General features: G+C 42.4%; 2 protein-coding genes across 2 annotated transcripts; one reads left to right on the plus strand and one right to left on the minus strand.

Moving 5' to 3' along the window:
- The first annotated feature begins 21,013 nt into the window (after positions 1-21,013).
- Positions 21,014-23,342, plus strand: Gja3 (gap junction protein alpha 3). The gene has a single exon (XM_021662986.2). The coding sequence runs from the start codon at positions 21,019-21,021 to the stop codon at positions 22,240-22,242; it is 1,224 nt and encodes a 407-aa protein (XP_021518661.1). The 5' UTR covers positions 21,014-21,018; the 3' UTR covers positions 22,243-23,342.
- Positions 23,343-52,536: 29,194 nt separating this feature from the next.
- On the minus strand, positions 52,537-121,452 carry Zmym2 (zinc finger MYM-type containing 2). Its single transcript, XM_060391123.1, is given in 27 exon segments — positions 52,537-53,376; positions 54,364-54,484; positions 55,638-55,889; positions 56,489-56,603; positions 60,810-60,961; positions 61,225-61,393; positions 63,135-63,229; positions 64,392-64,517; positions 66,517-66,688; positions 67,392-67,507; positions 68,571-68,700; positions 72,681-72,715; positions 73,432-73,597; positions 74,689-74,861; positions 79,045-79,195; positions 81,329-81,445; positions 84,524-84,639; positions 85,181-85,331; positions 86,654-86,725; positions 92,255-92,467; positions 92,995-93,047; positions 93,050-93,132; positions 93,134-93,160; positions 94,856-95,141; positions 101,305-102,212; positions 120,385-120,447; positions 121,409-121,452. Coding segments are annotated over 25 exon segments (4,182 nt in total). The 5' UTR covers positions 102,203-102,212; positions 120,385-120,447; positions 121,409-121,452; the 3' UTR covers positions 52,537-53,183.
- Between the last annotated feature and the right edge of the window lie 22,727 nt (positions 121,453-144,179).

Genomic DNA, 144,179 nt, shown 5'->3' on the forward strand with positions numbered 1-144,179 from the left:
ACTGGGCGCCCCAGGGCAGCGCCGGGGGCGGCCGGACGCGGCGCTGCCACCCCTGGGCAAGGCCCTGTGGCTCCCAGACCCCGGGGGGCTTTCGCGGTGCTTTGGAGAGTTGCGGGGTATCGTGGGGCTGGGGAGCCGAGCCTTGGGAGACTTTGATAAACTTCGGGGGTGACTGATTGCTCTTCCCTCTAAGCTGCTGGAGATCGGGGTGGAGCGCCTGCTCGCCTCGATAGATGGCCGAGGCTCGGTGGAGATGGTTTTCCCCGGAGATAGTATATGCCTTGGGTTGGGGGAAGGAAGGCTGTCCCCCAAACTGGAGGGATGGTTTCAGCAGCCACCCAGCCGCCGGCGGTGGCCTACCAGTGTCCTTGCACATTCGTAGTGTTTGCATTGTGGAGACAAGGTGGGCTCGCTTTCTCCTGGAAAAAATAAACTTTAGTTCTTAGTAACGTGACCCAGCTTCCTGATCTGTACGCATGCGAGGGTGTGCACGTGTGAAGGATGTGCGTGTTCAGAAAAGGGCACTTTTAAGTTTTGTGGCGATAGTAAATGGCCGTGGTGGGCAGCTGTTTGCTTTCTGTCCACCCTTTACACTGGTGGCTAGAATTCATCCTCTTGCTCAGCAGTCTTGGTTCCTGAATGTTTGTGAAAGGGACTTCTGCTCTCCAGCTTTTTTTTTTTTTTTTTAATCAAGATGCCTCCAAAAACGTGCCACTTAACAGCGGCTGTGTGAAGCCACCGGGAAGCGGGTTGAATTAAAAACTATGGCGATCCGTAATCTGTGCATGACTTTACACACTGCCCGACTGTGGTGCCGTGAAATATATTGCAAGACAAACATGGAAAGATTAAAGTGGAGTAAGGGAGGGACTTTTCTAAATATCAGTGTCCAAAGTAAAAATGAGCTAACTTGGCACAAAGTCCCCTGGCTCAGCAGTTTGGCCTCTATTGAGATAAGCATCAAACGAGGGCAGTGCCCTGCCTGTAGTGGTTAGCGGTTTACAAAAACGCTCCCCCGGGGACAGACAGCGCAGTTTGCTGACCAGCACGTGGCTGGAAGTGGTCGGGTTTTTAAATGGCAGGAAACAAAAGTCGACTCTTTGCCCATAAGGAAAGAATTTTAGTCAAATGTCCCTGGATGGTACAAATATTTTGGGTCCCTGTGTTCATTTTTTTTATAGTTAAATGATCTGTGATGGGTTTGAGGCTTTCCTGTGGCTGCTGTCAGCTGCCTGGCTTATGTGGAAAATTGGAACTCGCACCTAGCGGTTCCCTGGGGTGCCTCAGGGTCCTCAGTCCACAGCCCACATGTGTTAGGAAACACGTACATTCGTAACTTGCCAGCACATAGCAGACGGAAAGGCCTTGGGAAGCCTTTCGCGTGTGCAGAGATCCTGGTGCTAGATGTGAAGAAACGCAGCCAAACTCAGCTGGTGGCCTGACTCACCCGAGTCTGTCCGTCCCTCTGCCGGTCCCCAGGACTGGGCAGTCAGGGCCTGTGTTTCTATCCATCTTCTCCATGCCTGCCTCTTCCGTAGCCTGCAAACTAACCTCTGGATGTGAAGACCATACTCTTATTATCTGACTGATCACAGCTCCTAAGTTCAGTGCTCTACACAGGAGACAGGCGGTTTCCCCAGAGAGAGAAGAGTGACCACTGTTGTTCATGGGGCCATAACAGTGCAGGAAAATGGTCTGTCTCTGGTTTCAGTATAATGCAGAAAGGCAAGAAGATAATAAAATTTCATCTAAATTTTTATTCTTACGGAGAGGGGTGTTTCCCCAGTGGTAATTAGATTAGCAGCCTGCCACTGGCTCTTTAAAATCTGCCAGAGCAAGGTATGAATGGTTGCAGAGATTTGTTTTTACACTTGTGTATTTTATTCTTTGTTTTGGTTTTGGTCTTTGAGACAGGGTCTCGGTGTGTAGCCCTGGCTTTCCTAGAACTTTCTATGTAAACAAGACTGACTTCAAACTAACCAAGATCTGCCTGCCTTGGCCTTCTGAGTGCTGGATTAAAGGTGTGTGCCACCATTTCTGGCTCATGCGCTTTATTCTTTTATTCAAACAACCGGTGGTTTATTTAAACCATTTACAAACTAATGGTACTGAGTATGAAAATTGCTAATTTTTTTCTTCAGGCTGCCCCACTATCTCCATGAATTAATGCTAGTCTATTCATGAAAATCTGTTTCTTATTAATTTAAAACTGAATCTTTGAGCTGGGCATAGTGCCAGCACTTGGAAAGCTGGGGCAGGAGGATTGCCCTAAGTCTGAGGGCAGCCTACAGGACGTAATGAGTTCCTTGACAATTTCAGCTGAACACAAAGAAATATTTTAACATACAATTTCTGTTCGTTATAAAAGCAAACAATGCCAGCACTCTGAGTTGGAGGCAGGTGGATCTCTGTGAGTTCAAGGCCAGCCTGGTCTACAAAGTGAGTCCAGGACAGCCAGGGCTACACAGAGAAACTCTGTCTTGAAAAACAAAATGAATAAATAAAAGCAGACAGTAGCATTCTATAACTATCAAGGTGTGGGGATTTCTTCACTATGAGTAGAAATATTTGCATTCAGGTTGATGTTTCCAGCAGGATGATAATGATTACGGTCAACTGAACTGTCCCTTAATTCCTTTTAGGGCGTGTGTGTCTGGGCTTGGGCAGGCGAGTAAGAGGCCCAGACTGTAGGTTGTGATTCTGCCCTTCTAAGCTTGTGCAGAGTCCTTGCCTGCATGCGGGCGGCCGAGCCCCCGCCAGCCCCTGGGATGCTGACGGGGGCTGGTTGCCCCTCAGCCGCTCTCACTGGCAAAGCTTACAGGGTGCTGCAACCTGCCTGTCTTTACATATGTGTTGAAGCGTACAGAATGTGATGTGATGCCAGGGGCAGCTGTATGGGCTGTGCAGCCTTGGCAAATCTCAATACCCTCTCTGGGCTTCCCCTTCCTGGGCTGTAAGGAAGGAAGATAAGCCTCTGAGGTTCTTAGTGCCGCATCGCTGTTTCCGTGCACGGAGTGCAGCCGGTAAGATGACATCCCTCGATCTACAAAGGGGAATGAGCTTTTAATTGTTTACAGGGTTCGAGCTAGGAAGGCCTTTCCAGCGGCCCTACTTAGGCGTTTCAGGCACGCCAAGGGCCTGTTGAGATCTCTAGTGTGTTATAGCATCCCGTGATTTTTTTTTTTTTAACTGCAGTGCTTCCTTGCCCAGACCCTCCCTTAGGAAGTGGCGTGTTGCTAAGTCCCATTTCACATGAAGGTCATCGCTTCTTCATTATTCCCTTGTTACGCTTGGAGGAAGAAAGTTGAAGCCAGTCCTTTAAAATGAACGAATGATGCTTAGTGTAAAATGTTTTGTCAAGTGACAATTCTGCTGGGCTTCATGGATCTTTCACAGAAGTCGTTTAAATGGTTCACAATGCCCTTTAGTAGCCAGCAGAGAAGACTAGAGCGTTGGCTGGGTAGCTGAGGGGGACCCCGGGGAGTGAAGGATCCAGGGTGACACGTGGCAGCAAGTCTTGGAGGTGTGGGCAGTGGCTAGCATTCTGTTGATGTTAGAGCCCTGCAAAGAGGCTACTTGGGGCTGACTTCCAGAGAGAATATTCGTTTTGTTCAAGCATCTCAAGAAGAAGGAGCGCAGTAAAAAAAATATATGTATTGTTAAATTGCCCTTCTTTGAAACAAAGCAGTAAAGAGTTTTATGTTTAAACATTTTTTAAAAGATTTTTGCTTGAATGTATATATGAGCATTTTATGTGCTTGCCTGGTGCCCTTGGAGGTCAGAAGAGGGCACCAGATGCCCTGTTGGAATTATGGATGGTTGTGAGCCACTGTGTGGGTGCTGGGAACCTTTGGAACCCCACCCCCTGCAGAGGAACAAGTGCCCTTAACCACTGAGCCATCTCTCCAGCCCGAAGACCTTTATATTTAAATGAGCACATGTTTCCATTTCTTACAAATTAAAATTAGCTCTCACTGCAGCCAGGTGTGGTGTGTCCCTGCAGTCCTGGCTCCCTCGGAGCCCAAGGTAGAGGATTGCTCCAGCACAGGAGTTCAAAGCCAGACTAAACAGCACCAACCAGTGGCGTGCTCGCCTTGCAGAGCATGAGGATTTACCAAATAGACCCTACGGGAAAATGGCAGGCAGGGGCTTGGAGCGATGGCTCAGCAGGGAAAAGCATTTGCTCTGCAAGTGTGAGGACCCAAGTCCAGTTCCCTGGCACCCACATAAACAGGCAGGTGTGGCCGTGAGCATGCCGTGTTCTGTCAGGGACAGAACAGGAGAATCCTGGGGTTTGCTCCAGGTTCAGGAGGGGTAAACAAGACACACGCCATCCTCCCTGGCATCTGTGCATGCCACCTCATGTACATACACTAAACACTAAAAAAAAAATAATAATAATTTAAAAAATGTCCAGCATGCTGTCACACACTTGTAATCCTGGTGGTGGAGAAACAGACAGGAGGACACATAAGGCCTGCTGGCCAGCCAGGCTAGCTTCCTAGCTGAGCACCAGTGAGAGATTCTGTCTCCAAAGGGGCGACACCCGATGTCCCCTGAGACACACATCTGCACATCCATAATAAGGCAAGACTAAAAGCAACCTGAAAGACTAGGCTTTTCAATTCCGATAGGTCAAAAAGAAAACAGATTCAGTTTCCTCTGGGAGGAAACATGTGCATGCCATGATTGAAACACATGATGAAACGTGTTTAGGCAGGCATCCGCTCAAGAGAGTCAACTCTACTGGCCTTCATAAATGAGTAAGATCCCCGAATGGCCAGAGCCTAGGACATAGGATAAGAGAACAGACAGACGGTGCACACAGGGAGTGCTTCCGGCCAGGATGGAGCTCAGCGGTTCTGTGCCTGGCCGCAGTCCGTCGGACCTGGAACTCCACCATGAGGCGAGGAGAGACGAACTGTATGTAGCACAGCTTTTAAAGCTGTAACTTGAAGACAGTCTTGTCTTCTTGGAGCTTTAACCTTTGACATTAGACTGATAAGACTGTGCTAGGGAGCCAGTAATAGGAACTGTTTATAACCCCATCACATCGTGGATTCTGAGAGAGAATGAGCTTTTTTGCTTTCCTGAAGAACACAAGAGCTTTACAAAAAGTTTAGAAATCATAAGCTAATGTTACAAGTAATTTGTTACTAAATTTTAAATGTAGGAAGTGGAAATTTTTCCAAAAGACAAAACCGACTCAAGAAACGGCAAACCTGCAGGCGTCAAGAGCTGTTAATGAAGCAGGATCCTGCCCGACTCTTCCCACCACCTCTCTCAGAAAAAGACATTAGCCCCAAGTCCTGTAAGAGACTTTTTACGTGAGATAACTCAGAGGATTTAACCTCTCAGGCATAATAATGCATACGCCAATATAATGATAGTACAAAAATTGGTCCATCTAAGACGTGAACAAATAAATCTAAAATAAAATGATAGAATATAGACTGTTCTTGAATATCAGAAGTCATGATGAAGACACCTTGGCAGTGCTGTGATCACCAGCTGAGGCTCAAATACATTCAGAGTGAAATGTTGTATTAAATCCAGTTCTGAGAGATGACACAGGACACAAAGGGATGCACAGAATCTGTAGTCAGCCGAGACCAGAGGCTTCCGTAGTCTGATAAAAATGTACGCATGGTGAAACCAAAGACAGGTGTGTGCCAGCCGTGCCACCGCACACCTGTGCCCCCAGCTCATAGAACACGCAAGCGGGAGGATCACAAGTTCAGAGCTAGCCTCAACTGCGTAGTGAGTTTGAGGTCAGCCTGAACTACAAGAGACCATGTCCCAAAAAATTATAAAAGAAATTAACACCAATCGCAGATTAGAAGCAGCTGCGTTGAGATCAGAAATGAGAGTAGATGTCACCAGGCGTCCTTGTCTGCTTGATCTAGAACAATGTGAAAAAGATGCAACAGGAAGCTGGGCGTTGTGGTTCACGGCTGTGATGCCAGCACTCAGAAGCACAGAGCAAGACAGATGACTCAGCTGCACTTCCTGAAGACCCCCGTTCCGTTTCTAGCACCCATACGACAGCTTAACAACTATCTGTAACTCCAATCCCAGGGGGTCCTCTTCATCCTCTTCTGTCCTCCTTGGTGCATATATAAATATATAGATAGGCAAAACATTCATATATATATGGTTTATATATATTATATATATTGGTTTTAAAAAAAAAAGAAGGGGGAAAAGGCTGAGGCAGGAGAATCACAAGTTCCGGGTGAGGCTGAACTAGGAGTGAGACATGGTAGGTCTCAAATAGAAGGGCCATCTGTGTTTTAGAGCAGATATGTTGAGTCTGTGTGACTACTTAGCAAACCCCGGTCATCTCCGCTCTGTTCAGGGCTTCCTGACAGACTGTTGGATACGAGATCAGTACATAACAAGAACAGCCAGGCTGGGTGTAAACACATGAAGCCCCGGATCGCATCCCAGCACTGCCCCAAACAAACCCACAGTCCATGTCTCCAAGTCCTAACCAGTCAAGAAACTTTTAAAACTATTTAGAACCACCCCCACCACCAAAATATAGAACCCTTCTCCAAGCATCTAGAAATACACCCAATAAAATAAGTGTCAGCCCTTCTGGGTCAAGATCCAAAGCCCATGGATGGTCACCGGGAATTTCTGTGTCCTCGTAGAAAGGCTGCACTAGCTGCAGAGGGAAGGCGTGGTGAGGAGCTGAGCTCACTTCAGATACAAGTTCAAAGTGTTTCCGTTTGAAACCGCAGCTGAGATGTTTGTGGAACTGACACGCTGTATTCAAATTTCATATTGAAATAAAGGCCAGAAGTAATCAAGACAAATTTAGAGAACAAGCCGGGTGTGGTGGTGCACGCCTTTAATCCCAGCACATGGAGAGGCAGAGGCAGGCGGATCTCTGTGAGTTTGAGGCCGGCCTGGTCTACAAAGCGAGTCCAGGACAGCCAAGGCTACACAGAGAAACCCTGTCTCAAAAAAGAAAAAGGAGGAGGAGGAGAAGGATTAGAGAACAAGGCTGGGAGTCCTGGACCACATCCCTGTGTATTCACACACCCTTGCTGAACTCCATGATGCTCAGATCCTAAGTGTGAAGTGTGCCACGGGCCCTGTACACACATACTCCCATGTTTCTTGAGCTAGCCTTGGATGGCTCTGGCACCCAGTCCATATCAGTGCGATGTAAATGGCTGCCCTAGGGTCTAATTTGGGAAATCCTGTCAAAGATGCCTGTATAGTATCAACACAGTTTATAAACTGTTTCTCTGAGAGCCTAGGAAGCCAACTGTACTGTCTCAAGAATGAAAGCTTGAAATAAGTAAAGAAGGAATTTCCATTTCCGGTGACTAAAGCATTCACCAGATTAGCCCATTTATCAATGGTTCATATCTGTGAAAAGTTTAGCCCACCAGGTCCTTTGGAGAATGTCCCAATTAGGAGTAGCAAAAATTATTTCCTGAACCACCCCTCTCTCTTTCAATCCCAGGCAGACATTACTAACCGAACACCAAACTCTGTAGCTTACAAGACCCGTAAAATTCCACTCAGTGGTGTTCCAGAACATCACACACACTTCATACAAAATAGATCTCCCTAACCCCACCCCAGATTAAATTACATCCAACTAATTAAACCAGGTACAATATTATTGCAAAAGGGAGTAAAGAATGCAACACATTTGCTCTGCTACCATCCTGGAGTCTCAGTAAACTGTGCCTTTCCTAAGGCCGGAGCATTGGCTCCGTAGTTAAGAACGCTGTCGCCCTTGCAGAGGATGCCGGCTCCTTACAGACACCCACACGGCGCCTCACAACCGTCCTCGACTCCAGTCTCATGACCTTCAAGGGCACCAGGCACGTGCCTGATGTGCGTACACGCATACGAAACACTCACACACATAAAATAATAAGTCATTTTTAAAAAAAAGAGCAGGTCCAGCAGGGCGCAGTGGCACACGCACGAAATCCCAGCACTTGGGGAGGCAGAGGCAGGTGGGTCTTCGTGAGTTCGAGGCCAGCCTGGTCTATAAAACCAGCCCGGCAACAGCCAAAGCTACACAGAGAAACCCTATCTTAAAATTTAAAAAAATAATAATTTAAATAAATAATAAAAAAGCAGGCCCCCTGCCCTCACTCTGTAGACGTCAGTGTGCTCTAGGCTCAGATGCTAGCCCCCTTCCTTCCCTTGCCCCTGCATGATCTCCGTGCACTCTTGAATTTTTCATCTATTTATTTATTTTTACTTTGATTTTTTTTTTTTAGTTTAGAGTGGCCCATATATATCAGGGTGGTGTGTAACTTTTAATCTCCTTTAGTCTCTCGAGTGCTGGGATTACACGAGTGTGCCACCACGCCCAGCTTGAAGGCTTTAAATACCTTCTGCCTGGCGACAACCCCCAGATGGGACCTCAGGCTTGGACACTTGCCCACCTCAGGCGCTTGAAACTTAATGTGTCCCAAATAGAACCCCGCAGTGCCAGGGCCTCCCCTGCTTGACCTCCACACACGCCCCACCTTGAGAGCCAGCCTGTCTGTTCCTGTAGTGGGAGTCAGGAGCTCCGTTCTCCTTCTAGCCCCTGTCTGAGCCTCTCCAGTCCTCCGGATGTCTTAGGCAGGCTCAGCTGTCTCACCACCTGTCCTGTTGGGAGTGGCCTCTCTAGGTGGCAGCAAGGGGTCCTCGCTGGAGGCCCTCTAGGGTTCTGTGCTCCCCTCTAGGACATTCAGGACGCAGAGACAGGGGCTGTCCCAGGAATGTTCTGGACAAATCGTGTCACTCTGCTCAGCCCCTCAAAGTTGTTCTCCATGAAGGAGCCGCGTACCTGTCCCTCCTGCTGCAGTCTGTTCCCACTGGCTTGCTGTGCACTCTTCCCACCCTTCATGCCTGGTAGGGCTAATCCCTCACTTCCTGGAGTGCTGCACCCTGCAGTTGAGGCCTTCCATTTGGTCTCCACACCGACGTCCCTGGCTGACGTGTCTCCTTTTGCCCTCTGGCTGTGGGGACCCCTATGCCCAACTTCTATTTCTGGCAGTTTGACTTGACTCATGTCACAGGGACAGGCTCAGCCCCGAGAGGTCCAGTGCAGAGCAGCCAGCAGTGGGGCCTGCTCCTGGGCTGCAGGCTGCCTGTAGCTGCTGCTCTGGCTGTGAAGAGAAGCAGGTGGGATCTTGCTTCCTCCCTGTGCCTTCTCAGCAAACTCATCTTCTTGGGAACTGAGACCTTCCCTGAGACAACCTCCTTCCTGACATCACTGACAAGAGTGTTGTCAACACGCCAGGGAAGGTTTCTTCCCGCTCTTGCCCTCTCCACTGCCATTAGGGAAGAAGGCTACTTGTGTCTTCATCCTCTGTGTTCCTGTTAACTTCACCCTCTGACGTCCTATATCCATGGCTTCCATGGCTTGAAAACACCTCCTATGGGGCCCAGGCCCTGTCTGTGTTTGGGCTGACCCCCCTTTAATTATGGGGTTACTAAGCAAGGGCTCTTTCCACCATGCCCCATTTTTCCCTGCCTTGTAACCCCTTGATTAGACCCTCTGTTCCTGCCTTCCTGCTAGACTGGTCACCTGAGGACTGTTGGTGGCCTCCTTCTTCTGAGATCAAAGGGTCTTTGTTTCATCTGTGTTGAACACTCAATTCATGTTAACACATTGCTCATCAAAGCCCTCTGCTGGCCCTCAGCACGGTGTGGGCTTCTGAGTCAGTTGTGTCCTCAGTGTCCCTTTGCCCTCAGGCCCCTCCCAGGTTCCTGTGCCACCTGCTAGGCTCATTTTGACATTAGACACGGCAGGACATGCCTGACCACTCCTTCGAAGCTACTGCATTCCCAGGAGGCTGAGGCAGGAGAATTATGAGTTTGAGGTTAGCCTGGGATACAAAGTAAGGCCTTGTCCTTAAGGAGGAAAGAAGCCTGGCAGTGGTGGCGCAGGCCTTTAATCCTAGCACTTGGGAGGCAGAGGATCTCCGAGTTCAAGGCCAGCCTGGAGTTTCAGGACAACCAGGGCTATACAGAGAAACCCTGTCTCAAAAACACAAAAAGAAAAAAGAGAGGAAAGAAGAAAAAGGAAAGAAGTTTGTGAAGTAACTTTCCTACAAAACTGAAGGGAAATGATGGCAAGAAACATAAGAAGGAATGAAAAACTGTTTCTCAGAACACAGATTCCAAGAACTTAGAATCCAAATGCAGTGACTTTTCTGGAGACCCTCACCTGGCCTTCTGTTTCCATCTCCAGTCCATCTTAGTGCCTGCCCTACCTCAACCCAGTCAAGTACCACCTTCACACGCACAGGTCACAGGTGCTTCAAAGGGCATCATTGTAAGGACTTCCTTCATGCTTTCAATGTCCTTGCGTGGTTCTGACATTGACATGTGTACACCCTGGACACACACACTGGACATACACACCCTGGACATATATGTACACATGGATGCTGCAGTGAGTTCTCCAGTGGCCCTAGTCTTCAGTCCATGTCGCCTGGAATGTGACACAGCACACAGCTGCACTTGAAATGTGCTTAGTGGTGGGTGCAGCATCCTCTCACTAGAGCATATGTCTTTAGAGAGTTGGGGGTCCCGGCTTCCTCTTGCCAGTAGCCTCATCCTCCTCCACTGTCGCTGAGCCTTCATTTCCCTTCCTCTCATTCAGCATCTCGCCCCTCTCTCCGTAGGGCCCTGTAATCTCCCCACACGCAGGGCCTGACCACACCTTGCTCTGTTTGTCCCTTTCTGGTCCTTCTCTGTCTGCTTTGTCCCTTCGTCCTCCACAGCTGGCCCATTGACCCGTTTGGGGTCACACTGTGTTGGCCAGCTATCCGGGGGCCCTTCTTTTGTGAACACCACTTGCCACACATCTCTCTCCTCTCAGGACTGTCCAATGGCTCCTTGCTTCACTTACACCCAGCTCTGCGCTAAAGTCTTCCATGTGCAGAGTGGGACCACAGTCAGGCTCTCGTACGCGAACAGTTGTGAAAGTGACCACTCTCTAACCCCAAGTCTTGCGCCGTCATACCAGGTCACACTCTGTCCACGTCTGTGGCTTTGCTTTCTTCGATCAAGAGGCAGTACTCCAAGTCCCAGCTCTAGTTCCGCTGTTCCCCACACCTCTCCCTATCAATGGCTTGTTTCTCTGAAATCCCTCTCTTTGTCACTCTGAATCTCTGCACCTCCACAAGCCGATTTTATTGTAGTTGAGTATGGTGGCTTGCTCCTGTGGTCTCAGCCCTGGGGAAGCTGAAGTAGGCAGATTGCCACTAGTTGCTTGTCAGCATAGGCTACAGCAAAACAACGAAACAAAACAAAGTGCAAACCAACAACAACAAAAACAAAGCAAGGGAGCTGGAGAGATGGCTCAGCAGCTAAGACAGAGGACCAGGGTTCAAGCCCCACCAACCACATGGTGGCTCACAACCATCTGTGACTCCAGCTCCAGGGGCTCTGATGCCCTCTTCCGGCCTCTTCCGGCCTCTTCCGGCCTCTTCCGGCCTCTTCCGGCCTCTTCCGGCCTCTTCCGGCACCAGGCATGTAACTAAGAAATACAGACTGTGGTAGTCAAGGTTTCTATTATGAGGAAACACCGTGACCAAAAGCAACTTGGGGAGGAAAGAGGAAGTCAGGGCAGGACCCTGGAGGCAGGAGCTGATGCAGAGGCCATGGAGGGCGCTGCTTACTGGCTTGCTCCCCGTGGCTTGCTCAGCCTGCTTTCTTAGAGATCCCAGGACCACCAGCCCAGGGATGGCCCCACCCACCATGGGCTGGGCCCTCCCCCATCAATCACTAATCAAGAAAATGTCCTACAGGTTTCCCTACAGCCTGATTCTACGGAGGCGTTTTCTCAGTTGGAGTTCCCTCCTTTCAGACGACTCTAGCTTGTGTCATGTTGACGTAAAACTAGCCAGGGATACAAACAAAACACTCATACGCATAAAATAAAATTTTTTAAAAATTTTATTTTCTTGTTTTTCTTTCTATATTTCTTTTTTTCTTTCTCTACTTTTTTTTTTTTAACTTCAGATCCTCCCGTTCAGCGTCCTGAGTTCAAATGTCTGACAAACCCGTGGTTCAGGAGTGAACCCGCTGTAGAATATAACCACCATTTGATCTGAAAACCAACACATCCCAAAGGCCATAGTGAAAACCACAGAGCTGTTGAAAAGAAATAGAGCCGCCAAGTGACGTGAAAGCCCAGAAGGCTTGGAAACCTCAGACCTGCCTGGTGCTCAGTGGTGTAAGGCCATTGCACATGGCAGCTGCATAGCACACAATTCAGGTTCCTCAGGCTAGCCGTAGACTCCCTAAGTAGCCCAGGTTGGCACTCAGCCTCCATGTGCCACCACGCCTGGCCTTCAGGGTTTTGTTTTGTTGTTTTGTTTTCAGTTAAGATGTACTTCAATTAAGAGTCAATCTAGTGCTGCTTTCACAGAGATAAATACCACAGTAGATGGGCTGATTCCACCCAGTTCCCTCAGGAGCACGTTCTGACTGCTGCCACCAGTTGATCTTGTCCTAATGTGACTACAGAGCTACGAATACAAGCTGAAGTGAGCGTGTCATTCCAGGGAGGTGCAGTCTTATCGCACCCCGTGGTCCCAAAGGCTGTCAGTCACCGCAGTGTTGCTCTGCAGCACGTGACTGCTTAAGGTGCTGTGGTTAAACTGTAGGCGCCTCGCAGAGTTCCCATCGGTGAATCGGATAGGCGTGGGCCGCCTTCCACATCAGTCCGCCACGGTTTGCAATACTCACAGAGTGTGGCGTGGATGTCAGTGGAGCTGCAGAGAGGAAGCCAGAGAGGCTAGCGTCCCACAGTCCCCTCCCGGGACCTGCCACGTTTATGAGAGGACCATCCAGAAAATCCCCTCTTTGTGGTCCCACCACCTCCCAACACAGCTTGGGGGGTGAGGGGAAGGCCACAGGAACACACAGCATCCTCTTCCAGGCAGGTTCCATTTGCCCGATGGACCTCGTCCTGCTCCAGCTGTGTGTGCCGCTCCAGCTGTCCGGCCAGCATGCCCTACCCGTCCCCGAAGACCCTGCTCTCCAGCTGATGCTATGGGCAGAGTTAAAAAGGAGGATGAAGAAGATGCTTCCAGATGGGGAAGGAGGCCTCTGGTTAAGTTTTCCATCACACATGCATTTTGCCAAACAAAACCAAACCCTCACCAAGGAGTGCTGGATGGAGGCCCATGGAGGGAGTGGCTGGGACATACCTTGCCCTTGAGGACTGGAGTAGCTGAGAAACTGCTCTCCCCTAGGTTTGTGCCCCCGTGGGAGACTGGCCCAGGACGACAGGACCCGTTCCCTTTCCTCCTCATCCACACCTCTCAGGACTGGTGGTGGGCCTCCATACCTGCAGCTCCCAACAGCGGCTGTGCAGAGGCCACTGCCTCTCATCTACCTGTTACACATACGGTAGAGGAGAATCCACTGACCTGTTTCAAAAACTCGAACTTAAGAAAACAAGAGGCATCGCAGTAAGTCTTCTGTGTGTTTGTATGTCTTGATGTTTTCAGACAGGGTCTCCCTCTGGTCCTGGCTGGCCTGGACCTTACTATGTAGCTCAGGCTGGCCTCCTATACCAGCCTCCCAAGTGCTAGAATTAACGGGCGAGAGCCATCCTGCAGAGCTTGGCTGTTTTTGTTTTTATACATGTATGCATGTGTGTACAGCTGTGGTTGCTCACGAGCACATCGTTCCTTGTGCTCTTGTGTGTATGTGGTCCAAGATGATCTGTAGCACATAGAGCCAAAGGGTGACCCTGGTGTCAACCTTAGAAATGACGTCTGCTTTAAGGCTCGCTTCCTCATTGGCTTGAGGCTCACTGGTTAGGCTAGACTGGCTGGCCAGTGAGCCCCAGGGGGTCTTCCTGTCTTTGCCTGCCCAGTGCTGGGATTTTAAGCACGGACATTGGCATTACGCCTGCCATCTCCATGGGTTCTGGGGCTTGAACTCAGGTCCTCGTGTTTGCAAGGCAAGCCCTTACCAAGCGAGCTAGAGCTGTCATGCCAGGTCTTCCTCATGCTGTGAGACCAAGTCTCTCTGTGTACCCAGACTGGCCTCAGTCTGCTGGGTACTAGGGTTCCTGGCCTGTGCCATCACATTTGGCAAGGGCTGTGAATTTTGTGTTACAAAAGGCACTCATTGTTATGGAAAATTCCCAAGTACCTGAAAAGAAAAAGAAGCAGCACCTTAGAGTCGGACACTGTCCTTCACTGTCTGCCCTCCCTTCTCAGTGTGCATGTGTGCATGTGTGTGGCTAGCAGTGCCAGGCTGCTGGTGCTCATATATCACTACAGCGTCAGTGTCTCCATGTCATTAATACCATTATGCATTTCAGTAGCAAGGGAATCACATTAATTTTATTTTTCATTAATTAGGAATGAATCCTAACTTTTTATTTATGCTTGGCCTTACTCTGTTAGGAATTGAAGATAGGATTTTGTTTGTTTGTTTGTTGTCTACAAATGAGAAAAATCTAACTAGAACCAATGATGGGTTTTCCTCTGCTTATAAAAATCATAGAAGCAGCTGGCGAGGTTGATTCAGCAGCCCCACAGTGTGGCTCCAGGCATCATTCTGTGCCCATCGTGGGAAGAAGGAGAACCATCAGTGCATGAACATTCTTAGAAAGCCAGCCTGGTGGAGTGACACCCAGCAGTTAAGAACACTGCTGTACATTCAGGGTCCCGAGGTCAGTTCCCAGGACCCGCCTTGGGATGGTGGCTCACAGAAGCCTGCAGCTCAAGCTCCAGGGGGTCCGCATACCTTCTTCTGAACTCTCTGAGCGCGTGCACAAACCCACACAGCACACACATACTGCATAATTTAAAATAAAGTAAATTATTTTTTTTAAAAAAGGAATAGGAAACAAAAAGTTTCCTAGAAGAATTCTTCAACTTTAGGCACAGATTTTATTCCTCTCTGGCTGGAAGGGAGGGGGGAGAGCGAGGGTGTTTCTCCCCAGCCTCCTCACAGGCAGGCCAGAGACAGAAGAATAGACGCTGGGTTGGCCGGACCACCTTGCCAGCCGCAGCAACCACCAGGCTCTCTTCCCAGCTGTCCCCTCCCCCCAGCACCATACAGCACTCATCTCTGACTTCACTTGTTGACAGCGGTACTGTGTCACTGTCTCTCACTCGGTACTGAATTCTTTTCCATCAAGATTCCCCACCGCACAAGCAGGGGGTTTGAGAACTGGCCTCCCCGTGGGACTGGCTGAGCTGCGGCCGCTGCCAGCACATAGGCAGGGCACTGGGTGGTGGTACTGCACCATTCCTGCAGGTTGCACAGGGGCGAGTTGCCAGCACCCAGAGCTGATGGCTCCTCTGGAGAGGACCCAGCCAGCACAGTGACAGAGGTGGCCAGCTCCCTCCCCCACCCTGCCACCATGGCTCTCCCCCACTGCCTCCCAGTGGAAGGCAGTTACGGAGCCCGTCATGCTTCTCAACAGGTGCACATGATGGGCATCTGGGATGGGCAGCTCCTTGCTACCAGGTCAGATCCCACAGAGGGGCCCCTTCCCTAGCCTGTGGGGAAACGGCAGCAGCGGCCAGACTATTCCAAGCAGAAAAGTCCCTTCCTTCCCTGTGCGCCATCAGCCTTGTGCGAGGAGACCCCGGGCCTGTGGGGCCAGCACATCTTGTCAGTGTCTGCCAGGAGAGAGTGTGCTTCTGGGATGTGGCGTCTGGGTGAGACATTTAAGCGTGTGCAGCGGCTTCTCCTTGGCTGCCTCCAGAACTGCTTGCCCCAGTTCTGCTATAGCTGTCTCTAGGAAGGAGTATGTGCCGGCTCTGAAAGTCTGGGGACCGGAGGCTGTGGTGTCCTGGGACAAGAGGATAAGAGGCCGGGACGGGTCCACACACCGGGCCCTGGGGAACCTGCGCCCAGAGGCCTGTGGTCAGCTGCACGGATTACAGGAATTCAGTGTGCCCAGGGGGGAGGCATGGCCTTGTCTGTTCAGCACTCCTCATGCATCCTGTGTCAGTCCCCGCAGACCGAGACAGGGCGGGAGAAGGCTGAAGCCCAAGTCGGAACTGTGAACTCCTTGCGACACAGGCCTGGCACAAAACGCTGGTGAAGAGCTTATACAGCTGGCAGTGTGAGAGGCTCAGGGACAGGCGCCAGCCCAGGTTCAGCTCTGTGGAGCGCCCACCTTCTGCTCCCTGCCCTGTCCCTCTCCCTGCTATAGTCACGGTGGAGGTACAAGGATGTGTGCGCACTAGTGTGTGTGTGTGTGTGTGTGTGTGTGTGTGTGTGTGTGCGTGTGCGTGCGTGTGTCAAAACAAGAGTGAGGGTAAAGAAGAGACAGACTGGCCCCACACTCCTCTGTGAGGACCATGCCCCCAGTGACCTAAGGACTTGGATTAGAATCTGCCCATTAAAGGTCCCGGCCTCCTGGGAACCTCACCTCTCAACACATGAACCTATTGAAATCTCAGCAAGGGGCCTTCCTGATAGTCTTAGGCAGCTAAGTACCCCTCCTTTTAGGAACAGCTCTAGGGGATGGGAAGACTTGGGGCTGACTGGGAGAGAGGAGAGAGGGAGCCAGCTCAGCTTCCTGACATCCATCAGGAAGAAGATGGGCTGCTCCGTGGACAGTCATTTACATCTTTGAAGTGTATCGTCTTACCTCCTAAGAACACGCAGAGCAGTGCATGTCATGAGGAAATTCGGGTTTAATGAAGAGTGAGGCTTCATTCTCAATCTTAACCCCGTTAGAAGGACGTTGGATGTCGGCTTGAGGTTGGTGTTTAGCTGATTCTTTCCATGGCTAGTAAGTGAACTCTACTTAAGGATTGGTGGTGGGGCTGTAGGACAGAGGGCTGGAGAGATGGATCAGCTACTGAGAGCACTTGATGCTCTTGCAGAGGACCTGGGTTCAGTTCCCAGCACCCGCATGGTGCCCCACAGCCATCTGTAACTGCAGACCCAGGGGATCTGACACCCCTCTCCTGATCTCTGAGGGTACTGGCATGCATGTGGTACACAGACACGCAGGCTACACTTGATACACATAAAATAAGATTAAATAAATCTTAAAAAAATGTTTAAAGCTGGCTAACAGGGTGCAGGGACCTGCTATCAAACTGGACACCTGAGTTTGATCCCATGACCCACAGGGTGGACGGAGAGACCCGACTCCCGTGAATTCTTTTCTGACCCCCACCCAAAGAAATAATTTTTTTAAAGTCTTAGATTTGTTCATTTTATTATTTTATGTGCACGAGTGTTTTGTCTGCATGCATGTCTGTGTAGCATGTGAGTGCCTGTCGCCTACATGGTCAGAAGGGGCGTAGGATCCCCCGGGACTGAAGTCACAGACTTGCCATGTGTGTGCTTGGGGTCAAACTTGGATCCTTAACCATTGAGTAAACTCTCCAATTCAAATATCTTTTTTAATGAAAAAGATTAGTATGTATATGTATGTGTGCGTGTGTACATGTACATGCATGTGTGTGAGCATGTGTTGGTGTGTGTGTGTGTGTGTGTGTGTGTGTGTGTGTGTAGTAGGCCTGAAGTCCTCAGGTGTCTACCTTATCTCTTCACACCGGGTCTTTTAACTGAACCCAAAGCTCTCCAGTTGGCTGGGCTGGCTTGCCAGGAGCTCCAGAGATCTGTGTGCCTTCACCCGGCCCAGCGCTGGCCTTCCAGACATGTGCGACCAAGCCTGCCCTGTTACATAGGCTCTGGGGATCTGAACTCGGGTCCCCGGGCTTTCGAGGCAGGCCCTGTGTGACTGAGCCTCACTTAACATCTTCAAATTCCCAGTGAAGCATTTCCCAGGTTCTGCTCGAGACGGGGGCATATTCTTCCAGCACGAGGCTGCTTCTGTTTAACTTCTCCCATTGCTGCACCAAAATCCCAGGGAAAGCAGCTCAAGGGCAGGACGGCGTTCGGTGGCTCCTAACTGGACGGTGTATGGGGCAGCCCTGTGATGATAACAAGCCGCGGCAGCCCAGGAGACCAGCCTCCTGAATGAGGAGGGGCTTCTCACCCCGCCTCGCCTGATCTAGAAACTCCCTCACAACCACGCCTAGAGGATTCTCCCCCGCTGCTCCACAGTCTCGAGTGGCCAGGCTCACGGGGAGAAAGCCCGGCACCCGCAGACCCTGCTGCAGACCATCTGCACACAGACAAAACACTACTGGGGGTCTTCATGAGCCCTGTCCCAGCCCCTCACAGGCCTCCCTAGATCCAAAGCCCCTGGGCCTCTGCCCCTTGTCTTTGGCTAATACTGTCTTCATACCTGCACTTCAGCTGCATGTATGATTCCGTGACACCCAGCACAGCACTGGGGACAGGCATGTGCCTGCTAATGCTATTGAGTGACTGCTTGCTCAGGGCTTTCTCTGTTGGACTAAAGCCTTGGTCCTAACGAGGAAACCATGGTCAGCCAGCTCTGGACTCTTTCTTTCTTTCTTTCTTTCTTTCTTTCTTTCTTTCTTTCTTTCTTTCCTTCTTTCTTTCCTTCTTTCCTTCTTTCCTTTCTTTCCTTTGAGATAGGGTTTCTCTGTGTAGCCTTGGCTGTCCTGGACTCGCTTTGTAGACCAGGCTGGCCTCAAACTCACAGAGATCCTCCTGCCTCTGCCTTCCTGAGTGCTGGGATTACAGACATGCGCTGCCAGGCCCAGCCCTGGACACTTCTTGAGCGCCCAGTAATGCTCTGGTCCCAGTGAGCCTGTGCCTATGGCTGCCCTGTCCAGTGTTGCCCAGATACCCAGTCTGGGCTTCTATGGGGACGGCAGAGAGCGCACACATGGCAGGTGAGGTGATTTTAGGTGGTCTGTTAGGTACTGAAATGATGAGAAGAGTGATCCTTTACCAGTTGTGTCCTTCTTCACGGTGGCCTTGGCAGACTCGGGTTAGATACGAGCACAGCCCCGACTCTCAGCAGAATGACCCAACCACAGGGTCTGCGTCCCCATGTCGATTTCCCCCAAACAACGTAGAATGGCTGTGTTAGCCATCTTTCTCCTCACTGTGACAACAGGAAGGCAGTTTAAAGGAGGGATGCCTGTTCAGCCCACGGTTTCAGAAGGTCCATTCCACTGTGGGGGTGGGGCAGGAAAGAGCAAGGCTCGAGTTCTGCTGCCCCTGCTCCTCACGTCTCCCTGTCCAGTCCCCATTTGGATGTTGTTGCGCACATTCAGGGGCATGTTTGCTCTCAGTCCGCCTTCTCTGGACACACCCAGAGACAGAGCTCCCCCGTCTCTTAGGGGCTTCTAAATCTAGACAGTGAAGGTTAATCATCACACCAACTATTTTTTTTTAATTTATTTATTTTTATTTTTTGTGGATGGTGTTTTGCCTGCATGTATGTCTATATGAGGGTGTCAGGTCCCCAGAAAACTGGAGTTAAGACAACTGTGAGCTGCCATGTGGGTGCTGGGAGTTGAACCCAGGTCCTCTGGAAGAGCAGCCAGTGCTCTTAACCACTGAGCCATCTCTCCAGTCCCACACCAGCTGTTTACGTGTCGTTATATGGTATCACGCATAAGTATCTAGAGATGGTTTGAAGTGCGCGGTGGGGGTGGTGTGACGGCTTTTATGCAGCTCCCACACTGCTAAGCACCTCACGGTTTTATCACCCGATCAAGCTGGGAGCCAGTCACCCTTGTCAGGACATAACTTTTCCTGTGCGTGTCTGTATTTGTTTTAAATAAGGCCCCATGTACCTCAGGCTGGCCTCACGCTGTGTAGCCGGGGGTGGCCTGGAACTCCTCATCCTCCTACATGCGCTGCTTCGGTTAAGGTGTTTCCAACACAGCCCTCTCTAAGCCTCTTCCTTCTCCTTTGGACAAAAAAAAAAAAAAAAAAGTTTAGTCAGCGCTTTGGGCAAACAACATTATCAAGTAGAATGTTATCGGTGTCCGTTCGTTTGTTCATTTTGAGACAGGCGTTGGTGCGTAGCTCTGGCTGGCATGGAATTGGTTAAGCCATCCAAGCTTCTGAACTCCAGTCCTCCTGCCTCCTGAGTAGTGCCGATGTTTTGGGGTTTTTTTGTTGTTTTTGTTTTTTTTCTTAAAGCTGCCATCTATTTCTGGTACGAATGCTTTCACAGTAATTAAAATCTTGTAATCTTATAATAGGGAGAGAAAGTCTTTTATTTAAGCATCCTGAAGAAAAAGAAAGTGAGTAGTGGGTGAGGCGAGAGTTTGGACGGTGCCCGAGAAGGGCAGCAGTTTGGAGGATGTTCTAGTCCCAGAGGTCAGAGGTCAGGAGTTGAGCCAGGTGCCCCAGCTGTATGCAGAGGCATTCTGGAGAGAAGGAGACACCGAGTTAGAGGCAGGGGACTCATTCCTCTTTCCTGTCCCCAGCGTCTCCATCCCTGAAAGGAAGGGGAGGGTGGTGAGGTCACGGCGCCGCTGAGCCCTGTCAGCGAGCCATACTGTCCCGCAGACGCTGGCGAGAGAAAGGAGAGAACACATGCAGTTGTCCCTCAGTGTCCGCGGGGACTGGCTCCAGGACCACCACAGATCCCAGAACACACCAGTGCTCAGGTCCCTCCTATCCAACCGCAATGCTTGGCCGAGAACCTGCGGCATCCCCGTCAGTCATCTCCGTGTGGTCTAAGACGCCTGATGCAGTGTTACGCGGTGGAAGTCGCTGCCATACTGTATCCAGTAGGAGGTAGTGACAACAGGACGCAAATACAGGACAATTGCGGCCACCGCGTTGTTTTTAACGTGCTTTGTTTATCACTGTTACTCTGTGAATGAGTGTACGGCGGGTGGGAGTGCGGTGCACGCATGCCAAGGCAGCGTGTAGGGGTCAAAGGGCAACTTTCAAGCGTTGGTTCTTCTCTTCCCCAGGTGTAACTCGGGCTGTGAGCGCACAGCTTCACCACCGAGGGACGATGACGGAGGAAGTGGCGGCGGAGCCCAGGCTCCCGGGTTCTGGGGTCACGGGCACGCGGCCCGGCCGAGGCCTCCGCCTGCTCGGGGTCCGCGCTCGCTCGGTGGGGCGGAGGCTGACTCGCTGCCTGCCCTGCTCTCCCGGTGGTAACAGGCTCGTTCCCCTTGCAGGTCAGGAGCGATGGGCGACTGGAGCTTCCTGGGGCGGCTGCTGGAGAACGCGCAGGAGCACTCCACGGTCATCGGCAAGGTGTGGCTGACCGTGCTGTTCATCTTCCGCATCCTGGTGCTGGGGGCGGCGGCCGAGGAGGTGTGGGGCGACGAGCAGTCGGACTTCACCTGCAACACGCAGCAGCCGGGCTGCGAGAACGTGTGCTACGACCGCGCCTTCCCCATCTCGCACATCCGCTTCTGGGCGCTGCAGATCATCTTCGTGTCCACGCCCACCCTCATCTACCTGGGCCACGTGCTGCACATCGTGCGCATGGAGGAGAAGAAGAGGGAGCGGGAGGAGGAGGCGCTGCGCAGGGACAACCCCCAGCGCGGCCGCGAGCCCGCGCGCACGGCCAGCCCCCGGGACCCGCCGCTGCGCGACGACCGCGGCAAGGTGCGCATCGCGGGCGCGCTGCTGCGGACCTACGTCTTCAACATCATCTTCAAGACGCTCTTCGAGGTGGGCTTCATCGCGGGCCAGTACTTCCTGTACGGCTTCCAGCTGCAGCCGCTCTACCGCTGCGACCGCTGGCCCTGCCCCAACACGGTGGACTGCTTCATCTCCAGGCCCACGGAGAAGACCATCTTCGTCATCTTCATGCTGGCCGTGGCCTGTGCGTCACTGGTGCTCAACATGCTGGAGATTTACCACCTGGGCTGGAAGAAGCTCAAGCAGGGAGTGACCAACCACTTCAGCCCAGGTGCCTCGGAAGTCAGGCACAAGCCCTTTGACCCCCTACCCCCGGCCACCAGCTCTGGCCAACCCAGCGTCTCCATTGGGTTCCCACCTTGTTATACGCACCCTGCCTGTCCCGCAGCACAGGCAGGGTTTCCCGGGACCCCGCTACCACCAGCAGACTTCACAGTGGTGACCCTGAACGATGCACAAGGCGGAGGCCAGCCTGGCAAGCGCTGCAATGGCCACCACCTGATGACAGAGCAGAACTGGGCCAGCCAAGGGGCAGAGCAGCAGACTCCAGCCAGCAAGGCCTCTTCGGCAGCGTCCAGCCCTGAGGGCTGCAAGGGGCTCACGGACAGCAGCGGCAGCAGCTTGGAGGAGGGTGCCTTGGTGGTGACGCCAGAGGAGGCCACCACAGTGGAGATGCACTCTCCACCCTTGGTCCTCCCAGACCCAGGAAGGTCCAGCAAGTCCAGCAGCGGGCGTGCCAGACCGGGTGACTTGGCCATCTAGCCATCGTCTCCCCAAGACAGCTTTATAAACCTTCTCTTTTCCACCTTAGAAACCAAAAACCAAAATGCATTTCAAATCAGCAGATAGGGAGAGAAAAAGCCTGACAGCGCTGGGGTTCCTGGAGGGAGACACTGAACAAGCCAGATCAGGTGTCTGGTTTAATGTTTGCTGTTCTTGTCGCTGTGGGGTATAGTGGGGGTGACACCAGCGTGTCTGAGGTTGAGAGGGGGCAGGGTTGTTGGCTTTTAAAGATGCTCCCAGCAGCGGTAGCTCTTGGACTCCTTCATCTGCAGTTACTCTTCTGCCGAGATAAAGCAACAGGTGTTTGCAGCCCTCCAGTGGGGGACAATTGGGTTTCCATTCCTAAGCTCTCCACGCAGCCCAGAGAGTCACAGAGGCACTTAGCTCTATCTCTGTTTGATACTTTTAACTTAGAGTTGAATTTCATTTTGGGATATTTGCCAAACTGTACTAAAAAAAGATTTAGAGGGAATCTTTCTAGTGTCATTTGAGTTTCTGGAATTGCATGTGCAGGCTGCAGGACAAAGCGTCAAAGAGCCGTCTCCCTCCAGTGGTGGCTCTACGGGACAGGGCCACAGACCTCACTGGCAGAGGCAGGTGAAGGCACAGAGACCCTGGAGAGCCCTTCAGCAGGTGAGGGAATGGCTGTGTGGCAGCTATGCCGTAGGTATTGATTCTTTGGTGACATTTTGTGCTTAGCCTGAATGGTAAAGGTTTTTGCACCCCTCCCTCCCCTCCACACACGTATTTTATCTCTCATTAAAAAGAAAAATATAGCACTGTTAAAAATTACTACTGTTCAGGAAGCTGCTTAATTAGTTAAGATTTTGAACTTTCCCTTACAACAAATTCACCTTCCGTGTCAGCTGACTAATCACTGTGAGGATGTCTAGATAATAAATTAATCACTGTGAGGAGGTACGATAGATAAAACTCGGGGGGGTTCACGTGCGTTTTAAATACTTGAAGTTTTAAAGTTTCTGAGTGGGAGGTTCACCACTATTACCAGGAAAAATATTTATGCAGATGACTCACTGATGACCTACACCAAAAGAGAATACGAAATAAAACACTTCAAGCTCCCTAACTGTTTTTTGTGAGTGTTTGCTTTCTAAAGTGTAAATAAAATTGTCTTGACTTTACTCCCCATGTACGCGTGTGTGGCTGATTGTGGGTGTCTGCTCCGTCTCCCACCCACTTGAGTGCCGTCCTCCAGGGAGGCTATTTCTGTCTGCGGCTGGGCTGGAAGAGGGCAGAATTCTCTCCAGCACACACTGCGGTAGAGCCTCTCCCACTGGATCCATTTTTTAATAAACCGAAGAATGGTGGTCATGCCACCCTCCGACTAGTTCATCTGATGATTGGTCTGGGACCACACCCACACATTTTCTGTCTCCTGTGTTGAAGGGGTGGAGAGTAATTTCCAGACTCAGCCCTGTGTGTGCATCCATACATAGTTCATCGTGCATTCTGCTTGCTGTAGAATGTGATGAGCAATCACTGATGTTTAAAATACACTGACTTTCCATACAGAGCCCGGACCACAGTTAAACCCTTTGTGGATTTCTAGATACATAAATACTAGCTCAGCACATGCAGTCTTTGGCTTAGGGAGCAGGGCTTAGCTCTTTAGAGAGAACAGTTATGAGGAAATCCTGGTGCTAAGAGGTAAAAAATCTTGGTTCTCGTAGGAAATGCACCACCAGTCACCAAAGAGCCAACATTCAGTCACTGGTGGGTGCGTTTCCCGAGTTCTTTCCAGTCCTAGGTGGGGGTGGGTGCTTTTCTGGGTTCTGCAGGTTAGAGTGAAATGAAGGTTGGCTGGCCAGTCTAGCCAAATAGGCTAGCTTCAGGGTCAGTGGGAGAACCTGCCTGGAAAACTAAAATGGACAGCAGTTAAGGAAGGTACCCTCAACACGTGCATAATACATGCACATACTCAAACATGTGAACACACAGACGACCTGAACTCTGTTCACAGTAGGCTCACAAGAATGCCAATGTTATTTGATTAGCCATAGTCTAACTGGCCCCTTTCAGCTAATGGGTAGGAAATATCAACTTAAAATGACGTACTTACAAATCACTAATTTATAGAAGTATTTTGCAATAGGGCATCACCTCCGGCGTTCTTCGTGGGTCAGCGTGCTGGCCATGACAAGGAAGGAGGCTTGTCCTGCCCGGTGTTGCTATTTGAAGGACGGTATCCTGGAGGCGGGGCTTCCCGTGTAGCATCGCTCTGTACTTGTGCAATAAAAATAGAAATCACCTCTGTGGGCAAGAGTCCACAACAATGCTTTCTGGCCTTTTAATAAACTGGAGATTTTACCAACACCATTTTTCTCTTGATTTAATAGAAAAAACCTAAAGTCCTAAGCTTATTAAAAATTTATAGAGCGACTATAATTAAACATATAATGTTCACTATGCACCATGTAGCGCGGTCCCTGTGAAATTTGAGGTGTGTCTTTGTTTTGTTGTGGGGTCCACTTAGATCCAACATAACTCAAACCCCAGGTCAACGAATGTGACAGAAATTTATTGTAATCAAGCCGTTCCTGATCAGTCAGGGCCAAAGAACAGGCTCGGGAGCTGAGCTGCCACCTTGAGGGGACAGAGAACGAAATATTGAAAGGATGAAACCAGAAAGTGAGGTGGAGCAGGCAGGCTGTAGCATGGTCTAATCATATTTTGACATAAGGAGTTGAGCAAGGGAGTTTCCATCCGTCAGGATAGAAGTCCAGCGAATTTCCTGGGCCTGGAAACATGAACTTAGTTGACCCTGCCGGCAAAATGGAGAATTTGTCCTTAAAATGGCTGGACTGGCAATTGTCTCCTTACAAGTTGTCCCTGAGATGGCTGGACTCAGACAACTGTCTCCCTACCACAGGAGCTGTCCAGCCTTTGGGGAGACCCCAGCTCCCTAGGGCCGGAAACCTTGAATTCAGTTTCTCCCTATGATTAAATGGAGTCTGAAAACAAAACAGTCGTACTTAGAATATTTTGTTTGTTTGTTTGTTTCCAACAGGTTCTTTGATACACGGTTTCTCTGTGTAGCCCTGTCTGACCTGGAACTCATTCTGTAGAGCAGGCTGGGCTTGAACTCAGAGTTCTGGGATTGAGGGCATGTGCCACCACTGCCTGGCTACTTCTTATCATATCTCTTTATTTAGACTCTCAGACATCACTTGACCCTGAACCCAAGCTAAAGGATGATAAAATGGGAACAGAAACAGTCACAGAATAAAACTCATTCTTAAATTATCAACATTCCTTCTATTACCACCTGATGAGACTGATTTTACCGGGTTAATTTTGTTTTTGTTTTGTTTTTCATAAAACTGAATCCAAAGAAGAAGAAGAAGAAAGAGATAGAGAGAAAGAGCGAGAGAGAGAGGAAGGGGGGATGCATATCCTGAGCTGTCCTGGCTCTGGGATGGAGCTTGGAGAGGGGAGGTGTATGCACACGCGTGCTCACATGTGGTTCGGGGACAAGGTCTCCCTCTGCAGCGCAGGCTGGCCTGGACCTCATGGCAGTTCTCCTGCTTCAACCCCCCCGCCCAGTGCTGAGCTTCCACAGGCATGAGCTTCCACATCCAGCTCAAAGTACTGGGTTCTTAATGTGTGTTGTTGTCTTCAATAGCATCCCAAGGCCAGGCTAACCTTGAACTCCCTGTGCCAGCAGCTCTCAACCTGTGCACCGAGACCCCGCTGGGGAACAAGTGACCCTTTCACAGACATCTTGCATATCAGATGTTTACACTACAATTCATAACAGTAGCAAAATTACAGCAACAAACTAACCACATGGGGGGGCACCAGAACGTGAGTACTAAAGGGTCACAGAGTTAGGAAGGGCGAGACCTGCTGCCCTATGCAGGGACAAAGCCTTGACCTTCTGACCCTCCTGACGCTGCCTCCCAGAAGCTGGCTTTACAGTTGTGTGCGGCCCTGACTGTGCATGCTATGGCTCAACCCCAGGACCTCATGCATGCTGGGCAAACACACTATAAAGTGAGCTACATCCCCAGCCCTGAGGACAGAATCTTCACCTATAGGTATCTGGAGCCAAAAATGCTGCCATACGAGCATAATCCCATTACTTGGGAGACTGCTGAGGCAGGAGGATAACCACCAGTTCCAGCCCACAGTGAACTATATCTTGTCTCTAAAGAACAATATGGGAGCCAGGAGTGGTGGTGCAGATCTTTAATTCCAGGACTCTGGAGGCAGAGGCAAGCTGGTCTCTATGAGTTCCAGGCCAGCCTAGAGACCCTGCCTCAAAATACATACATACATACATACATACATACATACATACATACATACAAAATTAAAAGAAGGGAGCGAGAGAATAGAAAGTACTAGAATAAGAACTAAGACTATAAATCAGTCTCTCTCTGCCTTATTCAAAGCGGACCTAATAGGGTTAAGGTTGCTTTTTTTTCCCCCAGTTAAACTCATTATGATCAGTATTAGCAATTCTTTTAATACTCTGGGATTCCTGAATGAAATCCTTTTTCTGGAGCTTTTTGTCTTTCACCTGATCTTTATCATTAATCCATGGATCTTCACCATAATAAGTACTCAGGGCATTCGGCTTGGCGTGAGAGGGCAGATGTGTTCAGTAAAGAAGGGTTAGCCAGGTTGTGGTGGCGCACACCTTTAATCCCAGAATTCAGGGGGCAGAGGCAGGTGGATTCCTGTGAGTTTGAGGCCATCCTGGTCTACAGAGTGAGTTCCAGGACAGCCAGGACTATACAGAGAAACCCTGTCTTAAAAAACAAACAAATAAAACCATATTCACATAACTAGGTTTTTTAAGAAACCAAAATTCTCCCTACATACTTCTTTTGTCTTTCCTGGATTGCATTGTAACTGAATATAGGCATTTTCTAAAAATCAGTTATAACAAGTGGCCGGTGTTTAAATAGCTAGTGAGTAAAGTGTTTGTATGCCTAGATCCCCTGAGCAGATCTCCAGAACAACAGTTTTATTATCTTAAAATAAGGAAAAGAGAGTTTCTTCTGGAGTGGCACCTCCCCCAGGAAAAGATTTCTTCATTTCCCACCATCTCTATCCTGGCTCTCACATCCAGAGGAACACTTCCCTTCTCGGGACTGTTTGGAAGGGCACAGCTCAGGCACAACCAGAGTAAAAAGATGCAGAGGGCTAGGAGAGCAATGTCGTACTTCAGCACACCACCTCCCAGTATAGCTAAAAGCATGATCTGGCATGATTAGGTGCATCCACATGTCTAAAAGGGTTATCCCTATCAACAATGTTAATTTTGATGACACCAACCTTTTTTTTTCCAAGCTTTGCATTTTATAAGCTATATCTTAGAGGACCACAGAGAAACCAATAAACATTTAATGTTCCGTGCTTCTTGTTAATTTTGTCAGGCTTTTAACATGATCCGATCAGTTAGGTTTCTGTTTGAGCTGAAATTCTTTTAATGTTTAAGTAGGCCTGGCTCATGTGGGCACCAGGTGATGTCTACTTGTAATCACTGATACTGCTTTTAAGCAAAATTGTAAAAGGTCTAAACACTTTGAAGATTCCAGATTCTGCTACAAAAGCCGACACTCGGGGCTGTGCTGGCTGTCGGCTTCTGTGTGTCTGTGATCTATTTAGTAACCCTCTTATAAAGTGTGTAGCCACTGTATGTTGATATTCTGCTACAAAAAAAAAAAAAAAAAAAAAAAAAAAAAAAAGGCTTTCCAAGTCCCGAGGACGGTATTCTAGAGCACTCTTCACTTGTCCTGCTTAATCTCCTTTCTGTCGCTATTCCGAGATGTGCCTGAGCCTCAAGGGCTGAGCTCGTAACAGAGACCCAGTATTCTTCAGTCTCTCATAACAGACTTTAGGCAAACCCAGCCTAGAGCCTTTCCTTCCAGAACTCTCTGCAACTACCAATCTCTTAAATTTGGCCAAGGGAAAAAACAAAGGCTTTTGACATTCTCTCCTTAAATGTCAGTATGCACACACACACACACACACACACACACACACACACACACACACCATGGGATCAAATCATGCAGGAAGAGCTTTCCTCCTTGTGGGATGACCAAAGCAAACCATAAGATGGATTAATCAGTAATTTTGTCACAGAAAATTGTTCTGAGACATGGAGGGAAACTATCATGGTCAAAATGGAGTCACGTATGGCACTGGTGAGGAGCAAAGGCCCCTGAAAATGATGCTTCACACACGCCACCACCAACAAAACCTCAATAAAAAATAAATAAAAAGCCAGGCGTGGTGGCGCACACCTTTGATTACAGCACTCAGGAGGCAGAGGCAGGGCATCTCTGTGAGTTCCAGGCCAGCCACAGCTACATGGTATATTTTTGACCCAATAATAATAGTAAAAATAAGAACAATAATAATATATAAGTTATACTTCAAGGAGAAAAGAAAGCTTTCCGTGATGAACACGGGACCACTGAGCCAGCTCTACAGAAGGTACTTGAAGGGATTCTTTGGAATGAAGAGAAAAGCAAACCATCTATGGGGCAAGAGGGAAATAGCAAAACATAAAACACTACAAAAATCAACAAAACGGCAGGCAATCATACATACTTCTCAATAATAACTCTAAATACTGACAGTCTTGATTCCCTGATCAAAAACACAAACTAGCAGATTGGATGAGGGGGCAGGAACCATCCATTTGCTGTCTCTAGGAAGCACCTCACCACAAAAGACAGATGCCGCCTTAGAGTGAAAGGATGGAAAATGTAAGCAAATAGAAAAAGGACACAAAAAGCACTGCCTTCTCTCATTTGACAAAGTGGATTTCAGAGATTTAAAAAAAAAGGTGAGTCACACCTCAAGAGCACATTATCATTTTGAACATAAACTCCCCAAACATGGGTGTGCCTAATTCACAAATACTACTGCAGGTAAAGACACAGATTAACTTCAGCTTGACTCGAACACCCCACTTTCATCAATCAACAGATCATCCAGGAAAAAAAAAATAAAGAAATGCCTGAATTAAATAGCATCATAGGTCAGTGGACTTAATACATATCTACGGAACATTCCACCCAAACACTGCAGAGTATGGTATTTTTTTCAGCAGACCACAGAACTTTCCCTAATTTAGATCATATGTTAGAACACGAAGCGAGTCTCAACAAGTAAAGGAAAACTAGGATAATTCCTATATTCTGCTGTTCACAAGGAGACAAAGCTCCCAATCCACAGCAAGAGAAACTCCTGAATACTCATGGGACTGACACACCGCTAAGCCGGGCGTGGCGGGGCACACCTTTTGTCCCAGCAGAAGCAGAAGCAGGCGATCTCTGTGAGTTTGAGGACAGCCTGGTCTGCAGCGTGAGTCCCAAGACAGCAAAGGCTACCCGGAGAAATCTTGTCTTGAAAAACCAATAGATAAATTACACACTACTGAATGATGAATAGGTCATTGGAGAAATAAAGAAATAAAGCACTGTTTAAATCAAACCAAAATGAAAATGCAATCTACCCAAACCCGTGGGACACAGTGAAATCAGTCCTAAGAGGAAAGTTTATAACTCTGAGTGCCACATTATCCAACTAAAAAGATTCTATCTTAGTTACTACTCTGTGGCTATAACAAAATTACCTGATAAAAGCAACTTAGGGGAAAGGGTGTGTTGTGACGGACCATTTCAGGGGGATAGAGTCCCCCGTGAGGAGGAAGATATGACAACAGTGAAGAAAGGCAGAGAGGTAGGAGCAGGAAGGTGGCTGCACTCACACTCAGGAAGAAGAGAAAGCAAAGGAGATGCTGGCTTAGCCCAGCGGAAGGAAAGGGGTGGAAGCAGTGGTCAGAGTCTGGAATAACTGCTGCCTGTCAAGGTCACTGTGAACAGTGATGGAAGCAAGGGTACTTAGGATGAGCCTGAGCTTCCGTGAACACGGCCTCCCAGGACACCAGCACCAAGTGTGCGGCAGGGGTCCTCCAAGGAATGCAGCATGCTCGCGTCCCAGAGGAGGGGGCACAACAGTCAAAGGAAAGGGAGTTAGAGATCTCCTTTCGGAGGGCTGCAGGGCCATACATCTGAGCTGATTCGTGGTGCAGAGTGGGAAGGGACCTTGCTATCCAGGTCCCTTCATTTCTGTAGACCGGTGCTCACACAGATTTTCACCCACAGCACATCACCAACTGGACGAAATACTCTCAAGCTGAGACAGGTTTGGGGTATCTATAAAGCAGGTACCTGCAAGCAGGTACAGAGGGAACCAGCTCTATCCACCATCTCCAAGAAGCCACCAGCAAGCCGCTTCAGGTAAGTCTTTAGGAGCAAGGAAAGTGTATTTTTCTTTAGCTTTCCACAGCTCTCACATACACTCATCATATACAAACAAACAAACAAATAAATGAAGACTCCCTAAGTGAGAATAAACAGAAGAAAAACTACAAAAGCTTCTGGTTTGACTACAACATACGTGCTAAGGACTGAAAGACTGGAAATGAAGACAGAGAAAAAAATAACAATAATAAATGAAGACTGAATGAAAGCTTAGAGATTATATGATCACAATGAAAAACTAAATGGGTAGATCTAACAATTATGGAAAGAGTCAGTAAAATAAATAATGAAGATGAAGTTGGGTGTCAGTGCGTGTAACTGTGATCCCAGGACTTATGTGGCAAATGCTGGAGGATTGCCATAAATTCAAGACCAAAGGAAGTGACTGTACTAGTCATGGTTCTCTAGAGTAACAGAAAATAGATTTAAATGGATAAATGAATATATATTATATATAGTTAATATATATGTATGTATATACATATACACAGGATTTATTCGAATGACTGACAGGCTGTAATCCAGCTAATCCAACCATGGATGCCTGTGAATAGAAGGTCCAAAAATCCAGATGTTTATTCCCCAAGGCTGAACATCTCAGCTCGTCTTCAGTATATGCCAGAATCTTAAAGAAGTAGCCTTAGTGCAGTGATTCTCAACCTTCCCAATGCTGCCACCATTGAATACAGTCCCTCATGTTGTGGTGACTCCAACCATATAATTATTTTCCTTGCTACTTAATAACTGTGACTTCGCTAGTGTTACAAATCATAATATAAATATGATATTTCTGATGGTCTTAGGTGACCCCTGTGAAAGGGTCAGGACCCGAAGCTTGAGAACCACTACTCTAATGCCAGTCACGAGATGCCCTTGCTAGCAAGGGTGAAAGCAAGCAGACAAATGTGACTTCTTTCTGCCACATCCTTGACACAGGCTTCCAGCAGCAGAAGGTCTGCCCAGAGAAGAGCTGGGTAAAGGTAGGCTGTCCCACCCCAGAGATCTAGACAAAAAGAAGAACTTCCTGCTTCAAATAATTAAACAAAAACTCCTCAAAATGCTGCCAAGACACTTTAGGGTTTTAGTTAATCTAAGGTGTAGTCAAGTTGAGAGTAACCACAATGTCGACTTGACATGCAATCACACCGACTTCTGTCATGCCTAATTTCCAAATGAAACTATGACCAGGTCATAATTACACCAAAAGGGATATAACTATCCCAGATCATAATTATGCCTAGCATGATAAAAACTATCCCTTATACAACTGAATATACAATATCAATTTAGAATAGGCTGCACTGTCTCTTGACAGACCTTCATGTAGTATCTGAAACGTAAATATTTAGATAAGCTTTGATAGTCCCTTATTTGACCTTATATCACTCCAACACCAAGCTCCAGCTATTTCCACTGCACTCAGGAGAATCTGAGGCTGTGAGAACGGATCATGGGTTCTCTGAAAGAGGGCCAGAGAATGAGGCAGTGTTGAGCTGCTGTGTGGAAGTCCAGGTTGCCCTGGTAGTGTCTGATGGACACAGAGGGTAGAGGGCAGGTGCCAGGACACCTAGGAATGAACCTCCACCAGTAAGCACCACATCCCCTGTCCCTCTGTACTTATGGCCCCCACAGAAGTGACAGGAGGAGGAGAGAGTTACTTCACAAACCTTTATTTAGTTTCAAATTTCTTCCTGATGAGGTAGAGAGAGAGGAGCACACCTACAGGGCTGTACGAGGCTCTAGAGGAAGAGCAAGGACTCTCCACTGTCTTCACAGAAGACTTGGGTTGTTGTCACAAACTGACCCTGGCTGCTGCAAGCTGGTGTCTCCAGGGACAGAGGCGGGAAGTAGGGGTGGGACGGTCAGATAGCTAGGGTTCCAGGGCTCACATTCGGGAACCTGTGACTTCTCCATGAACACCATCGGTGACGGGTTCCCCTGAAGCTCTCCAGAAGGTGCAGGGAAGCCATAACCCCAAGGCTGGCACACGGGAGATGGCAGCATCGTTGGAGGTTGAGAGTACGTGGGAAACAGGGGGTTACCAGCCCCGTCGTAGAGAGGACCTGAGAGGAGAAGAAACAGAGAGAGAACGTAAGCATGGCACCCTCGCTCTCCCTGATCAGGCGAAGTAATGTGCTGGCCCGTTTGTCACAGTCAACTGTGAACAAGCCCAGCTTCCATTCCCTTGTGGTGACAGAAAAAGGTTAGCCACACAGAGGCCACTCTTTCCTGGTGTATGCAGTGGAGGCCTGTGGGGCTTCCCTACATTGTGTGCTCTGCTCTATGCTCATGAAGGACAGGCCAGCTGATGCCGCTTCCTGGAGGACCCGACCAGTCCACACAGAAGAGACTAACCTGGGAAGGGGCTTCTCTGGCATGGATAGCCCAGGATCCTGTACAGGGCCTCTGCATATGGAGAAAACAAGGATCCCATCCTCGGTTTCTCATTGCAGAGAGTCCAGTGCAGACCCTGCATGGTCAGCAGCAGGTCAAAGCAGCTTTTCCAGGTCTTCTTCAGGCCCTGCTGATAGAGGCGCTGGCAGAGAGCCCTGGTCTTCTTATGTATCTTCCTGCCTGGGGAGCCGACTTCCTGTTCAATGACTTCCCATTCCTGCAGGAAGACCCTGATTTCAGAGTCAGTCCACCGGCTATGGGAAGGATCTGGAAGGGACAGAGGGATGTGATGAGTGCACTTGACATCATGCACAAGGACATCTGAACTTTCTAGGGACTCTCCTGTACACTCAGCAGCCAGAAGTGGCCTCATTCAGTCATGGAGAGATTATGCCCACCAGCCCAGGAGTCCACAACTACCCTGCCTGTAATACTCAGGCGTAGACTCACCGGGACAGTGCAGGTGTCTTCAGTTTAAGAAACTGTCTCTCAGGATGCCATGGGATCTCAAAGAACAGGTGCTACTGGCCACACTGTCCCTACATAGACTCACAACCCTCTTCCACCCCAGGGAGCCTCTCACAGTCTCTGAGCCTTTGGGTCTTCTGTAAGAAGGGCAGAGACCTGGCACCACAGAGTACCAGTGTATGCTTGTCACAGCTGCTAACATCTGGGGTCTCTCATATACCCACAAGCCACAGAACAAAGAAATAGAGAGGAAGATTTGGCTTTAGCACAGATCTGACTTTGAATACCTGAGGGCCTTTGGCTCCATTCCACATTGGCTTCTGGGGTGTTTCTCAGACTTTGGATTGGGTTTACTTCATTCTGTGCAGAAATGAACACATTAAATATTAAAACAGTTTTTATGCAACAGGAATCTCTCTTAGCTGTGCATGGACTCAGGGACCAGCCTCTTGCCGCATTAGCAAAACAATGGACTCATGATCTACAAGTGCTGGCTCATTCTCACCTAATGGGAAAGCTTGGTCCTGAAGTTAACCAGGGAAAGGCTCCCGTGAATCGTGTAGGCGCCCTAGATGAAGTGAAAGATAAGAAACAGAAGCACCTCTCCTTTGAGAAGACCTCAGCCACTCTCACCAGCTCACTTTCTCCCCAATCTCCTTTCTGTTCTCCTCGGGCTAAAAATCTAATTTCAAATCTCCTAATAAACTCCAGGTCTGCCTCAAACATCCCACAGTATCAGACAGACTATGAACCGGTACTTTTCCATCCCCCACACACAACATGGGTGTGTAGGAGGTGGCTCTTTCCTAGGAGGTGTAGGGTGGTGTTGGCGCACACCTTTAATCCCAAGCACTCAGGTGCAGAGGCAGAGTTCAAGGCCAGCCTGGTCTACAGAGTGAGGTCTAGGCCAGCCGGATCTACACACAGAGAAATCATCTCGAAAAACACAAACACAAAAAAGAGGTGTAAGGGGGCTCAGAAGTTCAGGGTGATTCTTGGCTACCTAGTGAGTGATGGGCTAGCCATGGGTCAGCAAATTGCTGCCTCAAGCAACAAAGACAAGAAAACCCAAGAACAGGAGGAGTGCTGCGTCTTGTAAATTGCAGATATGTTCAGGATGTTTAACCATGTTTGCCACGCTGCCGTGTTGTACAGGGAACACAGTACCAACACCTTCCAGGAGGCTTGCTATGGGTACCCAGTGATTTCACGTCCGTGTGGAGTGCGGAAACACGCCAGAGACACACTTAGAGGCTCTAAGCCTTCTGAGAGGAACTGATAGACACACATCCCAGCCACCCTCTAGAAAACACAGTGGATTCCCCCAACTCACCTCCATTCCTCTCCTGAGCTTCCACTGCTCGGCAGTTGGGCACTAGGGTCCTCTGTGTCCTGATGGGCGCACAAGAGTCTGCAGCGTGGAGACAAACCTGTGCTCACTTCCTGGCCTTCTGCAAGTCTGAGAACCTGTGGGGATGTGGCCCTTTTTAAAGCTGTGGGGTATCATTGAAGCAGGCCCAGCCCACCTGGATGTTTAAGGTGGGTCAGCAAAAGAGCCTTTAATCTGACCTCAGGAGGCTGAGGCAGGGGAGGCTGAGGTAGGAGCAAAGCTCGGATTTCTAGAACTCCTGGGCTACATAGCACAAGAGTCTCAATTTGAAAATTTTAAAGAATCTAAGGAAAACCAAGTCAACTAATTTAGGTTTTGTGTTTTGAGAGACGGGGTTTTCTTACCTAGTCCTGGCCATCCTAGAAGTCACTACAATTTAGACCCAACTGTCCAGGACATCACACCGATCTGCCTGTCTCTGGCTCCCCCTCCCAAGTGCTGGGATTAAAGGCATGGTGCTCCGAGGCTGCTCAACTTAATAGTTTAAAACATTTGCTGAATATCTTCACTTCATGTAAAATTTGATTGAAAACTTGAGACAGGTTTTGTTTTTTTTTTTTTAATTCGTTACTTTACAGCTAAGAAACATTTCTAAAATTGTCGTTAGTTCATATTACACGAGAAAGTGGAATCTGGGGATTTCTTCACCAAGAGGCACAAAGAGAAAAAGGAAGCAGGGGAGGGATGGGGGAAAAGCGGAAATCATGGCCTGTGGGAAAAGCAGGAGTGAAGCCTGTCAGTCATGGTGGCACATGCCTTTAATCCCAGCACTTGAGAGGCAGAGACAAGCGGATCTCTGGGAGTTCTAGGCCAGCCTGGTTTACAAAGTGAGTCCAGGACACCCAAGGCTACACAGAGAAACTCTGTCTCAAAAAAAAAAAAAAAAAAAAAAAAGGAACAAGAAAGAAAGAAAAGAAAAGAAAAAGAGCAGTGGGGTCATCTATGGTGGAGGGCCCACTGACTTTACAACCTCTGGCCAGGCCTCAAACACTATTGACTTTCATTTTGTCTCAGCACTGTCACAGCCTGAACACCTGTGTCCTGCATGCTTCTCTGCTCTCCAGAAGCTCACAGCTGCTTGGTCTAAGACAATGTTTCCCAACCTGTGGTCAAGACTCCTTTAGAGGTTGAATGACCCTTTCACAGGGGTCACTAACATTGGAACTATCAGACACTTACATTACCATTCAAAACAATAGCAAAAATACAGCTGCCAATGTGGAACGGGCACAATCTCACGGGTGGGGAGGCCCCAATGTGAAGAACGGTGTCAAAGGTTGAATCTTCAGGAAGGTTGAGAACCACTGGTCTCTCCAATGTGCTGGAAGGGGTTGCTACTCTGTTCACTTCATTGCAGAGGAAACTGAGGGACAGCCTAGATGACAACTGGGAATAGAAACCCATGTCACTAGTTTCAAGGGTATGGAAACCCCTCCTGTTGGTGTTGGGCTTTCTTGGTTTGAGTTTGCTGGGACAGCATCTCATGTACCCCAGCCTCTCCTGCAGCCCACTTTGAATGCAAGGATGAACATGAACTTCTGCCCCTCCTCCCTAGATCTCCCAGCTGCTGGATTATAACAGGAGCACTCACACCCAGGTCAGGTCATAGTGGAGGGAAAGCTCATGGAAAGGAGCAGAGATGGAGGTCAGTAAGAGATTTTAAACATCAGGACAAGAGAAAGCCAGCTGGGAGGCATGGGTGTGAAGGATGGGTGTATTTGTTTCTTTCCTTCTTCTTTAGGAGACAGGAATGAGGTAATCCCAGGCTGGTCTGTAACTCCCTCAGTAGCATAGGATAACCTTGAACCCCTGATGTGTCCTCAGGGGTCTGGGATGTCTGCCTATTCACGGGCCCAGCAGCTGTGTAAAGCCCCAAGTGAAGGAGTTAGGAAGTGAGCCTCATATCAGCCCAGCCTCCTAGGTAGCCAGTGTCCCATGAGAGCCCTGTCTTTTCTGGTGCAGAATTCCGGGGCTTCATAGCAAGCCTTAATTACTCTTCTGATAACTCAATAAAGCTGTACCTGGGGTATTAGTCAGAATCCTCTAGAGTAACAGAGCTTTTAGGAAGAATGAAAGTATGTGTATGTAAAGAGGATTTATTAGAATGACTTACAGGCTGTGGTCCAGCTAATCTGAAAATGGTGACCTGTGAAGAAAATAAATATCCAGAAATCCAGTAGTTCTTCGTTGCTGAAGGCTGGATGTTTCAGCTCACCCTCAGAAGACACTGGAATCCCAGAAGAGGAGGCTCCAATATTAGCGAGGGATTGAACTTGCTGTCTGCGCAATGGTAAGCAGGCAATGGGCCAAAGCTTCCTTCTTTCCTTTCCTTATATAAGTTTTCAGCAGAAGTCATGGCCCAGATTACATCTGGATTAAAGGTGTGTCTTCCTATCTCAAAGATCTGGATTAGAAATAGATATTCCTACTTCAAATGAAGCAGAAATCCCTCACAGGCGTGCCCTTTAATTTATGGGTTTTGTTTATTTTAAATGTAATCAAGTTGACAACCAAGAACATCCATCACACTGACACAGCAAGAATCTATTTAAAAAAAAAAAAAAAAACAAGTAAATAAGTCAAAGAAATTATCCTGTATGAAACTCGAAAGAAAAAGAAGTAATGCCGGAGAACTTCAGTCTCCTTTGTCTGTTTTTAGTCTCACTGACCAAGAATGGACTCAAGTGAAACAAAAGGGCAATGTCATTAGAGTTTCAAATTTTAAATTAATAAATATATAAGACAGCTTCAGAGAAGGCTGATTGTTAACCTCACCACTCCTTAGCCAGAGGAGGGGATGGAGGGAGGAAGAAAATGGCCCTGTCTTGTAAGCTGGCCATGAGGTCAGACACGTGCCAATAATCAGCACATGTGGGCATTAGGAGGATGAATTTAGAGGAAGAGTAAGGAAGCCTAAAAGGGGAGGGGGAGGAGCTAAAGTGTTAGGGAGACCATGCATAGAAAAGAGACAGAGTCTGACTTAGTGAAGGCACACATCTTTAATAACAGCACTCAGGCGGTAGAGGCAGGTAATTTCTCGGTGAGTTTGAAGCCAGCTTGGTCTACCAAGAGTTTCAGGACAGCCAGGGCTTGTAGGGAAACCCTATCTCAAAAAGCAAAAAGCAAAGAAAAGGAAAAATTAAAACCAATAGACTTCCAAGCCATATATATTGCTGTATCCCATAAGCTTTGCCCGAAGGTGGAGATTCAGGAAATAGTATCTCATTAGAGCTAATCATCCTTCTGAGCTCTTAGCTTGATCTAAGGTGAGCCTTCCTTCCTAGGAGTGGTCCTTGGCCAAGTGAATGAACCTCTCAGCTGGAACACTGACTCCATCCAGGCCAGAGATTCCATTCTTTTCATCAGGAGTTTCTTCTGTTAAATCAACAAGCTACCTGAGTGCCTTTAATCCCAGCACTTGAGAGGCAGAAGCTGGCGGATCTCTGTGAGTTTGAGGCCAGCATGGTCTACATATGTAGTGAGTTCTAGGACAGCGCTACACAGAGACACCTTGTCATGAAAAACAAATGACAAACAACAACAAATCAACATGCCAGTAGGGAGGGAGGCAGTTGGGGGCAGGGACAATATTTGAGAAGACAAAAAATTGTCAAGTCTAATGGAAGACCTCATCAAATCCCAATGAATCCCAAGGCCCCCCTCACCTCAAGTAAAACACTACACCAAGAAGCACAAAGATGAGAGCATGAAGGAGCTATGAAGGAGATGTTTATCTTAGCCCTCACTGGCCATCCCTGCTTTCAGTTTGTGTTGTCTTCTCACCTGTATGTTCGCACAGAATCTGGCTCGTTCATATTTCTTCTTATGCTTCTTTTCTATTTCATCATGAATATTCTCTATGTTAGTACATTTTCCTCTTCAGATGTATAATATCTAAAGTCATCTAAGATTCCATCAATTAAATCAGCTGTACACTCACACCCGCAGGCCTGGTGCCCGTCAGGCTGACCTAGATCTGGCCAGCCTAGGCTACAGAGCAGTTTGAAGATGGCCCAGGCTACCCTGTCTCAAAACCCACAAACAAAAATAAATAAATAAATAAACAGGCTCGGTCATTTCACAGTACGACAGTTTGTTTAATCAGAAGCCACTTTTGTACATACATCTCTTTTTTCCCCCTCCGGTTTTCCTGAGAGTGTGATGAACATATGTGTGTGCGCATGTTTTTGTATGTGTGAGGGGAGAGCATTCGTGTGAGCCGGGGCAGAGGCTTAAAGGCGATGTGGAAAATCAGCCTCAACTGCTCGTCCACTTTATCCATTGAGTCATGACGCGCTGGCAGCCACAGGCAGGCTTGCTGGGTAGCTAGCTTACTCCGGGATCTCCACCTTCAGAGGCTGGAGTTACAGGGATCAGCCACGCCCACCAGACGTTCGCACGGCCTGGGGCTCCAGACTCCCATCGTGACGCTCGCCGAGCCATCTGCCCATCATCCCCGCTGATCACCTTCAGGACGACTGCCTGGGAGGGAGTTGGCGAGGTGAGGGAGATGAAGTCCAAGCTGCACATTACAGAACTGCTTTCCAGGAAGGCTGCCCTCCGCGTCTGCCCCGGAGGACCCTGTCTCCACTGCCCCCCACTCACGTTAATTGACTTGCTTGGATGCTCCTACGCAATAAACGGCCCACATATCAACTAGTAAAAGACACCCCCCCCAAGGAACCCAAACCCCTTAGAAGAACAAAACCGTGAGAACGTGGAGATCCGGTCACTGTTTGTAAGCTTTGCCTCCTCTGTTTCCCAAAACAATGCGCTCCGTTTACTTGAACAAAGCGCGCTAAAGTGCAGCTCTCATCTGTTCTTTCTCCCCTCCCCCAGCGTCAGGCAGTTTGTTTTATGACAAATGGTGGCCTTAGCCATTCAGCACACATCCCAGCCTCTAATCACAGCCCATAATCTCGTTTTCACATTTCTCTCTGCTTCTCCTGCTCGACCCTGCTGACCAAAGCACTTTCATTGTGCCGCTTCAAAGGGCCAGGGATTGGGCAGAAACAAAGGCGAGGGCTGAGAATTGTCACACCATGTGCCCATCCAGCTCTGCCCTCACACGAATAGAAACGAGCTGGAGCCTCGCCAACACCACTTGATAAAAAAACTCTGACTTCAAAAAAAAATAGTCTCTGGTGCTTTTGAAAATGCACCACGGTTAGTCCAGGTTGAGAGAAAGACCCATGTGGTCACAAATAAGTGCACAGCTGTCCACCCTCCCTTTCCTGGATGGTGGGTCCTCTAGATATGACAGCCTTATGCAACCACTCAGTTCTGCCTACGGCACAGGAAGGGACCGTAGACACCAGCCGATGAGCATCACCCAGCAGGACTGTCCTTCAGAAGTCCCTCTGCACTTCCTGTTTCTAACCGGACAGCCATTCTTGACCCTACTAACTGTGGGACCAGTTCTGTGGGGCAGGAGGGGCAGTTTGGAATTGTGTTGTTCAGCACCGGCTGGTGGCAAGGATGTGTGACAGAGTGGGCTGAAGAGCGGCCAGTGTGACGTAGCCCGCCGGTTCCCACTGTCGCAGGTTCTTATGGAGGAGGTGAGACTCAGAATGAAGTACCTCCGGTGAGGTGAGTGAGCCCAGCTTTCCAGACGCCTCAGAAAAGAGTATGCCTCTCCTCGCCTCCTTTCACCAGCCAGCACAACTCTCAGGAGCGGCATTGCCTTTGCAAGCTTCTGGTCTCGTGGTCAGCTCCACGCTCACGTTGACGCCTCCTGCTTCCTCTAAAAGCTTCCCCCGTGGTCTCCCCAGGACTGCACTGAGAGCCGTCCATTTAAATCTTGTCCTTCATTCTTGTCTCCTTAAATATGCTCCTCCTGGGACCCTGTCTTTGTCAGCTCTCCTCTCCCCTCAGTTCCCTAGAGCTTTGCTCGGCTCCCGGGATTGCAAACCCCACAGGTCCACATACCTGTTGGTGGAAGCTTGTATCAAGACTTAAGTCATGCCAGGTGGTGGCAGTGCCTGCCTTTAATCCCTGCACTGGTAAGGTGGAGAGGCAGGCAGATCTCTGAGGCCAGCCTGGTTTACAGAGAGAGTTCAAGTACAGCCAGGGCTACACAGAGTAACCCTGTCTCAATGGGGGAAAAAAGCTTAAGTGACACTATTAAGTTGCCATTACTGTGACATTTCCAAGAGAGTTTAAAAATCTCTCAAAGGTTTTTGGTCCACGGTCACTGGAGCTTATCACTATGGTCCTACAGCAGCAATGAACATTGTGGTGACAGCATGTGGCAGAGACCTGTTTCCTTCCTGCCAGCCAGGAAACAGAGAGGCAAGAGGGGCCTCTCAACATCAACTGTCCCAACAACTTGATAAAAAGACACAGACTGTGGTGGTTTGAATAGGAATGGACCCCGTAGACTCACGTGTGTGAATACTTGGCCCATGGGGGGGGCACTATTAGGAGGTATGGCCTTGTGGGAGGAAGTTTGTCACTGTAGGGGTGGGCTTTGAGGTCTCATATATTCAGTCTAGGCCTAGGGTGGCAGTCTTCTGCTACCTGCAGGTCGATGTAGAGCTCCGCCTGTGTGCCACCATGCTTCCTGCCATGGGCTAACCTCTGAGCTATAAGCCAGACCCAACTAAATGTTTTCCTTTATAAGAGCTGCCTTGGTCATGGTGTCTCTTCACAGCAACAGAAACCCTGATTGAGACACAGGACGGATGTGAAAGCAAAATTCATCCTTCTTCTGCATCTAAGAAACACATCTTAACATCAAAGACAGACATCACCTCAGGGTTAAAGGGTGGAAGAAGATATTCCAAGCAAATAGAGCTAAGAAGCAAGCTGTTGCAGCCATTTTCATACCTATCAAGATAGACTTTAAACAAGAACTAATCAGAGAGGGAACGACACTACATACTCAACAAGGGGGGGACACCAGGAGGTGCATCTATGTACCAAACACAAGAGCACTGAAGATTAACACTGCTATAGCTTAAATCACATATTGACACTCACGCACTGATAGTGGGAGACTTCAATACACAATCACCAAGACAAAAGAAAAACCAAACAAATGCTGAAGCTAAAAGATGTTATAAACAAAATGGACCTAACGGATATTTATAGAACATTTCACTCAAATGCAAACAAATAAACCTTCTTCTTAGAACCTCATGGAACTTTCCCCAAAATTGACTACATAGACATAAAGCAAATCTCAACAGACATTGAAAAATTGAAAGCAAATCTCAACAGACATTGAAAAATTGAAATAACACCCTGCTTTCTATCTGACCATCACAGATTAAAGCTGGGTATCAGAAACACCAGAAAATACCTTGGAAACTGAGCAATTCATTACAGAATAAAAAATGGGTCAAGACACAAATTAAGAAAGAAATTAAATATTTTCTAGAACTGGATGAAAATGAATACACAACATACCCAAACTTATGGGACAAAATGAAGGAGGTTCTAAGAGGCTAGTTCATAGCACTGAGTGTCTTCATAGAAGTGGAGAAATCTCATACCAGCAACATAATAGTATGCCTGAAAGATCTAGAGAAGAGGAGGAAAAAGAGGAGAAATAAAAAAGGAGAAAAGGAGGAAAAGGAGGAGGAGGAGAAGAAGAAATCACAGCCAAAAGGAGTAAACAGAAAGAAATAAACTCAAGGCTGAAATCAATAAAATAGAAACACAAAAATACAAAAAAAAAAAAAATACAGAGTCAATAAAATAAAGAGTTGCTCCTTTGAGAAAATCAATAAGAATGACAAACCATTATCCAAAGTATTTAAAAGGAGGAGAGAAAAATATGCAAATTAACAAAATCAGAAACAAAAAGGGGGTACATAAAACAGACACCAAGGAATTTTCCAGAGAATTTTAAGGACATACTTTAAACTCCACCAAATTGGAAGATCTTTAAGAAATGTATAATTTTCTCAGTACATATCACCTATCAAAATTAAACCAAGATCAGATAAGCAATTTAAATAGACCTATAACCCTGAATGAAAAAAAATAGAAGCAGTCATTAAAAGTCTCCCAACAACAACGATAACAAAAAAGCAAAGCCCAGGGCCAAATGTTTTTTGGTTTTGGGTTTTTTGATTGCTTTTGTCTTTCTGTTTTTTTTTTTTGTGTGTGTGTGTGTGAGTTGTTTTGTTTTGGTGTGGTTTGGTTTGGTTTGATTTTGGTTTGCTTTTTCAAGACAGGGTTTCTCTGGTAGCCTTGGCTGACCTGGACTCACTTTGTAGACCAGGCTGGCCTTGAACTCACAGAGATCCACCGCCTCTGCCTCCCAGAGTGCTGGGATCACAGGTGTGTGTCACCACACCTGGCTCCAAATGATTTTAACACAGAATTCTACCAGACTTTCCAAGATGCCAATACTCCTTGAATTATTCCACAAAATAGAAATGGGACCATTGCTCAGCTTGTTATATTAGGTCACAGTTACCCTGATATCCAAGCCACATAAAGACCCAACAAAGAAAGAGAATTACAGATCCATTTCTTATATGAACATCAATGCAAAAATGCTCAATAAACTACTTGTAAATTGAATCCAAGAACACGTCAAAAAGATCAAGCATCAACCATCATAATTGAATAGGCTCCATCCCAGAGATGCAAGGATGATTCAATATATATAAGCCAATAAAAGTAATCTACCATCTAAGCAAACTGAAATTAAAAAAAACAAAACAAAACACATGATCATCTCATTAGATGCAGAAAAGGCCTTTGACAAAATCCAACTTTTTCATGATAAAAGTCCTGGAGAGATTTAGGTATAGAGGGATATACCTTAACGTAATAATAGCTGTTTACAGCAACCCCATAACCAACATCAACTTAAATGGAGAGAAACTCAAAGCAATTCCACTCAGGAACAAGACAAGATTGTCCACTTTTTTCATACCAATTCAATATAATACTGGAAGTCTTAACTAGAGCAATAAGCAACTAAAGGAAATCAAAGAGATAAAAATTAGAAAGGAAGAAAGCAACGTATTTACAAATGATATGATAGTATACATAAGTGACTGAAACACTTTCAGTAAAGTAGCAGGATGCAAAATTAATGCACAAAAATTAGTAAGTAGCCTTTCTGTATACAAACAACAAATGAAATCAGGGAAACAATAACTTTCACAATAGCTTCAAATAATAATATAAAATATCTTGAGGTTAATTCTAACTAAGCAAGTGAAAGAGATGTATGATAAAAAAATTAACACAATGAAGAAAAATTGAAGAAACTACTAGAAGATGGAAAGAGCTCTATTATTCATGGATCAGAAGTATTAATATAATAAAAATATTCTCCAACCAAAAGAAATCTACAGATTCAATGCAATCCTCATCAAAATTCCAACACAATTCTTCACAAATCTTGAAAGGACAATTTTCAGCTTCATATGGAAACATACACACACACACAGGATGATTAAAACAATCCTGAATAACAAAAGAACTGCTGAAGGTAGCACCACTCTCAATTTCGAGTGGTACTACAGCATGGTTTTAGCACAAAAACTGATCAATGGAACTGAATTGAAGACCCAACATAAAGCCACATACCAATGGACATTGATTTTTTATAAAGAAGCCAAAAATGCACACTGGAATAAAGAAAGTATCTTCAACAAATGGTATTGGTCAAACTGGATGTCTGCATGTAGAAGAATGCAGATAGATCCATATTTATCACCCTGCACAAAAACACAACTCCTAGTACATCAAAGACCTCAAGCAATAAAGCCAGACACAATGAACCTGATAGGAGAGAAAGTGGGGAATAGTCTTGATCTCATAGGCACAGAAAAAGATTTCCTGAACAGAACACCAGTTAGCACAGGCACTGAGATCAAGAATTATGGAACCTCGTGAAACTGAAAATCTTCTGTAAAGCAAAGGACACCAATCATTTGGACAAAGCAGCAGCCTACAGAATAGGAAAAGAATTTTACCAACTGCACACCCCATAGAGGGCTAATACCCAAAATATATAAACAACTCAAAAAAGTCAAGAAAACAATTAAAAACTGGGGTATAGACTTTAACAGACAATTCTCAAAAGAGTTAAATGGCTGAGAAATACTTAAATGTTCAATATCCTTAACTATCAGAAAAATACCAATCAAAACTACTTTGAGATTTCATCCTATAACTGTCAAAATGCCAAAGATCAATAAATCAAGTGACAGCTCATTTTGGAGAGGATGTGAAGTGAGAGGGACACGCCTCCTTTGCTGGTGGGAGTGCACACTTGTCCAACCACTGTGGAAAACTTAAAACCTAAAGTAGGATTCCGACCATCTTGAATGAGAATTGTCTGGAAGCCGTTGCTTAGAGCCTAACGTCCTGCTATCCTTGAAACCAGTCTCTGGAATCTTTTTGCCCCGCTCTCCTGACTGCAGTTCACCAGAATGTGTTTCCATCAGCCTTTCATGATTGTGACCCTATCTGGCTGCAGCTCTTTGTTGTGTTTCATTGAAAGCTTGGCCACATGATGGTCTCAGACATTTCATTCAACAGTGCGGAGAAGCTTCTGGGCCGCATCATCAGACTCCAGGGAAAAAAGAAACAGGAAGACAGAGATTTTAAGTCACCACCTCTGCGCTCAGAAAATTTGGCTCCATGTAGAGATGTCTCTGAGTAAAATTCAGCTTGGTTTTGAGAGCTTCTAGAATGTACCACAGAGCTGAGATTTTGGTTACAAAATAAACACACCTCTCTTTTTCTTCTGTGTCTCTTTCTGATAACATCACTCAGAGGAATCCATTATGGCCAAAACAAACGGTTTTCCTTCCTTTCCTTCCTTCGGCGTGGGGTTGTGGGGAATAGTGCTGAAGAGCACGTGGCAGGCTCCCACTGGCAGCCCCCTGAAAGCACAAAGCTGCTAAGTCTCTGGTTCACCAGTGTCAAAACCAATTTCTTGGCTCAAGGTGCTAACTGGAGTTGATCCAGAGGGCGCAGGAGAAAGCCCAGAATGCATCTCAAATTACAGAGAAATTCAGGTGTAGGAGAAGGGGCAGTGTTCCTCTTGGGACAGTTCAGCCGCTGAATCCCGTAGAGGCGAGGGGATGCTGGGAACTTAGGTTTCTGTGAAATACCAGCTACAGCATTTACCCGGCATCTGCTGCAGCACCCGCAGAGCTATAGCCGCCTTCACGGAACCCCGGGGCATGAATATGCCAAGTGGCGAGGGAAGAAATGCTTTAGCTAGTCCTCAGTGCTGCGGGACACAGAGGCAGGTCCTGGCCTTTGTTGAGTGAGCTGGGGACCCGAGCCACCTCCCTAAGGTCCGAGTCTCCCTTTCCCCCTCCACCAACCCAGTTCAGCCCATTTAGTAAAACTGAGCATATCCTGAGAAATGCGGTTTTACATTTACTTATTTTTCATGTGGGGATCAGAAGTGGGGGCCGTGTGTGAATCATGAGTATATGGAGGTCAGAGGATAACTTGCAGGCATTGGCTCTCTCCTTCCGCCACGTGGGTCCAAGGGAGCTAAGTCGGGTTTGGAGGCCGGTACTCACTCAGCCACCCTCCCGGCGCAGGAACGTAATTTTAAGAAGTTCCAACTAATGCAGCTGCTTAGCCATCACATTCTCTATTACTTGTGACTTGGCATATACTCACTTGCCATTTCATATAAAGGAGACGAGTTCTGCGTTCTAGTGTCACCTGGGATGTCCTGCTTCAAACCTGGCAGAACTGCACGTGGCTCCAGGGCACACGGCAAAAGCCCCCAAACAGATCGCAGTTCTGCATTGGCTGGTGGGACTTGGGTCTTAAATTGTGGGTGACAGCACCACTTTGCAGGTGGTGTTACACGGAAGACACTGGAATAAACAATTGCTCGTAGTCCCACAGGAATTTTTGTTGGGGCCGGGGAGCCTCACACTTTGGATAGAAGAGCCACAGGACTGATTCAAACACTAGCTTTGGTGAAAAGCACAAGTGTTAGAGCATAAGCATGGCCCTGGTGGAGCTCAGTCTAGAAAACTAGGTGGAATCTAAAAAGAGATGTAGGCACAGATCACCCCCTTGAAACCGGATGGGGCTCTCAGACTTTGAGACCATAAAGACAACGGGTCACCCAGCACAGTAAGGGTTAGAACAGGCTTTGTCAACAGTCCTTTTATCACACTCTACCTACACGCCTGTTCTTCCTTGAAGCATTCGCGCGGATTTTGAGTAGGTTTCTAACCAGTGTTACACACACAGCTGCTCTAGAACCGAGTACCTGTCTACATCTAGCCCCATACCCGAACCCCCCTGGTTATTGAAACGGAAGGCCAAAGAACTCCGGAGGCAGCAGTGTGTAGGGTGAGTCAGGAGGAACCCACATAACATGCTCCGAGGCACTTTCTCATGCAACGTGTATTTCCAATGCTCCTTTGCTTTTAGGGCAACGTAAATGTGCTTATAACCACCGATTCACTCAGCATTTCCACAATTATTTTTATTTTACACGCATCGGTGTTTTGTCTATCTGGATGTCTGTGTGAGGGTGTGCGAGTCCCTGGGACTGTTGTTGCAGATGTGAGCTGCCATGTAGGTGCTGGGATTTGAATTCAGGTCCTCTGAAGAGCAGCTAGTGCTCTTAACCACTGAGCCATCTCTCCAGCCCCACAACAAACCTTTATTAATGCCAAGTATGTATCAGAACTTTTCTAGGTGCTTGAGAAAGGGTGGTGGTGGGGATGACCCTGTACCATTACATTCTCACAAAGTATGCTCCTGTAATAAGGGGACATTAAAAACAGACATGATCTAAAGGCTGAAATCTTGAGTCTGGAAAATGTTCCCCGCTATTTCCACTTTGCATCTCCCCCTTGACAGAACAGGAAAGATAGAGAAGCCTAAAACTTCTTCAGATAAACAGCTGGTCTCACTGTCAGTTCTAAGGAAGGCCCAAGAGCCCATCTTAGCTGACAGTCTCCCCAGCTACAGACCATATCCTGGAGAGGGGCTGGGCTGTTATATCCCATTGTGCACTTAGCACATGGACAGGTGCCTGAAGGACAGTTTGCTGAATGAACAATTGGCTCCAAGGGAAGTGTAGCTCCCCACAAAGACGTCCTGTTTGTACTTGTGCTACAAATGCCCAAAACAATAGAAAGTGAATGTTACTTTCAGTGATTCAGAAATGGTGAGTCTAAAATTATCACTTGTGTATTTTATTCCTACTCTAATTATTTTGTGCATTCTTAAAATCTAAATGGGACCCAGTGTGACGCCATGCTCCTTTAGTCCAAGCATTTGGGAGGCTGAAGCAGGTGGATTTGAGTTAGAAGCCAGCCTGGTCTACACATTGAGTTCCAAGAGAGTCACAGCTACATACTACACCTTATCTCAAAACAAAACAAAAGCAAATTTTATAGGTCTCTTTTATTTCTACCAAAAAAAAAAAAGAAAAAACAAAAAACTTATTTTTACTAAAAAATACCAATCTATTACTTTTATCACCAGTTCCCCTTTAGTAGTACTCACCTAAAAACCTTGAAAGACTTTCCCTTCCAAGTCTGTGACACAAACTGACTTAGACTATATTAAGGCATAGCTTATGGCAGTCAGTCACATACACGGTTCTTAACTGAAGTCTAGTAACAAAGGACTGCTCTGAACCCACTAACATAAATCTACAGCATATAATTCACCTTAAAATTTGTACATTCCAAGATTCCCAAGGACTTTAAACATAGTAAGCATACCACAAAAAATAATGCAGGTATGGCACTATTGCCACCTGCTGACAGGAACTTAGAACTACAAATCTGTGCACTTGACGGGGCAAGAGGATCAGAGTTTGAAGTCACTCTAATAGGTGGATGACTCAAACAATCAACAACAAAAACTATTAATGTGATCAAAGTGGGAATGTTTTATACTGCATACAGAATTAAAAGGGACACTATCAGTGTGCAGAGTTTATCAAAAGCAATTACTGTGGAACCCCTCTACCAATAAAGAACTCTTAAAACAACCTGCAGCGTGCTCAGCGGTGTATGTTCCACTTACGTTCCAGAACTCAGAAACTGGACTGTTCTTGAGTCACGGTAAGCCCTGTAGACTTGGCTCATGCACGGTGAAGAGTAAGGACAGGTGCTGGGGGCTATTTTTTAACTACTCATGTACTGGGTTAGGCTTAAGCCACAGACAGGGCTGATACAGTCACTGTGCCAAACTACTGACCATTTCCACTGGAGCAGTGGAGCAACCACAGCCACAGGAATCAGCCCACACATTCACAGGTAGTAATGAGCTCTTAAATAAGCCCAGAGCATAGCAGTAGCCTTTGGGAATACTTCTAGACTGTTCACAGCCTCTTAAAGATGTTGAGCGCACTTCTAGCAGTTAAATGTACGTGTATGTTGTTTAGAAGTACACTTTTGACACACTATCCTTTTCTCTTTACCTACCCTGGAGAGCAGTTCTGTGGCATACACACACACACCAAAAAAAAAAAAAAGGAATACCCGGATGTAGTGGTACACGCCTTTAATAGCACCACTCAGGAGATAGAGGCAAACCAGGCCGGTCTACAGAGTGAATTCCAGGACAGGCAGGGATACACACAGAAGCCCAGAATAGAAAAAAAAAACAAAAAAAGGAAAATGTGTAGCAAACAGTTTTACGTTAACACTGGTGTGCAGTTCCAAACTGGACTTTAAAAACTAAAGCTGTTTTAGACCTTCCCCTCTCCAAGAAAACATGCTTCTAAGTGAATCTTGACGACTCACTGTCAATCTATCATGTGCACTGTAAGCAGGATCAATTTGCAACTCCATAATCAAAAACCCAAGCAATAGCGGATTATAGACCTGAAGTCCTGTCACTGCGGTGCAACAGAGAACACGGTCAGCTTGGTGCTAGCTTGCTGAAAACTGCCTGTGGCCCTCCAGCCTAACACAAGCTGAGAGGCTTGGCTCCACATGGGATTCACTCTGGGGTCTGCAGTAGTGCCATGGACTTACTGCCGGAACACCCAAAGTCTTAGTACCGTCATGATGACCTTCAACACTTTCAAATTTCACATTTCCAACTTGTTACTAATGTCGAAAGTTAAATCTTAGCTTGTATTTTAGTCTCCTTTTCAAAAGGCCTAAATTCACGATCTTGTAATTCAGTAATCTGGATATTCCCTGCCTTTTATTGTAGGGACATTTTCCTATCCAGTTCATCTCGTGGTGTGGGAAGCACAGCCATTACAGGATTATTCTTTCATATGAAAATATAAAGTAGAGTAGCTATTTCTTCTCCCAGGCCCTGAATAAAGGAAGCTGCCCTGTTGCAATATAAGCTTCTGCACCAGTAGGGCCCCGAAACTGGTATAATCCCAAAGACAGAGCAAACAGAGTTAGCAATACAATCTACTCTAAATGTGTGTATTGGCTTATCAGGGGTAAAACTGCAAATCCTGTTAAGGAAATTTATTCTTTAAAATGCTTTCACACAGAAGTAATGACCCATCCCCCCTTTTTCTGAAAGGCAACTAAAGTAACTTAGTCAATGGTGGCTTAGAACAAAAGCAGAACCATGGAATGATATCTCTTGAAAATAGTTGGCCTGATGAAATGTTAATGTTTACTAGTTTAGAACTGCACTTAGGACATTTAAGATATTTAGGATCACAGACTAAGTGGACCTAGAGTACAGTAGTGCAAACTCAAACTTGCCATTTTTTGCCCTCCCTGTCACTACAGTTCTTCATGTCCCACATAATGAGTTACCCTGGTTTGCAAATCACAATTGGCCGGAACAAAGGGAAGCCAGCAAAAGCAACGTAAATTAGAAAGCACAGAACATTATTCACCCTCCTATTTAACAGTATTAACACACTGGTAACCACTCCATTTCATGAAAGGAAAACATGAGTTACGATTTGAGTAAAAAGTACTTTTATGGGGAAAAAAAAAGGCTGAGCATCTTGCCTAGAAAAATCCTTTAATAGCTCATGTTATCTAATACAGTAAACGCCTTTGGAGGATTCACTTTGCATGGGAAATCCACCTGCCTCAGAATGGCTAGTCATCTTTTTTATTGAACGATTTTAAGTGGCAAAATCGTTCAGAACAGAAAAATATAGTATCTTCAATAGACATCTCAAGACAATAAAGTTATATTTACAGGATGCTGTCTATAGTCAGAAATCACCAAGAAGCAAAAATAAACTATCATTTCATTGTCCTTTCTCTCAGCAGTCAGTTATGGCCACACACTAAGGCGAGCCAAGAATCAAAGAAATATGCTCCAGGTGAAATAAATTTCTCAGAACAATTTTCATAAAATATTTTCTTTCCCCCTGAGAATCAAGTAGATCAATCATTGGATTGCATGAGACACAGATGAGCTCTAAATCCTCTATCATGTAAGATCAAAGTTCTGTAGGCATTTCTGCTTAGAAAAGCAAAATGTACAAACAATAAAAACTAAATAGCAAGACACGGTGCTTAGTAGTACCACAGCAGAAATGTATGGTATCTGGGAAAATATACATGTGACATCTGTGGGTAAGTTTATTGCTTTTTGATGGGCTGTAGCACCACTCTGAATAAAAGATGGTTAGGATTAACCAGCCTTTAATCACAATATGCATCTCTAGTAAAAGTGCTTCAGAAGGAGCGCTGAAAAGCTAAGAAACATCTGCATTCTGTTTTAAGTGTTTCCAGCTTCATTCAACAGGCAAATGGGGTGGGAAGGGGGTCTAGCTTAGTAAAGTAACTTGTATTGGATTAGCTACTGTCGGTCTGATGATTCAAATACAAAACCAAGGGACTGAAGTTATTCAAACTTACAAAAAGTTAGAACACTGTAAATTTTCATGCCAAAAACATTTCAGATAGTTATTGCTTAAACGAGCAGTAGCTGTATCTATGAAATTTTCAAAATCATGACTGAGAAAATTTCTTTACTGTGCGAAAATTTATCCTAAGGAAGAAAGAAATAGGTAAGGGTTATGTAGATACTGTCTACTCACTGTGGAAAACAGGCCAATTTCCTTCAGAACTATTTGAAAACTAGTATCACCATGGTGATTTCAGGATTCAGAAATAAAGTAACATCACACATGCTATATAAAGTCAGCCAAATAGTTGATAATTTTCAACTACCACTTTACTCAGGCTTTGGAAAGTATAATTTGAATTTCCTTAATCTAAAAGTTATCAACAGATAAACTGCTATGCAGAAGCACAAAGGTATTTTAAATGCAATCTTCTATAAGAAGTAATTAAAATTTCGAAGCCAAACAATCTAACATCAGGTAGGATCTCCTCTGAGACTGACTTTATCCACCAGTTTTTGTAGTCATTTGGATTAATCAGCATTCTCCACTGGTACCTCTGTAGGAAAATGTGACACTATCTCCCTTCAAGTAGCATGACTTTCTAAAATGACTATTTTAGGAGTGGCATTTCTAAAAATAATTCTGCCCCACATATGCATCGGTCACTTTTGGAAGCAGGCACAAGAATTCTAAGAGTGGCAAAACTTGAGAGTGCTATATAAGTTGAAATGCAGCATGGTATGTACCCTTGGGGGTGGGGGGTCATCTCATACACTGATGGTTGACATGAAAAAAAGATAAAAGTCTTATACTGTCATGAGACATTTTACAAAGAAAAATGTCTTAATCTTGTTTTCAAGTTATAGCCATTTTCTCTCTCTTTTTTTTTCTCTCTCTCTACATACACATATATACATTGATGGGGTGATGCAGAAAGTCACAAGTGAGAAAAGGACACTAAGTTTTAATAAGGGGAACATAAAGTTGTTTTCACCAGCATAAGTTCACATTACAGAACACCAGTATCAACAGCATTCTCTTGTCTATTTTTGGTACAGAAGATGGTATCTCTCTACATAACCTGGTAAGGCTTCAGTAACTAAAACATAAAACAAAAACCCCAAACAAAACAAAAAAACCCAGCCTATTAGTTTACAGTTTATTTTAAAAATTCTGAAAGACACTGCAAGTTCTAAACTTGAGTAGTGCTACCCACACACAACCATCTGGTCAAGAACGCAGTAAAAGCACGCCCTGTGGAGGGAGCTTTGCAACAGTAGAGCAGTGCAACAAAGAGAAACTTATACATGGCACATTCTCTTCATATTTTGTAATGTAAAAAGTTACAAACATACCTAATCAAATAAATAATAATAAAAAAGAATTCGATGTATTTGTTAAGTATCCTAAAACCACTACATAGAATAATGGCAACTTTCACTCACAGATTATTTACATGGTAATACCCAGTGTGGGTACATTGCTACAAAACTCAAAACAGAAGAAGTAAACTTGAAATGCTTTCCTGTAAAGATCTAGCAGCATGACTATCTAATGCTGTGTTATCCCATTGCTTCTGAAATGGTCCTTTTTAGTCTGTGTCTTCATCCAGTTCATAATTGTCTTTATCATAAATATCTTTTACTAGAAGAACCCGTACAAGCATATTTTCCAAGGTGTTCCGGTCCAGGGAAGTAGATGTGTACCAGACAGGGCTATCTGTAGAACTAGAACATTCTGGTTGCAAATAAAAAACATCCATTCTCTGATTAAGATTCTGTGGACTTTGGAGAAAAAGAGAGAAAAAAAAAAGGTCAATTTCACAAATGTGACAAAATCCCCCACAACTTTACTTCTTGCAAGAATGACTCAGCCCCAAGCAACAGGTATGCTCAGAGCTGCAGTCTGCACATTAACTACAATAACAGTAAACTGTTCTTAAAGTTCTTGTAATAAAAGATTAGTTCCCTACTATAACTTAAATTCTATATTTCACAGAATCCAAGACTTCTTTAACATACATATTATTATTTTTGTAGTTATTGTAATGGTGCAATTATAATCTCAAATGAATGACTTTACCTGTGCATGTTCATTTCAGGAAAAATGAAATGTGAAAAATGTGACTTAAAATAATGAAAATATGCAACACATAAAAATTCTTACAGCATTATACAATAGAAGAAACATTAAACAGGGCACTGTAGCACATGCCTGTAATCTGTACATTCAGGGACACAGAGGTAGGCAGATCTCTGTGAGTTTGAGGCCAGCCTAGTCTACAAAGTGAGTCCAGGACAGCCAAGGCTACTCAGAGTAAGAAGGAAGAAAGAAGAAAATGAAAAGGAAAGAAAAGAAAAAAAAAGAAAAGAAAAGAAAAGAAAAGAGAAGAAGAAGAAACATTAAATACCACCATGACAATACCAAAAAAAGGGATTGCCATTTGGCAAATAGTTACCAGCACTGGAAATCCATGAAACTAAACTGGTGGTCCAGAACAAAGCTGGAGAAAGCTATCCTTATGCCACAGTAAGAAACATGGTCATGCAGAGGTGACCATCATGTTTTTTACAAGTTCTTGAGAACCGCCCTGGAAAGTGCACTAAGATTTGGGAAATTGTTTACAAAGTATAACCCAAGTCTGCACTTCCTGATTGTCAGAACTTATTTAACTAACACTCACACTTAACAGTTCCCAGCGCCTGCTGCTTTCAGACAGTGGAGAAATTCCAATTCCTACAAAATTTTAGTCAAATATTATTAATGTTCACCTTTTGGACAAGTAGCATTCAAACATTTTCACAGGACATCTAGAAGGGTTGGCTGTGTTTTCAATTTGTTCAAATACTGGCTCATCATCTTCATGTTTTCGTTTTCCAGTAGCAATTTTATCTTTAACAACAACAACAACAAAAGTAAGCCTCCTAAAATCAATCCTGTTTTCTTGTGTATGTATGTGCATGCATGACGTGTCTAAACGTGAGTGCACAAGTGTCACAGCATATATGCGAAGGTGAGAGAACTTTGTGTCAGTTCTTTCTCCCACCTATCCAAGGCAGGATTCTTTCTCTTTCTGCTGCTGTACTGCCTCCTCTAGGCTAGCCAGCCTATGAGCTTCTTGGTGTTTCTCTTGTCCCTGCCTCTCCTCTACCCAACTCTACTGAATCTGACTTCGTATGTGGGCTCTGGGAATTCCAATTCAGGTGGTCAGACTTGCACAGCAAATAGTTTTATCCTCTGCGTTCTCCCACAGCCCCCTAAAATAATTCGGAGGAAAGGCTGTTACACTTAATACCTGTTTTAGCAACATAGGACTAAGTGACCTTCAGAGTTTTCTCCGTGGTAGCTTTTGGTAATGTACAATTTTTGATGAAAAACACCTGAGAGGCTGAGAATGTAGCTCAGTTGGTAGAGTGCTTGCCTAACATGCATGAAGCCCTAGTTTGAACCTCAGCTCAGCATAAAAACAGGTGTAGCCAGTCTGGCCTAGAAATCCTATCTCAAAACAAAACAAACTATAAAAGACATAAGACACTTTAAGAAGATACAGTTTGATACAGTGAATCTCTAGGAGTTTGGAACATCCTGGTCTACACAACGAGTTAAAGACTAGCCAATGCTACATAGTGAGACCCTCTCAAAAAAAAAAACAAAAACAAAAACAAAAACAAAACCACGGAAGATATGGCTTATTGTGTTTTATATTTGAAAATAATTGTCTTTAGTGTCTTAGTGAATGGCCAAGGTAGGCTTTAAAAAGTTTATATTCCCACTACAAACAATCCCCAAATAACAATGCTATACTGTCCCAGCCACCGATGGCTCAGAGGCTAAGGGTACTTATTACAGAAGACCTGGATTGAGTTCCCAGCACATACATGTGCTCACAACCACTCATACCTCCAGTGTCAGGGGATCTGACACCCTCTTAGAACACCTGTGGGCACTGAACATGTGTGATGCACACATACATTCATGCAGGAAAAGCACACTCGCGCACATAAAATACAGATAAATCTTGTTTTTTAAAGAAAAGTTACAATACCTTCATTGTCTGTTCCACATAAGGAAGACACCTGATATCGGAGACATGCTTTATTTTCCATTGTTAAAGGATTTTTTTTCCAATGCCTAAACACAGTGCCAAAGGAAAGTCTTAAGTGTTGTTCCACTGTTTTCAGGCCAAAATACTTAGTGTTAAAGTAGAATAGGGTGTTCAAAAGAGCTATTGGAGAATGTGATCCTAGTTGTTTTATCCTCCAGAGATAGTCTTCTTCAACTCGAGAGAATATTGACCCTTAAATAGAGAAAACTACTTTAAAAGAATTATAAATACCACAGTTTCAATCTAACCATCTAGAAATAAAGTAAATATAAAACAGCCCTATGTCAATCCACTACTCACACTAGCCTGTGTGAATGAACCTCAGAGTTACATATTAGCTCTTTTAACAACATCTAGGTTGGGAAACAGACTGACACCACCATCCCCAGAATAACATACAGGATGCTGACTTCTGTCTTTAAGTAGAACAAACACATTATAATAAAAAATAATAAAAATTGTATAGTTATACAGTTAACTATACAAATAAAAATTTGTATAGTTCTTGAAAACAATACATGCTCCTCATAAACTAATACATTTTCTTTACATCAGAATCTATATTGTAGGTCTGAAGACATAAGTACCTAGCTTTTGCACACCAAAGAAAGAAGATCACAGGTTTTTCAAAGTTCTTCACAAGTATTACTTACTGTATTTATCTTCAAATGATCTCATGCACACAAACTCTAACATTCTAACTTAAGTTACTTCCAAATATATTTACTATATTTTCTGTAAAAATAGCAATCCCATTATCAATTATCAACATATACTGAAAATAGCATTACCATCTGGAAGTATGCTTGGTTGCCAACTTCGGAGTATTTTATTCAGTTCTTGCTCAAACATCTGGTATCCTGGATCAATAAATATGTTGTCCTTTCGATTACTACCACATAAGTACTACAAAAAAAATTATTGAGGGGAAACCAGCTAATTATAAATAGTGAATGTATTATATTTTGTATTTCTTAAAAAAAAAAACTTTATGTTTAAGGAAAGCAACATTCTAATAAAAAACAAGACCTTGGGTATGTGTACAAGTTGAAAACACATATATTGCCAATAAACCTGTTGCTTAAAACATGCAGATGTAGAAAGTATAGCACAGAATCCTGAATGTAAAAACTGGGTAAAGATCATCAGCCTGAGGCCAGAGAGGTGGTACAGCAGGTAAAAAGCATTTGCCACGCAAAACCCTGACAAGCCAAGTTAGGTTTTCAGAATCCATTCTACGAGATTGTCCTCTGGCCAGGTGATGGCAGTACAAACCTTTTATTTAATCCCAGCACTTGGGAGGCAGAGGCAGGCGGATTTCTGAGTTCGAGGCCAGCCTGGTAAACAGCCAAGGCTACACAAGAAACCTTGTCTCAGGGAGGGGAAGGGGGAATTGTCCTCTGCCATCTGTGCAGTGTGGCATACATATAACTTCATCATATTTAAATATCACACCTCACACACATCACATACACACAAACTCTTATTAGTCTGTCAGACAAAATATGAGTCCAGTTTATATCATACAGAGAAAAACTTAATTTTAATGGATAATTAATGATTATAGGAAAACACCAAGGAGCTGGCTGCATGTGCTCTCCGCCTCTTCCTCTGCCAATTAAGTATGTGTATGTGTATACAAGGGTGTGCTTCTGAAAATGTTGAGAACCTAACCAAGGATGCAGCACAAGGGTAGAGCACCTATTCAGTGTACTCAAGACTCTGGGCTTTATTTCCTCTACAGTAGACAAAACAGAAACAATCTTTACCTGAAAACAAAGTTTATGCAAGAATCCAGGCCCTTTCTGGTCTGACTTTAAACTTCACAACTGATATTCCAGCCATGTTAAACATGGTTTCTGGGAAACTGTGCCCTGACTCTGTCTTCTAGGGATGTTGTTTTCCTCTTATCCCTTTTGTCTAGAAAATTTCTACCCGTTTTCCAAAAAAGTCAACTTAATAAGCCCTTTATGGCCAGGCGCGATGGCACACACCTGTAATCCCAGCACTCAGGGAGGCAGAGGCAGCCGGATCTCTGTGAGATCGAGGCTGCAAGTCCAGGACAGCCAAGGCTACATAGATAAACCCTGTCTCAAAAAACAAAAAAGTCTTTCATATTGTTACATGTTGGTATACACATTTGAGAGACAGAGAGAGTGTGTGTATAAAGCATGCAGAGGCCAGAGATGGACACTGAGGGTCTTCCTTAGCCCTCACTGAACATGGAGCTCACTTGATTCAGGTAGACTGTCTGGCCAGGAGGCCACAGGAGCTGTAGAGAGCCTCCCATCTCCACCTTCCCAGCACTGGGATTATAAGCAAATACCACCACCACACCAGGCTTTTTGCACGGTCTCAGGACCCAAATTCAAGTCCTCACGCTTGTACTGCAAGCTCTTTACAGACTGAGCCATCTCCTCAGCCCACTGTTAAACCTTTTACTGAGATACTTGGGTAAAATTAATTTGTCCCAAAAATGGATTACCAATATTCCTTGTTATAAATATCCCACATATTTATAACAAAGCAAATTATAGTGGCCTCACAGCCCATACCCATCTCAAACTCAAAACCCTTCTCCCTCACATGTCCTGGTTTATAAAGGCTTTTTAAAGTCAAACTACTAAGATTCTATTTGATTTTTTTTTTTTTTTTTTGAGAGAGGGCAAGCCTGGAACTTGCTATGGAGTGCAAACTGCCCTCACACTCATGAGCCTACCTGCCTCAGCCTCCCTAGTCCTGTGCTACCACATTTCGTCCACATTCAAAACTTATGAGCTGGGTAATTTTGACAATCTACTACTTAAAACTCATATCCTCATTTAAGAAAAAGGCAAAAATAATAGTAGGTACATCTAACAGCATAGGTACATAGAAAATCAATTATTAGTAGTCAGTAAATGTAATTTATCAACAGGTGTATGTCAATTTCCAAAGCCCACATCAATCAATGTCCTTTAATTAGGAAAAATTAAGATGAAGGACTAACAAAATTCAAGTTTACTTCACAAAAATTATAAATATACTTATATTATATAATGTCTTAGGGGAGCCTTAGAGGCTGGGATCAGGCTATAAAGAAAATAAGTAAATAAATAAACAAACAAACAAACAAACAGAATTTATTCAACAAGGAAAAAATAATGCAGCCTTAGAGTTTCATGAATAAAAGAAAGTTGTCTGTATATAGTTTAATAATTACTGAAAACGTCTCATTTGTACAGAATTTAAATTAACTACATAGGCCATTATTTTACTATATTTCTTAACTTGAAATTCACCAATCACAGCTTTAAAACAAAAGCTTACTCCATTCCTTCCTACGAAATACTCCAGAGTCAAGTCCTGGGATGATGTCAACTTACTGTTTAGGAAAGCTGGAGAGACAGCTCAGTGGATAAGAACCATCCTAGCAGCTCAAATTCCCAGCAACCCACACAGAAGGCCAGGAATGACTGTGTGTGCCTGTAACACCATCACACAGGGGCAAAATTTGAGGTCCACAAAGACTCCCAGCCCAGGCTGGACAACAGAGCAAAGCCCTGCCTCAACAAACAGAACAGAGCTTTCTAACTGGCTCATTTAAGCCAGTTATTTAAGAAATTGTGTAACACCCTTGGTTTTTTTGTTGTTGTTGTTCTGGAACACGAAATTGCTTATTACTTTGTCCTCTGTGAAAAAGTCTGATGATTCCTAAATAGACTGTTCAAGAAACTACAAAACACAAATCAACAATAACACAAATGAAAGAACATACTCTTCCAAAATTAAAAGAAAATTAGAAGCCAGTAGTGGTGGCTCACGTCTTCAATCCCAGCACTTGGGAGGCAGAGGAAGATGGATCTTTGTGAGTTTGAGGCTGACCTGGTCTACAAAGTGAGTTCTAAGACAGCCAAGGCTACACAGAGAAATAAATCCTATCTCAAAACAACAAACAAAACCCAAAACAAAAGCAAGCAAAAAAAAAAAAAAAAGAAAGAAAGAAAATTATTAACTTATGATAGTAAATTAGAAAATTTGACAAGTAATTTCTTCATCTAAAACTTTCTCTCCCGGGCCTGGAGAGATGGCTCAGCAGTTAAGGACACTGTCTGTTCTTCCATGGGTCCTGAGTTCAACTCCCAGCAAACACATGGTAGCTCACAACCATCTACACTGGGATCTGATGCCCTCTTCTGACATGCAGGTATATAAGCTGATAGGGGACACTCAGACAAAAATAAGTGAATAAATAAAAAAATGAAACTTTCTCTCCTTTTCCCACTAAACTCTAGTGCTATGTTTCATATAGAAAAATAGTTGATCTTTACATCTGCACAGTCAAAAATAATGACAGATGAAACAATGGGCAGGTTTAGTCACTTAATGCTAGTGTGGTTAGGTTTATATATTTCTCCCCTGTGCTTACATAGAAACAGCAGCAGCTCTAAAAGGAACTCTATAGCTAAAAACAGTCTATGAATTAATTTACTTGCAACTACTAAAAAGTGATGACCTCCCCAAAGACACAATGCTGTTAAAATTCCTCACAAAAGATGCATGAGGCTGGGCGTGACGGTGCATGTGCTAATTCCAGCATGTGAGAAGCAGAGGCAGAAGGGTTTCTGGAAGTCCCAGGTCAGCCTCAGACATGATGTTAAGAGGGGAAAAGGGAGCACTTGAGTTAAGTCAATTGTTTTTTGCTGATAGCCAGTTCTAAAGAACTTGACGGTGTAAGGAACATATGCACTGTGTAATAGAAAAGCACAAAATATCTAGGAAAATCTTCTAAATACCCTAAGTATTTCCAAAGAGATGATATTGTACCTTTCTTGGTAACCAACAGAAGAGATGGCTCACCTAACTAGGAGCACTGCTCAACCCTTAGGATCGGAGTTCAGATCCTAGCAGCCATATAGGCAGCTCAAAACACCTATAAACACCAGCTCCAAGGTTTCTGATACTCTCTGCTGGCCTTTGTGGACATCCATACACATGAATGGGCACGTGCATACATACACACACAAACACAGCTAAAAATGTTCTAAAATCAGAAAACAATCTTCAGAGGCACATTTGTATCTACCAACTCTGACAAAACTTGTTTTAGTGGCATCATATGCAAAAGCTTACCTCCTGTATACCAAGGCAGAGATAATAGATGCTGTCAGGTGCATAATTCTCTCCATTTGGTCGTCGGATCTCATTGACAAAATGAGCTAACCCATAGTTGAGCTCAGCTGTGGTATGAGAGAGTAGATCTTCTTTTAACTTTACTGATTTAGCTAAAAAGAAATGAAATAATCAGTAACTGTTATGTCTCTGCACCCATGCTGGGCAGCTCGGAACTGCCTTTAACTCCAGTTTTAACTCTGATGTCCTCTTTTGGCTTCCGCAGGTATACCTCCCCCCCACACACACACAGAATACATTCACAGTCATTACAGACACGAGTTAAAACAAATCCTGGGGCTGGAGAGATGACTCAGAACTGCTCTTGCATAGTACTTTTAAACAGAACCCAGGATAACAACACTGAAACACTTACTGGATTTCAGCTCATCTGAGACCAGAAGATCTTCATCAAGGTGCCTGGTTCTCACCCAGTGTTTCCATGCATTTACACCGTATGTGTACTTGAAAGGAAAGCTGCATTCTGAGTTGTCAGAACTATCATCATGAGACTGATATCCTGATACAGCTTTTCTCTTGGTTCCCTGGTAATAAAATAACACTGTAAATCCTTTCTTTGAGACATTATTCCATGACTTCTATGCAAGTCATCTTTAAACAAAGGCAACTAAAAAAAAATTTTTAAAAAAAATTGTACTTATTTGTGTTAGAAAGGTCTGGTATTCTAATAGCTAACAATAGTTATCCATACTTGTTAGCATTTAGGCAGCCTGCTTCTGGGTTGCCTAGTAACCTATGATGTCATCATGAGTCACCTGCAAGGTAGTCCCACCTGACAGGCATGGTTCAGTTGTGCAGGAGCTATAAATGGACCCCTGCCTCTTAACTCTTGCTCTTACCCTCTCTCTTACTCTCCCCTTTCTTCACTGGGGTAGCCACCATCATGTCTCTCTTTTCCTCTCCATCTCCATACAATAAACCTCTTTCATATAATATCTGTTGTGTGCATCATTTTTAACAATATTGCTTCTTGAAATTCAACTCCATGAATATTTCTATACAAATCATTTTGTGAACATAAGTAAATCAAAATTAATTTAAAATAGTATAAAATAATAGAAGGATTCTATGTGTCACCTTGGAGACTAAAGAACTTTTTAATAACTTAAGAAATTCACTCTTAGCTGACAGTGGTGGCACACCTTTAATCGCAGCACTTGGGAGGCAAACAGAGATAAATAAATCTGAGTTTAGAGGACAGCCTAGTCTACAGAGAAACCTGGAAAGAAAGAGAAAGAGAGGGGGGTTGTAGGGAGGGAGGGAAAGGAAGGAAGAGAGAGGAAAAAGAAAGAGAAATTCACTCTTGTTCCCCTTCTTGTCATGTTTGGTATTCTGTCTGCTTTGGAAAAGGGTCTCCTTATTTAGCCCAGATCATCTCCAACACTATGACTACAAAGTCATGAAGACTGAGGACTAAGAGTTTATACTCTTAGCTCTAATATTCAGGACTACGACACATTTGAGTTAATGGCTGTGTATGGTGTCAGATAAGAGTTCACCTTCATCGTACTATGGATGAAGTTTACGGTCTTTCCTTTAAGACAAATTTGTCAAAGGCATTTTCTTACAGTATGTTAGAAGTCAAAAACAAAGTTGTTGATAGAATATTAAATAAATTTATATTCTATATGTCTGAATGACCAAACTGTCTAGGATATACCTGGTTTTTCTTATTTTACTGTGTTATTTGGGTTGTCTGTGTATGTGTGTGAGTAAAACAGTGTCATATATATCTCAAGCTAGCCTAGAACCTCTGATCCTCTAGCTTCACATCTCCTTCACATCACACCCAGTTTATGTAGTGCTGGGAATTAAACCCAGGTGGCTCCTTATGGTAGGCAAGCATTCAAACTGAACTACATCCCCCGTCCCAAAAATATCTTTCTCTTATGTGTTGGCATGCTTAATAAATTATATCTCTTCTTCATTAACCTCATCAAAAATAATGATGAAAAAAATTTAATTTCTTGAAAAATCATTTCAATCCTTTCCCCTTCTCCTTTTCAAGACAATCATCCTACCTCAGTCTCATACTCATCAGTGATTACAGATACGTAGCACTGTGCTCACTCAGAAAATACTCTCTTATTGTCAGAATTTCCTTTTTAAGTCTATTATTTTCTATTCTGACCTTGTATTGTATTAAGATAGATTTTAACATCTATCTTCCCATACTGTCAGGCACAAGAAATCATCAATACATCTTTCTCTGAGATGCTGCTATAGATATATTAAATGAATTCAAGACATTAACAAATTTTATACCTTTTTTTTAGGTCGTGGTCTGGGCTGCTCCTCATATTCTTCTCCAAAAACAGGTGGTAATAAAAACTCATTTTCCATATCAAGCTCCTCTGCAGCTGACAAATAAAAAAAAAAAATCTTTTATTTTAAAGATAACAATACAGACATGTTACAAAAAATACAGCCAATAAAGAAACAGTCACATGACATGGGGGGTAAATTTCAACTAGGCTAGGGACAAGAAGACCTATCTTACTTAACATGTTCTGAGTTTGACAAACCCTATTCATACTAGTAAAACACCATATGTAACAAGTATGGATACAGAAATTTAATAGAACATATGATACTAAAACTTTAGTCAGACTATCTGAACTGCCAATCTACTTTAACCTATCACATTTTTTTCATGGAATGTACACTCAATAGGAATCCATAAATTAGGGGGAAATGAAAACAAGGAACCCATTCATATTTCTCTCTCTCTCTCTCTCTCTCTCTCTCTCTCTCTCTCTCTCTCTCCTTGTGGTCTGAAACTCACTTTATAGTCTGCATCTTACAATCCTCCTACCTGAGCAGGTATGAACTATCATATGAGGCTTTGAAACACTGTTCTTTTTTGATACCGGCCCTTATTAAAGCAGGTTGACTTAACAACTTGATGCCCTTAACTCTAATTCTGCCTGTCTTCTACTGGTAGGGCTGTAGGAACATGCCAACATGTCCAGATGGAACACTTGTGTACTTGATCTGAGCTAAAAAGCAGGAAGCAATGGAGTACATGTCTTTTAAAGAACATTGAGTGTTTTTCCTCTGAATGTGAATTTAACTTTCAAAACCATTAAGAAAAGCACTCCCGAGCCAGATGTGCTGACATACACCTATAATCCCAGTACTAGAGATGCTGAGGCAAGAACTGCTTTGAGCTGTGGGCCATCCTGGACTGTATGGGAAAACCCTATCATGATCCCCATCTCCACTGAATACTATCAATACCTCTGAATTGAAAAGATACAAGTATTGCATTCTTTTCCAATATCTAAAGTTCCTGTAATAAATTCAATTTTATTTCAGAAAATGAAAAACTACGGATGAAGAATGTACTACCTGGAAAAGCACATCCCCAGCATCCCCTACCATGAAAAACATACAGAAAAAAAAAAAAAAACAAAACCAATTATGGAAACAAGAGGTAATGAAATAACCAAACACATGCTCAATTCTCTTACGGACAATTACATAACTTAACTTAATAATAATGAAGAAGTATTTAAGTACCTCTGGGGAAATCTATTTCAATATCCAAATCTGGTTCGTAAGGTACATCAGGCATGTTAGACTGCGTATCTGGGTCAGAGTTCTTTGTGAGATCTGAGCCAATTATGTCAGTCTCAATAATTACACCTGTAACCAAGCAATCATTTCATTAGAAATCACAAAAAATCCAACAGTATCTGTACTTAATCTGGCAAAGGAAAAACTACATACTGATATTTAATAGGTAAGCTACTGTAAAATTCATAGCTGTACTAGAACCTTACACACTCTGTCTATCCCTTTTTAAAACTTAATGTTGTAACACTAAAGTAATTCCTATGTTAAGAGTATCCGTGTGTGTGGTAAGAGAGGGACCTACGTTCTTGCCAGTGTGCTGAGGGGGAAGAGGGGACAACACGTATGTATTTGCCAATGTGACGTATGCAACTGCACAGAGATGAGCATGCATGGAAACCAGAGCTCATGTCCTTGTATTCTCTGTTCACTGGATCCATCTCCCCTCATTCCTCTGCCTCTCTGTTCACCAGGGTTATGGGCACAAACCATGGTGCCTGACTATTTAAATAGGTCCTGAGGATTGGAATTCAGGTCCACATGCTCGTGTGGCAGGAACTTTACAAACTGAGCCATCCACCCAGGTCAATATTCTTTGCAATTCTTTGTCAGACATAAATTTACGAAGGTAAATAACTACAATTTTCAAACAGTATTTTCAAATTTGACCAAGATACCGCATATTCAGTATATAAAAACTTAACATATTGCTAATAATTAACATGTCTATTTAGAAGAGTTGCTTAACTTTTGTTGTACACTTACACATGCATTTTATTCAATATAAACTGAAGAATGATGGTAGGTAGCCAGACAGAAAAATGAGACAAATGCATACAAACAGAAAACAAAGGGTTCATAAAACAACACAACTTCTCTATAAAGGATTCATGGCATGGTCCCCATTGTCTTTTCCATGGGATCTTGTTCCAGGCACAGCTAAAACTCACCGTCCTCTGCCTCTATGTCCTGAGCACAGGGACTAAATGGGTGTCTATTTTTATTTCTCATTAAATAAAACAAAACTCATACTATTAAGTTTTAATCCACTAAAATTTATAACCTCTTACAGCACTGCAAAACAGCTACAGTAACTGTAGCAAACAGTGTCCTAACAGAAATAAACAGGATAAATTCTGGTTTAGATAAAGCAAATTTTATTTGATTAGTGTAAAAACTAAAATATTACTGAAAATATTGATCACAAAATAAAATCCTGGAAACATGCTAAGAAAAGTAACTGAGTTGAAGTTCGAATCAATCCTATTACTATTAAAAAGCAGGGAGTGAGTGGCTAAGAAATTAGAAGAAATAGGTGGTCTTGAGAGAACCTGGGTTCAGTTCCCAGCCTCTACATGGCGGCTCACAAACATCTGTAACTCCAGTTCCAGAGGATACAACACTATCTTCTGACCTCCACAAGTGCCAGGCATACACATGGTACAACTCTCAAACACATAAATAAATCTTTAAAAGCAAAATTTTGTTTGATTTCTTAAAGAACAGAAGCAGGTGTGTGGTGGTAGGCAGAAAAGTAATCTTGTCTACTTGAGAGGATGAGGCTGGAGGGCCTCTTGATGCCAAGTACTTGTTGCCCTGGCCACACATCATCCCAAAGAAAAACAAAAGCGGAACAAGCTATTTCACTGGAGACCAAGCTGAGCATGAGAGCACAGCTGGCTCAAGGTGGAGTGTGCATCTCTCTCCTTACAAAAATAGTATTTTTGTTTGTTTTAGGTGTACAGGTGTTGTACGTGCATGTGTGTTTGTGCACCACTTGTGTGTCTTAGGCCTATGAAGGCCAGAAGAGGGCACAGGAACCTCTGGAACTGTACATAATTACAGAAACATGTAAGCACGTGGGTGCTGGAAGCCAAATCTGGGACTTCTTCAAGAGTTAACTAGTGCTCTTAACTGCTGAGCCAAAGGTATATCTCTTAACATACTTCTGCTATAATCCTACTTCCATATTGCGTTTTGCTACAGAGTGTGCCTTTAAATACTGTAATAATGACAATACACAGAACCCATCCACCAAACCTCTTAGTGACAAACACAGAATGTAGCTCACTGCTGATATTTGATGCCTCTGTTTTCGCCTCATCTTCAGTCATCATATCTGTCATTGTAAGCAATTCTGTATCAAGAGGATCTGAAGAAACTTTGCTTTTGAGGTCGTCAACTGTGGCAGGAATCTTCTCGCTGCTGTCCAATGGAGCAGGCAGAAACACAGGAACCGGCACCTAGTTAACCAAAGAAAACATTTAATGTGTTAGGTATACTAGACAATACGAGGTATTTCCCCCAAATTAAATGCACAATCTACTACTACAGGAATACATTATTGAAAAAAAAAAAAAAAAAAAACAACTACTGTGACAAGGAAATCACAGAATCAGATACTTTAAAAGCTAAGGGAAAATAAGCCAAGCTGAAGCACAGTATTCCAAATATTACAGGTAATTTGTGATACAGTAAAAATGTTAAGAACCTTGTCGTATGTTTCAGTTCTAAACCTTACGGCTTCACAAAAATGTGTTAAAAATTAACTCAAATATAAAATACAGTACTGACACAGCAGATACACCCACCTGTTCAACTTCACTCTCTGGGATGACCATATGAACACAAAGTATCATCATCAGAACAGGAAGTCAACAAAAACCTAACTTTGGAAGAATAGAAGGTTTCTATAGCTGTAAATGTCAACTGCACCTCATAGGCTCATGTGTTTGAACAATTGCTGCCCAGTTGCTGGTGCTGTTTTGAAAGGTTGTGTAACTGCTTTGAAGTTCTAAACCATGAGCCAAAATGAATCTCCTCCGTTAAATCAACTTTGTCACAGGACTTTAAGTGCTACAGTTTCACCAGCATCAGCAAACTAGTAATTACAAACAAGTTTCCCAACTGCCTGCAGCAGCAGAGTGAAAGGTAAACTTTACACACCGGAACAGGAACTGTGGTAGGAACAGGAATGCTCTGGCTGTACATGTGCATGGGCACAGGGACATATACAGGGACAGGGATAGGCACTGGGACATACTCTGTCTTCCAATTCTCATCTGAAAAACAAGGCATGGGTAGAGAAGAACACGTTTTTGTTTTGTTTGAGAAATAATTTCACATGTCATACAGGCTGGCCTTGAACTCCTGGAAATCCTCCTGCTTCAGCCCCTTCCATCCTGGGATTACAGGTGTGGGGTACCATAATAGCCTTTTGGTAAACTTGCTTTGTGAGCAAGGTGGCCTTAAATTCATAAAGATGGCCCTCTACTTCTGCCTCTCCAGTAGAGCAATTTAGAACATACAACCACCAAGCATGACGATTTTATTTTTCACAGTGGCTTTTTGTTTCCTTGGTTAATTGGTTTCATAATGACCAATATTAACTGACAACTTGACAACAAAGAAAATCACTTTGTATTCATTTAAAGAAATTTCTAATTTCTGTAAGATTTGATAAACTTCCAACAGCTTTCTGCCATACCTGTTCTAACTTAGAAAAAAAATTACTTACACTTTTTTAAAAGTGAGAATATATCCTTTAAATGTTTCAATATTCAGAAGACTGTTCTGACAATTCCCCTCAGTTTATTTACTTAAAGAATTAAAGTAGAGCAAACAATGAACTACACAATAGTCATTCCTATAATCCCAGCACTCAGGAGAATTAAATTCAAACCTGGGCTATATAGTAAGACAGAATCCACCACCTCCAAAACCAAACAAACAAACAAACAAACAAACAAAAACAAAGAACAGAAACAGTTAATGATACCCAAATTATTTATTATTTTTCTGAACAGGAGGAAACAGAACTGTCATTTTTACAGACCACGAGAATCGTTTCTCAACAGAAACCTTGCAGCTGTAAGTATCAGTTCAAGAAGTTTTATACAATTGGTTAACAAATTATACTCTAGGCCTTTAATTAACAGATCACAAATATTTAAACAATACGCTTTATTCACAGTCAATAAAAAAAACTGCATGTGGGAAGAAAAATCAAAAGGACACAATGCTGTAACAAAATCTATTCTGTAGCCTTTCACTCTAAAAAAGCATGCTTTTTAATTCAATAAAGTCTAAGTAGAAGTAGGTATAATTCAAAAGTTCCTAAGTTACCTGTCTGACAAGATTTGGTCTGCATGTGAGGCTTACAGTATGTTGCTTTTGTCATTGTTAAAGGTTTGCAGAGAATTGCTTTGTTCTTCATTTCTTTGTTTGGTGTAGGAGAAGGAGGTGGTGCTGAACCCTATAGAGAAGCAGAAAAATATTTTATTTTTGTAATTTTTATAACTTCCTGGTGCTAATCTTGTTTTCTTTCAGTTTTTCCTTCCTCTTTCTTCTTTCCACTCTTGAGACCGAGTCTTATTATATAGCTCTGGCTGTCCTGGAACTTGAAGACTAAGGTGGCCTCAAACTCAAGGAGATCTACCTGCTGAAATTAAAGGTATGTCCATGCCTGGCTCACTGTCTATTTTCCACATCCTTAGTGGACTTCCACAAAAAGTGGGAGAGTATAACCAACTTTTACCACTCCTAGATTACCCGTCTTAATCTGGAAGGGTCAATATGAATCTAAACATTGGCAAACAGCAGAAATTCATTCTACAGAGTAATGTCATCTTCAAAAGACTATAAATAAGCATGTTTTAAGAAAACAATTTATCTCTAAAGAATAAGCTTGTTTATTTTACGAGGAGTTCTTATAGCTATTATGACTAACATTACAGCTTCCAGTACTCCACAGATACAGTCTCTATACTGCTTACTGGTAAGAGAAGTAACTTATCACTATAAGTAACTTATCAGGCAGATACAGAACACAAATGCAGTCAATCCTCAACAATTTAGGTAGCTACTTTCCCTATACACCCTGGAACAAAGAGGTAACCAATATGGAGCATGCCCAAAGAGGAACTCAGGGCTGGATTCCTATGAACATATGGTTACATTTTCATCAACTGCCCCATTTGTTTAAAGACATTTACTGGCAGTACTTTTTTTGTAAAGTAACTTTAAGTTACAGAATTTTTGTGTAGCGGCCTCACTGAATTGAGACTAGCTCATACAGAGAGTGCAGATAGAATAGTCACATGTTGTACAGCACTTACATACCATATAGTACATGCATCACTAGTGGCACATACATACTATACAATAATCACAGAATAAACACAATAGTATAGAAACAAGTATACACTACGAAATATTAAGTCCCGAAAATACACTAAATGAAGATTAACATTTGAAGTTTAACTATAAAGACACTAATTTTTATTCTGGCAGAACTTTGGGATCTATGATATGGCAGTATAGTGGTTGATTTAATCTTCAACCTTGATGAAATTCATGAAAACCAAGGGAGAGGTTAATGGTACTAGGGTTTGTGACCAGAGTTCCCTCCCAGGCCAAATCCATTATTTTAGCCTTGTATAGTTGGTTGATTTGCCTCCAATATTTTAGGCACCTAAATACAAAGCATATACATATATAGTGCTTAATTCTGATGCCATGTTTTAATCACAGGGTCATGTTTTTCCATATCATTGACAGATTTTTCAAGACACCCTTCTGACTGTACCATCTCCTTTCATGTCACCAAAGTCTTTCCTACCCATTCACTGTGTAACATAAACTATGTGGGTTTTTTAAATTTTGTATGTATCTTTATTTCATGTATATGAGTGTTTGCCTGTGTTCGTGTATGTATCATGTGCATGCCTGGTGTCTGAAGAGGTCAGAAGTGGGCATCAGATCCCCTGAAACTGGCGTTATGGATGTTTGTGAGCTACCACATGTTAGTTCTGGTAGCTAATAGTAACTAATTTGTTTGATACTGTCCTAGGCTGTATTAATTAATGTACTAATAGCCAGTTGTCCATTGTGGTAGTTTCTTTTGTTAATATTAAGCCTTGCAGCTTCTACATGCAGTAATGCCCTGGAAATTTGTAGAATGCTGTATTAGTTGGAAAAAATATATATATCCTGGTACAGGCTAGATAAATACACTTCAACTAGGGTTATCATGTAACCTTATTTAATACAACAAATTTTTTGAGCTGGGGGCTTCACTAAGTTTCTCAGGCTAGTCTTAAGCTTTGAACATAACTCTGTAGACCACTTAGGTCTTGAAGTTTTGATCCTCCTGCCTCCAACTCCTGAGTACCTAAGACTACAATTCTCAGCCATATCAAGCCTTAATTTTCAACTTAATTAGACTGACTGTGTAAGAGAGAAGTGAAGCACTGTCTATGATAATGTTTCCAGAAATGAATAGAATCTATGATTCTGGCCTAAGGAATGGATTAATTCCTCAACAACTCTGAGGTCCAGGTCTCTCCCTTCTAGCATGATGCAGTTGTAAGACCAATTCCAGAATATGTCAGACATCCATTTTTCATTCCATCTCCAATGAAATGACATACAGTTCTCTCTCTTTTTTTTCCTAAGTGTTCACAGTTTCTGAGCACTGTCATTGGGAATTTGTAAAGCTGTTTCAGGTATTGATATAATGGTAAGGCTGCAGAAACTGAATGATTTAAAGCTAGATACTTGAAAACTATTAGTAAATTTGCTAATAACCTTGAGAGCATCGGACACTCCTGTCGGCTCTAGAAAGTTCTTCTTTACATATTCTTCTGAAAAAAACACTTGCCGGATTCTTCCAGCGTCCTGATCTACATAACTTATTTCCCTCAAGTTCAACTTTTTCAACATATCAAATGTGCAAGTAGCCAGCATTAGCTGATGTTTAACGTTCTATGAATTCTGATTATCATGCTATAAGCAGAAAGCTTCACAACAATGTTATTCATCACACCTTTTGTAAACAGGTCATAGTTTCTAGCCTAAAAATAAATTACTATTACTTTTAAAAACTGATTGTCAGCTTAACAGCTTGGAAATTCTGATAACTGTAAGGGTGTATCTCAGAAGCAGAACACATTTTAGTTTGTCTAAAAAACCAGCTAAGCTCCTCTTTGACTATGGATACAGGACTAAAAGATCTCAATGCAAAACAGTTTGTAAGACACAGGTCCTAATAGCCATGATGGCATCCTAAACCAAAGGATATAAAAAGTGTGTGTCTATTGGTTATTGCCGTCTCTTCTCTCATAGTACAAGAACCACTTTTAAAGAAAAGAACAAACTTTCTAAATCATACTTTCTGAGTTGGAGCCTAGATGTCGCATGGTTCTGAAACCTGCTAAGCTGGGTGTGGTCACACATGCCTAGGCAGGCAGACTGATGTAAGTCAAGGCCAGCCTGGTCTACAAAGCAAATACAAGGCAGCCAAAGCTATACAGAGAAACCCTATCTCAGAAAAACGAGAGGGACGGTGGGAGGGAGAGAGGGAGGGAAGAAGGGAGGAAGGGAAGGAGAAGAAAGAAAAAAGAAAACCTGCTAGGTGAGCTTTGTTGAGGCTAGAAACTATTAACTACAGATCTTTATTGATTTGTTTAACCACAGTTGAGGGCTGGTCCAGAAACGTTTTGTAATGCCAATGAATGACTCCTAAAGCAAAGAGCTTCATTTGAACAAGGATACTAGAAACTCCAAAAGAAGCAGAATATTGAAGGCAGTCAATGCCTCAACTCTTTTTCACAGTATGGCTAAGCACTGATTCTGCTCTCTAGTAATCATTACAGGTAAATGGGCACTATCAACCTATAAAATCTTAAAATGATAATTAAGGATTTGCTGCATTATAGCAAAAGAAAGAAAAAGGACTAAACAAAGAAAGGATCAGAGAGCACATTAGTACACATTTTCTGGTGTAAGGACTCACAGATGTAGCCACCCACTAAGAGATCTTCAAACCACTACCCTCAGCTCCACTGCTCTTTATTCCTCCGAAACCTGTGTCAGGTTGGACCCTAATGTGAAGCTCTACCAAATACCCAAATACTCTGTCCTCTGTTGTTCTTTTTAAAACCTCTGACTGTTTACCATTGGCCCATCCATGCTCTGCAAAGACAGAGAGAGTGCAATCATCTCAAAGCTACTGCTATGTCAATTCAAATACCGTGATCATCTTCCCCATCTGGGTAGAGGCTCTCATCAATTCACTTTTATGGTGTCTGACAGTTTCTGGTACTAGTAAGAGAGCTGAATATTTCCACTCTTTCAACAAAGTAAAACCCTTTCATGATGCTCATATTAACTGAGCTAATTATTTTTCACTCATACTATAAACCGTAACACAGCACTAAACTGAGAAATACTCACTGTCATTTTGGTTCGGGACGTCTGACAGCCCTGATCTAAAAAACATAAACATTTAAAAATAAGACAAATACACTTTCTTGATATTTTATACATCCCTGTTTATAACTGAATTATAGCAACTTTGAAAAACTATTTTAAAAAAAAAATTCCAAATTTAAGCAGACAGTATAAAAATATGGAGATAAGTGAGTAATTAACTGATTTTTCCCTTTGCCCAATCTGAATACATAGTGCCTTGGAGGAAATACTATATTCTAAGAATTAATGCTTAAATAAAAGACTACAACTTCTAAAAAGTTTTATTGTTTCTTCCAGGCCACAACTAGCACATAATCTGCTAAGAATGGTTTTTATTTGAAATTAATTATCAGAGGATACAGATTATTTTTAAAACTGTTCTTTTCGTTCTGTTTAATTTCTCTCTAATTTAGCTCAATGATGTCCAGTATTTTTTCAGCTAACAGGCCTTTAAAGGAGAATAAAAGAAGCAATGTATCTATGAAACATCATCATATAGGCGACTTGTGCCTAAGTGGGATTTATTTCAATTGTTATTTTCCATCGAGACATAAACTCTGAGAGAACTGACCTTTTTCATGGGTAGGCTTAGTAGGGTTATAGCCTATGATCTTTACCATTGAGCCATGCCCCAAGCTTAATAATGATCTTCAAAATCAACTGCTTATTATCAATGCTTGGGTTTCAAAACTAAGAAAATACAAAAAAATCTTCAAGTAGTCACACTACATACCATAATGCAGGTTTTCAGGCCCCTTCTGGGTGGTCATGTTGGGCTCGTTCTGCTGACAGTAGAAACGCAGTAAGCAGTGTTGGTCACAGAATTGCTTCATCTCCCCCCGCCACTGCACCCGCTCTTTCAGAGTGCCTTGGGACTTGCAGCAGTCACACCTGGCAGCCTTAACAAAAAGAAAAGCGCTCAGAAATTCAAATGAGAAGACTGAATACATCTCACACATTAGCTGACTAAACTCATGAGAAATTACTGCAACATTATTAAAGGAAAAATAAGTTTGTAAGTCATACATGAAGACTAAATGTGTAATACAATTGACAAAATCCAATTCTATATCACTAAAGTCAAAAAGAGAGAGGCTCAGCAGTTCTTGTTTTTGCTGTGCAATCCTAAGGACTTCTGATTCTAGCATCCATAAAATAACAGAGCAGCCGATAAACACGGTTAAGTCCACCTGAGGTATCTCATGCCCTCTTATGGTTTTCATATGGAGGCACGTGCATCTGTGTACACATACATGAATCTTAAAAAAAAATAACTAAACGAGCATGCTTAGACAAAATGCACAGAATTTACTTGAAAATAATTTAAAAACTGGGTATGGGAGTGCATACTTATTACTCCAACAGTCAGCAGATGAAGGCAGGAAGCTGGCAAACTTGAGGTCACCATTGGCTACACAGCAAGTCTATCTAGGCTACCAAAGTAAGATCCCGACTCAAGTAAGAATAAACAAAACAAAAACTTAAACCGAACAGCAGTTGCCTAAAACAAAATAATTTTTAGGCCAATAATATTATCTTGAACAGTTCTTATTAATAAGGAGATTTCTGGCCATGTGCATATGCCTATAACCCAGCACTCTGGAAGAAAGAAGAACCAGCTAAATATTGAAAGTTACTACTCTACTGCTTAATACTGATAAGCAAGAGAGTCATTAAATACTGGAGTCATTAGAAAAGATTTAGAGAAATATCTCTTGTATTAAGCTACACCACTGAAAATACATGAATAGCCTAATGGCTGGTAATGCCTAAATTCTAAACAAAAATAATGATAATTCCACTTTAAGATACAAAAAAAAGGTAGGAAAAACAAAAATCATCTCCATGAACAGCAGAATCAGGGCTAGGCATAAAGTACACAAATTTAAAAAAAAAAAAAAAAATGAGTTAACTGTTGCAGTAATAGTTACCAAGAATTTTAAAAGACTAACCAAAGTCATTGATGTAATCAAAATGTGTTGTTACTTGCCTTATAGTACCACTCCTGGAATTTTTTACAGCAGTCTTCACTGCAGAAGTCTCTGACAACCCCATCAAGTTCTTTAGTGGCTCCCTTCTTACACAGCTGAGAACAATAGTTGCATGTAACACATCTTAATCCTAACCGTCTTGCAAAATCTTGTTTGTATAATAGCTTGCAGCCTGAAAAATGTTATAGTTTAAAAAAAAAAAAACACATAAAAAGACAAATTTTAAACTGAGGCTGATCTTCTAAGAGTAGCTAATTATCAGTTTTAGAATATGACCAACATATTCAAATATAAAGTCCTCTCTCCCTTCTGACTGAAAACCTCCATATTTTACGTAGATACTCACATGGAGGCCAAAGCTTTCCTTCCTCAATAGCTCTCCTCATTTTTCAAAACAGTTTCTCACTGAACCTAAAGCTTGCCAATTTAGCTAGCCTGGCTAGCTAGCAAGGCCCCAAAGCTTCCTGTCTCTGCCTCCCCAGTGCCACGATTGCAGACTGCCATGCCTGACTTTTACATGGGTGATAGGAATCAAACTGAGGTATTCATACATCATGTTTGCACAGCAAGCACTTTACTGACTGAACCTTCAGGCCCTCTGAAATACTAACTCTATTATGATAACACCAACCTGTAAAAATTAGAACAGAATATGATTATTACATTAGAAAACATATCATCTATCACATAGGTTCAAACAATACTTTTACCACATTAAATTCTGATAATGCTTCAGAACTATTTTTTGTGTTCTATTTAAATAAAATCACAAGGATACTGCAAGTGAGTGTGTTAGAAAAATAAATGCAGACTGCAGAGAAATTCCGAGTAAATAACATATATATGTATATATATGTTATATATATATGTATATATACATATATGTGTGTATGTGTTATTTAGAAGGCATTATACTCAAGTTTTCTAGATTCTAGATTCTTCCTATCAGCCTATTTTTATATAGGGATTCTTCAAGGAAATTAAAACTCTGACTTGCCTAAAGAAAACACTTCACTATCCACTCCTTTAACTCCTCTCTTTATCTTCTGCATAAAAGTGTTACATATTTTTACGTATCTAATTTACCATCTAGACTACCTCAAGTTACATAAGCCTTTATTTTCTTACTCATGATACTTCTAAGTAAAATACTTTACTAATATTTAGGAAACCCAATCTATTCTTTAATAAAAAGCTCAAATTATAATTCTACCATATACAATGTTCTTATCAACCTAAAACCTTAAGAATATATTAAATGTTTTGACCTATCTGTGACTCTTCTGTTTTTGGAAGCTGGGTCTCATTACTGTATAGCTCAGGGTGGCTTTGAACTTTCAATCCTCCTTCCTCAAACTCCTGAGATTGTAGGTAACTGCCACCACACCAGTCAGAAAAAAAATTCACAAACCACTGTCTATACCATCCTATAATTTATTGCTGTGAACTACATTTTATTTTTTAAATTTCACTTATTTGTTTATATGTGTAAATATGTTTGTGTGGTCTCATACTATAGCTTACACAACAGTCGGGACAAATTGAAAGAGTCAATTCTTTCTATCATAGGAGCACTGGGAATCAAACTGATGTCACTAGGCTTGTCACCCTTGTTCACTGAGCCATCACCAGCTCTTAAACTATATTTTAAAATGTTTTTTTTGTTGGGTGAAGGGTTTTTTTGTTGTTTTTCTTTTTGAGGAAGTATTTATGTAGAGCTGGATGTCATGGAGCCCACTATGTAGATCAAGCTGTTCTGAAACCCACAGGTATCCACCTGCCTCTGCCTCTGCCTCTGCCTCCTGAGTGCTGGACTAAAGGTATATGTTACCATACCTGGCCTTTTTTAATTAACTGGATTTGATTGATGGTAGCACAAACTCATTTAGTAGTAAAAACTTTAAAAAAAAATCATACCTTAACACTTTATTATTACCCACTTTAAACATAAGTCTTTCCCTATCAAAATTATGCTTTTAAGTACCAATTAACTATTTAATGCACTATTATTTTAATAAAATCCATTTTAGATTTATAAAAATATAATTTCTACAAGATCACTGATACATATATTAATAAATCAATATTAATATGTTCAGACTTAGGAATAAGACTTTTCCACTCAGTATTAATCATTCTAACATCTCAGAAATTGTCATTTTTACTGTAACTTTGCTCTTAGATAATAATAGTAAAGCATGGTTCTTGGTGAGATGTACCAATTACAACTAAGGAGAGCTGCCTTGCTTTGTTAATTAATACCCTCTAATATACATGCTGTATTATGTGAGAGGTAGGTGGAGACACCAGCTGAATAACATATCAAATTTCTCTGCCATTGACTATCGGCATGTAGGACTACCCCACTTCCCTTCTGCCCCAAATTTGCTACAGGGATCCACAGAAAAAGCAGAAGCAGGGGACAAGTCCTCAAAAGTAGCAGGTGAAAATAAGACAAAAAAATTCTTTTGCAGTGGTATAGTGACTGCAGACTCACTGTTGAGAACAAGACATTGAAAGCTGCATCCCCAAACAGAAACAGTTTAGACTGGAAGCCATTGAAGAGACCTTAAAAACTGTGATAGAGGGCTGGAGAAGATGGCTCAGAAGTTAAGAGCACTGGTTGTTCTTCCAAAGGTCCTGAGTTCAATTCCCACCATGAATGGTGGCTCACAACCATCTATAATGAGATCTGGTGCCCTCTTCTGGCTTTATAGGCATACATACAGTACCTAACACTGTAATACATAATAAATAAGTCTTTTAAAAAGACTGTCTCAATATAATAGCAATAAAAAAAAAATTGATAGGGGGCCAGACCATGGTAGCACACACCTTCAATCTCAGCACTTGGGAGACAGAGACAGGTGGATCTCTAAGTTTGAGGCCAGACTGGACTATACAGTAAGGCCTACACAGAAAAATCCTGTCTCAAAAAACAAACAAACAAAAGTGACAGGAATATAGCTCTTCAGCTGATGGCTTCTAGCGGAGGTGAGGAAGGACTCAAGTTTTCTTTAAGGGGCTAGCCACTGGGAGTTTAACCATGCTCCAATAAGTATATAAGTAACACAAATTGGACTTGATGTTTTTTGTTTATTTGTGGGGTTTTGTTTTTGTTTTGGTCTTTTCTCCTTCCTTTTTGGGGGGAAGGCACAAAGGTGGGGTCATGGACCTTGGAGAACTAGTAAGGAAGGGTGATAGGGTACCTTGTCTAAAATTCCCAAATAATAAATATATTATGTTGGGAAGCTAGAGGAATGATCCAATGGTTAAAAGCATGGGCCATTCTTACAAAGGACCAGGGTTCAATTCCCACATGGCAGCTCAAAACTGTCTGTAACTCCAATTCCAAAGGATCAGACACTCTCTCATGGACATACATATAGGCATAACACCAATTCACATAGAATAAAAATAAGTAAATTTTTTAAAAAGGAAATATGTGTATATATATATATATATATATATATATATATACTATATAGGGGTGGAAAAGATAGGTCAGTGACCCCAACAAAAGAAAGAACAGAAGGTAAAAGCCAACTTTTAGAGAGAAAAAAAAGTGGCAGCTAGAATATTAGTAATAACAGGCACTAAAACCCAATCTTTCTCTAAAGAAGTAAATTTACAACTAGAGTTCATGTCTACAATCTGACTTGTGGTATGAGACCAGGGAAAGTTTAAGTGAGAAGAAAGGACATTTGTGAACATATCATAATAGAACTCAATGTAGCCCAGACAGCACAAAACCCCAGATGTATCTATCTATTGCAGTTGTCACTGTGTGTAATTCCTCTCACCCCTCTGTCAATAACCCTTCTCTAAAAGGCTTGAGGTCAGAGGAATTCCAGATATGGGTTTGTTTGTGGGGTATTTATTTGTTTTGAACAGATGCATGGACTTCACTGAGTAAGCTTCCTTAACCCACAAAAATCTAAAACCTGAAACTTCTGGAATACCATGGATTTCAGATTTTGATATCAGTGATGAACAATCTGTACACTAAAAAATATTGTAGCTAGGCAGCAAGCTGGTAGGGGAAATGGAGCAAAACTCTTTACTCTAGAAAATCAACTTTTAGGACACAAGATATAAGTTTAGCAGTGACATGGGTATGACAATGCTTTCTTTTACTTTATCCCTAAATTTCTACAGATGAAACCTTGAGGATCAAAAGTCTATTAAGTACATGTAAAACAACAGAAACAACTGAGTAGAAATTAACTAGGTTTTGTTTAGTCATACTAAGAAATTTGTGCACCTATTCTGAACACCTGTAATTCTCTATTTTTAAATATTTTAACAAGACATTATATATAATAAAAGTTATGAACAATGCTTCACACACTTGCCTTCACTACAGAAAGGTCTCTTAACGCCAGAGAAGTTGACTGTCTCATGCAGAGTCTTCTCCTCCTGGCAGTATTCGCAATATGTAACTATGCAATGCAGCTTCTTATAGTCATCTGAGCAAGTTTTGCTGCAGAACTGGTGCACTTTGTTCTAAACGCACAATGGGAACCTTGGTAAGTATGAGAACCATCTCAAGACCAAGTTTAAAAAAGAAACAAGCCATTTATTCAGAAACTTAACTCATTTATCTATTTAATGTTATGATCCTTAGAGATACATTTCCTACAGAACAGATACCTAACTTAACCAACTTACTAATTATTAACATAGCTCAACAAAGCTCAATATCATTAACTACCCCAAAGGTACTCAATGCCTAGGTGAACAATCACTGCCATAAAGAATCAGTCTGGAAATGTTAACTGAACTGGAGAAACAGAAAGGAAAAAAAAATACACTGTGAGTAACCTACAGAAATAGAAGATACAACATTTTTAGTCAAGGCAAGATAGTCTTTGTTGAAAATAGAGAAGTAGATTCAAACACATTCCTGTCACACTTTAATAAAAACATCTATTATGTCTTAAGTTTTCAATTTGATGCTATTATATAGCATTAATGCAAAAATTTGAGACTGAGTTAGTTCCCTTAAATAAAAATTGGTTAATTATTATTTCTCCTGGCTTCAAAGCCAAAACTGTCAGGCCTACTTTTTACACAATGAGGCAGGAGTTAAGAACTAAAACTCCAAGGAAAGCAACTTTTCTCTCAAAATTATAGCAGATATAGATTAAGTCTAAATCATCAACATAAAGATATCTGAAAACTAAACAAAGAAAAATAAAACTGTCTAGGAAACAGCTCAAGCAGTTAAAGCGATCATCAGTGGGAAACTGCCCTCTTATGAATACATAATTCAAGAGGAGAAAGGATGGCTGGTGAGGTAGCTCAGTAGTTAAGTATTTGCTGCAAACTCAAGGTCCTGGGTTCAATAAACACACAAACACACACACATACACGCATGCACACATGAACACACGCACAAATTAAGAGGGAAAAAGAAAACAAAAATATCATTAACTGCTAATCGCGGAGCCCTAAACCCAGTCTTCTGAGGGAGGTGCTCATTCAATAGGACAGTATCTCTTAATGGCATCTAACACTAAGGCAACACCACATCACTACAAAATATGACAGTGGAGAAATCCCCATTTTCACCCTAAAACTTATTAGATTTCAGTTTATTATAAAAATCATTTCCTGTATGGTATTATTTTGTATGCTTGCCTATGGATTTCCTTCCTCACTCCCTGATCATTCCTTTGTTCTCATGTTAGGCATTCAATGTAATTTCTGCTAACAGGTGGTTACTAGTCTAAAACTCATGATGGGATGCCATTAATAGTATCAAAAGAATGACTGGTTTAACTACTCTGGAGATTGCACCAAAAAAAAAGAAAAAAACTAAAGAACTTTATAGGCTCTAAAAACACTTTCTCAGATTTCTAAATACTTTTGAAATCATGAAGTCTAATTCTAGATACCATTTTTCATCTGAGCATTACATTTCAATTAATATGTGAACAATCAGAAAATACTCTGGTTTTAGTTCCATATCTTATGTAACTTTTTTAGGTATACACTCCACGCTCTACTCTTGGACCACTCAATCCACCCCCAAAAAGTTTAAAGGATGGCCAAAAGTAAACACTGTTCAACACAGCAAAGGGCAGCCTAGGTGATCTATCTATTCATTACTGTCCTCTTATGGAAACAAGCTCACTGCTCAGAGGTGGCAGCAGCAAAAGAAAGAACATGACAAAGTAAAGTAGTACACACGTTAAAAAGGTCAAGAATGCTAAGGGAAAAAAGTAACAAGATTTACAGGCCTCTACTCTCTTATTAAAATACACTTATAAGATGTTAAACAACAGCAAAGTATCTGACTTAGTTCTAATTCTACAAATAATGGCCAGTCAGGTATTTATAGTTCAGAGATGATAATAATAATGACAAGAAGAAAATAGTATAATAGTCTACAGATACCCTGGGTGTATAAAGTGACTTTTAATATTCTGTTACAAACATATTATTGTGCACGTGACGTCAATAAATTGGTTCACCTTGAAATCTATCCTGTCAATTTCATTTCCAGAGAAAACACACCAATGACACAAAACATGAAATTATAGCTCACTAACAAAGGCTTCCAAATAGAAATGCCAGTTACTTTGTTAGGTTCTTGTCAGCATCAGATAACACATATAAGGAAACAAGACTTGCCTCCCATTCCAAGATTTCTGGTTTTGAACAAAAGGAATTTTTACAGTAGTTGCATTTCAACTGAATATCACTGGGTGCTACAAACTGGCCATTTGGAGATGACTGCATGCTTAGAGCCTAAAATAAAGAACAAAATACACTTAGTCTGACATGCATTTTAGAACTTCTACCTGTAAGAACTATCAAATGTCTACTATATGCAGAAAGTAATAGTTTCTTTGCTAATTATTTCTTTAGTACAGCAAATGACTTTTCTCAAGTTTGATTTTAAAATAGACGATGGAAAAGGGCCGAAATGTAGTTCAGTGATAGGATGCTTGCTTAGCAAGCACAAGATCCTAGCTTCAATTCCCAGTATTTAAAAAAACAAGAAACAAACAAAAGATTAAAAAAAATACACTGTTAACTTTACAAATTGAAATGTTTACTAAAGGATTATCTAAAATAAAACATTTAAAGAAAATCTACCACTCAATTTCAGCTGAAGAAAATTATTGCTGTAAGGTTAGTTGCACAAGTTCTGAACCGCAAATGAAAGCACGGAAATGGGACGAGAAGAGAGGGAAGGAGAGAGGGAGGAAGGTGTAAAACAGGAAGGAGACAGAAAAACCTATACTGATCTCTCCAAGGCTCAAATACTAAGTTATAAATGACTCACCCCATTACATCAATCCTATAATTCTCACTCTAAAGTCCTTATCAAGGAAAACAGCATGTAGTACTTTTTTAAAAGGTAATCCATTCTTCTACATAGTTAGGTGAAGAAAGAGTAAAAGCTGGTATTCACACCAGGAATAATTCACAAAATAAGATAGGATATATAAGCATACACAGACCTAAAATGAGTTTTGTTTGTCTTACTTTCTGATTCTTTGTTTGCAACAGGCCTCTATATAGTCCCTGCTGTCCTGGAACTACTATGTAGAACAAATATCCTCCAGGCTCCAAAATGCTAGGATTAAAGGTAAATGTCACCAGAAAAGAATGCCCCCCCCCTCCAATTCTTTCTCTTTTCTATGTAGCCCTGGCTGTCCTGGAACTTATTCTCTAGATCAGACTGGCCTCAAACTCAAAGATCAGATGCCTCTGCCTCCTGAGTGCTGGGAATAAAGATGTAAGCTACCATCATGCCCAGCTAATTTTTTCTGGTCCTTAACCTGAATAAACTGGTACTTATCATTCTTGTAAAGTATACGATGAATCACACGGTATACTTGTAATGTATGAAGTAAACAGTGGAGGAAAAAATAATCATTTTTAAATACCACACGGTACAATACAATTAGTTTGTTTAAAAAAAAAAAAAGTAAAAAAGACATTTACTATCAGGTGAATAAAATGTTACATGCCTTACAGGCCACCTCATCTGGCTTCATCTAGCCAAGTCTAAAAGGCCTTTGAGTCACACACTTGCAAGAACCATATTGAATTTTGTAACTTCTAACACTGTGAGAAATAGCAACTTCTGCTTATTAGCTATTTTGTTATAATAGTTTAAAACGACAAAGAATATCTTGCTTTTTTTTAAGATTTATTTTTATGTGCACACACTGGTGTTTTGCCTGCATGTATATGGTGCCAGAACCCCTGGAACTGGAGTTACAGATGGCTGGGAGCTGCTGTACAGGTGCTGGGAACTGAAACCAGTTATTCTAGACAAGCATCCTGTGCTCTTAGCCACTGATTTCTCCAGTCCTATTATCCTGATTTTAAAAGGAAAATACCTAATACAGATATAAATTTAAATTATCCAGCTTGCTTGAGAGATAAAAAAATATTGCCTATTTGTCAACTGTGTCTTATTCATATATAAAGAGACTACATAAGGACATATATGTGTGTGTGTATATATATGCATATACTTATATATACTCTCATCTGAATGTTACTCAAAGTTGTTTCTTAAAAATATTTAACATACATACAGTCTCAACAAACAACAGCCAAAAGAAGTTTGAAGTAAATGAGAAAAGTAGTTAAGCTGGTCATAGTGGCTCAAGCCTGCAATCCCAGCACTCACAAGCTTGAGACAGGAATATGCACTTCCAGTTCTAGGCCAGCCTAAGCTATAGCTTTCAAAAGCAAGGGAGGAAGGTAAGTAGTTAAGACAGTATCTTTTAACAGTCAAGGACACCTAACATTAAAAGGGATAAGGGTGGTTTTAAAATCTGACAAGCAAGAGGCCATCAACACTATCATTCTCTTCTCAAATTAATTATTCCTCTATTTCTAGTTTAAGAAAAACCAACAACATAGAAACAGTATGTACTACTGTAAGAACTTTATCAATGGCCATGATGTCAATTTATAAAAGCTTAGTCTTGAACAAGTTTACTGTCTAACTTCAACAAGAATATAACTCAAGAAAACTATATTTATTCATTTAACTGATTTTAAAACCTCAATTTAAATGGTAGTGTCTGTTGTAGTAAACTACTGTAGCATATTTAAAAGACTAGTTTCATTTTAAATAAATTAACATAGAGCACAGTACCTGGGATAAAGCAGAACTGTTGGATGAGTTAACTCATGAAGCATGGCTTTATGCACTGGTTTGAACCTTTGAGCAATACCCTGAAATTTTCACACACAATAGGTAAACCTACTAGTACTACCTAACTAATGCTTGAGTCCCCTCTAAACTATTCCTTCAGAGTGGACAACCAAACTAAGTCTCGACACTTCCTATAACATTATCTTCTGAGATTATCTACTCTAACTTTGAAAAACTGTCAGACAGTTCATAACATTTACCAGATCAAAACTACCTCCCTGAAATGGATCCCATCCTAAGCTAAGGTCCACCAGAGAAGCGTGACCCTATCTTTCCAAGTTTCATTTCTAATCTGAGAAGCAGGTATGCTTAATACTTTCAGGGCAAAGGTACATATTTTTACTCATTTATCATTAAAACACAGCTACTCAAACTATCTAAGAAAAGCGCTATATACATCAAGCACTAAGTTAAACCACACTAAAATTCCTTTTCCTTCAAACTCTGTATCAGGGTAATAGTTTAAAAAGCAATCAAATCTTTACAAAGGACAGCCGGGCCTTCTGTGATTCATGCTATAATCTCCACCCTCCAATCAGGCCCTCAATAAATTAAGTATAAGGTAGCGAAAAAGATAAAGCATATTACACTGATTGTTACCTATGTGCATATTACGGGGTGGGGAAAAACAAATAACAAACCTGAAATTTAGCCACACAACTGGAATTGCAAAAGTTATATAGTTTTCCATCAGGCATTGTGGCTTGGTATTGAGGTAAAGAGTTTCGCTTACAAAAATGGCAAATAATTCCCAAACCTATAAGAGAAAAGATACAGACCTGATTTCTTTATAAAGTAAAAGAAGGTTTGCTTAAACTATTAACTGATAGTTAAATGGGTCTCTATAAATTGTTCCGATATTATTTGTACCTTTAGCTATTTGAGATTATTTAGACCTTTAAAAAATATTGCCAGGGGTATAACAGATGGCTCAGCAATTAAGAGCTCTTGCAAAGGACCCAAGTTCAGCTTCCAGCAACCACAAGGCAGCTGACAACCACCTGTAACTCCAGTTCCAGATGATCCTTCATCTTCTTCCGAACTCTGTCAACACTGCACGTACACAAGTGCACAAATATGTTTTAGATAGTTTTGGATGTAGTAAGGGTTTTAGCTAAGAATTTCAGATACAGAGAATACCTAACTTTTAAAAATTAAAAAGTATGGAAATCATCAAAATGATTTTAAGCTTATATTAAAAAAGTTAGGAATGAGAAAACCAAACACTGTTCAAACCATAAAAAATATGAGTTACCTTTAAAAATAAACAATTATGTCATTAGAGTCTTGAAACTTACTCTGTGATTTTGCATATTTTGTCTTGTGACTGTTCATGCAAGCAGTGGAACAGTATGGCTCCATATATCCATTAGGACCTATGCACTGAGTCATATCAAAAAACCTGCACTGTGTTCGGCAACCAGTACAAGTTGTCAGTTTTCCATATTTCTAAAATTTGAATATAAAAAGATAATTAAAAACACACACACAATTCAACTGGAACTAATTTCACAATATTTTTTGAAGAGCAAAGGGCAGCACTCTATGGAGCTCAGGCTGGCCTCAAAACTTCTTACTTTCCTTCCTTAGCCCCACCAGATCTGGGATTACAGACACATGCCATCATACACAGCTCAGAGCATTTGCTACCAATTCAAAGTGATTGTATTACACTCTAATTGTGCCACCAACTAAATTAGTGCTAATAAACCAGTTATCACCATCTGACCTTCAAAAGTATAATTCTGTCTAAAATCTAGGTGAAAATCTACAAAAAACTTAGTACCTTTTTTTTGTGTGTGTACAATGGTTTTGGCACTAGGCTCAAGACTGCATTTCTGTAAAATAAGAACCAAGCAAGCTCTATGGCTACTAACTCTTACCACCTGGAGGTGGTTTGTAGTTTTTGGAGCCTAAAAGTTTTGCTGAGTTGAGAAAATAAATGAAGTTCTGGAGAACTACAATTTGGAAAAAAAGACAATAAAGGGAGATGCACAAAAAAGAATTATGGCTACCTGACCACAGGTAAAATGAAGTCTCCGGTTGAGAATTAATATGAACAAGTTTGAGAAGCAGACATAAAAGGAGCTGGCAGTGGTGCTACATGGAGAAGCTTGAGGCAGGAGGCTCAGCTATATAACATGACCCTGTCTCAAAAATATACAGCAGCAGCAGAAACACCAGCAACAACAATTAAAAAAAAATAATCCAAAATGGAACATGGGGAAAAGAAAAAAATACATATACAGCCTCAGTGGCTAAGAAACAATAAAAGCAGGATATCAGTTGTATTAAAAGGGCACTATTCATCTGGGGAAACAATGTCAAAAAGTTATATCTGAAAAGAATTTTCTGAGAACACAGTTACTTTCTGAGAAATAAAAGACAAGTAAAATTTAGTGGAATTGAAAAATTAAATTATTAAAGATAACAAAAACACTCAGAAGAAAACAAATTTTAATATACTTATATAACTACTAAAAATAATTTTTTTAATCGAGACAAGGGTTTTTCTGTGTAGTAAAAACACATTTTAATTATTCAAAATAGATGTGATTTTTCATATACATTGGACACCACATAGAATATAAGGAGGTAACTAATTCCCACAATTTTTCTGACCTTCACATATCCACCTAGGCATGTGCACACACACACATATATATACATACATATATATAATATATATTACATATATTTATATACATATATAGCTATAGATATAGATTTTTTTTTAATGGGTCTTGAATCTCACCAACATTCCTGCTCACCTCAGGCTGCATTAAGAAAGAATCCTGCATGTGATCTCGAACTTCCTTCAGAAAGCTTGGATGGCTACCTACCTAAAACATTTTAAAGGACTTTGTAAGTACATAAAGAAAAGCTGTTAGGCTGAAAAGTCAATGAACAATCTATGAAAACTGCTTCAATTACTGACTTATTTATAATCTCCTAACTTCGAACAATGCATTTTCTGTTCAATGCTCACTGTGAAGGGGGAAAATGATATAATGATAAAACATTAATATAACAACGTAGAAAATAAGCACACTGAATCATCCCCTCCACACCGCCTTGGTATTAAAGAACCAACACTTAATTTAATACTAAGTAAGCACTCTAATTTTAAGAGGTTCCCCTACCCCCACACGCAGGGCCTCTCTATGTTGGCCTGGCTGTCCTGGTACTCACTGTGTAGACCAGCCTACCCTCACGGATGGAGAGCTGCCTGCCTCTGCCTCCCAAGTGCGGAGATTAAAACATGAGTCACCACACCTGGCAAGATATATGAAAATGTATCTTAATGGGAATGGAGACATGGCTCAGAGCGCTGAGTGCTCTTCCAGAGAACCCAGGTCCAATTCCCAGCACCCATATGGCAGCTCACAACTGTCTCTACCACCAAGATCTGACATCCCACACAAAGATGTAGGCAAAACACCAATGCATGAAGATAAATTAAAATATATATATTGGACTTTTGATATTTTGTTTTGTCGCCCCCCCTCCCCTTTTTTTTCTTTCTTTTCCAGGCAGGATGTCACTACATAGCCCTGGCTGGAATGGAACTTGGCATATAGAATGAACTGGTCGCAAATTCAAAGATCCCACCCTGTCTTTACCACCTGTGTTGGGATTAAAGGTATGCACCACCACATCCAGCCTGTACTTTTGATGTTTTTAATCGCTCATGTGTGGAGATCAGAGGACAGCCTTAGGTATCAGTCCTGACTTCTACAGGGTCTTCTGTTTGTCAAGTATGCCAGGAAGCTAGACTATGGGCTTCCAGGGATGTCCTAGCTCTATCTCTCATCCTGATGTCAGGGTTTATGCACTGGGATTACATACAGGATGCTACCTTGTTTGGCTTGTGTGTTCTAAGGAATTCACACTCAGGTGTTCACTATCGCATAGATGAGGCCATCACACCAGCCCCTACACTTCTGAGTTTTGAGACAGTCAAGCTTGCTTTAAATTCACTGTCTAGCTCATACTAGCCTTGAATTTGTGATTTTCCTACTATCATGGTTCCCTGAGTAGCTGAGATCATACCTGCAGTAGTGAACCACATTTATGTCACCTTTAATCAAGAAAAATAACTTGTTCCTTAGATAACCTAGCATATTATAAAATCTTACCAAAACATACTAAACTATAATGAAATCTCAAATCTAAAATAATAAATTATAATTAAATTTTCATTATCTGAAGTAGGTTGTTTTAAGAACCCTTTTAAAGTGACTTAATATAGCTTCTAACAAATAAATATGTACATCCTTACCCGAAAAGAAAAGCAGCACAATACTACGATCCACACTACAGAGTCAGGGTTCTAGAAACTAAGCAGTGAGGACACAGAGTTAAAAAAAAAAAAAAAAAAGGCAGGCGGGCCTCTGAGTTCCAGGCCAGTCTGACCTACAGAGAGTTCCAGGGCAGCCTAAGGCTACACAGAGAAATCCTGTCTCAAACTCTTCTCCCACAAAAAAAAAAAAAAAGACAACTTCGATGTCAGAGTCAAAGTTAAATAGGGAAAAATAAGAAAGTGTCATGAAATTTTAGTTTGTAAGCTGCAAGAAGATACTGTGTAGACTAGGACATATGATTCGGCCTCCAATCTGTCAATAAGTCTTGTGATGCACAGAAGGGCTCACATGGACTCCTACCTACTTATTTACTAAGGATACAAGAAAAGCTCAAAGAACAGAACATGAAAGAGCACTTCAAGAAAACTTTCACTTAATAATGACAGGGCTATGGAGCTCAGTGAGAGGGTGTATGATTAACTAATGCTCACGAAGATCCACTTAAAAAGCTGAAGCAAGAGAAAAATCACCATGGGCTCCAGGACATGAACACACACACATACACACACACACACACACACACACACACACAAAGTATGAAAAAAGAAAAAAGATCCATAGACTAGGAAATCAAAATTTAAGAAAAAGAACAATCGTCATAACCAAAGGCAAAACTGGAGCTTTAGAATCAGTAAGGTGATAGATGTCAAAACTAAAACCGCATGTTAGAATTAGCTGGCAGAGTGCCCATCATAAAAATGCTTCAATAATTACAGGATGTTTGAGAAGAAATAAAGTAGAGGCTCTCAATTTAAAAACAGATACTGACCCAGGTGTGGTGGTACACATCTTTAATCCCAGCATGAGAGGCTGAGGTAGGTGGATCTCTGGGGAGTTCAAACCTGTGCCAAGCCTACATAGTAAGACCTTGTCTCAAAAATGAATGAATGAATGAATAGAAGAAAAAAATGTTAAAGAACCAGAGAACTGGTAAGACAATAACAGGTGTACTATATCTTTGGAGCTCTGTGGTGATAAGACAAAAAGACAGAACTAGACAAGTTCTCCATAAAAACTGCCTGCAGATGTCTCAGACAGGCAGAACACTGAGTAGACCCTAAATTAACTTCAGGTTAATTTAGCTTCCCCAAGAAGCTGAGTAGACCCTAAATTAACTTCACCCCTGCTCAGAGAGGAAAAAGATACACCAAAATTTGTTACAGTTAAAGACAAGAATAAAGTCTTGAAATTAGAAAATAAAACACAGAAAAAACACAACAGCAGCGTAGAGAAACAGTACATTCAATCCCTTTACTCTAGCCCCACCCACACAAGAAAAGGCAAAGCAGAGAGCCTAGATTCCACCTTACTCTTTGGCAGACAGCACCTCTCCTAAGACTCCTACCCCAACTGCTACTATGTTAGAGACCACCAACAACCACTCTTACTCCAAATCCTACTAAGGTGGTCTGACCTAGGTCACAGTGAAACCAATAACTAGCAGTAATAAGGTCAGCTGAAATTACAGAGAAGGTGGCTGCATCTCAAACACTAATACATACATACATACATAAAACAATAGGGGCTGGGGATGTACCTCAGTGGAATGTGCTTGCAATGAAGCCCGGAGTGAAGCCCCAGAACCACACAAATTCTGTTAGTGCAAGCCTATAACTGTACCGCATGGAGGGAGGATATAGGAGAGACAGCCTTCCAGACTCATCTTCACCTACAAGCAGTTCAAGCTCAGCTTGGGATACAAAAACAAAGGAAAGGGCCAGTGAGAGCAACAGCAGTAGCCACCACAGCTGCTAGGCATGGGACAGGCACCTTTTTATGTAAGTCTAGTCACTGCTGCATGAGATAGGAATACCTATTCGATACAAGATGGTTCCTTAACAAAAACTTGTCATTTATTTATTAGATCTCAAATCAGTACTCCAACTGCCTTTAAAAAACAAAACAAGCCTGGCAGTGGTGACACCAACCTGGTCTACAAAGCAAGTGCCAAGATAGCCAGGGCTATACTGAGAAACCCTGTCTCAGGCAAGAGGTAAATTCTACTAAGCTATAGCAAATCACTACTATGACCTGACATGAGAAAAAAAAAAAAAAAAAAAAGATTAAAGCACAAAGACAGTAAAACAGAATGAAAAAACATAATCAATGAAGGTTGATTCAAAAAGATAAAGGCCAGCTCTATAGGCAACAAGCCTATAATTCCAGCTTTTGAGGAAGCTGAAGGTTGCTATGACTTTGAGGCCAGCTTGGACTACACAGTGAGTTCCAAGAACATCTGGGCTACACACACTGAGATCCTGCCTCCATTTAATTAAATAATACATGAATGAATGGATGAATAATGATGGATGAATGAATGAATGAATGAATGAATGAGAGGCAAGGCACATGAGTAATTTTTGACAGGAAACATAATTTTAGGTAGAACCATGTCAACCTAGACAAACTGATTCTAAAGCCAGTATCAAATTATTTCTTGAGCGAGTCTTACTAGTCCTCAAACAAGTAATCCTCCTGTTTCAACCTCCCAACTACTAAGATTACAGATACCTATTATCCCCAAGTATGAAGCAAACAAAATATTATTTTATTCACCATTCACTATTTTGTAACAGCAAAAGACAAGACACAGTTTAAACGCCATCAACAGCAAAACTACCATAGACCCTTATACTCTCTCTTCTATGGTCAATCACCTAACAATTATAGAAGAAATTATAAAAAGACATCTAATCTGCTGGTAAAAAACACTCCCAAAGTGGCTAAAGTTATTACCACGGAATGGATCATGGAATGAGAAGAGATAGATGTACCATTATATATACAGTATTTCCAGCATATGAATATAGTGAAAGCAAATAACCTAAAAGGACAGATAATTAAAATGCAATAAACACTGTAGGAACAGTGATGCATGCCTGTAATCCAAGTACTTGAGAGGGTGATCACATTCAAGGCCAGCCTGGGCTACAAAGAGGTTTCTCATAAAAGAGAACAAAATAAAAGACAATGTAGTGAGAAGTTTGAGTATTTTGGCTTTTATTATTACAGACTGAACTGTGTGTTCCCTTCAATGCAATTCTTACTTTGAAACTCTAACTTCCAATGTGTTATGTGAAGACAGACTCTTTCAGAAGTTTAAACAAGGTCATAAGGGTGGGGCTCTAAGCCAATAGAACTGGTTTCCTTTGTGAGAAGAGGGAAAGACCGTATACCAACAAAGGAAAAAAGAGCAGTAAGGAAGTAGGAAGTAGAGAAAAAGAGACCAACCTCTCATCCTCCAGAGCTGTAAGAATGTCAATCACTGTTGTTTAAGTCAGACTCTATGGTATTTGGTATACAGCAGTTCTAAAGAACTAATTAATATTAATCTATCAAGCGTATCTTTCTTAATTTAATTTTTAATAATAGCTGCACAAAATTACTATGAAATGGACTACACTGCTATAAAGAATGAGAAGGATGTATTATTTATGTGTTGATAGGGAATGAGTTGAGAAATACAGAACAATATATAAATTAAGATACCATCTGTTTTTTAAAAAAGGAGACAATAATGAAGTTAGCTGAATCTAGCTATTTCCTTAATTTTTCAAAATGAATACAGAACAGGATGGTAGATTGAAAAGTGCTATCTAATGCATAGGAACCAAGGAGAAAACAAAATTGTGACTTCTAAACAGATTTACAAACTCAAACCTGAAACTGGAAATTAATCTTGAAAGTTTAAATAGAAAAGTAATCATCCCCAAACCAAACTCTTAAGAGTTTGAAAATCCATCTCCAACTCCCCCGAAAGAAAATTCAAGAGAAACTGCAGTAGTAGCATTTACTATTATATGTAAAACTACAAATTGATTTCTAGCAACCTAGATATATTTCCTAATTTATTTGAGGTAGGCCATCTTCATATGAAGACAATTATGAAATTAAATGAGATTCCAAGATGAATATGGTTAAATCCTCCTATATTAGAAACTACTACAATGCTTCCAAACCCACCCAAAAAAAAAAAAAATAGTTTGGTTTTTTTAGTACATAAGTTACCTGTTTGTATTCACTGACACAACTCTGACAGCAAAATCTTTTCTGCTGACCATCAATCACCAAAACATTGTTTCCAGCACCTTTACTGGGCAAATATTCTCCACACTGTTCACAGCAGTTCATTATCAGGCCGTTGGCCATCCTGTATCTGTTGAAGCAGTGGTCACTGCACAGCTTATGCGTCATATTTTTAAAACTAACTTCATGGCGAATCTAAAAGTAAAACAAAAACACCATTTTCAAGAATTCATCTGACTTACTATAAATCTTTTGACAACTCCAAAAGAAATGACATATAAAATACACTCCACCAGCAAGGAGGAGGAAAAGCCAATACTACAATCAATTCAAATAAGGAATGTATAGACAGGTAGCTTTAATGTCATAATTAATAATGTGAATTTATTTTTTTAAATGCTTCCACTTCTATTTGCCTGAAAGTGCTTGTCTTTCGTGTGTACAAAGCCTATTTGTATAAATAAAGGTATTATTAGACCAACAGAAAAAGAAAGAAAAAAAAAACAATCAAAATACAATGACTTTTTTTCTGTGACTTCTCTCAACCTGACGAAATAAACAAGGTAATTTTTCCAGAGTCAGTGTCCTTGGAAAACTAGGATTACATATTGAAATACTCTAAAAGTTTCTAAGGACACATACATCAGCAAAAGAGTACGGGAAAGCTGTCAAAATCAAAACAACCTCTTATAAGAGCAAGTGAAAAGCACAGAAGTACAAACCTCAGTCAGTTTGCCACAGATTGTGCATCTTGATTTATTTAGAGTTCCTTTAGCAGGACTCTGTTTGTCCTCATAGAGAGACAAACAAGATGTACTACAAAATTCTTGGAAGGACTCACTTGAATCCACTTGAGCAACAATTGTTCCTTTCATTGTAGTTATATCTCTGAAAAATAAGAGGTTCAATTTAAAGTTCCATTTCAAAGAAAACCAAAAATAAAGGTTATAACTGATATTTTTAATCATAGATTGCATCATGGAACTCAAACACCATTTTTGAATCCAGAACATTACTTTTAGTATAAAATAGGAACTCTTGGCAAAAAAAGATTAAAGTCAAAATGTATGATCCTGTCATTAATAATTTACCTTCAAATATGGCTTTCATATATTATAAACACTAAAATAAAAATACTATTAATTACATGAAATCAAAACTGATAGTGCCTGTTCAATTTCCCTACCAGATTAACAGGCAAGCTTCTGATTTTTAAATCATAGAAATTTAACATCAAGACAGACTACATGAAACATTTTCTACTTAAATGCAACACTTGCCAGGCATGGTGGCTCACACCTATAATCTGAATACTTAGAAGGTGGAAATAAAAGAGCTGGGAATTCAAGGTCCCCAGCATACAACAAGCCTAGATTATATAAGACCCTGTTTGAACATAAATAAACAAGCAAACAAATATACGAACACATGGGAGGGTATGTACCTGTAAGCCCAGCACTGGGGAGGAGTGGGGTTGCCAGAATGAAGCCAGAATGACTTATATGATGTTTTAGGATAGCCTGGATTACCTAACAAGATATCTCAAAGAACCAGTAACAAAAAATATAAAATAATATGATGCTATTAATGAAATTAAATCTTTCTTTAAAAGAAATACTAAATTTCTAGAGCCTTTATTATAGTATTGTACTGTAAGTAATCTAAACACTGCAAAACAATTGCTTCTGTGCTTAAATTTACTATAAGAATAAAGCATGAAACCCTTCCCAGAGACCTAAGGTCTAAAAATAGCCTCAGACTTGGGCTGTTCCAAGAGAGTACACAAAATTCACCTGATTTAACCCTGCATTACATTACATCATCTATTTTTGTTTGTAATTAGTAAGAACAGATCTAAAAAACAGCAAAAGCTGCATTTCCTTTCTTTTTTTTTTTCTTCTTCTTCGTTTTCGAGACATGGTTTCTCTGTGTAACAGAGCCCTGGCTAAGCTAGACTCGCTTGTAGAATAGGCTGGCCTAAAACTCAGAGATCCTCCTGCCTCTGCCTCCCAAGGGCTGGGATTTAAGGCGTGCACTACCATGCCAGGCTAAACCTTTGACAACATTCAAAACAACTACATGCAAAACCCAAAGATTTACCAATTGCAAATAACCACATTTCCAAAGATAGTGTAAAATGGCTTATTTTAATACAGAATGTACCATACATATATTCTGTATCATAAATACAAACACATAACTGTCTAACATTAACTTATATTCTTAAAATTAATAATGAATTTAGTATCAGGGTGCCTCTGTGAGGTGAGGCCCTAGACTTGATTCCTAGCGCTGTAAAAAATAAAATAAAATTATGAAACAATGTAAATATTCACTTTTTTTCAAATGCAAAAGATCCATTTGAGACGACAGTCAAAACAATTACAAGGGTCTAGACAAATCAGCCCAAATCTACCAAATAGGAATCCCTGTCTACAAGCCACCTAGACTTAGGCTTCAAAGATTAAAAGTAGCTTACCAATTTTTAAAACATGAATTTATTCCAAGAGTCTTAATGAAATTTCTAAAAACTTTTATGACCAATATTCAACCATGTGGAACTGTATGAAAGGTTAATCTTACTTTTTACACATAACACAGAGTTTCTTTGGAGCAGGTTTATGAGAGAAAGAAGAAAGGCAGGTGGTTGAACAGAAGAGGTGAGCTGATCCTTTTCGTTGATAAGCTGTCTGTCCCTTCTGTAGGGGTTTTTTGCAGTTTGCACAAGTGACTTTAACTGGTTTAGTGGGTTGCTGCTGGTTTGAGGGCTGAAATATCTGTTTAGGAAGTGAGGCCACTGGTGATAAAGAATCCACCCCTTGCTGTTTCTGGTTACGAGGAAATGATGCTGACTGGGAGATCCAAGAATCTTAAAAACAAAATATGGAAAAAGAAATCATCAAATAGGTATTTAAAGACATTGAAATGTATTATCAAAGAAATAGTTTTACTTTTCCAGTTTGCCCAAGTTTATGATACTAATTAAAGCCATACATAGTAGTTCATGCATATAACTTCTGGGAAACTGAAACAGGAGGATTGACATGAATTTAAGATCAGCCTGAGCTCTAAAGTAAGACCTTGTCTCAGATGTTAATGAAGCAACAATTTTGCAGAGAAGTAGAGTGTTTGTGAATAAAATTGTCTGCTTCCTATAGTCTTAAAAATGACAAGACAGTATATGGTATGATGTATGATTTGCTTAGTTTAGCCATTCCACAACATATACATATTTCTAATCAACATGTTCTATAAGATAAAAGCATATTATGGGACTAGGCAGATGGTTCAACAGTTAAGAACACTGGCTATTCTTCTAGGACCTGGGTTCAATTCCCAGCACCCACATGACAGATCACAACTGTCTGTAACTCCAGTTCCAGGGGATCCCACACCCTCACACAAACATGCACATAGGCAAAACAGCAATGCACATGAAATTAAAATAAATAAATCATAAAAATTATTTTGTTTGTCAGTTTAAATTTAAAAAATAAAATAAAATAAAAGACTAGGGCTGGAGACAGCTCAGTTGCTAATGTACTTGGCTGCACAAGCACAAGGATCTGAGTTCAGTCCCCAGTACTCAAGGGTTTTTTGTGATTTGTTGTTAAAAAAAAAAAAAAAAAAAAAAAAAAAAAACAGGAAACCAAGTATGACACACACACTCCCAGCTCTGAGGAGACAGACAGATCCCTAGGGCTCATTGACCAGCTAGCCAGCAGAGGCTACTCAGTGAGCTCTAGGCAAATGAGAGACCTTGTATCAAACGATAAGACAAACAATGCCTGAGGAGCAACCAAGGCTCACAATTAGCCTCTGTCCTCTGCAGCAACGCACGTGTAGCGTACACCAGTACCCAAGCACACAAACACAACAAAGCAATGACTAAAAATAAATTTAAATAATAGTTTGCACTCTACCACTTCTAAGATTGCTGTGATACTTAAAAAAAAAAAAAGTGTTCCACTCTTCTCTAAAGTAGAAATAGCACAGAACATTAAGCGTGATAATACATGTAACAAAACACAGTGACGAGCACACAGGAAGCACTAAAAATTATGTCACTGATTATGAGACAGGAAGTATAGATGTATTTCTAAGAAACACATACATTAACATAAAATTGGAATAAGATCGGAAGGCATTAGGGCCTTGGACAAATGTGACATGTTTTAAAAGGTATAAATTATTTCCAAACATCTTTTTAAAATGTTTTCAATTATACTGAATATGTGAATGTCATAGGCACAAGTGAAGACTGGAGAACAATTTGTTAAAAGTCAGTTCTCTCTTTTTATCATGTGGGTCCCAAGCATCAAACTCAGCTTGCAAATACCTTTTTCTGATGAGCCATCCATCTCACTGGCCCCAAAACATCTTTTTAAGAACAGTTTTCCAAGCCAGGCGTAGTGGTACACACCTTTAATCCCAGCACTCAGGGAGGCAGAGGCAGGTGGATCTCTGTGAGTTCAAGGCCAGCCTGGTCTGCAAAGGAGTTCAGGACAGCCAGGGCTACCACAGAAACCTGTCTTATAATAAAACAAACAAAAACAACAACAACAACAACAACAAAAAAGAGCTTTCCAGAGAAACACTTTCTCAAAAAGTTTTTCGTGGCAGTGGTGGCACATGCCTTCTGTCAGAACACAAAGAAGGCAGAGGCACGTGGATCTCTGAGGCCGGAATGCTGGTCTACTGAGTTCCAAGAAAGACGGGGATAACCAGAGAAACCCTGTCTTGAAAAAAATTTACCTTAATGTCTATAGAAATAAACATGTTTCTTAAGTGCATTTTACCTTCCTTTATATAATAAGCAGTATACAAATAGTATATAATTTTTATGACCCATCAATATTTCTAAAGAAATAATAAGATAAATGCACATACTAAAAGTAATTAAATTTTAAAAACTAAAGCTAAGTAAGTAGAGAATCAAACACTTTGCTACACATGCCCTTGACATGGACAAACTTTAAAAACTATTGTGGGGGCTAGAGGGATGGCTCAGGAGTCAGAGCACTTGCTGCTCTTCTAGGGCTGCAGTTCAATACCCAGTGCCCAAGTCAGGTGGCTCACAGCTACCTGTAACTTCATCTCTGAAAGATTTGATGCCCCTTCTATCCTCCACAAGCACACATACATGAACATAACAGACAAGTACATAAGGCATAAATAAAAACAAAATAAATATTTTAAAACTAAAGAAATACTGTTAAGTACTTAAAGGAATGGTGTAGAGATCTCAAAACCTGATCTACACTATACTCTCAGAATTACAGATACTATCATCATTTTTGAGACAGTCCCACTATGTAGCCCTAATTAAAGTGACTGAATCTTAATGGTGACAATGTTATTTGCATCTTCATACTTTTTAGCATACTTAAAATTATTAGAAAAAGAGCTATTCTAAAACTATCAATGAAGACAGACTAACTCTGATCACATTTATATAAACTAAAAACAGCTACAATGAAAAATACAATATATGTACCTGGTAGCAATATAAACTTGTAAGAACGTTCTGGAAAATCATATGTCATAAATCAAAAATGCTCAGTCTGGGAGTACAGCTCAGTAGAGTTGGTGCAGTATACTTGATCACACTATGAATCCTTAGATTGTGTACTGGAAAAACCTGTTTCTAGTTGTGGTGTGGTGAAGCCTAGCAAAACACCTTTTATCCAAGAACTTTCTGTTTATTGTAAAGAAGTAGTTGTGGTGTGGCTCAGGCCTAGCACACACCTTTATTACAAGAATTTTCTGTAAACAGGATTAAATAAAGTCAACTATAGGCCAACAGGCAGAGCAAGTAATCAGTTGACAAGAATGAACACAGGAAATAACCATGGATAAGCGTGAATAAGAAGGTGCTTTCTCTGCCTCTCTGAGATAGTAGGCTTTCACACCAGCATCTGGCTCCTGAGTTTTTATTGGTAAAATTAAACATCTGGAATTCAACAACACAGAGTCTACACAGCAGATTCCTAACACTGCAAAAACCTACCCATAAGGAAGTAAGGTAAAGTTACTTGTCAACAAGCCCAGCACCAACACGACAGGAGAGGGAACCTGACTCCTGTTAGGTTTCATCTGTGTCTTCGCCAGTTTTATGTTAACTTCATACAAGCTGGAGCTATTTGAAAAAAAGGGGACTCTCAATAAAGAAAATGCCTCCATAACATTTGCCTATACACAAGTCTTAACTACTGACTGATAGGGAAGGCCCAGCCCATTTTAGGAACGTTGTCATCCTTTGACAGGTGGTCCTGGGGTACTATAAGAACACAGACTGAACAAGCCAGGAGAAAGGAAGACAATAAGCAACAGTACTGCAAGGCCTCTGCATCACCTTCAGTCTCTACATTCCAGTCTTAAGTTTCTATCCTTACTTCCATTGATGAAGCCTGTGGTCAGGACATGTAAGTTGAAGTAAACCCTTTCCCCCTCTTCCTGCTTTATCACAGCAATATAAAAGACACTAACATAGCATGAATGCAAATATACATACATAAGACAGAATTTTGTTTTTTTACTTAAGGCTTTTCGTAAACATATGTCATGAAAGAGAAAATTTTTTTAAAAAACTAGGCATGGTGGTGGTGCATGCCTATAATCCCTGTACTCAGAAAGCAAAGCAAAAAGCATGTAAATTCAAGGTTATCCTTAGTTACACAGTGAAGCCAAGTGTGAGCTACACAAAACTTTATCTCAAAAAAAAAAAAAAAAAAACAACAAAGATCTGGGTAAGCACCCTCCATGGGAGAATAAGAACCTGAGTTTCATCACCTAGAAGGTACACAAAAAATCAGGTACAGTGAAGTGTATTGTAATTCCAGTACTGGGAAGGCATAGACTGGAAGATTCCCTAGGACTTGCTGGCCAGCCAGATAAGACAAATCTATAAGCTTCAGATTCATTTAGAAACCTTGTCTCAAAAATAAAAGACAGTGGTTGGTGAGCACATCCAACAGTGACTACTGGCCTCTACATAAGTAAGTACATAAACATTGTGATGATTTTACTAAGAATGAACCTCCAAAGATGCTTGGTCATCAGGAAGTGGTACTATTTGAGAAAAATTAGCAAGTGTGGCCTTACTGAAGTAAGTGTATCACTAGGGGTAGGCTTTGAGGTTTCAAAAGCCCCCAGGAAGCTCAGTCTCTCTCTCTCTGCCTATGGATCAGGATGTAGCTCTCAGCTATTGCCTCCAGGGCCAGGCCAATTAAATGCTTTCCTTTAAAAGTACGAGTTGCTGTGGTCATGGTCTCTTCACAACAACAGAACAAATGACTAAGATACACACACACAAAGCTTATATGAACTCACACATATAACAGTGCTCATATGCATGCATACCCCTTATATGTATGTATATATAATCACACATACACATATATGCATATTTATAGGGAAGAGGTATTAAAATGAATCTCTAAACTGAGTAATAAAAAATATCTCTTCGGCCAGGAGGTTGTGGTGCACATCTTTAATCCTAGCACTTGGGAGGCAGAGGCGGGCAGATCTCTGAATTCGAGGCCAGCCTACTCTACAGAGCAAGTTCCAGGACAGCCAGGGATACACAGAGAAACCCTGTCTCTGAAACGAATGAGAGAGAGGGGTAGAGGAAGGGAAGGAGGGAGAGACAGAGAAATATACCGCCTTTCAAAAATGATAAAAAATTATGAAGTGCTTATTGAAAACACTGGGAAAAAGGTAAAAAAAATAAAAAACTAACACTACATAGGCAATCAAAAAATAAACAGAGGGCATGTGTGCTGCCAGATGCCCTTAATTCCAGCACTCTGTGAGTCCAAGGTCAGCCTGGTTAATATGGCAAATTATAGGCCATTCAAGGCTACATAGTGAGAACACGCAAAGTACAAGGACCTCAAAGTCATGGAGTTGGATACAGTAAATGTGTAGTTTTTACATGCCAATCATCCCTTAAAATAGTTTAAAAATGAAAAATGAGTTTGCTTTTTTCAAAAAATAGAAAACAAAAAATACCTTAGTGAGTTTTTAATAAAAATATGGAAAACATGCAGAAAAATAAGAGAATAAGTACAATTTATTGTATGTTTTAAGAATGTTACTAATCTTTTTGTTCTAATCTACATAGCAAACATTAATAAATATATTTGTAAAAATATAAAGATGCTAAATTTACAGTATTTTTTCCAATAAACATAAAATCAAAGTGCTATTAATAGTCTACTTCAAATATTATACACTGTTTTACAACTCATTAAAATTTCAAATTTTAATGTCAACAGAAAACATTTTCTATATAAAGAAACTAAATAAGGCAACACATATTACAAAGAAAAAAGTATCAGATAAAATATGGGATAGACATCGGAAGAGCGTGAAAACGGAACAGGACAGGAGCCCACCCACAGAGGGCCTCTAAAATACTCTATCCAGCAGGGTATTAAAGCAGAAGCTGAGACTCAGAGCCAAACTTTGGGCAGAGTGCAGGGAATCTTATGAAAGAAGGGGAAATAGAAAGACCTGGAAGGGACAGGGGTTCCACATGGAGATCAATAGAACCAAAAAATCTGGGCCCTGGGGTCTTTTCTGAGGCTGATACTCCAACCAAGGACCATTCATGGAGATAACCTAGAACCCCTGCTCAGATGTAGCCCATGGCAGTTCAGTGTCCAAGTGGGTTCCCTAGTAATGGGAACAGGAGCTGTCTCTGACATGAACTCAGTGGCTGGCTCTTTGATCACCTCCCCCTGAGGAGGGGGCAGCCTTACCAGGCCACAGAGGAAGACAATGCAGACAGTCCTGATGAGACCTGATAGGCTAGGGTCAAATGGAAGGGGAGGAGGACCTCACCTGCCAGTGGCCTGGGAAGGGGGATGGGAGGAGGAGGAGAAGAAGGGAGGGCAGGAATGGGAAGGGGTAGGAGAGGGGGCTACAGCAGGGGTACAAAGTGAATAAACTGTAATAAATAAATAAAAAAAATTTAATCTAAAAAAAACCTTAAATTCATTTGTATGAAGTGGATTATTACTACTTACCAGGATTATGATGAGGGGCAGACTCTCCATTCTGAAATACATCTCCTGCAACATTCATCCTACCAGGATTAAAAGGTCCTGCTCCAGACTTGGTCTGTGAAGTTAAAGACGGGGTATATGTTTGTATATTCACACCAAAGTTACTTGACTGAAGTCCATTAGAGACATCTCCCAGGTTGGCATTATGCAGTGATGTTACATGAGTAATCATTAAGTTCATATCTCTCCCGTCAGTATTTTCTAGTTGGCCATCATTCACAGAGCTTACGCCTGTTTCTAAGGTTGTAACATTAGCAATCTGAATTTCAGAGTCTGGTTCTGTGGTAATACCAGTTGTAACATTAGCAATCTGAATTTCAGAGTCTGGTTCTGTGGTAATACCACTATTGCCCATTCCTGTATTTATCTTACTTCTTGAAAAAGTGGAAGTAGCGAAATCCATATCATTCGTTCTGTTTTTAGTTTCAGAAGGTCTCCTTTCAATAAAATTTGAGGAATTCTTCTCTTGCCCTTGACTTGTTTCCATGTCCTCTTCATCATCGATGACAATTGTCTCACTTACACTGCCCTTCTGAGAAGCCAACTCTTTTGATGAAGAAAGAATTTTGGGATCATTTCCTTGTAGGTCTTCATTTTTTGAAGATGTGAATGTTATGGGTCTTTGATCAGCAACCAAAGGTGCGGAAGATGGAGGAGGTTGTACAGGTTCAATAAAAACAACATCATCATCATCTTCCACAGACGAATTCTGAAATTTACTGGATCTAGACACTAAAGGATTAGGTGGGCCACTAAATGAATTTCCTACATTCGTGAGACTAGTTGCCATGGTTGTACTTCCTAATAAAACAGGAGTTTGATCAGCCAATTCTAATGTTCCCACTGAACTTGTGTCCATTCCAAAACACCTATTCAGGGAAATGAAAGAAATAAACGTGAGTATGTGACTTTATTTTTAAAGGTGCATTTATTTTCTGTTATAGACTGCTGTGACACATTCTTTGGTCTCAAACATTCTGTCGCTTACATATCCACACAGCTACATTCAGGGTTAACAAGGAACAGTCAATCCTCAGTAATAACGTCTACTACACGTCCACTGCCGCTTTCTTTCTAGAGATAGACTATTGACTCCATAACGTCTTCCCAAAATGTAAACACTTAAGTGTCAACAGAAAATCCTAAACTAACACGATAATATGAAAGCAAGGGATCAACATCAGGTATCCTCCTCTTGTTGTTGTTTTCTCTTTGAGATAGAATATTTACCTGGAACTCACTGAAGTTTTGATCCTTAGACATTCAGAAATCTTTTACTGTGAACTAACTTTTCACAACCACCTAGTTTAAAAAGGTTGGCAGGTCCTACATCAGGAAGTGTGGGACTGCTGACACCTTGAGCCAATCCCAGGCCAGATTTCTGGCTTTCAAAACTATAAGGATAAATTTCTGTTGTTGTTGTTGTTTTTAATAATTTATTTATTTTTAAATTTTATTTACTTTCATTTTTTGTGTACTGGCGTTTTGTCCGCATGTATGTCTGTGTGAAGCTGACAAATCTCCTAAAACTTAAGTTATAGACAATTATGAGCTGCCATGTGGGTGCTGGGAATTGAATCCAGATCCTAGTGCTCTTAAAACTCTGAGCCATCTCTCCAGTCCCCTAATTTATTTATTTTTATTTCATGTACATTGTGTTTTGCCTATATGTTGAGACTTGGATCCCCTGGAACATAAGTTATAGACAGCTGTGAGCTGCCATGTAGGTGCTGGGAATCAAACCTGGGCCCTCTGGGAGAGCAGCCAGCGCTCTCCTGAGCAACCTCTTTAGAACCAATTTCTGCTGTTTTAAGCTATTAAATTAAAGATAGTTGGTTGCAACAGTCACAGGGAACCTATATAATCCACTTCTAGGTTCAATCTTCCAAACAACCTTTAATCTACGTATAATTTGTATCCTACATTAATGATTAAGAAATTGCAGACCGGGCTGGAGAGATGGCTCAGTGGTTAAGAGGATTGTCTGCTCTTCAAGAGGTCCTGAGTTCAATTCACAGAAACCACATGGTTGACAGCCATCTATTACGGAATCTAATGGCCTCTTTGGCATGTAGATAGGGCACTCATACAATGAGTAAACAAATAAATCTTAAAGAAAAAAAAAAAGACTTTCTCTCAAAACAAAATCAGTTTGGAAAAAGAGAAAGAGAGAGAGAAATTGCAGGCCACACATGGCACAGGCCTTTAATTTCAAGCCAAGGCAAGTGAGGCCAGGTCTACCTGCCAGCCAGAACTACACAATAAAACCCTATCCTTTTTTTAATGTGTGTGTGTGTGTGTGTGTGTGTGTGTGTGTATTTATTTATTTATTTATTAAAAAGAAACAAAACAAAAAAGTCTAGTGGTGGCACACCCTTTAATCCCAGCACGCAGGAGGCAGAGGCAAAAGAACTTTGAGTTCAAAGATAGCCTGGTCTACAAAGCAAATTCCAGAATAGCTGAGACTACACAGAGAAACCCTGAGGAAGAAATTGTAGCTTAGGCTCCTAGTGTTCATGAAGGCCAGAAGAGGCCATCTTAATCTGATTCCCTGGAACTGGAGTTACATACAGATAGTTGTGAATCACCATGTGAATGCTGGGAATTGAACCTAGACCCTCTGGAAGAGCAGGCTCTTCTGGCCTCCATGAACACCAGCATATACATGTACAGGCTTACACATAAAAATAATAATACTACACGCACACACGATTTTAAAAAATTGTAAATGAGAGAAGCTATTTTGTCAAAGTACACAGTATGAACGCACAAGCCTCTTAACTCAGGAGTCCAGGGCCTTCCAACGCTCTGCTACACTAACTGTTCCTGTTCATTTGTTACGGTTTTTGAACAGGACCTCAACTCTGAAACCCAGTCTACTCTCAAGCTCATGGCAATCCTGTTTCGGCCTCAAGTACTCGGTTAACAGCATCCACATCCAGCTCTAAGCAAAAATTCTCTGAATACCTACCATAATGCCTATGTATGTTGAAGCCAAAAAGAAGGCAGAGTTTAAAAAAATATATACTAGAACAAAGTTCTTGAACAGATGGAAATGAGAGCATGTGCACAGAAGGCAGCATTACTACTTCGCAAGAAAACTTGAGATCTTGGAGACAAAAAAATAGAGATTCTTAGAGGAAGAGCAAAAAAAAAAATCTTTGTTGACATGTAGGAGTATAAAGTTAGTGATTTACAGATGACAGCTTTATTTTCATAGAGAAAGCTGTCTGACTGAGAAACAGGTATGTTTTGTTTATATGTATATGCACATTCACAATTGTGCACATATATAGGCATGCATGCACATGTGTGCAAAGGCCAGAAGCCAATATACATTTATTCTTCAGTAATTCCTTACCTTAATTTTTTTTGTTTGTTTTTATGGTTTGTTTGGGTTTTTTTGTTTTTGTATTTTTTTTTTAGCTTTTGAGGCAGGGTTTCTCTGTGTAGACTTGGCTATCCTAGAACTCACTTTGTAGATCAGGATGTCCTCGAACTCCCAGAGATCTGCCTGCTTCTGCCTTCCAAGTGGTGGGGTTAAAGGCCTGAGCTCCCACCACCCAGCTTTATGTTACGGTTTTAATTAACATTTATTTTCATTTAGATGTATGTGTACTGAATGCACGCCACATGTGTGTAGCTACCCACTGAAGCCAGTGGCCATCAGAGCCCTTGGAGCTAGAGCTAAAGGCAATTGTAAGCTGTGCAACATGGGTGCAAGGAACAAACTCAAGTCCTCCAGAAGAACAAGCCCTCTTAACCCGAGTCGTTTCTCCAACAGAGTCTCTCAGTTAACCTGGAGCTCACCAATTTGATTAGACTGACTGTCTAACAAGTTCCAGAGATCCTGCTGTCTCTACCTCTCCACTGCAGGATGACAGACATGTGCCACCACCCGCAGCTTCTTATGTGGGTACTCAAACTCGGGTCCTCATGTTTGCATGTTTGTGCAGCAAGCATTTTTCTCACCTGAACCATCACCCTAAATCCTAGCTGTGTAAATCTTAAAAACCTGGCTTTAAACGATAAAGTACAAAGTGTTAATAGAATAGATAGATAAATGTAATTACCACTTCAACTAATGGATGATGGAGGCAGAAAATGTGTTCACTGATTATCATTTTCCTAATTTTTGAATGACATGATTTTCTTTCTTCTTTTTTTTTTAATCTAAATGTATAGGAGGGCTGGGGGGAAGGCCAGGTATTCAATATGTAGCTCAGGCTACCCTTGAACTGCAGCAATCCTCCTGCCTTATCTCCCCATGTGCTGAGATCAGGTGTAACTACTATGGTAAGCTATCTGGTTATACATTTCTTTTTAAAGCAGAATCAGGTCAAGGATGCAGCTCTGCTGGGAGCAAAGCTCTGGGTTCAGAACCCTAGTATGACATAAACCGGGGGCAGAAGCACACATCTGTCACTCTAGAACCTTTAACAAGAAGACAAGAGACCCTAGCACCTGAGTCCTGTAGTCAAAAGTAGAACAAGGGCACAGTCTTTTGGCTTAGGCGTTCAGGCTTCAGTTGTCAGCTAATGACTAGGAAAAGAATTAAGAAAGAGTTCAAAATCTTCTCTACCTAGTGCGGAGAGGTGAACTCTTCTTTTGAGAAGTGTGATATTCCTTTGGAAGTAAGCTGCACAACAGAAAAAGCATTTGTTAAGATCATGGTGGCCGCAGCAGAATCTCTGAGCAGATCAGAGCTCTCAGCAAGTGACAAGAATGAAGCAGTATCAAAGTCTATGAGCTTAGAGAAGCAGTTAGAAAACTGGGGTCGGTTGGGCAGATTACCATGCATTTGAGACCAGCTTGGTCTATAATGCAAGTTCAAGGACACCCAGGACTATACAGTGAAAGCAAGTCTAAAAAACAATCAAACAAAAGCATAACACAAAACAGCAACAAAGCTACAAGAAATTGGCCATGGACCATAAAAGTTATGGGAATCCCACAAGAAAACAGATAAATTCACAGAAAGAACAAAAAAACTACATATTCCTCTGGAGGGAAAAATAAAGTCAGAATGCTTTGAGCAATTTTGAGGACAACTATCTAGAGGACTAATTGATGGTCAAAGGGATGATCTGAATATAATAATGATAATGATAATACAGCACCCTGAAGAATTACAGGCAGGCTAACCAGATGACTGACATGTCAGAAGTTAATGAAACTGAAAAGAAACATGTCTGTAAGGAACAAGAACAATATTCCAACTTGAAAAAGAAAACAAAAGCTTGAGAGGGATCCTTTAAATAACTCAAGAATCATTTTTAAACCTTAGGAAGGATGATATTTCACAAAGCATGTGTTTGTCAGCATTTGTGACCCACTAAGACTGAGCAATAGCTGAATGGCTGCCAAGTCTGGAGCTCTGTACAGAGTTTCACATGATCACTGAGACAAATACAAATGTGCTGGTTAAGAGATAGTTGCTAGCAGGGAGTGGTGGTACATGCCTTTAATCCTAGCACTCAGGGAGGCAAAGGCAGGTGTACAGCTGTGAGTTCCAGAGGCCAGCCTGGTCTATAAAAGGTGTCCAGGAAAGCTAAGGCTACATAGGAAGTCCTGTCTCAAAAAAAGAGAAAAGAGAGAGAGAAAAAGAGGTAGTTAGTTGCTGGGCAGTGGTGGTAAACACCTTTAAGCATTCAGGAAGCAGAAGCAGGCAGATCTCTGAGTTCAAGTCCAGCCTGGTCTAGAGAGCTTGTTCCAGTACAGCTACAACTACACAGAAATACCCTGTCTCGAAAAAACAAAGCAAAAAAGATAGCAACAGAAACATGTATAACTGATAGCCATAAACTTTATTCCAAAAAAACAGTTAAAAAGTATAAACTGAAAACTGTTAACTGGTGAAGAAATCAAAGGTCTACAGTGAGAGCTGAATATTGCAAGAGTGTTCAGCAGTGCTACTAGCTTTACTGTGGAAATACAGTGACTATACAGTGACTATTCATAGAATCCTCTCGTGACTTTGTGAATAGAAGATCTTCATTCTAAATTTTATTGTATCTCTTTGGTATCAGAATAAGCAAAGCTATGTACAATAGGACTTCAGCTTCAGTGACTGCCTATTTTCTCATTAACTTAAATTTCTTGTTACAGACAATTCAGGTGTAAGGATATAGGAATGAAGCAAGAGGCAATTTAATTTTAGGTAATTTATTATTACTCGTATTTAGCTAACAATTGTCCAAAACTGGCTTAACTGTATGAAAACCGAGTTCAAGTCCAGCATGGGCTTCAGATTGAGACTGTCTCAAAATAAAAACAAAATATTATCTTCTCACTTAAAAGCTTAGAGTGAAAGCCTGTGTCAAAGAAAAAAGAAAAAAAGAAAAAGAACGCTTTCCCTTTAGAAGCCTAGCTAAAAGCTTTATAAGTACCATAAAAGAATTATAGAAGACTAAGATAAACTCTACACCAAAAGAATATCAACTAATGTGTTTGTGGTACCTGCTACAATTCTCAGATAATATAATCAATTTAAAATTAGCGCTTCAAAACAAAATAGATCAAATATAATAGAATGTATTTAAAACATCATTAGCGAATGACAAGAATAATCTTTTATTATCACAATCTAGCACTATTCTGGAAATAATATCAATCAATACAAATATGAAATATAAATGTAAGAGTTCTTGCTTAGCATTCAGGAAAGCCTGGGTTCTATCCCTAGCATCACAAAAACCAGGTACAGTGCCACATGCCTGTGATCCCAGCATTCAAGAGATGGAGGTAGGACATTTAAAAGAAGTCCAAGGTCATCCTCGGCTATACAGTGGGTCTGAGGCCACCATGAAGCATTGTGTATTAAAACAAACAACCAAAAGAAAAAAAGAAAAGAAAAAAATGCCTCAAATCGGGTGCTAGAGAGATGGCTCAGAGGTTAAGAACACTAGCTGTTCTTCCAAAGCTTCTGAGTTCAATTCCCAGCAATCACATGGTAGTTCACAACCATCTGTAGTGAGATCTGGTGCCCTCTTCAGGCATACCTGCAGGCAGAACACTATATACATAATAAATAAATAAAACTTCAAAAAAAAAATCCCTCAAATCCTAAGGAGCAAAAAAACAGTAACAACCTCCCCCCCCCCAAAAAAGGGAGCAAACCAAGCCCAAATTAGTAATGGAAGGATATAATTTTAAAAAGTACTGTAGAAATATATGACACTAAAATAGGAAGAAAAAAAAAAGGCAAAGGTTGGTTCTTTGGAGAGAAAAGTAAGCCATACTAAAAAAGCATGGTCTCAAATAAACATGGGGATTTTACAGAAATAGAATGGTAAAAGAATACTATGATCTATTCCTTATATTCCAAACTAGATAACAAAGATGAAATTAAAAAAAAAATTTCGTTGGGGTTGAAGAGATGGCTCAGTGGTTAAGAGCACTGCCTGTTCTTCCAAAGGACAATTCCTAGCATCCACATAGCAGCTCACAGCTATCTGTAATGCCAAATCCAAGGGAGCTGACACCTTCATATTAATGCACATAAAACAAAATTAATTTTTTTTAAAAAGAGCACTTGTTGAAAAAAAAAAATCCTTGAAATCCACATAAGAGAAGAATATGAAACCTGAGTACACCTAAAAGAAGCAAGTGGAGTAAGTTGGTAATCAGAAACATCTCAGCCAAAAAAAAAAAAATGGTTAGGACAGATAGCTTTATTTATGAATTCCATCAACATTTCAAAATAACCCACAAAAAGGAGCCATGAGGAAGTCAACATAAAGGAGTCACCACGGGGAAAAAATGGAAGAGGAACGGCCACAGTAAGACCAAGATGGCAAGTAGCATGGGGCACATGGCTGGGAAGCAGCAGGATAGTATAGATGGTCAGAATAAATGAGTATCTGCCCAGCTTAGTGCTTTAAAGCTTAGAAATAAATGTAACAGGTCTCTGTGTCATATTTTGGGAGCTGTTTTACAAACCACTCTTAAACCTCTTCCAAAAATAATGAAAAGGGAGCAAAGCAGTGGTGGAGCACGCCTTTAATCCCAGCAGAGGCAGGCGGATCTCTGAATTTTAGGTCAGCCTGGTCTACACAGCTGGACAGCCAGGGCTACACAGAGAAACCCTGTCTCAAAAAAAAAAAAAAAAAAAAAAAAAAACGATGATGATGATGATGATGATGATGATGATGATGAAGAAGAAGAAAAGAAAAAAGGAACATTTCCAAACTCCTTTTTTGAATCCAGAATTACCTGGATATGTAATTCTGGCAAACATGTTATAGCTAATTTTATTGTAATCTATGCCAGGCATGATAATACATGACTTTAACATCATCACCACTGGGAGGCAGAGAAAGGAGGATCTCAGTGAGTTGGGAGACCAGCCTGGTCTGCATATCGAACACCAGGATAACCAGGACTGCAGCGCGACCTTGACTCAAAAAAAACAAACAAGACAGGTCCAGAAGTCCTTACGGATAAAGAATATGGTATTCCAACATGAAAAAAAAAAAAAAAAAAAGAGATGCTGTTATTTATGGGAAAATAGATGAACTATAGGAAATCATGTTAAGTGCAATAACTATATCCAGTCATGTATTTTCTTTCACATACAGAAACAAAAATAGAAAGATGACCTGAAAGGGGGTAGGCTCAAAAAAAAATGATCCTTCATATAAATAAAGCTCAGAAAGAATCAAGATCTAAACAGAGGGCAACTAAAAACAACTGAAAAACTCTTAAGGAGAAAACTTCATGCTACTGGATTTGTCACTCATTTTTCGGATGATATAAAAAATACAGATATGAAAAAAACATTTTAAGGCTGTTCAAGATTTACAATATTTGTGCAAAGGATATGCGCAAGGAAATGAAGACAGTGCAGACAGAGAATACCTCCAAATCAAAAATCAACATGAAAATAATGTAGATAAATAGGTAGATGTAGGTAGGTGAACAGGTGGAAATTCCACAGCATACTTAAAACACTTTGCTAGAAGGTACACAAATGACCTATACCCAAATCGAAAGATGGTCTAACATTATCAATCCTTAGGCAAATGTACATGAAACCAAGAAATCTCAATTTAATGGCCTGGTATCTATAATCTCAGAGTCTTGGAGACTAAGGAAGACCTTCCGGCAAACCTGAGCTGCATCATGATATCTGTCTCAAAAAACTATGCAAAGGGGCCAGCAAAATAGCACTTGTTGGTGTTTGGTGACAAGCCTGACTACCTGAATTTAGTCCCTGAAACAGTCTCTGAAACATAGAAGGTAGGAGAGAATCGTATCTATGACAGGTCAGTTGCCACTTTTTTAATAACTAACATTAAGTAAATGTGCAAGCTCTTTAGTCTACTCAGGGTGTCCTTCAAAATGTTCCATAATATTTATCACATATTAAAATACATGAATTTTTTTTTAATTACTGGAAAGAGTGAAAAAAAATCAAATTCTGTTAGCACTGTTAGGAATGTAAAATAGTGTAGCTATTTAAAGCATTTACCAGAAAAAAAGACACATACAGTTCAGCTGGTTGGGGCCTCACCTAGTAAGGATAAAACCCTGAATCCAATCCCCAGTACAACATAAACATGACGTGGCAGCCCACACCTGTAGTTCACACTCAGGTAGCAGAAATCACAAGATCAGGAACTCAAGATAGTGCATGTCTTTAATCTAGCCCTCAGGAGGCAGAAGCAAGTGGATCTCTGAATTTTGAGGGCAGCCTGGTCGACAGAGCAAATCCCAGAACAGTCGGGACTACATAAAGAAATCTTTACTTGAAAAACTAAAATAAAATAAAGCTCAAGGTATGAGGAATTTTGAACTTTTTAAAAATTCTAATATACTTGTGTATGGACACGCATATATGTCTATGAATGTGGGTGCACCACGAACACACATGGTACACACACGTGACATGCAAGCAAAACATTTAAATACATGAAATAAAATTAAACCTAAAAACCTTTAAGTAATAATAAATATTTCTGAAAATGTCACAGGAATTTTTAAAGGAAAAAGTGGAAGACAACTAACTATCTGAGGGGAAAACAGAATGACCAATTAGGGGAAAAACAAATATATGGAAGTTTCTCAATAGTCCCACTCAGTATCAGTACAGAAAATCTGTGAGCAAATATGGAGAAGGGCTTCCCCTAACACCAGCAAGAGACCGTCTGATCCAGCTTAATTCTGATACCATATGTCTAGAGACAACATCGGACCCCATAAGTTGACTCACGCACCTTCCATTTCAGATTGCTAGCCACAGGTTTGTTTTAACTTGTGTTTCCATTAATCAGCTCTAAAGCGGGAGTCTTCAAGATTTTCTAACTATGTCCACTTCGCTAAAGCTGTCCATAAAACTCAATTTGGTGTTTAGCCTTAACAGTTTACTTCACATAAATGGTATTTTAAAGACTACAGAAGAGATCTAGAGAATCAGAAAGAGCAAAAGAGCCTCTTGCCCCCTCTACAGTACCATCCTCCAGGGCTCTTTAAAAGTTTGTCTATACAAGAGCTCTCTGAACCTTTCCTTGCAGGTTTTTATAGAGAAGCTTGTGAACATTGATGATAAAGTTAACTACCAACTCTCTCTCCCTCCTAAAGTTAACAGTCTAAGACTGAAAAATCCCAACCCTCTTATACCTCAGTCTTTCTAATTACCAGTCCTTGTTATACCCACATTCTGAAACCACCAAGACTGCCAGCCATCAGAAAACCTGGTTAGCATAGACATCATTTTGAAGATTCATAAATTTCAGGAGTAGTATGTCAGGAAATAGGGACCAAAAATACATTTCAGTTAAAAATAAACACAAACATTTAAAAACATCCACTGGGGTAAGGGGGTGCTGAAGAGATGGCTCAGCAGTTATAACCACTAGGCTGCTCTTCCAGAGGACACAGATTCTAGTCCCAGCATCCGCACAGGTCAAACAGCTGTAGCTCTCCAACTCCAGAGAATAAGGCACCTTCTTCTGGCCTCTGTGACACCAGCCATACACAGACATACCATGTAGGCAAAGCACCCATACACAGAAAATATTAAAACAGTATTTTTTTAAAAACTTAAAGCTAACAAGAAAAAATTTTTAAAAACCACCTGTATTAAGTAAATACATATTTAGACTCTGAGGAATACCTACCTTATTATACTGACAAAGATAAAAGGGCTGAAGTACCTTCTACATTTTGGGGTAATGCTTTATTTTTCTTTAAATGCGCTGGATCAGTTTTAATGGACCACATAGTATATGGTCCTCTGAAAATGCAGGAAGTCCTTAACAACTGAGTCATCTCTCTAGCCCCCCTTATAATGCCTTTCTGTTTTCAAATTCTTACTTATTTTGACACACAGAGCTACCTCACTATGTAGCTCTGGCTAGCCTGCAACTCATGAACAGCAGCCTGACATTGAATTCAAAGACCCACCTGCCTCTGCCTCCAAGTTCTGGCATTAAAGGTGAGCACCACCACATGCCTTTAATCCCAGCACTCAGGAGGCAGAGGCAGGCAGATCTCGAGACCAGCCTGGTCTTCAAAGCAAGTCTAGGACAGCCAAGACTACATAGAGAACCCTATCTGGGGGAATGGGGGAAGGCATGCACCACCACACCCAGCTAACACTTTTTATAAGGAGCCCACACTAATTTTTTTAAGATTCTGCTTATTATTTTAGAATTATGAAGTGCTTGAATGAATGTCTGTGTACCATGTGTGTGCAGTGGTGATGAAGGTTAGAAGAGGGTGTCTCATTCCTCAGAACTGGAGTCACAGCCAGTTGCAAGCCACCATGTGATGCTGGGAATTGAAACAGGCCCTCTGGAAGAACAGCCAGTGCTCTTAACTGCTGAGCCACCTCTAGCACACCAAGCCCACACTAAAATTTTAAACACAGTCTCTATGGGAAGCAACCACCACCCTACCCAAAAAACAATGAAAGAAAGACTGCCTCAAAAAACTATGATGGAGAACAATTGGGAAAGATACCCAACATCAACCTTTGACTTCCAGATGCACACACACATATGTACAACCAAATGTACATGTATATACATACAATACACACACAATTATAGCCATGAAAAAAGGCTTATTCTTAGCCAAGGAAAAGTTATTACTTCTAATTTCCAGTGGACTGTTAGGAACTTAAAATAGCAAAATCCTAGCCAGGCAAGCTAACAAACTCTTGTAATCCCAGTACTTGGGAGGGAGGCTAAGGCCAATATAGACATAATGGTACCCTGTGTCCTAGTCAGTTTCAGCTACCAATGTGAGAAAGTATAGAGTAATCTAAGGAAGAGCTGAAGTAGAGGGACTGCTCAAAGCAGGTTGGCCTGTGCCCTGTCTGAAGAATTGTCATGACTGATGAATGACAGGGTAGGGCCCAGGCAAATGTGGGCAACAACACCCCATCTCTGGGGCAGGTGGGCCTGGGCTGTATAAGAAAACTAGATAGCTGGCTGATGGTAGTGCACACCTTTAATCATAGCACTCAGGAGGCAGAGGCAGATGGATCTCTGTCAGTTCGAGGCCAGCCTGGTCTACATACTGAGTTCCAGGACAAGGCCATAAAGAGAAACCCTGCCACAAACAAACAAATAACAAGCAACATACTTGAAAAACCAAAAAAGAAAACTAGACAAACATGAGCCTGTGGGCAAGCCAGGGAGTGAGCAAGAAAGCATTGTTCCTCCATGATTTCTGCTTCTGGTCTGTGTCCCAACTTCCATCAGTAATAGACTGTGTGTGTCCTTAAAGTATAAGACAAATAAAAACCTTTCTTCTTCAAAACTGCTCTTAATAGGAGTATTTTACCACAGCAACAAAAAAAACAAAACAGACCTGATTTTGGTATCAGGAGTGAAGCTATAGCTATGATGAACCTGACCATAAGACTTTTTATGTTTTTGGAATATCTGGCTGGAGGGATGTGGAGGATTTTCGAACTTTTGAGTTGGAAAGCCATTGCAAACCAGTGCTTAATGAATGAGTTATTTCAAATGGAGCTTGAAAGAGAAATTTGGCTTGTCTGAAGTTTCAGAGGGAAGAAAAGACTCTTATCAGGACTGTCTGTGTTATCTTTTGAATTATCATTCTGTGGATGCTGTGATGAATATGAGGTCCGTATCATTAAAGTGAAATCTTCAAGGCAGTTATTTCCTCCGTGTCGGCATACAGAACATGGAGTAGGTAGTGGACACCCAACACCAAGGTTGCATCTCAACCTGGTAGCCAAAGCTTGGCATCTCCTGAGAATTGTCCACCTTGTATTGATTTTGAAGGCATAAATACAGAACTGAGGGGCTCATGGAGAATGACTGAGGCCTTGAACCATGTGGCTGAGTCAGAGCCTATAGTTAACAGGCAAGGAGAGGCAATCAATGAACGTGCAGTCACGATTGCAGTGGAGAACTAAGATGTCAGAGATCCGTGGTGTAAGAGATCACCAAGAACAAGTTTTAAATATGAGACAGTGTAAGTAGCAAGTGTAAAACAGAGCTAGCCCGAACCTACAAGACAAGTTATATGTATTACGGATGATACAACTCAAGAGGTAAGCTGCCAAACCTCTGGAGCCCAGAAGATGACCAAGTCTCAGATCAATACACTGAGCTCCAGAATTTGGATTTATACTGCTAGATTTGGGGGTTGCTTTGATCTAAGTATAAATATGCCCAGTTCTTCCCACTGAGAATATAAAAGAATGCTACCTGTTTTTTATTTTTGTGGAGCCAATAGTTTAAAATCTTTGAACTTTTTTTTTAAGCTTATTTATCTATTGCATATACAATGTTCTGCCTGCACTGACAGAAGAGGGCACCAGATCTCATTATAGGTGGTTGGGAGCCACCATGGGGCTGGGATTTGAACTCAGGACCTCTGGAAGAACAGCCAATGCTCTTAACCTCTGAGCCATCTCTCCAACCCTTTGAACTCTCCAACTTTAAACTTTTAAAGAGATTAAATTTTTAAAGTATTGGAAATTTTTAAAGACTGTGATTTTGAAAGTTGGACTATATTTTATTTTGATATATTAACATGGTATCTTAGAAACAAGGAAAGAATTGAAAAGCTATGGCTTAAAGTGGTTTTGTTTGTGTATCAAGTGGACAAGGAATGGAGTATTCTAGTTAGTTTGCTGTCAATGTGACACTGCCCAGAGTCATCAAAGAAGTATCAACTAAAGGGCTAACCAGATTAGATTGAACTATGCCATGTCTTTGAGGAATTGTCTTGACTTATGATTGATGTGGGAAGGACCAGCCTGCTCTTAACAATATCATTTCTGGGCAGGGAGGCCTAGAGGCTGTATAAAACTAGCTGAGGAGGGCATTATAGTGTACCTTTTAATAGTACTTTGGAAGCAAAAGCAGAGGCATGCATATCTCTATAGGTTTGAGTGCAGCCTGGTCTACACAGGAAGTTCCAAGCCATGTGGGCTATACACTGAAATTCTTTCAAAAAAGAAGAAATGAAAGGAGAGAGGAAGGGGGTAGGGGGTTGGGAGTTACAGTCCAGAAAGCAACATTCCTTCTTGGTTCCTACTTCCAGGTTCCTCCCTGAGTTCCTGCCCTGACTTTCCTCAATGATAGAGTGTAGGGGCAGGTCCTGAGTTCAATTCTCAGCAACCACATGGTGCCTCACAACAATCTATACTGATGCCCTCTTCAGGCAAGCAGAACGCAGACAAAGCACCCATATACATTAAAAAATGAATAAATAAATCTTAAAAAGAGAAAAAGAGTAGTGACTCCAAGATGGCAGCGAGCCGTGCACAACCATTATCTGAGGGGCAGAGGATCAGAAAAATGAAATGATAAAACTGTGACCTAAAAGTGTAAAACAAATAATCCCTCCTCTAAGGAGGATCTCATTATATTTAATCTCAATATTTTATATTTAATCTGTTTTATCACAGCAAAAAAAAAAAAAAAACGCAAGCTAAGACACTGTCTCAAAAAAACAATAATTAAAGAAATAAACCACAAATCACACCATGTGATCAAGTGATTTGTACTATCTAACCAATGTTTTATGCTAAAATAAATTTTTATTAACAAAAATTTTATTCTGCAGTTTATCAAAAACACTTCAAGTTTTTAAACTGAAATGCACTGTCTTAAGATTTATTTTTAGGTGCATTGGTGATTTTCCTGCATGTATGTCTGTGTAAGGGTGCCAGATTCTCTAGAACTGGAGTTAAAGACAATTGTGACACACCATGGGGTGCTGGAAATTAAATATCAGTCCTCTGCAAAAACAGCCAGTGGTCTAACCGCTGAGCCATCTTCCCAGCCCCTGAACTGATACGCTTTTAAACAAAAAGCATAAAAAGTATTGATTCACCCTTTAAAATGACCGACTATCAGCCAGGCATGACAGCTCATTCCTTTAATCCCAGCACTCAGGGAGGCAGAGGCAAGCAGATGGCTGAGTTCAAGGCCAGCCTGGTCTACAGAGCAACTCCAGGATTACCAAGGCCATACACAGAGAAACCCTGTCTCTAAAAACAAAAACAAAAAGAATGACTATCTTTTTACCAAGAATTTAGCAAGGGCACCAATAAAGATGCACTTGCTATTGCTATGTTTAAAAAACAAAAAAGAACTTATAATGACAATTGTTTTAACACAAAGATATACAACAATATAAAACAGCATTTTCTAGATGGTATGCAAAAACTACACTGTAACCGTTGCTGTGAACCTCATACTTACCCATTTATCCAACAGCAATTGTTTTCTCACTAGCAACCTTATGAATTCTATGTATTGGGATCTGCACAGCAGTTAGATGAGTATGTTCAGGTCTAAAATCCTCATTCTATACTGTTAGTAATAGAAGGAAAATAATCAACCAAAATTAAAATAAAAATTTGCTAAGCTTGAAGTCCAGGCAATCTATTTCCTAATGAGAGATATTCCAGAAAGAAAGTCAGTCAGCTTTCCCTCTCCCTCTCTCCCTCTCCCCCAACCCTCAAGAGTGCATGTGGTATCAAGGTACCACTGTGGTGGCTCACACATGTAATCCTAGCACCCAGGCAGGGTAAGAAATTGAGCTTTCCTTACAGTCCCCTAAAGACACCCAGAAGTGAGTATGCCTAAGATTTCTTACAATAAGTGCCATTTAACATAATAAACTGTGTGTTAATGATATCAATAAAGTAGGGACAGTGCATAAAAAGACAACATTAAAAATATAACACCTTTTGACAAGTTACAGTACTTCATACACATTTCATAGACATTTTCTCTCTCTCAGTAATCCCAGAGCATCTTGTAAAGATTCACTTTGTCACAATAGCACTGTTTGTATACTTCTGTACCTCACACAAGCAAAACAGAGTAAAAGCCTACAAAAATTAATCCAGTTATACAAATCTATGGTCTGACAACCTCACAACCATGACAGCTAGAAATGCTCTTCTGTCAGCATCCGTGATTGACAAAGGACTGATACAAAGTCAGGCCACATCAGGTGGCACACACCTGTAACCCTAGCACTAAGTAAGACTGAGCCAGGAGAGCTGCTGCAAATTCCAAGCCAGCCTGAGTTACATAGACATAGCAAGACAGTCTCAAACAAACAAAAAAAACCCAACTAAGACAAAGGGGTGGAGGGGAAGATAAGTCTACCTCCAATATGATAAACATCATCTATTTGAAAGATCCTGAAATGTAGTTTCTGAATGACTTATTTCCTAAAAAGACTTCACACTCATTAGAGGTTTATATTCAAGCCAGGAATAGTGGTGAACACCTACAATCCTAGCACTTGGAAGCCTGAGACAGGTGAATCACTGAAGTTCAGGGCCAGCTTGGTCTACAAAGTTCTAGAACTATATGGTAAAACCTAGTCTCAAATAATAATGAAGTTCTTTCAAACTGTCAGCCTAATGTGGACATATATTGCAAGAAAAATATATATAGAGATAGACAGATAGATAGACAGACAGATAGATAGAAACAGCCTCTATTAGTTTTAAAATGAAGTAGTTAAAAAAAAAAAATCTAATGAGCTGGGTATGGTGACACACACCTTTAATCCCAGCACTGAAGAGGCAGAGGCAAGCAGATCTCAGGCCAGCCTGGTCTACAACTGGCCAGGACAGCCATGGCTACATAGAGAAACTCTATCTCGAAAAACAAAAAGGAAAAAAGCAATCTAGATGAAGCAGGCCATGACAGCATATCCTGCAACCCCACCAATTAATAAGCAGGGGCACAAAGAACTGTTCAAGGACATCCTGTGCTACACAGTGAATTCAAGGCCAGCCTGGACCATAATCCTACTCACAAATGAATAGTAAGTAAGTAAGCAAGTAGATAGATAAGATGGATGGATGGATGGATAAATACTGGTCCCCCCCTTTTTTTGTTTGCTCCCAGTCCCACACCCCCAACCCAAGATAGGGCACACAAAGCTGGTCCCGAGTGCTGGGATTAAAGGTATGCACCACCACCGCCCAGCATTCTCTATTTTTTTTTTTTTAATAAAGAGTTCAGACAGGATTCAAGCACTTTTTATGTTTCTACTTCAAAGTTCAGACCTTGCTTTACTAAATACTTCTCAGTATCTTTCTATACCTATTTCCTCTTCTGCAAATTCGGAATAAAAACCGTATTCAGAAGGGAAAAATATTAGCTATATTACCAAGTCCTCCTGAGGATTAAATTACTTAACACAAGTTAAAAAATATTTAACAATGGGTTGGAGAGATGGTTCAGCAGTTAAAAGGACTTGTTCTTGTGGGGCTCAGCTTCTAGCACTCCACAGTGGCTCACAACCATCTCCAGCTCCAGGAGATCCAAACCCTTTTCTGACATTCTTGGGCACCAGGTACATGTGTGATGTACATACATTCATGCAGGCAAAATAATCATACACATTAAAAAACATATCCAGAGAAACCATGAGCACCTATACTTGTGACACACCTTTGAAAGTATAAAAGTTACAGCACCAGCTGTTCTGGGGCTCAAGAGTGCCATTTGGGACTAAAAATGAAGCTCAGCTCGTAGTGTTTTCTAGCACGCAGGAAACACCGGCTTTGATTCCCAGAACCAAATACGTCTGGCAAGTGGGGAAGACGTCTGTATTCTAGCACTTGGAAAGTTGAGACAGAGAGGTCACAAAATAATAATAATAATAAAATAAAAAACTCAAGATCAACCTGGGATACATTAGACCCTATATCAATGTAAGAAACTGAGATACCAAGATGGCTGAGGATATAGCGTTGCTCGCAGCATGAGCCTAACAGCCAGAGTTGGATCCACAGAACCCAGTAAACATGGCAGAATAGAACTCCAAAAGTCATCATGACCTACACACTGGCGCTGTGGCATGTGCACCCCATGAACACGTCATACACTCCCAATTTTTAGAAATGTTTTTTAAAGTGTGACTGAGTAGATTATTCAACACCAGAGATGAAAGACTCAGTAAAGGACTACAAAGGTCTCAGCAACATCTACTTGGTGATCTAAAACAATAGATACAATGAGCAGATATTGTATCCTTTCTTAACCAAAGACCCCCCCCCAAAAAAAAAAAGAAAAAAATCTAGAACCACATCCACCAAAGGGTAAAATTTTGTCATTTAGGTCAGACATAAAAGTTAAGCAACTCTCTCTAGTTGTCCAATACTCAATGGTTAATGCTCAATTAACCATTATGACAAGAAAAATGTCAAAAATGGTTGCGTGCACTTCAAACAAAATAACGTTAATTCCCGCTCTGCAACTCTAGAGGGCACCAGAAATATGCCCTCCTTCACAAACACCCCTCCTCCGCGGTAACGTGAGCAGCTGCAGGAGCCGTCGTCTGGTTGCTGAGGTTGGTATTGCAGCAGCAGAAGCGATGTCTGCAGCGGTGGAAACAGCAGCGCCCACTCCCAGCTGCCTCACCCGGCATCACTAGGCTTCTCGGCGAGAGCAGCTGCCACCCAGGGGGAGACCCCTCCCCCTTAAAACAACCAGGAGGACCAGGTCCCATAACTGAACCCCTATAACCTGGCGAGGGCCTCTGTATTAAGCAACAAATTAGAAGCGAGAGACTCACAATGGTGTTTTCCTCACTTTCTGCCAAAGACGCACGAGACAGGATTGAACGAAATTTCTGGTCCTGGGATAGGAGAGGAGGGGGGAAAAAAAAGAAAAGAAAAATGGATGAACACCCAATCTGGTAGGAGCACCAAACCTATTTCACCAGGAGGAGGCAGAGAAGGGACTAAGAGGTCAAGGAGGTTCGATCCTTCTATTATTACCCCCAGCCCACGCAGAAGGGCCCACTCCTATTCAAGTGAAGTGAAATATTTATCTGGGGCCAAACCTATGTGAAAGCCACAATCTGCAGGGGAAGAAACCTGAGGGCATCAAGCCTGCTCCTGGGAAGGGGGGAAGGGCAAACCTTGCCCCGACGCCAGCAAGGGACTTGCACTCCCTCTCAAATCTTACCACCCACAGTCATCCTAGCCGAACCCAGCACCAATTTACAGGTGAGAGACGGTTCAGGTCAGCGCCGGGCTGATATTGCCCATATTTGCCCCAAGCAGTTGCCCTGGGCCCGAGGTTTGCCCCCCCTGCAGTCCGCCACCGGCAGCGCTGCCTCCCCGTCCGCCATTAGAGACCCAGCCAAACAATACGTGAGGAGCAAGAGCCGCGCAGCACAGCGCCGGGGAGGAGACCAGCGACGAGCGGGGCCAGCGAGGCTCAGGCGGCGCCCCTCGCCTCCGAAAACTTGGGGTCTCGGCCGGGCGGACAGGGTGGGAGTGGGCCCCGGGCGGGAGGGCCAACGGGCCCCTCCCCGGCCCGCCCGCAGCACAGAAAGGAAAACACCCCTCGACCTCCGGCCGCCGCCGCCGGCGACCCGAGGGCCCCGCGACCCCCGCCCCGGCGTCCGCCTCACCCAGCCCGCCCGGCCGCGGCCGCGCCCGCGCTCCCTCAGCTCGGGCCGCACGCGAAGCCGCCCGGGACAGGAGCGCGGCCCCCGGCGCACCCCGAGGCCCCGACGCAGCGGCGGCGACGCCGGCAGCCGCGGGCTGCGAAGCCCGGCTCGGGGGGGAGGCTCCCGAGGCGGCCCTCACCCATCTCCGCCTCCCCCGTCGCCCCCGCCTCCGCCTCCTCCTCCCGAGGCTGCGCTGCTCCCAGCCACCCCCACTCTCCGCGGCCCTCGACAGGAGCGACAGCGGGCAGGAGCCTCACCCGGTTCTGGCTGCAGTTCCGCGGAACGAACCTCCCCTCCCCCGGCCCACCCCCCTCCGGCGACACGCACAACTCCGCTCGGTCCAGTCCCGGCTTTAGCGCTGGTGAGGAGGAGGAGGTGGAGGAGGCGGCGGCGCGGCGGAGCCCCGGGAGGCCCCGCCCTCCGCGCGCTCATTGGCTGCTGGCGAAGGCGGCCCGGAACGCCTCGGGCACGTCCATTGGCTCGGGCGGCCTTCGCTCACGAGCCGCCCCGCTGAAGTCGTCGGAGCGCCTGTCCGTCAGGAGCGGGCCACGCCCTCGGGCCTGCCGTTCCCTCCCCCCCGCCGTCAGCCCCGGGCTTAGCCGGCTCTCCCTCCCTCGCTGCCTCCTTCCCTCCCTCCCTCCCTCCCTCCCTCCGTGCCCCCGCCCCGCCCCGCCCCCACCCTCCGCCGGGTCCGCCGGGGTCAGGAGCCCGAGTGGTGCGGCCCGCAGTTCGGATCGCGCTTCGGCCTCGGGGCCGGGGCTCCTCGTCGAGGCTCCCCGCGGTCCGGCCGCCCCGCCTGGGCCTCCAGACGGCCGCCGCGGCCCCCGGCGACCCTGCCCGCGCACAGACGCGGCCTCGAGGCCCCGGCGTCCTCCCTGTCCAGGCCGCCGCGGCCCCGGCGACGGCCGCAGAGGGAAGGGCGGCCCCGCGGGCTCCCCCGCCTCGCCTCGCCCGAGGGACCGGTCCCCACCTCCGCCATGGCTGCGGCGGGAGGAGCCGTCGTCCTCCATCTTGTGGGCTTTGCCGGGAGGACCTGGGGCCCCTCCGGGCCGAGCCCCGCAGGGCGGGAACCCGGCGGGGCCCGCGCTCCGCCGTCGGCCTCGGCCGCCGAGGGCCCGGACGCCGCCGCCGCCGCCGCGCGGGACAGAGCCGCGGCGCGCGCCCCGGGGCCCCGGGCTCGGCCGTCGGTGCCCGGCGGAGCGCGCGCCCCCGGGCCCGCCCAGCGCCAGTCCTCCGCGGGGACCCTCCGCCCCGGGCCCGGCCCCGCGCGCAGCGGCCCTCGCGCGGGAGCCCCGCCGGGCGCGTTCGCAGCGGAGCCGCGAGAGGGCGGCACGAGGGTCTTTTGTTCCTCGTCCACACCTCCATCGTCGGCGGATGTCATGGTGCCGGGTTCCCGAGCCGGGGAGACCCGAGAGCCGCACCTCGCCCTGGCGGCGCTCGGCGGGACTGCCACGGCTGCTGCTGGGTGCTTCGACTGGCAAAGGGATGAATTAAACTAGACCTCTCGGTTTCCGGACTGACAGTACTGCCTATTAATGAGACATGTGACGTCTCATTTTAAAGCTCCTCAGGATGATAACACGAAATTTTTAATGAAGTGAATTATCGATTAAGGACTGAAGACTAATGTGTAAACTCTAGCGGGTGCCATTTTCAAAGAATAACCTGGTAGAAACATTCATTTTCAATAAAAATTAAGCCGAGTGCTTTCACCCTCATCAAAATTCCATACATACACTTCTCTCTTACTAATTGAAAAAGAAGAAAAGTCAACGTGTATATGAACCAGCTCTTCAGAAAGTATTTTTCAGAAAATTTTTGTAAAAAGCATTCTTTTGTTTTGGATACACTAAAACATTCTTGTAGCACTTCATATTACACAATATGATTTTACATCGATATGCTCAAAGTCATAGTCACAACAGGAACACCTTAATAGCCAGCATGGTGGCACACGCCTCTAATCCGAGCACTCAGGGAGGCACAGACAGGTGGAGCTCTGTGAGTTCAACGCCAGCCTGGTCACCAGTGTCCAGGACAGCCAAGGCCACACAGAGAAATCCTGTCTCGAAGAACAAAATATTATAAAATAATAATAATGTGAAGAATTATAAAACTTACTGAGAACGTGGCAGTATCTATTTTCTGCTGTCATGGAGGGCCATATTCTTTTATTCTTAATTTTTTTTTGTATACATTACATTTTTCCCTTCCTTCATTTCTTGAACCTCCTACTCCCCTCCCTATTCCAACTTCCTGTGATTTTTCTCTCAAAAGAAAAAGCAAAAGAAATAGGAAACCGGTAAGAAAAAATAAGAGCCAAGATGTGCAAGACAGTGATGGTGCACCACTTAAATCCCTCACTTTGGAGGCAGAGACAGACAGATCTCCAAGTTCTAGGCCAGCCTGGGTCTACAGAGTAAGCTCTGAGACAGCCAGGACTGTTACTCAGAGAAACCCTATCTCAAACAAACAAACAAGCAAATAAATAAATAATGTCAAAATGAAACAAAAAGTCCACATAAAAAAAGCCTGGAGTGCAATTATGTTGGCCAACTACTCCTGGGCCCCTGGCCTGCCCAGAAGACTGGTTGATATACTCAATGACACTTCCGTAGAAAAGAACTGAGTTTCCCTTTGCCAGCAGATACTAGTTGCAAATAGCTTCTTGGTTAGGAGTGGGACACCAGGGTCCACTTCTCCCCCACAGTGCTAGAACTTGAACCCCAACAGGTCCTATAAGTTCTGTCCCAGCCTCTCTGAGCAGTCAGAGTGTATCAGTCCTGTTGTTTCCCTGGAGTCACCCACCGCCTCTGGCTCTTACTATCCATCCTCCTCACTCCTGAATATATCCCTGATCCTTGAGGGAGGAGGCTGATGAAGACGTTAGGGTCGTATTCTGTGGCACTCATTTTTAAAATTACTTTATTTGGGGTATTAGGCCTCAACCTCCCTTCTAACCTCCCAACCCTACATAGGAGAGAGGAGTTCCGTGGGGAGAGGGCCCAGACCCCTTCACTTCTCCGGGCTGTTTAAGATCAGTGGGTCTTTCAGGACTCTATACCAACAGCACACACAGCAGTCTCCTTCAAGCCACTGCACCCCAAAGTGTTTCTCTCCATCTCTCTGCTCCACGCTGCCACACCAGCCATCTCTTGGGTCTCTCCAAACTGCTATTAGCCACACACCAAGAAACACCACACCACGCTTTCTCTTTCTGAGCCCTCTTTTTATATCCTCAGAGTCCTAGACCACGCCCCTCTCCATGGCAAAGGTGGAAGGCTGTTACCAGCTGGCTAAAGCCACGCCCCACATGAGACAATTGACAGGTGTGGACAAACTATAGTACAACCAAAATCCCATGCTTGGGATGAAAACAAAACCATATTTACATAACAAAACTGACCTTACAAAGAAACCAAAACTTGCATTAAAATATCCTAAATGGACTCACTGAATTTATTATCGTGAGAAGTGTTTTGTTTTGTTTTTTGCTGTTGTTGTTTCATACTTTTTCATAATTTATTCACTTTACATCTCGATCATAGCCTCCTCCCTCCTCTCCTCCCGATTCCACCCTCCCTCCCTCTTCCCCCATCTTCCCTCTCCTACTCCTCAGAAAAGGGGGTCCCCCTCCTAACAACACACCCCAGCACACATCAAGTAGAATAAGGACTGATTGAATCATCTTCCCCAATGCCCTGGGGGAAGTGATCAAAAAGCAGGCAATGGAGTCCAAGCCAGAGACAGCACCTGCTCCTCTTACTAGGAAACCCACATGAGGACCAAAATGCCCATCAGCTACATCTTTGTGGGGGGGAGAAGTGTTTTTATGTGGTAAGCTGACTGACTGGTTTGCCACAAGCTATTCACACAGGAACAGCTTTATACTTCTATCAATTCCCTAATGTTATTGCTGTTTTCTACTTTATAATTGTCTGATGACGACCTAAGCGCAACCCCTGGAAACAGGTGGATATCACCCTTCCAGGAAAAGAGTCAAGTGTTGACTTGGTTAGTTGAAACGGGTTTGGACATTCCAGGATGGCCTAGAACTCAAATATGTAGCTAAGGAAGACCCTGAATTCCTGGTCTTTCTGACTCTGCCTCCCAAATTCTGGGATAAGCATGTACCACCACAGCCTGCTCAAATCCTCACACACTCCAGGCTGGCCTCCAATTTACTTCGTAGCTGAGGATGACTTTGGACTCTTTTATCTTTCCCATACCTCCTAAATTCAAGGATTACAAACATTTGCCACTGCACAAACATCCATGTGTACACACTCACACGCTCTGATATAATTTTTAAAATAAAAATAGGTGGAAGATTAAATACAATACTTTGCTCACCATTTTCTTTTGTCCATAAAACTTAACAGCTTCTCAGAGTTTTCTTTCATTTTGCTCTAAGATAATCTCTCACTGTGTAACCTGATTGACCTGAAACTCAATATGTAGACCAGGCTGTCCTGCAACCTCTCCTACCTCTGCCTGCTAAGTGCTGAGCTTGTACCACCATACCCTGCCAGTTACAAGAGTTTCGATTGAATTACCTGTGTGAATTTTTCCTACTGAGAGGAACAAATACCCATTTACCCCATGTCGGGTACCAAAGACAAACCAAAGAAATGACTCTATCCAAGTAGAACTCTGTGAAAGGATGGATTCAGTTATGACTCCTTACAAGAACAACAGCAATTTACATTGAAGAAAAGTCTTTCCAGAAACTGTTGTTACATTTTAGATCATTCTGGAGAGCCACCTCTGAAGCCCCTCCCCCAGCAACTATTAAGTCTCTTTTTAGTCTTAGGAAAGCACAGGGCTTTGGGAACCCCTCCCCCACCAGCTGTTAACGGCCTATGTTTTCTTGGGATGAGGCAGGGATACCTGAGCCCTTCCCCCAACCAACTGTTAACTGCCTATACATCCATCTCCAATATGATAAACAGTAATGGACTGAATCTTGCACAGATCTTGTATAAGTAATTACAGTGGCTGAGAGTTCAAGAATGCAAGGGCTAAGACATGCCAGGAGGAGCGGGACATGCTGGCGCACACCTGTGATCCCAACACTTTCGGAAGCAGAGGCAGGTGGAACTATATGAGTTCGAAGCCAGCCTGGTCTATAAAGCAAGTCCCAGGCCAACGGGAACTACAAAATGAGGCACTGTCAAAAAGAAAAAGAAGAAGAAAAAAGCAGAGGGTGGTACAGAGGGATGGCTCAGCAGCGAATGCCTAGTGCCAACCCTGACGAGCTGAGTTCCATCCATAGAATCCCTGAGGTGGAGAGTGCTCTGACTTCTACAAGAACATTGTGGCACATATGCCCTTATACACTCACACAGCACACACACACACACACACACAAATCTTAAAGCCTGCATTTAAGCTGATGACAATCTTGTCTGAAACAGAGGTCACTGGCAGCCCGGATGCATTTCTGAACTGTATGCCTCCAGGTGAAAGCTTGGATGAGGGAGAAGGGAGGGAGCCAACTCACAGTAACATCTACTAAAAAATACCAATTTCATCTTCTGTCTATAGGTGTGCCAGGATCAATAATAGTCAGAATAAAACCCCCAATTTAGAAATGACCTGTGCTGAGAGTAACTCCTCTCTCCTGGGACTCCCAAAGGACAGCCCTTTGAGGTTTGCTGTGGGCAGATGGGAGGAATGGAGACTCAAGGTGACAGCTGCATACTTCAGAGACATGTCAGACTATCTTGCTATCTCTTCTGGTGAAGAAAGCTGTCGTGGGGCTTTCTCCCTCTGGGCATTCAGCCCGGGACTGGGATCCTGCAGACCCAACCGCCTGGCTAAACTTCATTCCTTCAGGTCCAGCAACAGTATGCTTTAGTACCTGGACACTCACTCTGAAAGGAAAGAACAGGACCTGGACTCCAGACCAACGTGTGTGTGTGTAAAAATCAGATGTAATTTCAATCCCTCTCCATCTGTTTGTTTGTTTTATTTTGTTTTCTTAAGACAGGGTCTCTCTATGTACTTCTGGCTTTCCCTTGAACTCAGTAGACCAGGCTGTCCTCAAACTCATAGAGATCCGCCTGTCTCTGCCTCCTGGGTGCTGGGATTAGTGTGCACCACAATGCCTGGCGTCAGGTTATTTTCTTAGATGGGCTCTCTCCCTGAACGTGAAATTCATCAATGCCACCACAGAGGCTAACCACCGAGCAGCAGGGATCCCCATTCCCCAGCACAAAGACTGTAGGTCCTCAACACTCTGGCTTTTTAACATGGGTGCTGCAGGTCTGAACTCAGGTCCTCGTGTTCACGTAGAAAGGACGTCACTGAGAGAGCCACCTCTCTCGGCCCCAGCACGTGAAACCCCTCAAGTGCTGCGGGGCCTACAGCTGTGCACTAGACGGACAAGAACCACTCAGTCAACAAAAGTAGCAACCAGGGAAAGGCATGGCTTGGAGGAACTCAGTAGGAATGCTCTGTCTCCCTACCTAAACGATGGGGAGTCTAAAGTAGCTGAGACTGCAAAATAGAAAAAATAACCACATTAGGATTGAGAATGCATGATAGTGTATGCTCCCACGAAGCCCCATTTGCTCTTTCTTTTGTTTGTTGCTGTTGTTTTGTTTTTGTTTGGTGTGGCTTTTGGTTTGTCTGTGTAGCGCTAGCTAGCCTGAACTTGCTAAGTGGTCTCACAGAGAGAGAGAGAGAGAGAGATCTACCTGCCTCTGCCTCACAGATGCTCGGATTAAAGCCAAGAACCACCACGCTCCGCCAGATGTATATTTTAAAGTATATTTTTATTGATTTTGAGTGCACGCAGACCTGAGTGCGAAAAGGTAAGAGAATAACTTGGCAAGACTTGGTTCTGCTTTTCCTCACTGTGCCTCTTGGGTAGTGCATTCTAGTTGTCAGGCTTGGCAACAGGCGCCTTTACAACCGTGAGCCATCTTGCCAGCCCTAATTGTACATTTAATTCTTATTTAACTTGATACGAAGTTTTACTTAACACCAGTGAATGCGCCTGGTAAGGTAACAGGATGAAGATATTGAGAGGCAAATTATGAGAAGTAATGGTTTGGGCCAGGGAGATGGCTCAGGGGGTAAAGGCATCTTTCTACCAGACCTGATACCCAGGACTTAAGTGGTGAAAGGAGAATCATGAGTTGTCCTCTGGTCTCCTACTGCCTACAGTGAGCACTGCCTACTGCCCACATGTAGAACTTGTAGCTATCAATAAAGGCTTGTGGATTGGTTTGAGTTTCATTGCTGTTAAGAGACACCATGATCATAGCAACGCTTATGAAGGGAAACATTTAATCAGGGCTGGCTTAGTTTCAGAGGTTTGGTCCATCATCGTCATGGCTGGAAGCATGGCAGCATGCAGGCAGACATGGTGCTGGAGAAGCTGAGAATTCTACATGTGAATCTGCAGGCAGCAAAAAGGATCTGTGTGCCACACTGGGCCTAACTTGAGCATATGTAACTTCAAAGCCCGCCTCCACAGTGACACACATCCTCCAAAAAGGCCAGACCTACTCCCACAAGGCCACACCTCCTAATAGTGCCTCTCCCCAAGGGCCAAGCATTCAAACACATGAGTCTGTGAGGCCGTTCCCATCCAAACCACCACAGCTAGTCATTATTGATTCAGTAGACTATTAGAGATAAACTTTTTTAGCTAGGCATGATGGTGCACACTTGTAATTCTGGCACTGTGGAGGAAAAGGCAGAAGGATTGTGCCCATCAGTTCTTTTATCAATTTGACACAAGCTAGGGTCATCTGAGTTAGAGGGAACCACCACTGAGAAACCACATTCATTAGACTGACCTGTGGATGTGACTGTATGGCATTTTCTTGATTAATAATTGGTATAAGAGGCCCCAGCATTCTGAGGGCCATGCCACCTCTGAGTCCGCAGTTCTGGGATATGTAAGAAAGCAGTCTGAGCAAGCAGAGGGAATCTGGGCAATAATCACTGTTCTTTGGAACAATGAACAACTACTTTCCCCTCCTACAACAGGACTGTGTTGCTGTGTGCAAACCAAGTATCCCCTGGCACCTCTGCCCCCAACAAATCAAGCATATCCACCCTCAAAACCCTCCGCTTCAGTTCCAGCCTCCAGCTTCCAGTCTTAAGTTCTTATCCTGACTTCCCTTCACGATGGGCTGTGATTGGGGTATGTAAGTCAAATAAACCCTTTTCTCACTAAGTCGGTTTTGATCAGAATGTTGCAGCTCTAGAAAGCAAACTAGAACACAGATCGTGAGTTTAAGGCCACCCTGGGCTACATGGGGAGACTATGTCACAAAGAAAAAAGTGCTAGGCTTGTAGGCTTTTGCTGTCCTGTCTGGGCAGGAAAAAAAAATAGGTGTTAAAAAATGTGTAAGGGCTATGTTGGTGCATCTACCACCACCACTGCACTCACATGTAATTAAGATCAATTAGTACTTTAAGTCAAATGCTTTTTTGTTTGTTTGTTTGTTTGTTTTTTGTTTTGACGCAGGGTTTCTCTGTGTAACCCTGGCTGTCCTGAAATTGCTTTCTAGACCAGGCTGGCCTTGAACTCACAGCAATCTGCCTCCCTCTGAGTGCTGGGATTACAGGTGTGCACCACTACATCTGGCTTAATTTTTTTTTTCTTATGATAAAAGACAAATTTATTTACACACTCCAGTGAGCACATTGGTAGGACAGAAACAGAGCCTCTTCGCTAGTGTGATTTATTCCATCTTCCCATTATGGAGACTGGAAGACTAACAGTTCTGATCTAAAAGTTGTTTGAGCCAGTTAGGTTAACTAGTGTAGAATAACATTTTGAATTTTCCCATTGAAAAGTAATCTTTCAGTCACCAAAAAACTAAGGTATTTTTTTTAAATGGAGAAAAAAGACTGAAATAAGTTTAACCCAGCTGATTATTACATAGAAATCCTATTCCTGAGTGGGACAGGGACATGGTGGTACATGCCTCTAATCTCAACTCTTGAGAAATTGAGGCAGGCCACCTTCCTTAATCCCAGCACTGGGGGGCAAGGTAGCAGATTTCTGAGTTTGAAGCCAGCCTGGGTCTAAAAAGTGAGTTCCGGCCAGGCTTGGCAGCACATGCCTTTAATCCCAACACTCAGGAGGCGAGAGCAGATGGATCTATGTGAATGAGTTTGAGGCTAGCCTGGTCTGCAAAGAGAGTTTAGGACAGCTAAGGCAACACAGAGGAACTCTGTCTAAAAACAAAACAAAAAAAAAAGAGGCAGGAAGGTTCATTTTGGGTACACAGCAAATTCAAGATTAGTCTGGGTTATGCAAGACTTCAAGGAGGAGAAGGAAGACAACCACGGGAGGATCTTTATTGAACGGATAATGCTAGTCTCTGTAGTAGAGCAGTTCTCAACCTTTGGGTTACAGATTCTTTGGGGATTAAATGATCTCTCACAGGGGTTGCCCGCCTAAGACCATCAGAAAACACAGATATTTACATCCTGATTCATAAGCAGTAGCAAAATTACAGTTATGATGTAGTAACAAAAATAATTTTTTGGTTGGGGGTCACCACAATGTGAGGAACTGTATTAAAAAGATGCAATGTTAGGAAGATTAAAACCACTGCTGTAGTGGAAGAACCTTCCCAGGAATGGCTTCTGTATTGTTTTGGTTGGGTTGGGTTGGGTTGGGTTGGGCTGGGTTTGGTTTGGTTTGGTTTGGTTTAAGGTTTCTCTTTGTAGCCTTGACTGTCCTGGACTTGCTTTGTAGTCCAGGCTGACCCCACTCTCATAGAGATACACCTACCTTTGCCTCCCTAAGTGCTGGATTACAGGTGTTCAGCACTGCTCCCAGCAGGAATGGCTTCTTTAGAAAGGTCATCATATTCTTGGCCCCTTGTGGAGGAAGGAGGCTGGTTGCCTTTCTTTACCGTACTGAAACAGTGAGGGGGTACAGTTCTGTATGGATGCCTCAGCTACCACAATCATGGGGGCAAACTGGTTTTGTTTGTTTGTTTGTTTGTTTGTTTTTGTTTGTTTGTTTTCTGGCTGTTCTTTGACACAGTGTCTCAAGTAAATCAAGCTTACCTCAAACTCTTGATCCTTTTGCTCCCTCCTCTCAAGAAAGTAAGCTAGAACAGAACGGGGTTCCAGAAAAGGGACACTGCTGTGACAGACCTGATCCCATTGCTCCGGGGACGACTGTGGAAGGAATTTGGGACTTCGAGCTGGAAAAGCCGTTTAGTGTTAAGAGCTTAACGAGCTGCTGTGGGAGTTTAGAAGATAGCATGCTGAGAGCAGTGTGGATGGTGGAGGCCTGGCTTGCAAACGTTCAGAGGGCTTCATCTCCAGGAAAATCAAATAAATGAACAATAGCAACGCTGCCAGTGGATCTGAAACTCTTCTCCACTGAGACCTACTGATCCGAGAGCACGTGAGGCTGCATAAAAACAGCTGTGCTCCAGGAAGGGGAAGCCTGGAGCTAGGTGGGCAATCAGGCCTTGAACGCTGTCGCTCCTAACAGTGACCAGGGTGAGGTCCTGTGAAGGCTGCAGATTCTATGAACCTAATAAGATGGAATGTCACATGGAGGGGACGGGGTTCCTTACCTAACATTCTAAACATTCTACAAGGCCCATGGGGAAACTCCCAGCTTAGGAGTTCTCCAGAAGGGGAAAGAGGAGGAAGTCTAAAAAGGTCCCCTTAGACTTCTGTCTGGAGGAAGAAAACAAGACATGAAGCTTGTGTCTGGCATCTGTACATAGTGGCCTTGGTGGTCACACAGATCAGGTACTTTAAGGAAAGCAAACCTTTATCTGTTAAAGCAGAAACAAGCCAGAAAAGAAAAGAAAAGAAAAGAAAAGAAAAGAAAAGAAAAGAAAAGAAAAGAAAAGAAAAGAAAAGAAGGTCTTTCAAGAAGTAACAGGAGTCAGGAGGACTGAGGGCTGGAAGAACGCCTCAGCGTTTGAAGATGATGCTGATCCCACTGTCCACTCACCCAGTGGCTCTGTTTCTGTTCTGAATGGCCACAGCGGAGTTCCAGAAGCTGCATGGTTTATAAAGAATGGAAAAGGATCGGCTCATTCTAGATTTGGGGAAGTTCATCAAGGTGCCAGACAGAGAGGCTCTTCCTGCTGCCTCAGTGTGGACAGCAACACACTGCTAAAGAGCAAATAGGTGACCACACTCACAGACAAGGAACCCATTACTGCCAAAGAACACTAATCTAATCCACATGTGCAGGGGTGGGGGGTGGCATAATCTAAACTCTAAACTCCTCTTAGTATTGTCACAACAGCAATTCAGTTTGAACTTGTTTCTCTCTCTGTCTCTCTCTCTCTCTCTCTGATGTAGTTAGCCTGGCCTTGAGCTCACTGTGGAACACAGGATTACCTTGAACCCCCCATTGTCCTGCCTCTATTTCCTGAGTGACAGACATGGTGACCCTGAGTCCTAAAGGAAATGAGAAACATTCTAAAACTATACGCAATAATCTAAATCTTCTGAAGCCTGAGTTTCTTCACCAAATGAGAAAATTACACATCCTATGTCCTTGAAAAAAGCTTTTATTTTTTTCATCTCTTCTGATGTGTGTGATCCCAGCACCCTGACTACTTCTTTCTCACTTTTCTGCCTTATTACTAATATCCTTTCCTTTTCTTCTTTGTGGCTTTGTTGTTGTTGTTTTGTTTTGTTTTTTAAGAGTCATTTACATTCGTTTTATGTGTGGTAGTGTTTTGTGTTGTGGGATAGCCACCAAAGAAGACTGCTCAGGCACAGGTTTAAGCCAACAGAAAGTTTTTATTAGCCCACCAGCAGCTACACTATGTGTTCAGGATCCCAGTGTAGCACTGAGCCTTTCTCAGGTTGAGCTTTTAAACACACACACACAAAAAAACACCATATTCTGAATCGATATGCATCAGTTAACAAGAACTGGTAGCCAGAAGCAGAACTACAGAAGATGAAAAGCAAGGTTAACCCATTTAGATACTTTCCCAGAACTATAGACTTTGATGGGCTAGGTGTCTGTTTTTGTTTGGACAGGTAGTTCTGTGTATGTGTTGAGTTTTATATCCTGCATTGTACTTCCATCATGGAGTCAGTTATGCTAAGATCTGGGGACCTATGAAGGTCTGGAGCCCTGTTATATTTTACCTGCATATATATAAGTCTACTTGTGTCCCTATCTGGTGCCTATGGAGGCCAGGGGAAAACACTGGAGTTATAGACGGCTTTAAACTACCCTGTGGTGGTTTGAATAAAAATAGCCCCATAAACCCATAGGGAGTGGCACTATTAGGAGGTAGGCCTTGTTAGAGGAAGTGTATCGCTGTGGGAGTGGGCTTTGAGGTCTCAGGTACTCTAGGCCTTCACTTGTGCTGCCTGCTGATCCAGATGTGGAACTCTCAGCTCCTTCTCCAGCACCGTGTCTGCCTGCATGCCATGCCGCCATGCTTTCCCGCTATGCTGATAATGGACTAAATCTCTGGAACTGTAAGCCAGCCCCATCCAAATGTTTTCCTTTATGTTCTTTATTCCTGTGTCTCTTCACAGCAATAAAACCCTAACTAAGACAGAAGTTAGTACCAGAGACCAGGATTTCCCTGTGATAGGCCTGACCATGCTTGTGTTTGGAAGAATATGCAACACTTTGTGGCTTTGAGCTAGAAAGCAATTGGACCCTTGAAGCAGAGCTTTATGGGACATACTTATAGAAGCGTGGGAGACAGTGGTGCTGAGTGAGGGTGATTTGAACTATGGGCCGGCTCAAGAAGTTTCTGAGGAGAAGAATGTTATTATGTGGCCTAAAGATCATTCTGGTGATATTTCGGTGAAAAAAAATGTGGCTGCTTTCTGCCCTTGTTAAAAAAAAAAAAAAAAAAAAAAAATCTGCCTGAGGCTAAACTGAAGAGTTATGGATTAACAGCTTTGGCAGAGGAAATTTCCAGACAGCCTAGTACTGTCTTGCTTGGTTATAAGTGGCTATGCTCATGTAGATTTATAATGAAATGGAGCAAGCTGAGCAAGGAAAAATACAAAATGCACAGTCTGAGGAGAACAGAAATGCCAGGAAGCAGAATGGAGCTAAGTCCTGTGTTCATAGAGATAAACAAGAGTAAGAAAATCCTAGGAAGGGGAGGAGGAACTCCCCCAGCAGTGGACTTGGAAAGGAACAGGGAGGAGATGAGGGAGGGAGGGTGGGATTGGGAGGGAATGAGGAAGGGAAGTATGGTTGGGATACAAAGTAAATAACCTGTGATTAATATTAAAATAAAAATTAATAAAAACACATAATGATTAAAAGAAAAAAAAAAAGAAAATCCTAATGCTAAATAGAACAATGCTAAAGGGGCCTCAGCACAAGACCGCACCCACCTAAGCGTCCAACTGTGAAAAGGAATTAAAGAACAGCTTAGAGCCAGCTGTGGTGGCGCATGCCTTTAATCCCAGTGCTCCAGAGGCAAGAGCAGGCAGATCTCTAAGTTTGAGGCCAACCTGGTCTACAGAGCAAGTTCCAGGACAGCCAAGCTTAGACAGTGAAGGAAAATCTCAAAAACAGAAAGCTGGTGAAAACGTATTTGAACGAGGGAGCCATGTACCGGCCCAGCAAGAAGCAGAACTTGGAAGCTTCTGCCAAGTGGTTCTGGCTTCAGAGTCAAGGATAGAAGAAAGGGTCACTGAGGCCAGGGATATCCCTTTGTGGAGGCCTAAAAAAGCCTATGTGTGAAGCTGTGAAGGTGAAGCCTGGATTGCCTTGGAGACCCCAAGCTGTTACAGATAACAGAGTCATGGGATACATGCTGAGGAGAGTTGCTAACGGGAAGCAGAACCAGCCCAAGAGAAAGAAGTATGCTGGGTCAACAAAGCTGAAAGGAGTTGGAAATGCAGAGTCTGGAATGTGCCCTGCTGGTTTTGGTCCTGTTTCTTTCTAGTATTTACTCACTATGCTCCCTTTCCTCCCTTTTAGAATGGTAAAGTATATCCTGTGCTATTATATATTTGAAGTATATGACCTGCTTTTTTGATTTTGATTTTTTTTTAAGGGATCACAGTTAAAAGATTACCATGAGTGCCTCTCTCTCACACTCACTCTCTCTCCCTCTTTCTCTCTCTGAGACAAAGAAGTTCCTCTGTGTAGATTTAGTTGTCCTGGACTTGCTTTGTACCTGGGTGGCCTCGAACTCATAGAGATCCTCCTGCCTCTGCTTCCCTTGCCATCCAGTTTACCATGAGTCTTAGAAGAGACTTTGAACTTTGGAACTTTAGACGACAAGCTTTCTCTATGTAGCCTTGGCTGTCCTGGAATTGCTTTGTAAACCAGGCTGGCCTCCAACTCACTGAGATCCTCCTGCCTCTGCCTCCTCGAGTTCTGGCATGTGCCGCTGTGCCCGGCTGACTATGGGGACTTTTGAAGTTGGACTATGGTATGGCTAGAAGCCTATGGAGGCCAAGGAGTGGAATGTGGTGGCTTGAATGAAAATGGCCCCATAGGGCCACAGGGAGTGGCACTATTAGGAGGTGTGACTTTGTTGGGGTAGGTATGGCCACGATGGGGGTGGGTGGAGTTTGAGGCTTTAGAAACTCAAGTCAGGCCTAGCGGATCACCGTCTCTTCCCTGCTGCCTGTGGATCCAGATGTGGAACTCTCAGCTCCTTCTCCAGCACCGTGTCTGCTTTGATGCTGCCATGCTTCCTGCCATGACAATAATGGACTAAACCTCGGAACTTAAGCCAGCTGCAATTAGATGTTTTTCTTTATAAGAATTGCTGTGGTCATGGTGTCTCTTCACAGCAATAAAATCCTAACTGAGACATATGTGCACGCCTGAAACAAAACACAGGTTGTGGATATTGGAAATAAACCAAGGTCCTCTGCAAAAGCAGCAAGTGCTCTTTACTGTTGAGCCGTTTATCTAGCTTCCCAGAATAAAATTGTAAAAGAGAATATTAGATTATTTCAGAGACCCTTTTGCTCAATAAAATTTTATGAGTTTAAAAAAATAATAAGCTAGCTTATTTTGGATACAGTGGTACATGTCTTTAATCCCAGCACTTGGGAGGCAGAGGCAGGTGGTTCTCTGTGAGTTCAAGGCCAGCCTGGTCTACAAAGTGAGTCCAGGATAGCCAGGGCTCAGAAAAACCCTGTCTCAAAAAACCAAGATCATCATCTTCTTCTTCATCATCATCTTCTTCTTCATCATCATCATCATCTATAAACTGGCCAGGAATGGTGGCACACACTTTTGATCTCAGCACTTGGGAGGCAGAGGCAGGCGGATCTCTGTAAATTTGAGGCCAACATGGTCTACAAGGAGAGGAACCTTGTCTTGAAAAAAAAGCAATGAATAAACAAACAAACAGAGGTCAGGTGTGGTGCATTTCTATAATCCTAGCTCTCAGGAGGTGGAGGCAGGAGGAACAGTAGCTCAACGACAGAGAGTTTGGCCTAGGCTTCACGAGACCTTGTATCAAAAACCCAAAAATAAGAACAATGGTGATGATAATAAACTTTGCAGGGCATGAGACCATGCCTGTAATTCTAGCACTTGGGTAGCAGAAGCAGGAGGATCACAGCCAATTCAAGCTCAGCGTGATTTACATAGTGAGCTTCAGGCCAGCCAGTTCTATAGAGTGACACCCTGTCTCAAAAGACAAAAATAATACTGATAATAACAATAATAAGAGAATAAGCCTAAAATTGAACAGGTCTAACAGTTTTGCATCAGCCTATTTCTGTCATAAAATACTTTTCCTACTTCCCAAGCTAGAAATATAAACTCAGTGACTTTCAGAAGAAAAATAAAAACAAAAAGAGAGACACATATAAGAAAACCCAAAAGTACAATGGAAAGCAAAACCAGTAAAGTTGGCATCCACACATGACTCCTGTTACATTTCTTGAACAATTTTAGGTTCCCAATAAGATGAAGTAGAAAAGCAGAACTTCCCATAGACCACCTACCCTGGGGTGGTTTGAATAGGTATGGTCACCAGAGACTCATGTGTTTGAATGATTAGCCATAGGGTGCAGCAGTATTAGGAGGTGTGGCTTTATTGGAGTAGGCGTGATCTTGTTGGAGGAAGTGCGTCACTATGAAGGTGGGCTTTGAAGTTATATATGCTCAAGCTTTGCCCAGTGTGGCAGTCTCCTGCTGCCTACAGATCAAAATATGAACTCTCTGCTCCTCCAGCACCATGTCTGCCTGCGTGCCACCATGCTTTCTGCCATGATGATAATGGACTAAACCTCTGAAACTGTAGGCCAGCCCCAATTAATTTTTTTTTTAAAGTGTTACCATGGTCATGGTCTCTTCACAGCAATGGAAACCCTAACTAAAACACATCCCCATGCCTGCACAGCCTCCCCATCATCTACAACCCTGAAGGACACATATTGACAATAAGAGTTCCTTCTGCTCCCCACAGCATTCAGGACTTTGTGCGTTTTGGGTTCTCACCATACAGATATATCATTGTATCTTATTATTGTTTTCTTCCTTTCTTTCTTTTTTGTTTTGTTTTGTTTTTAGAGACAGGGCTTCTCTGTGTAACAGCCCTGGCTGTCCTGGAGCTCACTCTGTAGACCAAGCTGGCCTCAAATTCAGAGATCCGCCTAAATGTGGCTCTGGAATGCTGAGATTAAAGGCATGGGTCACAATGCCCACCTAGTGTTGTTTTCAGGATAAATGTTAGATATAGCAATATTATCCCACTTATACCATTCCAAAAGAAATGCACTGTCCGTTTTCCTTATAAGATGGTGTCATGGCCTGGATATGGTGTTTCTCTCCAGGTTTGTGCTCTAGAGGTCTTGTTCCCTGGGTGACAGTGTTGAGTTGATAAGAAACCTCCATGAGGTGTGGTCTGGTGTTAGGTCCTAGCATAACTAAGAAGTGCCATTGGAGGGTTTGGGAGTTTCCATGTTACAGAGGGCATGGAAATCTTTGTGCTCACAGACATGTGCTCAGGGAACCTGGAATGTTAAGTACACAGAGTTGTTCCTCCCATAGAAAGAACACAAATCCCGTTTTCACCCAGAAGGCTGGAGCAGGCATGCTTTCTAGCCTGGTGGCCTTGGTGCAATCTACACGGCTGAAGATTCCCAGGCACTGACCTTTCTCCAGACTCATTCTCAGAAATTTGTTTTTCTCAGTCAATCTGTAAAACTTATCTTTGCGGACATCGCAAAGAGTTTTGGGATAGTCATCTCTGATCCATATTTGGCTTGTTTTGTTCCTCACAGAGATTTATGTATGTTTTGTTATGCACACAGGATTGCCTTATCACCAGAGTAATTTTCACCAAATTGTGCTGTACTGAAATATGTCTAAAATAAACGACAAACAGTTTGAACCAACACCAGCTACTGAGTCCGGCTCTACCAAACAGACTCCTTGTCTCTCTGCTGGCAGCGAAGGTAGACAAGAACCCCACACCACCCCCACCCCCACCCCCACTGAGGTCTCTCCCCGGCCTCCTGTTTTAGTGTGGTCCCTTCCTTAAGCCCATGCTTCACCATCCACTACAGACTCTGTTAACGTCCACAGTGCTTTTAGCCTTTCAGCCTTTGAACTTTCCTTATACAACTAGCTGCCACAGATATTTCATTGGCTGACATTAGCGGGCATAAAAGAGAGTGAAGAAGAGATTCTGTAAAGAACTGGTGATGTTTAGAAAAGTAAAATTGTCTCAGACAAAAGTAATCATTTTGCTCTTGATGGATAGGGTTCTAGTTGAGATTTTTTTTTTGTTTTTGTTTGTTTGTGTTGTGTTGTTGAAGGAGTATTAGACTCTAGAGGCTTCTCTACCCCAGATAGTTCCCAAATAATTGAGACAGAGACTTTTTAGATTATAAAAGGCACCAATAACTGGGCAGATATCAACCCTCTAAGCTATTATACTATTTCCCAGCTACACACCCCAAGTTATTTGCCATAATTGTTCCTGCCTGGGCTGCTTCCATTCCATCAAGACAGCCATCATGGCCATATGCTCATGGTCCATTTTGCTCCATTAGAGTTCCTTCTCTCCAGCTTTCTTTGCAGCTTCCCTCTCCTTCTGCCTCATGGTCCCTACCTGACCGAAGCCCAGGAACCGAAATAATTTTATGGTTGGGAGTCACCATAACATGAGATACTGTATTAAAGGGCCATAGCATTAGGAAGATAAAGAACCACTGCTAATCCCAGTACTTGGGAGGCAGAGGCAAGTAAATCTCTGAGTTCAAAGCCAGCCTGGTATACAGAGGAACTTCCAGGACAATCAGTGCTACACAGAGAATACTGTCTCAAGCAAAAGAAAAAGAAAAAGGAAGAAAGAGAGGAAAGAAGGAACCAAACCAAAAGTTACTCTGTTTCGTTTTCTGCTGCTGAGGATGAGTTACTGCGCACTGCATCTCCTGAGCAGAGCCTCCTGTAGCCCCGGAAGTTTCCGCTTGTCAGCATCTAGCTACATAGTGACTTTGGGGCCTGTGTTACATGAGACCCTGTGTCAAAACATGAAAAAACAAAAACAAAAAGAAAACCCTAAAAATAAAACTGCCATAGGACCCAGTTATACACCACTTGGCACATACACGAAGGCCTAAATCAACAGATCCCATGAATATCCAAGTTAACTTTTGCACTGTTCACACTAGCTAGACAGCTGAACCGGTCCAGATGTCCACAGACGGATGAATGGATAAAGAAAATGTGGTTTATAAATAAAAGGAAATGTTTTTCAGCCATAAAAGAAAATGACATCATACATTTTCGAGAAAATGGATGGGACTGGAAATAATTCTGTCAAGTGACATAAGCCAGACTCAGAACAACAGACACCATATGTTTTTTTTCCTCATATATATCCAGATGTGTGTGTTTCTGTGTGTGTGTGTGTGTGTGTGTGTGTGTGTGTGTGTGATGAAAGGAGACCATGAGAGAGGAGAAAGACATTTTAACAGGAAAGAGGTAAATGGGGGAGAAAGAATAATGGAATTCATATGACATGAAAGTAGAAGGAAGGATGATTTCAGAGAAAGAGGAACAGCATAAGGGTGGACAAGGGTGAAAGGGGAGGGCAATACAAGGAGGGGAATGGATAAAAAAGAGGCAGGTGGATCACTGTGAGTTCAAGGCCAGCCTGGTCTACAAAAGGAGTCCAGGAGAGTCAGGACTACATAGAGAAAACCTGTCTCAAAAAAAAAAAAAAAAAAAAAAAAAAGACAGGATCTCTCTAAGTAGCCTTGGATGTCCTAAGTTGGCCTTGAACTCGAACTCAAAGAGATCTGTGTGCCTCTATCTCCCAAGTGCTGTGACTAAAGTCAGGGGTCACAATGCCCAGCCTTTACTCATTTTCACATTATTCCAAGAATTACCCTTACATTCTTTTTTTTTTAATTAGATTTGACTTGTGTGCATGACTGTTTTTTGTTTTGCATATATATATATATATATATATATATACACACTAAACACATGTCTGGTGCCCATGGAGGTCAGATCCTCTGGAACTAGAGTTTGAGAGCTGCTATATGGGTGCTGGAAATCAAGCCAAGGTCCTCTGCAAGAACATGTGCTTTTCACCACTGAGGCACCTCTCCAGCCCAGCTGTCACTCCTGCATAGTGTACACTCCTTTAAGAACGAAGTTGAATTTTGTTTTGTTGCTAAACATTTTTTGTATCAGTACTCATCAGTACTCATCCGTAGTTTTTTCTTATGATGCTATCTTTGTCTAATGTCCAAATATTGCTGGCAAAAGTGTTTCTTCCATTTCAACCATTTCCAAGAGTTTGTAGAGTACTGATGTTTGTAGTGAGAATTTGAGAATTTTGGTGTCTTTAAAAATACATAGAAATATTACAAGGATACATTTTTCATTTTTAATTCCAGTTGTGGGGATATGAGACTGCTTTGAAGCAGCTGACTATGATTTGCCCTGTGCTCTAGGCAAGGGCATGATTTTGCCAGCTGTACATAGTTACTGTGATTGTGTGATGTTTGGATTTTGGGAGACTTTTCAGAGGGTACATGGTACGAGGGCTCCGCGAGGTGGGATGGGTTGCTGGTTGTTGGATTCTATTGGTCGTAGTTTATTAGGTAGTTGTGTGCAAAGAGGAAACAGGAAGAAATTAGATATCCTGACAGCAAATGTCAAACTGCCCCAAGCAGCTGGCTGACCCTCATCAGCAGAAAGCAGTCTAAGGATAACATTGTCCCTTTCTCACATCTGACTTTATTTAGAGATCTCTTTCCTTTCCTCTTTATCCTTTTTTCTCTCATATCTAGTGTTTTTTTCCACATTTTTTACTATTAATTTAATCTCTTTACTAAAAATAGATTTGTAAAGATTTCTTCTTTCTTTGAGATTCATTGTTAGCAAGCTTCTAATTCATTTTCGTAGGATACTCACTGTGTTGATGAAGAATTTCTATAACATCCTTTTTATAAAAAAACCTTTTATTAAGAAGAGGAACTGAAACATAAGTTTAAATTTTGTATATTAGGTCCCAAAAGTGAAGAAAAATGTTTGTGGTCGACAATTATGTATCCATGCAGCTGAAGTCATTCATCAAACCTTAGACTAATGCGTGATTATTCCAAGATTAAGGTAACCCAGTTCTAGTAACCATACGGTACATTAGTGATCTCTTTCGCTAGCACAATATTTTTAAATTTTATTTATTTATTTATTTATATTTATTTGTTTTTTTTTTATTATTATGTATGCAATGTTATGCCTGCATGTGTGCCTGCATGCAGGCCAGAAGAGGGCACAAGATCTCATTACAGATGGTGGTGAGACATGTGGTTGCTGGGAATTGAACTCCGGAATTTTGGAAGAACAGCCAGCGCTCTTAACCTCTGAGCCATCTCTCCAGTCCCTCTAGTATAATATTTTAACATTATTTTTTATATTACTTTTGATTTGCTTACCAAATGAACTGTACAAATTAAATTTCTAAAAATTGGCAGGCAAGGTAGCTCAGTAGGTAAAAGCGCTTTCCACTAAGTTTGATGACCTGGATTCAATCCAGGAACCCACATGATGGACAGAAAGAACAAGTTCCCACAAGTTGACCTCTGACCTCCACAAGCAGGCCGTGGCGTGTATGTTCCCTCCACATAGAACACGGATAAATAAGTGTAATAAAAGTTCTTAAGGAATACAAAAGCTTTACAAATCAAGTATTCAATTTACAAAGAAAAAAAAGAATCAGAGAGAACGAGTGATATTAAAATGCTGTGTAAGAAGCCTGTTGGAGGTGGCACACACCTTTGATCTCAGCACTTGGGAGGCAGAGGCAGGCAGAGCTCAAGACCTAGGGCAGCCTGGTCTACAACATGAGTTCCAGGACAACTAGGGCTACACAGAGAAACCATGTCCTGGAAAAAAAAGGAAGTAAAATGAAAAAAAAAAATACTGAGTAAGGTCGGTGGTTATTATGCTGAAAAATATTAATTCTGTCCCCCCACCTTGAGAAGGCAAAATGTCTCTTCTTGTTTCTCTGCTGTTTGGGCTAGGTAGCCTTCAGACTTCAGTTTGATTTTTCCTGGCTCTGCCTTCCATCTTGCCACAGAAATGCTGGAATTGCAGATATGTGCACTCCATGGGACTTTTGATGTGGCTTCCAAGGGTTGAACTTGAGTCATGAGACTTGCATGGCTAGTGCTTTTACCCTTTAAACTGTCTCTTTAGCAACCTATATTTCTTTTGCTGTTTAAATAGAATTCACAATAGTATACAATATTTGTCATTCTGAGTATGGCTTAACAGATGATCTCTGTTCCATCCATTTTCTTACAAGTGATATAAGTCTGCTTTTTTTTATATACCTGAAAATGCACTACTGTACATTTACGATACACTTTCTTCAGTCATTAATTGGCTGAAGGGCACTGTGGCTGATGTCTTGTTGTGAATGGTGATAAACATGAGTGTGTGGAGGCTCAGGAGATGGAACGGAAAGTTAAAGCACTTCCCACCAAGCCTGGTAGCCTTCGTTCCATCCCCAGGATCCATATGGCATAGCAAGCACTTACACATACACACACACCAAATAAATAAGCATACTGTTAACTTTGTGTTTTCAAAATCCACAAATGAGTATGTGTTGTTTGTTTAATAAAATCTCAATTGTTCAATTTTACCAATAAAGGCTCGGGACCCAAATACTGGGGTGAAAGCCTGCTAACTCAGGAGAGAGGTATTCAGCCTTTAGCAGTGCTGAGACAAAAATGAGAGAAGGGTTTTTGCCGTGCCCCAGAATTCACATATCCAGTGTGGCCTCCATCACAGCAGACCTCACAGCTTCTCCACTCCTGCCTTTTCCATAGGCCATGCTCTTTTGTTTTCTCCTGTCTTCTCCCTGCTCCCATTTTCTCTTTGTGTCTCTTAGTGGAGTTGCCAGGCTCCACTTTCCCAGTTATTATTGATTAGCCATGGTTTTAGACATGATTCTTACTTACAAAATAATGCATTAAAAAATTCTGTAGGAGCTGGGATCAGTGGCACACTCCTGTAATCCCAGCACTCTGAGAGGCTGAAGAAGGTGGATCTCTGTGAGTTTGAAGTTAGCCTGGTCTACAAAGTGAGTCCAGGACAACCAAGTCTACACAGAGAAACCTTGTCTCAAATAAAACATTAAAAAAAAAATCTGCTTGTCTCAAGGTTTTCTTTTTCTTTTTTCTTTCTGTCTTCCTTTACATTTTTTTTTTTATTTTGGGGGAAAAGGGGATTGAGACAGGGTTTCTCTGCATAGCCCTGGCTGTTCTGGAACTTTCTGTAGACCAAGCTCACTTCAGACTCACAAAGAAACCTACCCCTACCACCTAGTAGCTGATATTAAAGATGTGTGAGACCATTACGTGCCTCAGATACTAAATGTGCTCTCCCTAACACTTTAGCCCTCCCCCCAACCATTTTAGCCAGTAAAAACTGTGGTTGGGGGTTCCTTCATCTCAAA

Source organism: Meriones unguiculatus, chromosome 9 (assembly GCF_030254825.1).
Source record: "Meriones unguiculatus strain TT.TT164.6M chromosome 9, Bangor_MerUng_6.1, whole genome shotgun sequence".
Lineage (NCBI taxonomy): Eukaryota > Metazoa > Chordata > Mammalia > Rodentia > Muridae > Meriones > Meriones unguiculatus.

Excerpts from the sequence above, each read along its gene's own strand:
- Gja3 (XM_021662986.2), top strand. The coding sequence starts at position 21,019 with ATGGGCGACTGGAGCTTCCTGGGGCGGCTGCTGGAGAACGCGCAGGAG.